Source organism: Neopsephotus bourkii, unplaced genomic scaffold, assembly GCF_033783945.1.
Source record: "Neopsephotus bourkii isolate Nb327-2 ecotype Australia unplaced genomic scaffold, CSIRO-AGI_Nbou_v1 NB_532, whole genome shotgun sequence".
Taxonomy (NCBI): Eukaryota; Metazoa; Chordata; class Aves; order Psittaciformes; family Psittacidae; genus Neopsephotus; species Neopsephotus bourkii.
In genome coordinates, this window is record NW_026901033.1 from 305,875 (window position 1) to 450,053 (window position 144,179).

At 42.1% G+C, this 144,179-nt stretch overlaps 3 long non-coding RNA genes across 3 annotated transcripts; 2 read left to right on the forward strand and 1 right to left on the reverse strand.

Annotated features, from left to right (window-relative positions):
- The first annotated feature begins 7,075 nt into the window (after positions 1 to 7,075).
- LOC133210837 (uncharacterized) lies at positions 7,076 to 66,176 on the forward strand. The gene is made up of 3 exons (XR_009725044.1): positions 7,076 to 7,345; positions 64,766 to 64,877; positions 65,905 to 66,176. It is a non-coding gene; the product is annotated as an uncharacterized LOC133210837 (long non-coding RNA).
- On the reverse strand, positions 63,518 to 71,082 carry LOC133210836 (uncharacterized). Its single transcript, XR_009725043.1, has 2 exons — positions 69,682 to 71,082; positions 63,518 to 63,880 (listed from the first exon to the last, which is right to left on the reverse strand). It is a non-coding gene; the product is annotated as an uncharacterized LOC133210836 (long non-coding RNA).
- Positions 71,083 to 71,463: 381 nt separating this feature from the next.
- LOC133210838 (uncharacterized) lies at positions 71,464 to 110,343 on the forward strand. Its single transcript, XR_009725045.1, has 3 exons — positions 71,464 to 71,567; positions 108,290 to 108,452; positions 109,235 to 110,343. It is a non-coding gene; the product is annotated as an uncharacterized LOC133210838 (long non-coding RNA).
- Positions 110,344 to 144,179: the final 33,836 nt, after the last annotated feature.

Genomic DNA, 144,179 nt, shown 5'->3' on the forward strand with positions numbered 1-144,179 from the left:
AAAAAATACATGCCTTTTGCTGAAGCGTTTCCTGGTCGAACAGCTGTTTTGCCTCCAGTGGGAAAGTGTGGAAGGAGGAGGCACCAGCAGGCCAGATTCAGTCCCTAGACCCTGGCAGGATGTGGCAGAATATGCAGCAAATACCTTTCCCCAGCATCTGCATTGAGGAGTCATTTAGAATTATTTCTGCTGAGCAAAGTATCAATGAAGTTGCTAAGTGAAGGCATGTAATCCCTTATTTACTGAGAAATAGTTCTTTGTTTCCTCAGACATGAGTATAGTATTTATATTATGAAGAAAAAAAGCTACTTCTGTAGTTTTGTGCCAACCTGGAGAAACATGACTCGAGTACTCAAGTTTGTGTTATAACTTTTCTCAAGTTTGTATTGTGAAGTGGAATTTAGAGGTAAAGGACTACACGAATTCTCAATAGAGATCTGGTGCTTGTGTGGTTTACCAGCTTTATGGCTCCTCTCTTTGCTTTGTCCTGATGCTGTTTTTCCTTTGTTTGCTAATGTTTCTTACCCCTCATGGCTGTTACCTTCCTTCCACGTCTCCCATGCTCAATAAGATTCGTAGCCTGGTCTTCTAAGGGAATGAGCATCCTCAGTTTTTTGTACTTTTGTCCTCTTCTTTTTCCCCCAAAGCAACCTGCAGACCTAGTGGCAAAATTCAGTTCAGTTTCACAGAACGGACCTCAGAGTTCTATGCAAATAGGTGACCAGAAAGACCAGAGAAGTCCCATTAGGTTCTCCCACTGAGGAGCTAACTAAACAAATCATCCTTTCTTAGATGTCTGGGAGTCTACGCAGGGCCAGACCAGGCTTCATTAGTTCTGCTGGGTACAGAAGAGCCAGCTGTTCCTTCAGCTTGGTGTAGGCTACCCACCTACTTGCTTTTAGGCTGTAGCATATATAATCTGATGAAAGAGTGATAGGAGGAAGGTGTTTGTAACTCAGAAAGGTTTCCTTTGGAGGTGTGTGTTTGCCCTGTGCAAGATGCTTAGGTTAACATTTTATGACTATAGAGAAGAAACATCAAAACCACTCAGTGCACATGCCAGGAAAAAAGGACAACACACAACAAGAAGGCTATGCATTATTAAAGGCAGTGCTCTGCAGTCTGGAGGCAGTCTTCAGGGAGCAGATGGATTTTGTGTGCACCAACCAACAGATTTATGAAGAAACCTTAAAAGAAAAAGAAATAATAAAAAAGTTGAGATCTGCAATATAATCTCATCTTAATTTAGTAAGAACGTCTATGAATTCTGATCATACCCAGGGCTATCACAAAACATGTGATGCTAGGGTCCCTTTACTCCTTTCACTCTCCCTAAATGTGTGTGTGTGGAGAGGAAGAGAAGTGGGCTTGTCTGGGAATCTGCTTTTCTGGTGTTTCCTTCACTGGGGCCCTGCAGAGTGCAAAACTCAGTGCACACACTAGTTACTGCTAGGATGCCAAAGAAATGTGTCACCTTAAGTACCTGTTCTGCCTTCCTTTGGGTTACTGGTGAGAAGTCCGACTCGTCAAATGCTGGGTATTACCCAAAGGCAACCTCAAGCGTAGTTTGCTCACTTGCCTGGCCAAGGGGGACCCTGCTGCTCTGGTCCAGCTTACAGCTTGGACCAGTTATGTATGAATTAATTAAGACTGAATTCTATCATTACCAGAGATTTTCATTGAACCACAGAATCATAGAATGGTTTGGGTTGGAAGGGACCTTAAGGATCATCTAGCTCCAACCCCCCTGTCACGAGCAGGGACACCTTCCACTAGACCACATCACTTCCACACACATACTTTTTATTTATGTTGTTTGTGGTTTTTGTGGGTTTTGATGGGTTTTTTTCCCTCCCTTCTCTTCAAATGTTTCCCAGAAACTTGGAGAGAAAAGTGTTCTGTACTGATGATATTGCTGTTGCTCTTTCAGCTTTATCACAGAGGTGTAGGATCAGCTTTGCAAGCCTTAAATTCTCTGTTCTTATCATACTTTACTTTATCATAAGATATGACCTTTTCAGAAAGTCCAGGATAGGAGAGGTTGGCTATTTTGAGCCAATAGAATATAATGGTAGGTACAAAGAGATAGAGATGTGAGACAAATTGTACCTCATGGGTGTCCAAGCCATTAAGTATGGTTTTCTGATTGAAGAATGAATTGATGAGACAATGCAAAATATTCATGTCATGCTATATTTGAGTGATGAGTTTTTTATCTGTTATACAATGCTTATGGAAAAAGAAAAAGAAATGGTTGAAGAATGTCAAGGAAGGCATAGGCAAGAATAAGAACTGGAGAATGAGCATGATTTAATAATTTGAAAATTAAGATGCAGGTTCATATCCATTACAGACCACTGCTCAAAAGGGAGTTAGGAAATGCCACTGTTTCAGACATAAGAATTAATCCTGAATTATATAGGAGAGTCTTAGGATCTAGAAAGAGCTACGGGGAAGCAAGCAGGTCCTTCATATGGGACTAGGGAAGTGGGGTTTTCTGTTTTTTTAAGGTAAGCTGTTGAGTTGAGACTGCCAGAAGCCCCACCTGAAATTTTCTTTAAGGATGAACAAAGCTTATAAAGTCTGAGTCAAAAGAAGCGTTTAACACCGTGTGCTTAAACACGTATCAGGAGTTCACTGTCACTTTTTCAGCCTTAATTCTACCAGCTCTACTCAGCTACTCCACGGAGTCATTTTATGTTTGTATAAACCTCCATCTCATTCAGAGTGGAGCACAAGCTGTTGAACTGTAATGGTGAATTTGCACTTGTCTGTGTATTATGGTAGATCCATTATGCAGCTGCTCTGAACCTTAAAGCAGGTTTATCACCATTTTATTAAAGGAAGACCAAAAGAGAGGAGGAGGTTAATTTTTTAAGTATCTCGCCTCCACCTTCATTTCAGAGATTCATTACCTGTCCTCTGACTTCTCTGTGAGTATTCTTCCCTCAGTTATCCATTACTTCAGCTGTTGCCTTTATCTGAAGAGGGTTTACAACAGCTCCATTAGCACTTCCTTCTTAATAGGAGGTGTGGGTGGTCCCTGCTGTTAGCCAAGGAAGTATCAAACTGGAAGGTTTGTATTTAGTGAACAAGGACTAGTACCCTTGGGTCTGGAAACTGCTCTGATTCACACTGTTCCCTCCCACCACACTTCAGCAGTTCCAGGCACTTCAGTAATTGTGTTGCTGGTGAACAGTGTGAGAAGGATCAGGGTAGGTCCTGGTGTCTTTGAAAAGCTGGGCTTCAAATGTAACTGCTATGTGCATAGGGAGAGCTGCCTGGAGTCTGTACCTACGTACCACAGCCCTGCAAATTTCCATTTTTCTCCAATAGAACCACCAAGAACTGAGTCTGTCCTCAGTTCCACTGTGGGTATTGCAGATCTGCAGTCACATTGGCATGATGTGGAGCCATGGGACCTCTGCCTGGGCTGGAAAGGCAGAGTACCTCTGTGTCTCTACCAGTCTGGATGGCTGCCTCTGGCTACAGCGGGGGGTGCAAAGCCACTGTAATTGTTTTGCATCCCTTAGGGTGTAGCAGTTGCCACATTGACAAGTCCTGATCCTGGGGCGTGAAGATGCCTTCTTGCGCCATATTCACTTTGGGTGAGATCCAAAGTCATCAAAAGGAAGAATCCACTTTTGACACTGGTTTGGGTGGAGAAGGGAAATTTTTGCATTGGTTTGGATTACAGTGAGATGGTATCACTGTGACAGTAGGAAGGATTGAGTCAGGAGTCCGATGCTTTTTTTACATAATGGCTATTAGCATGACCTGGAAATGACAGGGCTGCAAGTGCTGACAGATCCATTCCTCTGGAGACAGTTTGGAGAAAGCGAGAAGGAAAGTGCTTTTTCACCTCTGATTTGGAACAAGACAGCTGTGTAAAATTATTTGTGAGCCTTTAGACTGCTTTGAGCAGGGAAAGAGGACTTTGTTTCTGAGTGGAAACCATAGAGACATTTAATTACACTACAAAAAATATACACAATAAACAAGTCTATTTTATTTTACTTTATTTTTTTCAGCCAAATATACTAGAGAGCCCTAGAGGGAAAATATATTTTAGTACTTTACAGTTACAATTGCAATTTATGTTAGTCTAGTGTCTTTCATATGAGAAGTACCATATCATAAAACACTTTACAGTCTGTTTATCAATACAATAAACTGAGAATATTGCTCAATTTACTTTATTAGAACTTGCTGAGAGATACAAAAATAAAACCAGTTTGGATTGCTAGTGCTTGTTCTCTTTTTTTGAGCAAGTGAAACATTAGAAGAGAAGCATAGCAAGATATAGTCTTAGTTATGAAAGAAAGAGTGTAAAAAAGCTTTAGGTAATGAGAAAAGGTTGATCTGAGGACAGATTTCTCTTCCAAGAAGTCCAAGAAATGGCTGGATTGCAAAGTACATTCAGACACTTCAGTGAAGCTTAGAGCCAAATAAAGCCATTATAATACCACTGGTTTTGCTTGCTTGAATTGTGGGATACTTCTGAAGTTGTTTTTATGGCCAGCACTTGCTGGAGTTTGGTTCATTAAGTATTTTTGTGATACCGCAGAATCTTGCAGTAAAGCTTTAACAGAGGTGTTCACATGAAAATTTATGATGCAGGCAGAAAAAGAAAACAAACCAGTTTTGTTAGGCAAGGGTTTGCATATTTCGATATATATATATTTACCCAGTACTAATGACTGGTATTGGAGTCAGTCACAAACATATCATGGGCAGTAACCCGTTTAGCCCCAGAACTTAAGAAGATATAGGCAGTGATTTCTTCTCTTCTGTTAGACATTTTAACTACTCTGAGCACAAATGCTTAACCTGCCTCAGAAACTGCTGCCAGTTATTTTACATCATGCTTGTCTAGTGCAATTGTGCAATGAGCAACTACTGTGCTCACACAGATTTTGCTGTAGAGTGATGTTATGCATGTGCATACACTTCTAGTGGGTGTCCAAAAGACACATTTTCCTAGTTTGAGGTGATAAATACAAGCATGCATTAATTGTGTCAGAAGGGTATTGAGTACTGTTCTACAACAGTATCACTCCTAGTCAGTTAAAGCTGTTTGAGAGGTTTAAGTGGGCACTTAACAGTGGGTATGTTAACAGCTTTGGATTTTTTTAAGCTTAGCCTCATTTTATAAGGCTCTGTTTTGAGATGATTGAAGCATTTTCTTGTTGTTCGCTATTAATATTTCAAGAAATATTCAGTATCTGAAGGGGGGCTATAGGGATGCTGGGGATGGACTCTTCATTAGGGACTGCAGTGATAGGACAAGGGATAATGACTTAAAACTTAAACAGGGGAAGTTTAGATTGGATATAAGGAAGAAGCTCTTTACTGTGAGGGTGGTGAGGCACTGGAATAGGCTGCCCAGGGAAGCTGTGAATGCTCCATCCCTGGCAGTGTTCAAGGCCAGGTTGGACAGAGCCTTGGGTGCCTTGGTTTAGCGTGAGGTGTCCCTGCCCATGCAAGGGGGTTGGAACTGTATGATCTTAAGGTCCTTTCCAACCCTAACTATTCTATGATTATATGAAATACTCTCACATTTTCCTCCATCCTGGTGCAAATTGTAAGTTTTCAGCCTGCTGTATTATAACATCAGTTACAGGTATTCTTGCTTTGGAGTTTTATTGCCACAAACTTAAAACTAGCCCTAATTTCATGCTATGTCAGTTTGTTATAAATTATAATACTTGATCTTTCTACATGATTATTTGTATGTCTCTACAACACTGTTTTGCCTTGCTTTGCAAACAGTTGTTACCATTAAGAACACTGGCATTTCAGAACTGTGCTTTATATTTTATATATATCTATGTAATACTGTACTCTATCATTTAGTTCAGGAAAGACGAGTGGTAACTGAATGATATTCACTGACAAAATTAAATTCAGAAAGACAAATAACTGTGCAGTAACAGGAGATTAGAACAAATAAACTAGTTATACACTGAAGAAAAATCCAGCCCAGGTGATTCATTGCTGCTAATTTCAGCACAACAACAAGTGAATTCTATTTCAGTTACCATCAGAGACTCTTCAGGAATGCAAGCATAAGCCCAAAAGGGAGAAATGCAAAACCCGTCAGATGTTTGGAATGCAAAGATATACATTATCCAGTATGAGACTGCCAGGTACAACAGGGTCAGTCCTGTAGATTGGGAAACTCAAGTTTTGAAACACAGGGTTATTGTTTTTCTAATTGCTTTGGACACCTCTGTGTTATTTAGTAGTTATGTATTCAGAAACAGCCTTTTGCAGTAACTTCCATACAAGATGACATCAGCGCAATGCTGCAAGAACTAGAAGACTGTGTGAGCTCTATTTGTGTTTCTGTCAGCGTTTAATTGAATTGTCTGTGAGGAATTGCTAGGCCTGGAGCAATTACTATCAAGAGCAGAACTATTAGCTTAAATCTTCCATACCCTCTTTCTTCTATAGAAACCACTTTTTGTAGGTCGTGTAACTTCACTTGCTTGCTCAGGTTTATCGTGTACTTCAGCACATGTCTGATCAGGTCCCAGGTTGTGGTCAAATAAGCAAAACTGTAGTTTTACCAGTCTCAATATTTATCATTGTGTTATTTAAATTCCAGAGCTTCTGGTTTCCAGTTTTCAGAGTTAAGTTTATAAAACCTCCCTGTTTAATGGTACTTCATGGAAAATTAAGTTTGGTGGCTGTTCATGCCAGAAGGAAAGGTCACAAACAATATTTTTCAATGAATTGATTACAGACCTATAGACTCCTTTAGAAAGAGGACCTGTAGTTTGCTTCTTAGCTTCAATTATGGCCTAGCTGAGGGAAAAGGAAAGTAGAGCTTCTGACTTCACACTAAGTGGTTCTAAGATGCAATGTTTGACACCTGCTTTTCGCTTTGTTTGCATATTCAAGGTGCAAACTGGTGGCAGCCCAGATCCTAGGAGTACCTTGAGTCCAAGGCAGAAGAAAAAGCTTATGTAATCTGTCTTGCAGGTGTGCCCTGTTTGGAATTTCACCGTTTGCACATGTGAAGGACATCACAGCATTTGGCCCTCTGAGAAAAAGCTACTTTCTTCAGCATTACCTTGAGGAGTATTCCTAAAAAAGGGTAATGGAATAAAATAACAGCCTGAGAGGGAGAAAGAATAAAGAAGGTACTCAAAGACAATGGTGACAAAAGAAGTCAAACATCAATCAAGCTTTAAATACTGATAAAGAAAAGAAGTTTAATGTACCATCAAAGAAAAACAATTGTGCTGTTAAATGAAAGAGCGTCAAAGAAAGAAAGGAGAGATTAATCCAGAGGAAGAAAGAAACCATCACAGCAAGGAGGGAAAACCTAGAACAAAAGGTAAGGGATGAGAAGTTTTTTTGTCTTGCTCAAATGTGAGTGTGGCATCTGGGAATAACAAATATTTTGCTTTGAAATTTACATTTAAATGAAATCTTAATCACAGTAGCAGGAAAATTAAAGCATATGTGGGTAGGGGAAAAAAGGAGCCTAAACCACAGAAGGAAAAAGGAAAACGTCAGGAAGAGAGACAGGGTGGGATGCTAGCGAACACCAAGGACAGTGGATGTGAGTGGGCATAAAGAAGCTACAGAAGTGTGTCATATGCTAGAAACATGGAAAATGAGATGGCAGAGAGCAGGGGATTGGAGGGTAGTGGCTGAACTACAAGGGGGACAGAGGAAAATCTGTGTCGCCGGAAATCTAGCAGGGTAGGAAACTGACACATGATGACTACGGGAAGGGGTTTGCCGTAGAAAACACAAAACATCTTCCATTGCACATCTGAGTGACATAACCCCATGTTAAAATAGAGGTATAAAATCCAAACAGAGAAGTTAAATGGGCTAGTGTCTGTAAAGCAATATGTTTATTCTTATTGATAAAGATACTTCTCTGATACTTTCAAACTCGCTTATATTGAAGTCCTTTTTGTCTCTCAACCATTTAATGCCTTCCCCAAAGAAAACAAGTCTGAAAGCCTTCCTAAGCAGCAGAACATTCTCCTTCATCTGATACTGAACAGCTACTCACTCAACTCACCTACTGCAGGCAGGGATTTGGATTTTTGTTCCCATATTTGTTAGAATGCAAGCAGTGAGTAAAGAAAGGAACTGATCAGCCAAGTTTGGGGTTTTGGTTTTCTTTTTTAATGTGTCATGTTTACAACATGCAGTGTGTGCTGCCAGGCAGTATCAAGAGGATTACTCAAGCAGTTTGTGTATAGATAAAAATATTCCCTTGCTTTTGTTAGGAGAAAAATATACAAATGCACCTTCATTCTCTGAGCCATAAACCAGCCTTTAATTGCCTTGCTTAAGAAATAAACTCATTCAGTCTGTAACTTGTTATGATACCATTTACTTGTACATTGTGCTGAAGTGTCAGAGGTGGACTAATGGATTAAATAGTTGGAATGCCTGATTTTACCATGCCCTCGTAAAAAGGGTACAAGAAGGTAGTTTTAGCCACTCCTGTTTGCCTTTGTTTTCAATACTTGCAGTGTGTTTTAAGCCTCTGTAACAAATGACCTACTTTGTTCTTTGCTTATGAATGCACCCCTCTACCTCTACACACAGTCTTGCCCCTATTTCCAGTAGGCATGCTTTTGTGTGGTTTGCATCCTTCCTCTGTTGATTCTACTGAAAGCAAAAATCAGTGTCCCTACTGAAGAAAGAGCCCCCTCAGAGAGCAAACAGAATTTATGGGGGGCTGTAGGAAAGTGGTCACCTACATCACAGCTGTAATGCATTTTGCAGACTTGGCTCGCTGTGTAAAATAAAGGGGCTGACCTGCCTTTTTCTCCTACCTCCCTGGGACCTTCATCCTTCAGAGCTGAGAAGTCCTCTGCTGTGAAGGGTGGAACAGTGCACAGAGAAGCTGTATTTGTACAACACCCGCCGCTTCATACGTGCATTCACATGAAACTTCATTTGCTTCCTTCTTCCTCTCCAGTATCCGAAGGGGGCCTATAAAGATGCTGGGGGGGGACTATTCATTAGGGACTGTAGTGACAGGACAAGGGGTAACGGGTTCAAACTTCAAGAGGGGAAGTTTAGATTGGATATAAGGAGGAAATTCTTTCCTGTGAGGGTGGTGAGGCACTGGAATGGGTTGCCCAGGGAGGTTGTGAATGCTCCATCCCTGGCAGTGTTCAAGGCCAGGTTGGACAAAGCCTTGGGTGCCATGGTTTAGTGTGAGGTGTCCCTGCCCATGGCAGGGGGGTTGGAACTGGATGATCTTAAGGTCCTTTCCAACCCTAACTATTCTATGATTCTCTCATCAGTTTTCTGTTTCAGTTTACACATTTGCATGGCTTCCCAGAATATCTTGAACTTCTCAGCAAAAAAGAAGCCGAATAAAGCTCTGAAAGTAAATACTGGCTCTGCAAAATGCAATGTAGCCTTTGTAAGCTTGGGTCAAAACGTTTGGGTCAAGAAAAAGAACATTTATCTCATTATTTGTGTTGGCCACTGACTGAAGGGGCTTGGGCTGTTCAGACCTTCACTGTTTGCTCTGGCTCTGACTCCCTCCACTTCATCAGAGTTACCTTCTGTGGGGGTGCTTTAACTTACCTGACAAGTTTATGTGTTGCTTTTGGCTTCCCTTCCATGTATGCATCTGTTAGTGAAGGATGGTGTGGTGGGACGTGCCGTAAATTGCATTAATTGTAAAGCAGAACAATGCTCTGGGGAATCCTGAGACCCGATGGAGGTGAGGATCACCAGGGGAGGTTGCCGTGTGCCTCAGATCATGGGCGGAAGTGGTAGTGGAAGAAGGAAGCTGGGAGTGCTAGTCTGAGGCAGAGATTGAACTTCAGCTGAGTTACAAGGCCTAGTGCATCCTTGCCTGCTTCCAGTCCAGCCTGCTTCATGCTAGATGACAGTGGGCTTCGTTGGGCAACTGCTGTGCTTCCATTTTCTGTGCGCTCTCACCACCAGCATTACTGCGGTTCCAGGCTTTCCTCCAGCCTTGGCTCCAGCAGAGCTGGGTTACTCATACTCCTGCTCTAGCTGCATAAAAGAAAAGAGAAGGATTTTGTATCTGAATTTCTTCAAACTATTGTCTGTCCCAAGTCAGTCCTACTCTATTTTTTCTCTCTTCTGTCGGTACCAAGTTTAAGAAGGGACAAACTTTCCTTGCAAGCTGAAAATGAGCGTGATCATAGAGGGAAACTTTGTAAATGTCAGAGCTTGCTTTGCTTTGGACAGTTCTAGAAGGAGGCTAGTTTGTCCAGCAGAACGGTTGGAGCAGAAAAACTGTGCCCTGGGTGAGCCTTTGATTTTCTGACTGTAAAGGGATGTGGTACAATTCAGTCTGATGCTGTCATTATCTGCTTTTCACCTCCAGCTCTAAACCAAAGGGACCTTAGGTGAAGGAAAGATGAGTTCAGCCTTCCTGCCCTCCAAGTGTTGAGACATCTTACCAGGCTGAGGGCATCCATGTGGACAGATTTTTCCCCTCATGACTAGACTGAGACCAGCAGCTCTCATAAACTACCCAAAAGCAGTGTTTTGTTTTGTTTTGTTCTGTTTGGTTTTGTTTTCCTCTTTTCTTTCTTTAATCACTGATACTGTGGCTCACAGTTGGAGCTAGCAGAGTTCCCTCTTCTCCTCCTCCCGGATCATGCAAAGCCTGTATTTGTTTCTAAACCTGTGTGACTGCTCCCAGCAGGAGAGTTTTAGGTAAGCAATAGGTGAGGTGGTGTCAGATGAGCAAGAAAGCTGAATCAGAGCATAGAGCTCATCCATAGCCTGACCACGGTGACAAGCTAATAAGAGGCTGTCGAGGAGTGTCTGTGTTTGCCACAGATCTGCAGGCCCACTCTTCTGTCCCCCTGACTCACGCAAAGAATAGCCTGGCACTGTGCTTGTTCTCTGGGAGATGGATATTCCCACTTAGGAGACCAGGAAAAAATGTTGTGTGTTTTAATACTATAGCTATTGGAACTGGGATATGAATAATCTGCCCACCCTGGCAAGGAAGTGGTGTTTATGTGTTTTCATCTCAGATGTATGAGAGGTCACTGGCAAAAGGTATGCAGGAAGTGGAAGCTGTGCAAAGACCAGCCTGTTCCCAGATGCTTTAAGAATCAGTGTTATAGCTCTGCGCTCCTGCAGAGAGAAGGCAGGGTGGAAAGCATAGAACAATAAAATCCCTGAAGGTTGTGAGGGGTTTCTAGTGACCGTCTCAGGCTAGTTTCAAGGATGATGCTTGAATTGGGCTCCTGTGACCTGAGGAGTCATCTGGTGTAAAGCAGGGAAAAGGATTTAATTACAGAGAACAGATAATCTTTGTTCTAATGCCTTTAATGCTATCACTTTCTCTGCAGCTGCTTTACACATAATAACAGCTTAGTTTTCATTACTGATGTATATATTTTTCTAACAGCAGCATCCTCTTGTCACTGCATAGGCAGCACTAGTTTCATTCATTTAAAATCATCAGTTCTCTATGGCTACAGGGTATTACATCATATGTCATTCCATATAATAATCTTCTAGGAATATATATTTTTCACCTTTATTATTGAGATTACTTCAGTCAGCAAGTGCTCATGGAACAGAATTGCAAATGATGCATGCAGAAAGTTAGCAACAAGCTGTATTTCTTCTGTTGGTGTGCTATACTGACCCTTAGGAACAAGACTTAATGCATACTATAATTTTAGGTGTCTTTGGGGGAATGTGTAACTACTAAAGGAAAAAGCAGACAACAGTGTTTCCTTCAAAGAGCAAAAATCATGCAATTACTCATTCATGTTCAGTGTTGTGTCTTACATCAGGAACTGAGTGCTTCAGTGTACTGGTGTTGGACAGCAGAGCACTTTTCCATCATGGGTACTGGGTTTGTTTCATTTCCACTGAGGTCAGATGGTCATTGCATGAGTTTCAGCTTTGCTTGAAGAGGGTTTCTGACTGAAGGCCAGAACTGTTCTTGACAATGTGAGTCATGTGGTAGTGTCAGATGGGAGTTATGATTTGTGACAGCGTTTCTATACCTGAAAAAAGTACAAGGAAGAGTCATAGTAAAAATATGATTTTTGTGGTAAACCTAATTTTGGCTGGCACAGTTTAGACGTTAAGCTGTATCAATGCTAACAATGCTACCAGACTCTCACGCTATAGGCCATGTTGGCTTCAGTGACATTTTACTTACAGGTGGACAAAGGGCTGACTGTTGAAGGCAGTTAACTTTGCTGCCCAGTAGGTATGCCCTTGAGATTGGGATGATGTACAGAGCTCAGTGTGTTATCCACAGTGCACCTCTGCATGGCTAAACAGAGGAATTTCATCTCCCCACCTGTCACCAGTCTGTCATGAAAGCTGAATTTCCTTTGAGAAAACTCAGATGCAACCTCTGCATGCCAGAAGTAAGGCATCAGCAGGTAGTGTCTGCTACTGTCTTAACCCTCCCTGTTAGTGTAGTAAGTGAAGTGCAGAGTGTCTAGTCTTGGCCCTGGTTTGTCTCATCATGTTCTCTTTTGGCATGAATTCATCAGGATTTCTTGTAAATAGTACCTGCTGCTACCAGGCGCAGAGATAATCAACAGCTGGAGCCTGAACAAGCAATATTGTATTAAATAATCAACTTTGAATTCTAAATGCAGTGGCAGAAACCGTTGTTCTTTTGTCATTCAGAATGTCTCTTTACATGCTGCAAATCTCCTGCTGGGACAGTACTGCTGAAGGGCTTGTGCAGAAGTCTCCTTGGTACTTGAGGGTTACTTCACAGGCAGCATAGAGCAAGCCCTTGAAGGATAACTCACATCATGAGTTCTCCCAGGCTGTAGAGGAGAAAGGTGATCTCCAGTTCGTATACCAGAGAAGCAGGAGCTTAATTTTGTATGCAATTCCCTCCATAAGTACTTGTTCTCAATAGATAAGTGAGTTGAACCACCAGAGCATATGGGATGATGCTCTAAATCCCATGACACAAGGCTTACATTTTCCAAAAAGAAGAAAGATGGAACAACAGCTCTTTCCTCTGGTTTCAAGTAACTTTTTGCCTCAATAGGTTGTAATGCAAAGCTTTGGAAGATGCTTACAGACCTTTGGCACCTTGGGTATTACAACCCATGGGCATCTGTGATAAATAAAAGATGAATTCAGGACAGACCAGCAGAGCACAAACGTACAAGGGCCCACATGTATCTGCTGAATTCCTAGCCTAAGCAGACCAATAACAAAGGGATTTAGCCTCTTCGCCTCTGGATATGGGGGATCACTCTGCTTTGTCAGATTTTCATTTTTTTTTTTTTTCCCTTGAGATCATATCTTTAAAAAAAAATTAAAACATTCTGCATTTTGACAGGGTTTTCTGCATTCCTCCTGTAACAGCTCCAGGCAAACGTACCTGTCACACAGGAAGGAAAGCATTGTTGGGGGGGTTGCCTTACATGAAACACGATGCCAAGGTGGTGACAAAGTGTTAAGCTCCCTGATACTCATTCTATAAAAACTCTGTTAGTTTGGAGCAGGTGTCTTGAGTTTCAGCAGGTTAATCAAGTGGCAAATGGGTGGGTTGGCCAGCCTTTGCTGCTGTGGGAATCCTATTGCTCAAACAAGTCATTAAATCATTCACACACAAACCACGTCACTGTAAACATACATTTGTGACAGGACATTCTTGTTCATCTTGATGAACCAGACTCCCAGCTCTTGAGGGCTGTGTGAGAATATGGGTTCAGTGCGAGTAATCCTGTGGTTTAGAAATGATACTACTACAGTGTCTGTGTGTGCAGGAATTATAGAGGAACACAGAAGAATACTTGATATCCAGTTTTGTATTACAGAGCAGTGAGGAAGTGAGTTTAGAGTTGTTTCTGAGGGGAATCAACACAGCTTCAAAAACCGTGCCTGGGGCTTAGGGATTCAAATGTTCAGAAAAGTTGCAATCCAGGTAACAGTGGTTACAACTAAATTGTAGGTTTTAATAGGAACGGTGGGATTCAAAGCTGTGGCTTTTTAAACTACTGATATTTGTGCATTTTTCTACATGTTGACACAAAATTTATCCTCAAGCAGTTACTTGAACGTTTAGCTCTTTATGAAAGCACAATTTGACAGGATCTCAACATAAAAATGGCACTCCCTTTAGGTATTTCCAGTCACACCCCTCTCAAAATTACATTTTCCTCTGTGAGAACGAGTCAGGGATGACCACCCTCCCAGCACCCTGGCATTTCGGCAATCTGCAATTAACTGACGTCTAAAACTGTCCAGAGCAGTTGTCTCCATCACTGACTCATTCTAGCTCTGCCCTCTGATAAAAATCTCAGGCTCTTCTCTCGTTTATTTGTCTCTCTGTGTATCTGCCCACCTCTGTAGATACAAACAACAGTTACAAAAACATTGCACAATGCTGAAAGTTCCCCTGGAGGGACAAGTCACCTCGGGCACAGTGTAACCATGGAAAATTCCAGATAGCACAGGATGTTTTCTTTTCCTTTGGAAAATACCAGTGTTTTAAAAGGGGTGTGATAAAGGATATGCAGACTCAAGCCACAGCAAGCAGTTATTGCAGGCATTGTTTCGGACACTTGCTGAATGCAGCTGCCGCTGCAGCAGGTAGCAGAATGAGGCAGATCGGTCCCAGTGTTCCAGAGAATAAAACCAGCACCCTGAATACAACGTGGTGATGCACCTGAGAGTCAACAGGGAGTTTTGTGCCGTGTCAGGCTGGAGCTGGGAGAGGGTTCCCCCAGGCTGTTCCCAGGGCAGAGGCTAGCAGGCAGGTGGTGAGACTTGGGTCCCTGTCACTCAGCATCCTGCCAGGGCTCTGGACAGTGACCCAGTGACTCCTTTGGCACCTGCTGCCATGGGCTCGAGGCGCTCGGTCTGTCCCCAGAAACAAGGCGTAAGAGGGGAGTGTGCCATGAAAGTATTCTCCTCATTCCAGTCTCTTCCAGGCATCTTTCATCTAGTATGTAATACATCCCACAGAAGGAGGGGGAAGCAGGGGACACCTACCTTTTATTTAACATCTTATAAATGCTGGCTGAATACTTCTGTTCCTGAAGCGTATATGTTTTCTCTGCAGAAATACAGCAGATCCTATTTTCCTGCCCATTTAGCATGTGTGGCCTCAAAGTTTCACTTTGTGCCAGGAGGGAATGACGTGCTTCTGTGGAAATCCCTCTTTTTCCCTTCTGGGGAAGAGCTGGGGAGCAGCCCTCCACCCTAGGGTGACAGGCAGGAGGAGTCTGGGTGGAGGAGCTCCCACTACATGGGAAGTGAGAAGAGGTGATGCTTCCCAAGCTCCTGGCCTGTCCTGGCCACCCAGTAGTAAAAGAGCAGTATACCCTAACTTCCTTTGCACACCAGTCTTCTGGTGGGTTACTCACAGCACTTAAATACCCTCCCCATCTTTGTTCTCAGAACGAAGGTGGCAGCGGGCACTACATCTCAGATTGTTTCCAGTGATGCAGTGGTAGTGCAGATTTTTCTAAGGAGCTCAGATTTACCCTTGAGCATGTAAATTCTTTATGTTTTCTTTATGTCCGCTGGGAGCTCAGCACATTGAACACTTCGTGTGTCAAGGGTTAGACTGGATGTTTAATGCATCTGCTTATTTTATTGAGATGCCAAAAAGGGAGCTGATCTTCAGAAGGATGTGAAAATAGGGGGGGGATTGAAAGGAAAATGTAGTGAATCGATATCATATTGTACACTGAGTGTTTTGCCCACTGAATTCATCTGGGGCACTCTGTCTCCAAAGAGAGGGACAAGCTGCAGAGAGTTTAGCATGGAGCAGCAAATATTGGGAGTGGAACAAAAGAACTTGGGCAAAGTATTTGAATGATTTAGTAGTCCAGTGTATCACTATTAATGACTAAGGAGAAATACTATTACAGCCTATAAATGTTTGAAGTGTGCAAACATCCAGGAATGAAAAGTGTAGTTTGATGCACCCAAGGCATGGGGGTATAAAACTTCACACTGGAGTGAAACTTCACACTAGAGTTTTCAGGTGGCAAGACACTGAAATATCTTGCAAAAGAGCTACTAAATAGCCCTATTGCTTGTGGCTTCTGAAAGTAGTTTGAGCACAGTACTGTCAATGTCCTGTGGAAACCCATCTGGAGATTGAATGACTTAATGAGTCTTCCTACATCGAGTGTGGTGTGCTTGACCTTTATTAGCCTTTAACATAACAGATGAGCTGTTTAAAAGAAAAGTTGCAGCACATGTTAATTCTTTAACTTTCTGGGTTGGTCTGGGCTCTGAAACAAGGGTAGAAAATTGTGTAGAAAATGATTCTGTTATTACTGTTTGACACTGACCTGCTGTGTGACTGTAGGTATGTAGCTTTCATCTGTCTAATGTGCCTCTCTCCAAAGACCCAGCCAGATACAGTTAGAGAAGGAGCCCTGGTGAGGTCAAGTTTGGATGGTGAGAAAACCAGAGCCATGTGGTGTGCACCTGAACTGCTGGGCAGTCAAGCACCAAAGCAGAAGGTTTATTTTGCAGGCTACATATTGGCAATGTAACTTCACCATGGTTAAAACATCCAGTGAGAGGAGTAGTGGCTATGCTTGGCTGAGTGAGAGATAGGCCACACTGCCAGAAACAGGGGACTCCCCCAGGCTCCTCTATAATTGAGAGAGTTGCGAGTCATCTTGGGAGATTTCTGGGGCTTGTGAAGATTATTGCTATTTGCTGCGTACTGCAAGAGACAGCCTTAAGACTGGTTTTGTTTGTCTCTTTCCTTATATTTTCTCTGTTAACCTTGAGACCAACAGAAGTCGAAGAGTGAAGAGACATGTTACGGGTGGGAGGGATTGCAGCTCTTGTTCTGACAGTAGAGCTGATATGTTAGCCCTTAACATTTTCATGAACTGAAGAACCCAGTAGTGGCACTGAGTTGTCCATCAATAAACCAGGGTTTATTCTCACTATTATCATGAGGAGCATCAGTGATCAAGATATAAGGTGCTTGAAATCTACCAGAGCTTTATTAAACACCTCATTTGGTCTAGCATCTCAAATTTTTGTCTAGTCTCAAATTTCCCCTACGTTGGGACGTCAGAAAAGACAGAATATGCCAAAGATCAGTAGATCTTTCCTGCTGCTTCTGATTCCCAGGTTCTGCAAGAGTTTATTCTGCAAGCCTCAGGCTCTGGAAGAGCAGAAATGAAATGAAATTTTAGCACAGCTTCCTAAGGTTAAGTGTTGGCAGGTAGAGTTTTGCCTCCTCCTGATGTGTGTGGTGTGCTCTAGAGACAAGAAGCAGTGAGATGCTCTTTCTGTTAAGTTCACAGTTTGTGAATTTAACACATATTGTTGTGACTGATTTGTGGCATCTGTAAATTCTGCAGATTATGGCAATGATTTAAGAACATGCCACGGATTTCAGAACGGAAAAATCCACATGCCTTCAGTTGGCTTTATTGACTCCCTTTTCTTTTTTCTTTCCTCGCGTACTTTTACTGTATGTTAGGTGTTATGAGGTAAGTTCTTTGTATTCTTTGTAACCCCATAAGAGGGTCAACTATCTTTATTCTTTTTCTAAAGGTCTTGTTAAAGGATTCACGACTTCTTTGATTAAATTAAATGGCAGGGTAACTTGAGTCACTCAGCTGTTACTTCACCTGCAGGCATAATTGCCATTAGTAATAAAGAAAGTCCCCTGGAAAGTTTCTAGTGCCTGGATTTGTCCTGCAAACCATAAGTGTTTATTAATTTCCTAATAAGAATTTAAGAAAGCAGAGAATAATAGAAGAAAATAATCATTAATGCTCTCTGTCCACGCTACATTTCTCCTTCTATTACAGCTCAGTTTTGACCACAGCTGCAGTCCTGTTGCTTATGGTTGAGTAATACATGCTTCTTAGGTTTGAGGATGGCTCACACAATTTAGATACTCACTGGAAATTTCAGGGCCCTTTTGTCATCTCATTTCTATTTATTCCTCCCCTTTGCTTTCCATGTATGCAAACTAACAAATTCCACTTTCCTCGGGATACTCTGATTAGTTAATCAGTTAATTTAGATTTTCCTGACTCAGGCTCAAATGTAAATTTGCAAAGCTTACTTTAATTTGAAGCAAGTCATACACTGATTCCCTTTGCAAGGGGAAAGATGGGGGGGGGGGGTATTGAATTATCTCTTCTTTATCTTTGGAGACTTTGCTTTGTGAATTTCCTCCCCAGTGTTTCCATTAAGATGTCCCTATTGGGATACCTGGTTCTTCAGGACAAAGCATGGTGTAAAGCAAATGTAGGTGTGCAGCAGGAAGAGAATTTGTAAGGTATTATAAAATTTACCAAGTCTGTACTCAATGTAAGCAGACCGAATATGTGAAGTGTACCCCAGGTATTTTCATACCTTCTACATTGCAAAGAAATATCTCATATGACTTCTTAGCTGTCTCCTTGGTGAATAAGCACCAAGTCACTCTGCTGTCCTGGCTCTTTGCAGTAAGCCTCCAAGCCTTGTTTAAGGTGCAATACAGCATTCTAAAAAAGGATCCAGACTGTGCCCAGCTTTGAAGATAAAGTTTCATATTTCAGGGCTATCAGGCTAACAGTTTACACAAGCACTAAGCAAACACCCCCACACCTAATGTCATCTCTCAAAAGATGCAGATAAAGGCTGCCATATGAGATCATATATCTTCAGCCTGTCAAGGGTCCTGGCTAATCATTCTTTGAGTCATAGCATAATATTGGGTGCTAATAAATCTGCCAACTCAGATTTATCTGGGTTTGCACTAGTCAAAAGTGTTTTAAATAGTGTGCTTCTATTTGTTGCCAATTAATAACCTCAGCAGCTCAGACACAGTGCTGGTCTAACATGGCCATTTGAAGAAATCAGATGGACTGCATGACAGATACAGCTTGTAAGCATCAGGCTTTATCCATGTGTGATGTACCAGTATGAATTACAGTTCCTTGAGAACACTTACAAATATCAGTATGTCTTCTGGTTTTTGAAAGTGATTTGCAGAGGTTTTATTTGTTTTGGTAATTTCAGTGTAATTGCAGCAATGCTATTAAAGATACGTTATTTCCATTGCAGAACCTTCTTTACTCAGTAACACAGAAAAAAAGTTAAAATACAATATTTTCAGTAACGTTACAAAAGAATTTCCCCAAATGTGTGCAACCACCACCTGTCAGGTTGTGCAGTGCATGCGAATGACCTGTGTGGCCAGGAGCAGCACCCAGGCTCCTTTGGTAATCACTTTGTGCGCTAACCAGCAGGTTACGCTCACTACTGTGACCCATGCAGGCTGCCTAGGAGTGCAAAGCTTGCCTGTTTCTCAGAGGCTGCCTCTCAGATACTTGCAAACCACAGCAAATTGGCCAAGTATGGGGGAAGGGGGCAGGTCCAGACGTCACCAGCCATCTGTCAGGGTCTTTCATGTTATCTGATTATGGACAGGTTTGTCTGCAATTATGAGTAAGGAGTAAGCGTTATTAAATAGATGTCTGGCTTAGAAGAATTCTTTGCTATTGCGAATTTAACACTTGATTGACATCCCTGGCGACTGAAGTCTTCTCCCTCCCCGTGGGAGAAGGGAACTGCAGGCAGTCGCACGCAGCACACACATCCTCTCCCCTTGGGTGTCTCAGCTTGGGAAACCATGCTGGGAGCTAAAAACAGGTTCAGTCATTGAGCCAACTAAGGAGCTCCAGTGGCAGCTGATGGTTAAACAGTATATGGTCCCCAGGGAAACATTTCTTTGCGTGTCTGTGCGGGCATTTCTGGCAAGCAGAAAGGATCAGAATAGTCTGTAGAGGATGAAACGCATCCAGTGCTCCTATATAACTTCACATTATGAAGAGAGGGGTTTGGTTTTGAAAACAAGCTTGTGAGACACACAGAGTGGGCTAGAGCACTGTGTAGGAAAGCCTGTTTCTGTAACACCATGAGAAGAAAACCATTTACATTCAACAGAGAGGAACTAGCCAGCAGAGGAGTGGAAGGGTAGATTTGTGAATGACTATAAAACGTAGTTTATGGAGGAGAAATGTCTGCTTTAAGACTTAACATTTAGTGGGAAGCCTCCCCTTAAATCTATTTTCCTGGTCAGCCTATATTTCTTTAATCTTTATTTCTAATTAGTTACTTAAAAGTCTTGTGCAGGGGCACAGTGCGCGGTGGCATCCTTGCTGTTTTCCGTCTGGGAAAAAGTACTGGCATAACCTTGGGAGCAGGGTAAGAGAGAGCAGCAGTCCTGAGACAGCTGCTGCAGAGCTGTGTTTACTGCTCCAGGGGCACAGAGAGAAGCCATGTATTTGTAGGGGGGGAAATTTGGGGGAAATGGAGTTAACGGAATTTTCTGGCCAAGGAACAGGTATTTTCAAGCAGTTCAGGCTCGTGTAGTCAAAATGTGCTGACCAGAAAGCAGGAGGTAGCACTGAAATAGTTTCACCTTTGCTTGAGCTTTAATCCTGAGCTGCCGTATTTCCCATTAAACTTTCTTCACTCTGTTAATGGCATTTCTGCAGTGCCACTTCCAGCTCATGAAACCTTCCTGTTCTTCTGAAAGTCCCTGCTGTTACAGGAAGTAGCCCTAGTGCTTAAAGATTGTGATTTGTTTGCTTCTGTGGAGGTAAATGTTGCATTGTACCTACAATGAAATTTCTGTCAAAGGCAATGTAAAGTGCTCACTCACGCCATACAGACTGCACTTGAGCTAATGCTATTGCAGCAGGTCAGTTTGAATTAAAAGTGACAGGATACTTAGTGTTACAAGGAAAGAAAAAGATGCATCTGAGTGTGCTGTTAATTCAGCGTTTAAGACCAATGTCAGGTACATAGTATGGATGAAATGAATGGAATAGCAAGAAAAAGGCAATGGAGACTTTGAATGTTAGTCCTTCTCCAGCTGAGATTTTACTGTGCTGCTTTTCACTGCTTCTATTACAATATCATCCAGCTGATTATCAGGACTCCATCATGCTACGGGCTGTCTTTGAGCTGAGAAACTGTTTGCGTTGCTTGCCAAGAAATGCAGTTTTCTAACAGGACAGTGACTGAGTTTGGTGAAAACAGATTCTCTGTGATAAAGTACCCTCAGCAAACAAACCTCTTGCCACTGCCTTGAAAAAAAGCAAAGAAAAACTGGAAAAAGTCTGACCAACTCCCAATGTAAGTGTATATTAGCTGCTTAAATGTGTTGTCTGGGACTGATTCTTAGCTCACCTGTGGAGGTATAAAATGGAACCATTTGCTTTGTATGACAATTGTAAACCAATGGTTTGAAACCATAAAACCAGTGTTAAACACTGAGTTTCTCGTGGCATTTATATCATTTTCTCTTTTAAAGCAAAAGTTTCCAGGCTTCTTTCTCTCTGGCAAGTAGAAAACCAGTTCAACAGAAATTCCCGTGAATCATCTGAATATTGTTTAATTTTTAACATAGTCTTTAACATTTACTAATCTGTGTGGCTGGGACAACACACCTGTAATTAAAAGCCACATTTTACTACCATGCGTCATTTCAGAAAAGCATGTTTCCCTGTTGTATGCACAGCATTGAAGTCTTTTCTGTTTTCTTTGCCTTTATTTACCTGTCTGTAAAATGGGACAGAAGCCCTTGTTTGTCATGGTCATGTTGTATCAGTTCAGTCACATAACGTTTGAAAGAGGTTAGTCAGAGTATTGCACTTACGTCCTTAGGATTGCTGGATGCTTCTGTAATAATGTTGAAGTACTATAACTGAAACGCTCATCCCCTGAAAACCCTTTTTCTTGTTGCTTTCAAATGGGAATATTGTATTCTTCCTAAAGAAATGGATGTAAATAGAGAAACATATAGAGCTGAAATTATTCTCCTCTGCTGCTATATTAATTCCTGACAGTAAAAGCTTGCATTATATGAGTGCAAAGAAAGTGGGTAGCATCTAAAAGCCCCTAATAGATTCAACTTGAAGGCAAAAAGGCAAGCTGCATGGTATGCACAGTAAGGTTTCTTACAGGGCTACGGATGTTGCTCAAGTGGCATGGTTCCAGGGATAGCCCTTGAAGGCATTTGTGCTTCAGAAAGGTGCAGGGACAAAAGGATAAATGAAGCTTTGCCACAGGCTGTGGCAGGGTAGGAGATGCATGAAGGGAGATCCTACAGACTTGCTGACATGCTGTGTGTGGCTTACCTGGAGCAATTTATGTCTAAGTCTTCAAGCATGAATTGCTTTCCAATTTTCTTTTCTCCCAGGTTGACAGTCATTAGTTGCTGACTTAATTCCTCTGCTTGTTTAGCTACAGAGTACAGCCTACAGAGGAAAGGAGAGAATTGGTACTGAATATACGAGCCAACTTTTCTGCTTCACATCCTTTGCACAGGAGAAAAAAGGGTGGATAGATCTGGGCAGCATAACCAGGCATGTTGGAGGTGTGTGGTTATTACCATCACCCTGTGGGAATGTAGTCCAGGGGCGTTCCTGCAGAGCGGTGGAGTAGATGCCTTACACTCTGTATCCAAACAAAGCCTGGGCTCCTGTTGCAAAAACACATTTAAAAAGTCAGTCCACGTTCTTCCGCCGTTTGTACCTCTTTCCAAGACTGTTGTTTCCAACTGCGCTACAGCACTGGACACAACTGTTCTTACATCAGTAAGATGTAAACTGACAGGTTTTAGCTAGCTGTTGAACATTAATGTGAACTGTCCAGTCTACTGACCTGCAGCCTACATTGTGCTGTTCACAGTGTTTTTCTTCAGATTTGTGCCACAAGAATGATGTCCTGTGTAGATTACATGGTATTTAATACTTACTGAGCTCACACTATAACCTTTCCCTCAGCAGAGGCTCTAGGAAGGTCTTCTTCATTACCTAACTTGTTTTTTCCCATATTGTAAGGGATGAATATCTCAAAGAGATTTATTCCTTTGTCAAATGCGTAAAAAATTAAGTCTCAAAGATTACAGGGAGGATGGAGAGATAAGGAACAAAAGGGATATGTGCACGTAGCCATGTTGGGTGTGCATGCATGCACACATACACATACTCACCCCTTCTTTTAATCACATGGGTCCTGCTTCCCTGGGGCACCTGGCTAAAAAAGTCAGATTCAGCTGCAAACTATTTGGTCTTTGTCCAGTGGTTTCTGTTTGGAAAGGTCCTTTGCAGGATTATGTGCCAAGTTGTTTTCCAAACTGGAAATAAGGGACGTCAACAGATCAACAGAAGGTTCCTGGATATGTTTTGTCAGAGAGAAAAGGCTTCCAATAATTTGGTCTGTAGTGTCTCAGTTATGGGTATCGGGAAATGCCTCTAATTGTGTTCTGCGTAATTCTGAGTGAAGAATCAGTAAGCACGGTCTTTGCCAATGCCTCTGTAGAGATGCCTGACCTGAGCTGCTCCCATGGGCACCATTCAACATCACCCCTTGCTGACCATAAGATTGAAGAAAAATTTTGTTGCTGCAGTGCCAGAGCTCCCTTTATCAAACAGAGGAAGTAACTGCATGATTTCAGGATAGGAAGCAATGAAAAAGACCGTTACTGTTGTTTTTGTGTTCAACCACATTAAAATGCCCATGAAAAAAAAAAAAACACCCAAAACCAGAAAACCCCCACACCAAACAAAAAACCCACAAAACCCAACCAATAACAACAGCAAAAAAAAACCCAAGCAAAACCACCCCCAAACCCACAAACCCTCTGGCAATTAGATGTACAGCATTTTGTCAAAAGTAAGCGTATGATTTTTTCAGTGTGTCATCCCCGTACACTCCCTCTCTCCCCCCCCGACTATTTTCCATTCAGAGCTCCGTATAAGAAAGAAATGGACATGTTGGAGTGGGTCCAGAGGAAGACCACAAAAATTATCAGAGGATGGAAAAATGATCCCAGGGCTGGAGCACATCTCCTGTGAGGAAAAGCTGAGAGAGTTGGGGTTGTTCAGCCTGGAGAAGAGGCTTCCAGGAGACTTTATTGTAGCTTTTCAGTACTTAAAGGGGGCTTATAAGAAAGATGGGGACAGACTTTTTTAGTAGGGCCTGTTGTGATAAGACAAGGCGTAATGGTTGTCAACAAAAAGAAGGTAGATTCACACTACATGGGGTTTTGTGACAAGTGTGGTGAAACACTGGAGCAGGTTGCCCAGACAGGTGGTAGATGTTGCATCCCTGGAAATATTGAAGGTCAGCTTGCACCAGGCTCTGAGCAACCTGATCTAGGTGAAGATGCAGGGAGGGGTTGGACTAGATGACCTTTAAAGGTCCCTTCCAATCCAAACTATTCTATGATTCTGCCTTAAACATTACTTGTAGCAGCAGTAGCAAAAAGGAGAAATGAGAAAGGAAAGAAAAAAGAAAAGGAAAAGACTTACTGTTTAGTGGCTATGTCTCCTTAAGTAATTGGTTTAAAAAATCTTGGACTAACTGGGTGGTGGGGGATAGCAGGAGGAAATGAGTTGTCTTAAAAGACATTAAAAATTGCAGAATCAACTTCCAGCTTGCCAAGATTTTTTGTTATTGTGGAAAAGACTTAAGGATCAAAGTAATTATCTTTGCTATTGCATTTTAGTTCCATGTAGAAAGCTTTCATGTTAGATATATCCATTTTCTTTGTATGTAATTATGGTCCGCTATAGGTTTATCTCCAACCAACCTGCAGTTTATTTTGAATGATTTCAGTGTGTAATGAAAAGGAGTAAGTTGTCTTTTTGTGCTTTGATGAAGACTATAGTGATAAGATGCGCCTTCTTAGTAGGGTCTGCTGGGCTGAAGTGAGTTTAGTCCTCTGTGTTCTTCTTTGTTTGTTTATTTGCTGGATTTCAGTTTTATGCGTTATCTCTCTCTAATTCTGCTAGTCGTTTCTCACCACTGGAAAGGAGACTTGCAGTCCAAGCTGCTGAGCTGGCTGCAGCATGAACACCAAATGCCTCTGATTTGGAAAAGAATGCAAAGCATCTCCAGTCTTTATTGTTCTTTATTTTTTTTAACCTGTGTTTGTTTTCTCTGATTTCTTTAGTTTTGAATCCCCAATGCACTAACGTAGTATCGATACTCTTGCCTAAGCATTTGTAACTAGGATTTTATGAGAAGTCATTCATATTGGACAAGGCCTTGGGTGACATGGTTTAGTACGAGATGTCCCTGCCCATGGCAGGGGGGTTGGAACTGGATGATCTTAAGGTCCTTTCCAACCCTAACTATTCTGTGATTCTATGATTCTATATTAAGAGATAATTTGTGCTGAGCTGGAACAGGCTCTGTATTGCTATAAAGTCCTGAGTTCACTTTTCCATGGACACACCACAGGAACTATGATTTCATATGGCTGTGGAGATAGCAGCATTAGCACCCTGCATTTAGTAAGTCAAACTTTGTGTGTGGGATTTGGCCTAGCTTTGCTCTCATCAAAGTAAAAGTGGAGTGCTAGTGATTTTGATGGAAGTAAAGCTTAGCCCAGCAGAAAATGCTTTTGAAAATCTCTGTTTAGTAAAAAGTGGTCTGGGAGGGAAATTCTTGATATGAGTTGTGTACATTTTTGTGCAATATAATCCCAAACATTAGAAGGGTTTCAGCCATATGGAGTAAATTGGTTGCCATGCTTCTGAGTTATCTCATTCCTCTGTCATTCTATTCATAAATCACTGTGCATTTTGTCTGACTCTCATCACATTTTCCCACTTCGAAATGATGGCTTTACCCCCCAGCAGAGGACCAGTTACTTCAGTGTGAGTGATGCTGTGTTTACACTAGAAGGCTTGCTGCTATAAATTTTATCAGCATGCAACAGCTGACTTTGACATGTGCTCAGAGAAAAAACAAAGTTTTGCTGCTGGAGCTTATACTTGGTGCGGTCTCCTGGCTGGTTGGTACACAGTGGTTGCATAGCACAGGCGTTCCCCAAACTGCCCTCTGGCACTGAATCCTGCAGGACGTGCTTTTTTGTGGTTTATAAAGAAGCATAGAGGAAAGCTGAGGAAATCATGGGTGGCTGGGGGTGGCTTTTCACCTTTTCTTCACTGCTTAAAATCCCCAGCACCCAGCAGCTACCTCTCCCATGCATGGTCATGGGTCCTGCTCATATATGATGTCTGCGTGTAGTTATGCTACACAATTCACCAGCATCTGGTGTAACTCAAGCCACTACAGCTACTGTAACAGAGCTGATGGAAGCTTTTGGAACGAGAAAGCAGATGGTGCACATGGTGCTCAGAGGTGCTAGGGGTGATGGAGCCTGGAACACCTAGCAGCACCCAGGAGGGTGGGCAGTGGGGAGAGTTCTCCCCAGCCATCTAGTGGAGGCCACCAGCCTGTGACACTGCTGCACTTTGAGGGGTCATTTCTCTCTTTTCCTTTTGTTTTTCAACCCCAAGGTGCCTGTTGTATTGAGTGGGCTGTGTGTCAGCCTGATGGCTGTTTTAGAGGGATGCCAGCAGTGACTGCTGCATGGTCATATGGGGATGAGACAGTACTCAAGGGTTGCTGTGGCCATTCCTGGATGTGGAGATCCATGCTGGGTATGGTCCATGTCTGCGCTTGTTGCCCAAGAAGATACAGGACCCAGCTACTCTGATGTAAGCCTAGGACTCTTCATAGAGAGACTGGGTAGTCTTTCTGCACTCTGAAGGCAGGGAACAGTTTGGTATGTTATTAGTAGACTGACTTGCTTTCACCTCTCTGAGACAAGCAGTTTTCTGAGGCAAGAAGTGTTATTGCTGTGTGTTGTGGAGTACTTGGCATAACAAAGATGATGTGGTGACTGGAAGAAGGAAACAAAGAGTCATCTGTTAGTTTTCAACAGCAAAGAACCAAGCAGAGTCACTGAGGAGTGCTGAAGCTGAGGAAAATATCACTTTACTACAGTGTCTGAACATGTACTTAATTGTTGCTTATTTTTAGTACTTGTGTAAATAGCTCCACTATTTATAATGTCATGTCAAAAGGAAGGGAAAAGGTGGTACAAAACATCTTCTGGTTCCCATGCTTTTACACTGAACTTTATCACACGGTTTTAGCATGTGCAAAAAATCTGAAGAGAAATAAACTTGTTCAGAGCAAAGAAGAGAATCTGTGAATGTGAGAGTTGCCTGATTCTTGCTCACCACTAAGGAAGAGCAAGCTGCCTGTGGAGCCGATTTGTTTACATGTAGTCGTTATGTCTTCTACCAGCATGCAGTGGAACAGCTAGGAACTGATGAGTATCTCCTGGCAAACCCCGTTGAGACCAGCTTAAAAAAGGGATGATGTGGTCAAGGAATATGCAAGGAGAGAGGACTCTTGTTTCTTGCTAGGAACACACAAAAGTAATTCTTCCCGAAATAAGTTTAACAGTATTCCTTTCATTATCTTCTGCAGCAGCTTGGCCTGCTCAGTGTGGGGAAATTGGTCTTGAACTTACAGTTTCAGTGCATGAGTACTGGGGACTTATAAAACAAGACCTCAGGCTAAAGTCACTAGCAAGTTTTTCAGGGAACAGAGTTTTATGTCCTTTTGTCGCTTATTTTGTAGTGCTTGGGGATGTGGATCACAATTTTGCTAACTTATGAGATGTCTGATTCCTGGTGTATTTCTATTTTGCAGCAGTTGAAGCCCTACCAGATGGCTCACTCTGTGTTTTGATGCATGGCTAGGACAGGATTTTGAAATAAACTAGCTGCTCTCCATGTTCTTTATTTTTTGTTGTTCTGCAAAGGACTGTCATTTAAAAGAGGATGTAAGAGAGGATAGGATTATGTGTTATGTGTGGGGAAAACGCATTGAAAGGGTAGAATTTTATCTAAGCATCTCACCTTGTCCACATTTGGTGGCAGGTTTCAGCCTGATGTGTTTCAGAAGGCCAGAGACCCATGGATGGCAGTGTCACCTCCGTGCCCTTTCCTATTCCCCAGAAACTCTTCCCTCCCTTTCACCCATTCATGATGCTACTGAATGTGAAGAGGGAGACACCACTGAAGAGGATGGTTGGCTTCCAGATCAGGGCAGGTTTTGGTGATCTCCAGAGGTTGGGTGGACTGCGGTTCTGCTTTACCAGGGCAGGCTCCCTTGGCCAAGTCCTGGCTGCCTTTCTCTTCCTTATGGCTGCTGTTGTCTGTCCTCCTATTAACATCAGGACTGCTGTCCTTGTTCCTCTGGTTGACCTTGGAGAGGAACTGAAACAGTCTCCTCTCCGTAGAGGCTGAGGTGATCTTGCATTTATCCGCAGCATAGAGATGAAGTTCTGTGCTCACCTTCTGTGGACTATTGCCTGTCAGGCCATAGGAATGGATCACTGGGGGAGGCATTTCCAAAAGGCTGGGGAAATATGTGTAGGTGTCTGCAGTCTGAGTCACTGGACTTGGGAGGGGGGGTAAAGATCTTACTCGCTTTGTCCCCATCATGGATACAAACACTGTATGTGACTCTTGAGGGCTGCTGGGACACAGAACAGCATCTACACAGGTAGTGATGATCAGGTGTTTTGTGAGACCTTGCGCTGCTCAAGGAAGGGCATGTAATCAGGCTTGAAAGAGAAACAGATTTGCCAGTTTCCTGGATTGTTTCTGTCAGAACCTGTACACTGGTTGTTAAAACTTGGCAGTGTGGATCTGGGCCATGAAAGCAGTGGTCACTGTGCTAAATGTGGCCAAGAGCAGAAGCAACTGCAAGATAGTACATCATGGAAAAATGTGAGATACGTTCAGCAGAGCCATTTCTTCTTTTATAATGAGATGCCATGGGATACAGAACCATGCACTTATTCTGTTGAAAGTATAGTTAGCTATGGTTGCTTTAGCAGGATTACCACAAACTTCTAGGGCTGCCTGATGTGTCTGTTTGTAGACAAAAGATATAAACCCTGGGTTTACCTGCCCCCACAGGGCCAGGTGTAGCTGTGTGAAATAGGTGGTGTTTGCGATGTGACAGCTGATCTTTATTTTCCTTGACTGTTATAAACACTAAAAAGAAGGCTCCACTGGTTTGTAAGCACTAAATAGAAATTCCTGATTTTGACGTATCTTGAAATCTTTCTTGTGTCAGCCATTTTTCATGGGAAAAACAAATGTGCAAACCAGGGGTAGTTCTCAAAGCAGCAGGGTTTATAGCCTGATACATCTAGTGCTACCTTGTACAGATGTGTACTTCCAGCTGCAGTAAAAGTCTCTGAGTAACACTCTTGTCAGCTCTTATTTTGAATCTCTGAAGTGAAAATAAGAACATAATCTAAAATGATATAAGATTTAACTTTTCAAAGCGCCTAATTTAGAATTTGCATTATGCCCTTGAAAAAAAGGACCCTTACCATTTACTTTGATAGTGTCTGGATGAGGACTAGCTACTAGATGGTCCTTTGAGTATCTTTTCCTGTATTGAAAGAAGAATAAAAATAAATAAATTCAGCTTAAATATGTGTTCAGGTGTTAGAGGCGGTCACTGTAAATGTGGCTATTGTTTGTAAAAAGATTTAGCCTTGGATGCATGCTGTGGACTTCAGTTTCAATAACAGGCCTGCAGAAAGAAACCTTCTACTTGAGGTTCCTATTCAGTAAATGAATGTCAATAAAAGAATTTTATATTTAGAAAATTACGTGTGCTTTACAAGTGTGAATGTTCCACCATGAGCCCACTGATGTTCTAATTAGTTACTGACTATAAAATGCCATGTTAGACAATCAAATACCACCTTAATAAATAGGTCTGTAATTGTATAGCCAATCACAGTCAATGTGCTAATCACTGTTAGAAAATCTAACACTTCCTCTTCAAAATGTTATCCTGTTTATTAACTTAATCAATACCACGTGCAGCTGTAACAACTGATAATGAAAGGACATTTAACCCTTGTGGATCACTGTATGACTTCAGATTTGGTACAAATGTTTGGCTCTTGAACTGAAGCACCAGTTCTTGTAAATGTGGGGTTTTTTGTAGGTTACCTTATGTTCTAAAGGCTTAGGTATCCCCTTTTCTGCTTCCCCTCCCACTAAGGGGAGGGTTAAATGTGGTATGTTGTTCTTTTAGCCCTTCTTGATTCAGCACAGCCTCTGACCAATTCATTATTCGTGCTTCTCCAAACTGAAACATCTAAGTTCTGGAGGGAATTTATCAACCCTTGGATTTATCCACAACAGCAGAATAAGTGTGACAGATATGTTTTCATTGAACTCGTGGAAAGAGGTCCCTACTGTCTGTATAGGAGTAGCGGGTAACACCCCGTTCCAGCTGAGGAAGGTCCATGCTGACAGGATGATGTGCCATATCCCCAGAGAAGCTCACAGACTTGTCTACAAAGCTCAGATTAAAGTCAATAGCAGCATTTTCCGCTTGGATCTAGCCTAAAATGTGTTAATGCCTGAGTTTTATTCCTCCACACACATTTAAGAATTAGCAAGGCAGACAACATTTTGTTTGCATGCAGATATTACAATAGAAACATTATTTTCCAGACGCTGGACTTGCACACTGGAGTCATTGCTTCCTTCAGTGAGATGCTATCTGATATTGCCATGTGAACAGAAGCATAAAATCCCTTCATGAGATTAAATAGCACGTATCTGTAGGTAGCATTATGTTTATTAGATTTTGTTCAGTTAATACATTTTCCTCTCCCTTTCCTGTTGCTTACTGTGGAGTGGAAAATGCGCTGATTCAACACCCATTCACGTAATGGTTGTTATAATCTCTGATATTATAATTGGGCAAATAATTAAGTTATACTTGCTACTGAATTACAACAGGGCAAAAATTGCCCTAAAATTTAGCGTTAAGGATGCAGGAAAACAGCTGTGATGTGAGGTTCCTTTCTCAGTGATACATGCCTACTTTCTGCAACGCCAAGTCCTCCAAAACTGCACAGTACTTTGAGTACTGACAGGCAAATTAGAGACTGCAGCATGTATTTGTTTCAGGACTGTTGAAAGCCTACGAGAGGTGACAGCCTCATGGTGCCAGGGAAGGGGGGTAGCACAGTGTCTTGTCACAGCAACGGCTCCGGGCAGGGAATTTAACAACAGCGAGACTTTGGAGACATCTTGCTCAATAATAGATTCAGTACCTTGGTGAAGGGTGGTGGAGGAACAGCAGGAGACAGGCACTCTGTGTCCTCCTCCTGCCCCTGATTTTCCAGCAGGTCTTAGCTCCTGACTTTTACTCAGAGACCCCTTTAGTTAGGGAGGTCTCCGTGAATCACCAAGTACCAAGGATGTGGTTAGAGCTCAGTAAATAATAAATGATTATTGTAATATTGAGATCATTTGGGGAAGTCTGTGCACCTGAACATTTTGTTACAGTAGGGATGGAAATGGATTAGCATGAGGATTTAGAGCAACTGGGATATCTTCTTTTTCTGCAGCCCATGTGAAATAAATGCAGTGATCCCAAGAGACGTGTGAATTCCCAAAGTTTGATTTCAGTTTCAAAATCCAAAAGGTTGCTGTAAAAAGAGAGCTAGAAAACTGATGCCTTTGATACAGGCATTCTCACAATATATCCTGTAATTCTTTTTAGGACTTTTAGCGCTAATGGCTGAAGAACATGAAATGTCTATTTAACCATGTCACGCTTTTAATACAGTTGTGGTTTAATACAGTTCTGTCATGCTTTTAATACAGTTCTGGCCATCAATCTGTTTGATTCTGCATGAAAGTAATTACATTGGAGGGTTCTCATGTTTCCTGAGTTAGTTTCTTTGCCTTCATTAAATCAACATCCTGATTTTTCTCAGGAATACCAGAGCTAAAACTGGATACTGCTTGGAGGTATCAAGAGGGAGAAAGGTGGTCTAGGGTATTTACCTGGTGTAAATTTGTGTAATTAAGAGGATTTGTGGCTTCCTCTGTGTCAGCTTTACTGCCTGTTTTCCCACAGTTTCAACAGAGGAGTGTGAGTTAGGAGAACACTTTGCTACTTAGAAAGGGAATGAAGAGAAGAGAAAGCTCCCAGCCAGCAGCACCAGACTTTGGATCAGGCTGATCCAAACAACTATAATGATCAAAGAAGGGGCAAATGAACTTGCCCTTCATTTCCACAGCACAATGGGTGAGGCACGTTTTTTTCAGTACAGGCAGCAAATGTTTTGCTTATCTACACTGCTGACTATGTGGAAAAACAACCTGAATGGTGCGACATCCAACTCTGTGACTGCATCTGCCAAAGACTTTAGGTTAGCCGTGCTACCTAATAATTCACAGTCTTGTATTGCTGTGTTCCTTGAAAATAATTCAAGCCTTGTTGTATGTGGTGTAACAGCTGTAATAATAGAGTCACTTCAAACAGCTCAATTGAAGATGATGACCGTGATTAAGTGCATGCAATAGGAGAGATGAAGCGACTTACCAAAGACAGTAACATCAGCTATAGACACCAGGTCTTCTGGCTCCCAGCCGCCAGCGCTACTTACCAGACATCATGCAGTAAATGTCAGTCATGCAGGCGGGGGTAATGGATGGTATAAATTAAATGGCTGTAAGAAACAAATTTTCATGTTGAATTTGCATGGTCTGGAGGACAAACAATGGACAGCAAAATGAGGCATCATAACCCCAGTCTTGGAGAATTTGAGGCTAGAAGATTTAGATCACTGCACCCGACTTGGTGAACGCAGGCTTTCACCTTTTCATGCAGGTAACCCAATACTGAGTTTTAAGTTAGGCTGAAATCATGTTTGGTTTTAAACTCACCCAGTCACCTCAGTGTTGAGTGAGTTTTCCATTAGGACTAAAGCAGAATCTGCGTGATTTCCTAGAAGGACATCCAGATTTTACCATCTCCCTTGTGATATGTGCTTTTCTGTTAAGGAACGTGACTCATCTGCAAGGTGAGAGCTTCTTCAGTGATGGTGAAATGTTAGCTAGCTTTGCAGGCCCTGGAGACGCTGCAAGTTAATACCTTGTTCTCTTTGTGCTGTGGAGCAAAATCCCGAGTGTACCTGTTATCAGCATCCTTCTGCCCAGAGGCAGCAGATAAGGCTTGTCTGTTTCCTGGGATTGCTCACTGTCTGAGCAGCGAAGGTATTTGGAGCATTTTGCCTTTGCTGCTGACAGTCGGGCTGAGCTGCAGGAACCCAGTAAGGAAACAGAAGTCGTATTTGGGGGGAGATAACTCCACAGCCTTAAATCTTCAGGTAGCCTGATGAAATAGTTAAAAGGCCCCTGTCAAATCATCGACAGCAGTGTCTGATGATTTGAGAGGCAGCCACGGAGGGTTTTAGTTTATTCCAGTATCTGGTTTGTTTGGAATCTTCATGCTCTGTGGATGAAATCCTGACCTTGGTAAAGACGGAGACATTTTTGCCTAACAGTGAAAAATGTCCAAGCCTGCATACTAATCAGTGCAGGGATGAGCCCCAAATGTCTGCGCCTTCCTGCGAGACCCCAGCTGAAAAATCATAATGTAATGGTAATGTTATCATTAGGTGCACAGAGCCTCAGTGGTCAGCTTACACTTAGAAGTGGTACAGGTTGTGCCAGGTTGATAGGAACTGGCAGGGGGCTGTGGAAAGCGCTCCCAGAGCACCTACTGCAGCTTTCCCCAATCCTCTGCTCAAGAGAGTCTCAGTCTCCAAAACTGTGCCCCTACCATGTTCCAGCAAAATCCCTCTTGCTTTCCCCCTTTGCATGAACAGCCCTGAGAGGTTTCTCTTAGGGACTCAACTTAGTAATTACCTTTCAAGATGGTTTTGGGTTTTTTTTAATTCAGTTAAATACAAGTAATAAGTAACCTCTCTACAGCAAGGACAGTGAAAGAAAAAAGGCATTCCAGCTGCCTGAAAAGTACTGAGAAAAGAATAAAAAGAACGGAAAGTGTTTTCTTAAATTGCATTCATGGCAATGGATCCTTCTGCATACTATCATGGGTAACATAATGCAAATTGCCAAGGCTGACAAAGCTGCTGTAGAGCCAGAAGCTTTGTGCTTTCAATCCTCAAGTGAAATGGAGATTGATCTTAGCTCCCAGCTTAGTAGTTAAACAGATTTTGCCAATCTTCGTTTCTCATAAAACCAAAATAAAAATGACACATTCCTTTATAATAATGTAGAAATGTAAATACATATAAATTTGAAATACAACCAAATTAATTACTGTAAATGGATACATAATACCAAGTAAATACATAAAGAAACAAAATCATTAATTCATTTGGCTTCTCATTATAATGAAACTGTTTGCAAGTATTAACAACTCCTTTCTGAAACACTGAACTCTGACATGATGTTTACATTTCCATATATTTTTAATGATCACATAGTTTACTGTTTGAATAAAACAGCACCATATGCTTTAGCTGTATTAAACACTAAATATGGAATAAATTATCATGTGAAGATAGTTAATATTGGCAAGTCCCTCTAATATGCCACATCACTTTAGTTTTAATAAGCCAGGGCTTTGCTAAAATGAAATGCCTTTTTTTATTAACTATAAAGTAAAAAATGTTTAATAGAAACTCTGGGAAAAAAGCATAGTCTGGGCGCAAATGTGTTCATTTTGTTTAAAAAGGGGACGAACAATTATACTTTCTAATACAGATAAAAGCATTTTCATGGCTTGGTTTTGTTGCAGGATATTTTGATCTTCTTTTTCAAGTGGGAGTGGAAAATTATTTTGTTGAGAACTCCTTTCAGGGCAAGGAAGGGAGCCATGCAATAAATGCAGCACAGCCTAGCTGTGCTTTGACAGCTGGGGTGGGCTCTGTAGTTTCACTGAAGTGTCAGGAGTGAGCCACTGGAAAGGTATTGAAGAGTCGGTTTCTTTAACGGCAGCCTATATATGGAAATATTTTTCTAGCATAATGGTGTAATCATAGGTAACCTCTTTAGTTTCAGAGTTACCCAGTGGGGCCTGGAACCACTTTTCAGTATGTGACCAGCATGCTTGTGTTTTTGCAGTACTCCAGGGACAGCCCTTAATGAATAAATCTGTCTAGCTAGCACTCCTCTGTTGACAAAAGATGTTCTTATTGCATCTCCTGGCTTTTGCTGTTCCACCCTGTGCTTGCTAGTTAGAGGGAATGCTTTGAGGGGTAGGTAAGGATGTCTGGAACTCTGTTCAGTCTCTTCAGAAACTGCCAAGCAGACCTTGATACCAAATATGTCTTTCAAAGAAATGACATTTAACCAAAAGCTTGATCTGTAATGGGATATTATCTAAATCCTATAATGAAAGTAATTTACCAGATTGGTTCGGAGGCATATTAAGGCAATATAGGAACCATGGTCTGCATCACTGATAATGTTATCCATGCACTTGCTAGTCCATTATCAGAGTGATTCATCTGAGAGCTGCAAAAGGGCCAGACCACTCTCGCAAACATACAAACATCTAGACAAAATAGATTGCAGAAGCAGCTAAGCAGCTGTTCCCTTTCCTGCCATACCTGCTGCTGGTATATGATGGGGTACATGGCCATTAGGGTTCCTGCTTTTAACAAGATTGTATGTGCCTCTGTGAAAAATGTCTTTTGAGATGGATGTGTTTTTCTAGCAGATATTACTTTGTTAGTGTGGTCCCTGAGCGTGCTGTTCAATTAAGGACGAATCTCAAACAAAATATGCAGCTGCAAACTACTGAACTTAACCTGGCATTAGCCAGCATTAGAGAGGCATGCTCTGATAACTTCAGCAGGCAGAGGAGGTTATTTAAGGGAATGTATTCTCCATCTCACATAATCACTGGGATTATTTCTCGCTATCTCTTCCTTGTCCTCCCCACCCAGAACTAGACTGCAGCTGCAGAAACACCAGCTGCATTGGCAGGGGCAGGCACAGCTTCAGGGTTGGGGGTGCAGCCTGAAAGGAGTATATGGACACGGGAGCAGGGTCAAGGGCTGCATCACCACTTTCCCTGCCAGACCTATGAGCAGGTTATAAGGTCAGTGTGCATTTCAGCTGTGGCTCAGGGGTGAGGAACCCAGCAGAGATTGGTTTCTTTCTGTGAGTGGTTTACAACCAATTGTGTCAATGCAATATGAATTTGTGTGTAATACAATAATCAGGTTCAGTTTGTTCAAAGTGAGGACTTTTTAAAGGTATAGCCAGAAATAACAGTTCATCAGCCTGAGTATATCATAAAACTCCAAATACATATAAACAGCAATGCTCAAATAATCCCTGAAGTGCCTGTAATTTATTGAGTTTTACTGAGTATCACCATCACTATGGTCAGGTAGAGATAAGTGGATTAGTTCTGGGTATGAGCATCCAAACTTATACTTCACTGCTCAAATTCATACCTAGTGAATTTGAGTCTATCATCATGTTGTAGGGCTTAGCTATCTAAATTTGCCATGATTTAACCTGTCCAAGATATTTTGGGGGAAAAAAACAACTTGGGGGGTTGGGATGCAGATGTTCTCTGTGTTTGAAAGAGAGGGAGAACCTCTGATCTCCTGGTAATATTATTGCTGTTCATATCTATTTGTCTCCAGCTACCCAGAAACACTGCCTCATTTGGTGTGGCCAGAGTGCTGACTCTCACACTAATTGGTTTTGTTCTGCCTGTCTCTATTTATCTGCATGCCCCCAGTAACTCTGACATCAGTTCCAAGAGTGTAGGCAGTTTTGCTTTCTGCTTTTCATGGAACAGAGCAGGTGACAAGTTGCCTTCATCTGTGTTGATCAGTGGCGATATTAAATGCAGATATGAGCCTGACTTGGTATTCTGCAATGGCTGACATTTGTTTTCTGCCACTTGGGTGGCTGATAATGAGAGTTTTCTTGTTTAATCTTTCTTTTTACTGCTAAGAATTCATATCTACTGTGCTTAGGCCTATTGCCAGCTATTGCTATGTTGTGGATATAAGACCTAGAGAAAATAGACATGCTCCATCTCCATTTTTGTGTCAGCTTTTTCCAATGCTTTCTTTTAACAGCAAGGGATGTCTCCACCAAAACAAGTAAATCTCTACCTACTTTGATCTAAAAGTGTTTTGCTTTGCCACCAGACAGACACTTTCAATTTGTTTCATTTATATCTTTAACTTATTTCTTCTCTCTCTGAATACTGGGCACAGATGTGGCTGCTGCTGTTCACTGCAGTGTCTGCAAATTCATGTTCTGCTTGTTATGGAGTCTGTCTTTGACTGCATATTTTTTGCCTGTTTGCTTCTCGCATGCTGTAGGAGATCCTCTGTAACATCAGGGTATTGTTCACTGGCCTCAGGGAGGATTAGGTTGCCTCTCTGAACAGGAAAATGCTGCAAGTTGGTTTCAGAGTCTAAAACAAGGCTTTGTGTACTTTGACGCATCTAGCCATTTAGGCCGCGTCAGCTACAAAGGTAGTCAGTGACTGGATTTGAAGGGAATGAAACCCCTCTGCATGGAGGTGTAAGGTCTGTGGCACAGTGAGGAGCAGTCCTAGGACAGCAGCCCACAGCAGCGTCTGGAGTGGGACCAGGAGTCCTCTTGACGTGAGCATTCCACAGAGGAAAGTGCCCACTGGTCCCCAGCCAGTATCAGTGCCCTCCAGGTGCGTGCTGGCAGATACCTTGGGCAGGATCCTTCCCAAGCCAGCCCTCCTCCACCAACACCTGCCCACCCAAAGCCTTGTGGTGTGATGCAGGAGGGTGGCTTGGGGTCCAGCACACAGCGAGCGGTGCCCAGCGAGGTTGGCAACCCTGAGCTCAACCTAAGGACAGCTCTGAGCTCTTAGGCCTCTACGCTTTTTCCTAGCACCTGCTTGTTTCCAACCATATGTTTTTGACTTTCATACAAAGTGCCTCAAATTCCTGCTTTGTGTTTCACTGTGAGCCTCTTCTGAGTTAATTGTCAATACAGGCTGCTTCAGAAGCTGCTATTGTCAGCAATGGAGGCACTTCTGGCAGTCTTCCTTTTGGCTAGTCCTCTGAGCCAGCAGGTAACCTGTGTTTGCAGCTTTCCACACAGTTTCACCTCTGGATGGTCTTTTAAAGGCTACGTGCTGTTTGAAATGGCTTGGAGGAGTAGTTACAGTGTACTGAATACATACCTGAGGAGCCTGTAGTTTACATGGTTCAGATGGACAGCTGAACCTCAGCATAAGCTAGCCCACAAGGAGGAGGCTTCTTGAACCTGCAAGGTTGTTGAATGTGCCCATCTGGTGGTCTCCAGCAGTTTGCTTCCATGGCCCTCAGTTTTAGCTTGACCTAGGAAGGGCGAGAAAGAGGTAGTCTCTTAAAGATGTCTTGACTCTTCTGTAGTGAGGAAGAAAGAGAAGGTGGAAGTAGGATGGTTTGTATGGCTATTCTGGATTGTAGGATGCTTTATATGGCTATTCTGGATTGTAGGATGGTTTATATGGCTATTCTGGATTGTAGGATGCTTTATATGGCTATTCTGGATTTTCATGTCAGAGGTCACCTTGGAGATAAAACCTCACTAGCAGAGCATTATAAAAGCATAGTATCCTTCAGCCATCCTGAAGGACAGCATGTCCTTCAAGGTGTTTTCACCGTGTCTCCATGAGATGAGCTTTGCACCTGCAGGGGACCTCCTCCGTCTGAGTAAATGAGGGGAAATTTACTTGCTGCTGTCAGGATACGGGAGCACCAGGCTGGGCTGTGTGGTTCATTCACCTCTTTGCAGATGGCCACTCTCTTTCAGCTTGTGTCAGCACCCACTTCTTTCCCCTTTGAAAGGCAATGGCAGTCTTGATATGTTTCCTTTTCTGAGCTTTCTTCAATATCAGGATCTCTATAGAGAAGGTCAAAAATATTAATTGAAATTAATTCTATTGTGTGTGTCTTGCCATCAAAACAAATAGAGTTACTTTGGATTTCTGGGAAATAGATATTCTGATTTATTCTAGCTGTCTGGGCAGTGACTTACTGGCTGTTCACAAATGAATGATTCTCAGCTTGAGGTATGGGGGAAATTTTTATTACAGTCAGAAGCCTGGGAGGGAATTTACATCCTTAAACACGGTGATATTAACCAACCCCAAACCCTGCTCTAGCGACAGTGGAGAAATACAGCTGCAAGCTTCCTGTAGAGATCCTCATTCAACAGCAGCCTCCTGCCCAGGGAGCCCAGTGCTGTTTGGAACCCTGCAAGCACAACCCTGCAACACTGTGCTGTGAAGCTGCCTCGCATGACAAAGGCCTACCTGGCATGAGCTGCGCAGGCAAGAACCTGTTAAACTTTTGCCATGAGATTACCTTCCCCTCTTACTTTCCCCCATCCCTCTTCCTTCCCCTAAGAAAAACAAGTTTTAGCCCTTCAGTAACTGAAGAGCAACCTTACAGCAGTGGGTCCAGGTCAGGAGGTGGAGTCTGCAAAGTCCATTTTGATTTAATGCTCTCCAGGACTGACCAGATGCTATGCACGGAGCTACGTTAAGCTCCTGACCTGAAAGGGGTATAAATAAGCAAAGCCATGCACACAGTCTATCATCCCCCTGAAACTGAAGTTGTGTGTGTGGGTTTTTGTTTCTTAATATCCTCTCTTAAAAGGCAAGAAAACCCCCTCATAGTTCAAGTCATAGTGCTTCTAATGTAACTCTAAGGCTCAAATTGTGATTTCTTTGCACTGGAGAGCAGATATTCACTACAGTCAGCTAGATACAATGAAATGATGAAAATGGGCAGAGTTTGAAATCTCTCACTCCCCTTGCACAGTCTAGCAAACCAGATTCAAGAAATGCAGAAGTTAAAACTAAATTCTTAACTTGATGTTATTTCCAGCAACAACAGCATTCAGAATAATCCCAAATGCCTTCAGAGGGTCAGTTCAGATAAGCATCCAAAAGTTCATTTGTATTAAACTGAGAAGTTTATCTAAACTTTTTTTATCTGCATAATTGAGTTTGAAATCTTAGAAGAAGAGGCTTGTTCTATATAACATACACCATATCATCCATGTGTCTGTAGTTTCCAAAATGTCAGTCTTCAATGACCCAGAATAAGTCAACAACATTTGCAGTCGTACATAACGCTTGCTTTGTGGCATTCCTGCTATCTTTATAAATGGCATCGCCACAGCATAGGCACAGAATGATGATTGAGATGCAATAACCTTTTATGCTTCTTGGTTTAAATAGTATCTTCTGATATCCTGCACAGTGCATAATACCAGGTTTCAGGTGACTAGGTTTAATCAACTGATCGATGTGATAATCAAAGTTTGGGCTTGATTCAAATACCAAAGCATCAGATGTTATATTCAGCTTCTAGCTCCCAATCCATATTAACCTTGCCTGTTGCTTTGTAAAGTTTATTTTCCCAAGTTCCCTTTAGAAACACATCACAGTGTTTTGTCTCAAAGCACTTAGAGCCAATTCATTTCTTCTAACCCACACATCAATAAAATTAATCACATCCTCATCTTACAGTGATACAGCTCTTTTCATGCTAACAGATCTCTATCAATGCACAAGTGATAAACTGAGGAGCTAACCAGCCTTAATTCTCTGTGCTTCCTATGGGCATTGTCCTGAATCTCCCAAAGCACTTTTACTGGATAGTTAGGGATGGAGATATTTCTCAAATGGGCAGAAGAACCTGCCAGTGCCCTGCTGCCTGGTGGAGGTCTCTGCCCTTGGTTAGGCAGCATAGTGTAGCCTGTGCTTCCAAGAATGTTCCTGGAGAGTGTTGTTCACCTACTGGTGTCTGCTGGAAAGGGATTTCCAGAGGCCAGCCAGCAGAGTAGAGGTGAGAGGGAGAACCAAGGAGGAGGAGAGGGAGAACCAAGGCTTCAGACTGGAGAGCTGCTGCCTGACCCACCTCAGTCAGGCAACCCTGCTAAATAGCCCATTTTGTAACATCCTGACCTGGCAGTTGTGCCAGTGCTTCTCCCCAGTCATGCTTGGTGTCACTCATGTACTCTTCTTGACTTTGTGTTCCCAGCCTCCTCATGCCAAGCCCTGTGTTGTCTGGCAGTGGTGGTCTGGCCTCTCTTACCCACCTGCAAGGTGGGAGAGGCATTTGGAGTTCAAGCTGCGTGTTTGACTCCTGTGAGACACTCTGGTTTTAACCCCCTTTTGGCAGCTTCAGTGATATCTTCTTGTTTATTAGGTGCTGAGAGACAGTGGCATTTGTGGAGCTGCTTTTAAAACGCTGACACACAGCAGTATAGGCACCTCTGCTTGTTGCTGTCATCTGGCCCTCAACACAGAAAATGTCAGTGGCATCTGTTTAGTGTACTTACTTTGTGTGCATCAGATTTAAATGGAATTTAAGTGGTGCATAAATAAAAGGCAGCAATACCACTAATACATGCAGGTATCCTTTTTAGTAACCCTGGGAATTACAGTACCTCTGAGATGGGAGAAAGAGCAATTTGCTGTGCACACCTCACCCAAACCAAGCTGACAGGACAGAAGGAGTGTGTAACAAAGCATTCAGGCAGCTCTTGGAAGGGACATTGTATTTACTCTGTGCTGGGGTACCCTTTGGCTAACAGTCCTGAGTAAGGAGTGCATAGTTGAGCTGTGGCCTGGGGAGACCCGTTTCTATCTCAAGGCATGATTTCCTGCCACTGTTACATGGCAACATCTTCCCCTGTTTCAAAGCAGTCAATGTGGACCGGCGGTGGCTGCAGCCCACTCTGCCACCTTCTTTCCATCAGCTGCAGCCCAGGACTCTGATCTTCCCACCCTGGTTCTGCAGCCAGGGTCAGCACCCGTTCTTCAGCTGCCTGTTCAACCTTGCTACCTTGGGCAGTCGTGTGGGAGGAGGATGCTACAAATTTATCCCTTACCCCCACCCATAATAAAAGGTAGGAAGAGAGGAAAGGAATGGGAAATGGCTGAGTTCATTTCTACTGTTTGGTGCAGGAAGTAAACTCAAACAGAAAGTACATCAGCTGATACTGACTTGAAACACAACTGATACGGAGTTTCCTCTTAGACAAAACCACCTAAGAGGAGCTGACAGCTATGCTAGGAATGTGAAATGATCTCAGAAAAGTGTGGGGCAGTAAAAAGGCTCTGAAGTTAATTACATTGGCAAAATCACAAAAATTCCCCCTCCCTTACTCTGTGCTTTACTCCCCCTTCATCTCCCATTCAGCACAGGGGCCAGAAGCAAGGTGCACCTGGGGTGGGGAGAAAGAGGAAAGACACGATCCCTTTCATTTCTCTAAACACAAAGGGCAGCTGTGTTCTAGCTTCTGGATTTGCAGTGGTTTAACTGGAGATGGTGATGCGGACATAGAGCCTATTTAAAAGGGTGTTATACAGAAACTTTTGTGCCCAGGGTGCGTTGTTCTGGTTTATACTGATGGTCCCTGCCAGCAGAGATGTGTGCACTTTGCTGTTCCCTCATAACAGCAAGTGATGGTGATTTTTAGTGTTGTTGATCTATGGCTTTAGATTGCAGAGACCCCAGGGAAGGAAACTGGTGCAACTGGGGAGAATGGACAAAGCGGTCATTAGTTTTTTAGTTCACTGAGAAAGCTGAAGTTTGCAGTGGCTTTTCAGTTTGCCCCGGGAACGAATAAATGAGGTATTCCCTACACTGGCTCTTTGAGAGCTACGGACTAACCTAGAAGTTATTTAGTTGCGTAAGGGGGTAAATTCCTTCACAAAAGGCTGTTTTGTACATCCCTTTAGGGTCCAGATAAATTACTCTAGTTTGGTGAGAAGGACTAGATTGGGGCTTGCCAGGTGAAGCAAGTCAGGAAAGCTTGCATATATTTTAAAGGACATGTAAAGGAAGTAGAAGATGAGTTCATCCCTTAAAAGCTTAATTGATTTTACAAGACCAAATATCTTTTTTCCTGTGTAAAGATAAGCGTAATGCGTGGAAAGTCACAAAGGAAATACAGTGATAAGAAGCCATTTTTACAAAGTGGGCTCTTTTATTCCCGCTGTTGAAAAGAGAGCTGAGCAATACTGTTTACAATATTATAATGGGTATTCCTGTGTTATTTTAAAGAGCTTTAAGGGATGAAAGCAGATCTAAAGAAAGGTATTAGAGTTGGCAAATAGGACACACATGCCTTGACTTTGCAGAGAAGCACTTGCCTTTCTATTTTTGTTAAAGGCATTAAATATTCTATGTGTATGCTAGCCGTAGCATTAGATTTAAGACAGTAATTATCAGCTCTTGATCACACCGTATAGTATAATAGTTCCCAGTTCATGTAAAGCAAAGGTGAGATTGTCAGAGGATCGGCTCTAGTCCAAAGGCTTTAAAACTTTTCCAGGAGGCTGAATGTTCTATACAGCAGGTTTTAATCTGGGGCTGTCTGGGTGGCAGCTGCAATACACAGGGAAGTAAAGTCTCCAGCTACTTTTTCAGCAGGAGAAAGGACTGCACCATGGCCTCAGGTTTGTGATTTTCTACATGTGGGAGCCCTGCACGCCTCCCAAAGCCAGCTGGTGCCCCAGGAAAGCAGCAGCAAGTGGGAGCCTTGCCTAGCTCAGAGTAAACCAGGGGAGCTGCCTGGGCTGGGGGTGATGCTGAGCACAGGGGATGTCCTCAGCAGCAGCCCTGCTTTTCAGCCTGTCCTCAGCCAATCATTACCTGTACAGTGCTGCCGATAGTGGTTACGGCCCTTTTCCCATGCATGCTGAGGGGTCCAAGGATGCTGTTGCCTTCCTTGCAGGGCTCGCTGTGCTACTGAGCAGCTCTGGGTCAAGGGGGCTGCTGCTGCCAGATGATTTCTGCACCCTGTCCTCTCACATGGACCTAGGAATATATATTTTTCCCAGGGTTGACGTTTGGTTTGTTGGTTGTTTTTTTTTTTCCTCCCTCTCTTTAATCATAAATACAATTTATTTAGAAACATTGCTCAGGCTCAGACCCATGATAGATGCAAAATTACAGTAAAGATGAAAAGGGAAGGGAAAAAGAAGGAAAAGGGAAAAGGAAAGGAAAGGGAAAGGAAAAAAGGAAGGCAAAGTAAAAACAGAAGGGGCAGAATACTAGGAAAGATGGACCTTAAAATTGCCTGGGAGGTCCTTTAGTTAACATATTTGATGTTTTCTGTTACCTCATGGTTAAAAACTGGAAGTTTTGATGGAGTACCTTATAAATTAGGTAACAGCTTCAAGTGTGATAGAGAGAAATTTAGATCTAAAAATAAGTGACTGACTGAGTAGCTAGGAACTGTTGAGATACAGGCTGAAAGGACCTCTGAAATGTAATATATAATTAAGTCTTCTCCCTCCTACATGTTCCAGTCTTTTTCCCATAGACATTTGCATGTTTAAATGAAAAATTGTAAATTATGCTTCATTCCCATAGTGCAGCCTTAATTTTTTTTTCCTCATTCAGCACAAGCAGTAAAAATAATGATTAAAAAATGCTGGTTAGCTTTCTACTGCAAAAAGTGTCTACATGGGTCCTTTCTGTTGGGAAGGGGACTGCTTTCTAGTTTATATTTACAAACAAAGTGAAAACTTCTTTTATGCAATGCTTGAATTTCAGTTTTGAATGGTCTGCCGTCATGTTTCCTTTTCCTTCTTTTGCCTTTGCGATCTGATCTCTTTATGAAATACCAAGTAAAAGGCTCTTGGTGTAGCTGCATTATATGAAGTGCCTGTATCACCTTATGAAAAAGAATCAAACTACGACTGACTGAAGGTGCTTTATCTTATAAGCTAAAAACATGTGCAGAGAAAATGAATGTGGTACTTAGAGATGAAAAAAAACATTAAATTCCACCATCGCTTCTTTCCATACGGTATTCTAGCTGTTGTTTCAGCCACTGATTACAGCAGTCAGAAATCTTAAAGTAAATACAGAAACTTTAAAGACAAGCCTGTCAAGCTCAAACAGTTGGAGGTCTGGAACCTGGTTCCAAGAATACTGATATTTACTTTAAAATCCAGCAATTTATAGCCAAGCTTTTTACACCAGCATCCCCACTGTGTCATAAGAAAAGTCTTTAGTGAAGGAACAATTTCTGGAGATTCAAAGTGGCGTATGATGTCTGTGACATTTCAGGTGGTAATTGCCCCTTGAGGTGAATTGGGTTGATCAAACTGGTGAGGTAACCACAAGTTTCTAAATACCATGTTTTTATGAAGGTCCAGTTATAGCTTTGGTTAACTTTTGTTCACAAGGAAAGTTTTGCTTAAGTCTGTTTTCATCATCTGACAAGCAATCAAAGTATATGACTGATATTTCCAGAACCTGAGTGGAGCAGAGTGGTTCAAGGTACTGGTGGAAGAGGCAGGTTAACAGCAACAGACACATCATCAGGAATGCAAGGAAGCCTTACATTCCCAGGGTATACAAACATGTTTACCTCAAGGCATTACCATCCTGACCTGAAAAATGAAAAGAAAAAAAGTAAAAGTCTTTCCCTGGGATTTAGGATTGTGTAAGTAAGAAAATTATTGGGGCCTGGTGCAGCAGGAATAACAGAAGTGAAATTTGCTACCTGAACAGAAAATCGGTACAAGAACTGGGGTATAGGCTCCTGAGGGTGTGTCTGCACTGTTAATCAAAGTGTATAGGGATGGAGAGCCTGGGCTCTCATTGTCCCCGCTGCTTTGTGAGCCAGCTCAGTTCCAGCTCCTCTTTGATATACCCCAAATATTTGCTTCCAAGACAAACTTGCCATAGAAAGGGCAACTCTCTCGCCCTGGGGCCCAAGAGTGGTTCTTGGCTGGCTTTTATTTAGAGATATCGACATAACCTGCTTGACCAGTGCACTCAATTATGTGCTTCTATTTATCCCTCCCCAAAGAAGCACTTGAAGTCCTACTTAGCTTTAGGCACAGGCTTCAGTCCTCCTGACACGTTTTGCATGCAAGCTAAAAATACGTTCAAGTAAAGTGGAATTGATGTGTTAAATGTAAGTTTTAGGTTTTACTGAAGTTGTGATTTTCTTTTAACAAAGTCTAAAGGCAGATTAAAAGCAAAGCAGATGTTATTTTGCTAGATCAACACCGTTATTTACACTGTCTGCTGAAGTATTTAACATTAACTGGTATAAAAGAAAGATATTACAATATGCGGATGCTTGGTTTGTTTTAGTAGAAAATTCCTTGGCTGCTAAGGAAACTGTCCTGCCGCCTTGCAGACCGAAGAAGCATAGTTTATAATGAAAGGTCACCAGTGGGACTGAGGGCTGCCTGAGCACAGGGGCTAGTTGACAGAGAATATGTCTTTCCAGCTTCAGTAGTGCCACACATGGCATTTCCTGAAGCTCTTCCTTTTTACCTTTCTGGAGACCTGGGAGGGAATCCTAATGAAGGCCACGTATAAGACTGAGGATACTCAACACTGACAGCTTGTTATGTTAAGGAACAAGGCTGAGCCAAAGAAAGAAAACTCACAGATTCAAAAAGAATATTCAGGTTCAGCCCAGCTGGAATGATTAAAAATGTTCACAGTCTGGTTTCCAAGGAAAGCTGGGGTTAGAACCGCTTTGATAGATTTCTGTTAAAACTGAAAGAGTCCTATATATGTGCAGTTATTTGCAATATTCTATACATCCTTAGCACATCATTAAAAGATTGCAAGCCTGCTTTATAGCGATTGTATTTGAGACCTTAAAGAGGATGTCCATTTTTCAAAAGTCCTGAAGCAAAGGAAAATAAGATGTGTGTATAAATCAAAAGTAACGTGGTTTTGAGCAGTCATGTAACTGATGAAAGGTCAGGATAGATTATTCTCCCTTTTCCCTCTAACCAGGCTATTTCTATTTCTTTTTGAGGGTTGTGTTTATTTTTCTTTTTTTTCTTAGTCCAGACTCCAAATACATTATCAACTGGCAAATAATTTGGCAATGTTATAAATTATTATTTTGCTACCGTTGCATTCACACATGTGAAAAACTGAGGTACTGGAAGATACAGGAAGAAGGTAGAAGCCCTCTACAATTTTGTAGAAAACTGTATTTGATACGTGTATTTTAGAAAGTATGTTGGTTTATGTTTCAGGAGGAACATTATTAAAAAACTACCCCTATTGCAGAAGCAACAGTGCAAGTAGGAATAGTTTAGATTCAGGGAAATTATGCTAAAATGATTGATGAATTGTATGGATCAAAGGTGAAAGACTGAGTTGTTCAGCTCTGGGCACTCAACAGAAGAAGGACATGGATCTGTAGGGGCAAGTCCAGGGTAGGGCTACAGGGGTGATCTGGAGCACCTCTCCTATGAATACAGGCTGAAGTTGGGGTTGTTCATCATGGAGAAGAGAAGGCTCCAGGGGGACCTTATTGCAGCCTTTCAATACCTAGAGAGGGCCTATAAGAAAACTGGAGATGGACTTTTTACAAGGGCATGTTGTGAGAGGACAAGGGGGAATGGCTTTCAGCTGAAAGAGGGGACATTTAGATGAGGTATTAGGAAGAAATTACTTACTGTGAGAGTGGCGAGGTGCTGGCACAGGGTGCCCAGAGAAGCTGTGGGTGCTCCATCCCTGAGAGTGTTCAAGGCTTGGAGTAACCTGGTCTAGTGGAAGGTGTCCCTGCCTGTGGCAGGGGAGTTAGAACTAGATGATTGTTCAGGTCCCTTGATCCCTTACAATCCAAACCATTCTATGATTCTATGACTTGCAACAGTAGCTGTCAGTATAGCTGGGCTGCCATGTAACAGCAGACATTAAGCATTAATGAAGCTTATAAAATAAAAATTTGAGGTGCCAAGATGTTACAAATATGAATTAAGATGTTATTTTAAGATACTTTCTGCATTCTGTTAATGTCCAGAGTAATGAATTAGCAGCATGCTTAATGACAAGGACATATAGTGGCTTGTAATAAAAACTCAGAACGTGTTCAGCTGGGCCGCAGACTCCTGGTGCACAAGTGTTATTGCACCATTTGTGCACATACTCAGGACAGAACTGGCAGGGGCAGGGGCATTAGCACACCTAAATGATATTCTTATCTTGGCTGCTCCCTGTGTCCCCTCTGAGGGACTCTTTCCCTGGGGATAGTCGGGCTGATACAGACTCCCTTCATAGCAGCTTCATCCCCAGGGCAGCATCCTGCCACCCGGATGAAGGGTGCCTGACCAGCACACATCCCAGCTGCAGCAGCAGAGTGGCAGCACGGGTTCCAGCATTAAGCAGCTGGCTGATCACACAAGATCCCAGCGGGAGAGGTTGGCAGAGCCTCCCTTGACACCCCAGCCCCTGATCCTGGGTGCAGCACTAGCCACAGAGCAGTACAGGACTGCAGTAGTAACAGCTCACAGTTGAAAAAGGAGTCTAGAAATTGCCTTTCTTACTTCTACAGCAGCCTTTGGTTAGGGCCTACAACCTAGGCTGTTGGTTTTGTTTGAGTTGGGAAAGATTGTGCTGCTTTAATTCCCTTCAATGAGTTTCACCCATGGCACAAAGATGCATTACAGAGCTGCTCCAGTAGGCAATTATACTAACTCCTAACCTGCAGTTCTGTCCTTTGTATAGTAGGGTAAATCAGGAAATCCAGCAACATCTTTTCATTCCTTGAACACCTAGGATTCTTCCCTCACATGAAGTTAGAGAGCTTTACTGACACCAGTGAGAATGCAGCAGTGTAAACTACATGAGAAGAAGGCATATATGAGCATGTGGTCATATCTAGGGCATATGAACAATGTGTTAGTATGCAAAGCTAGCCAAACATCATCCTGATGCCAGTACAGCCGTGAAAACATGGGTGAAGACCTCCTCTCCATCCAATGTGCATGTGCCATGATGCATTACCTGTCATTATATGTTTCCAAGGAGGGGGCATTTTCTCTCTGATTGTGACCCCTGGTAGGGACCTGCTTCTCCCACGTAGATCCAACCTAGCATGCGGTGGGTGAGGTGCCCTGCTTAGGGGCGCCCTGTGCTCCCCTCCTTGCACTGCTTCTCTACTGCAAGTGCAACACCTCTCCTCGCGCTGGGGTCGTGGCTGTCAGAAGGCTGGTGCAGCCAAGCGGAGAGGCCTGATTGCAGGTTTTAAGTTCACTTCTGAGAAGCCTCTGCAAGAGTGAGCACCGAGATAGGCAAGCTGGTGAGCTCACAATGAAACAGCAGACAGGGAGACTCCCCTGCCAGATTTCTAAGGTGTCACAGAGAAAACTGGTATTAAAAGACTACCCTGGCACTCCCTGTGTCCTGACACATTCCGTACGCCACGGGTTTGTATCATCCTTTAAAATGTTATCGTTTAAACCAATCTCCCCCAAAGTTGCCTGCTGAGTTTCTCTTCCTAAGGTGTTTGAGAAACGTTCTTGAAGTCTTGAGCCTTTCTTTAGCCAGCTACGACACATAAACTGGAAGAAGTACAAATCCATCAATAAAAAGAGATAATTAAGGATTCAGTGAAAGCCAGATCATCTTTCCACATCTGCTAGTTCTGCAGTAGCCTTGAAACCGAAACGCTCAAAAAGATCTGTTTTCCACAAAGCACATTGTGAAATGGGTGAAAAGCAGGGGAGAGGGAAAACCCGAGTGCGAGTGTGCCTGCCCGCATGCAGCTGAGGGTTGTGGAAACCTGTCAGGTGGCTGACAGGCAGGCATTTGCAGTTTTATAACCTCAGTATTTGCAATATTTAAGGCATTTCCTGTCTTATGTATTGGGAAGTACAAGTAAATATTGCTTGTTCTGAGGTTAACTCTACGTAGTTCTGAGGTAAAACTAGCAGGCTTTTCATGGTCAGAAGCGATTCACAGCAAAACCACACAAATCCCAAAGCTGCTGTCACATTTTTAATTCATTAGGAGCAACTCATACCTATTCCCAGAGCTACCTTTAATAGTGGGCCTTTTCTGGACCACAGGGGCTTTTGCTTGGAAGTAGAATATCTGAGCCTGGTAAGGTGGTTCTGGCTGAATGCTGGAGCTGTCAGAACACAACTTCTTCAGCCACATCCTCACTTTATCAGGAGTGAGGAGCTCAGTTTTTTCTGTCTCTGTTTTACTTTTTAGGTATCAAAACCCATACAGAATTTCCCTACTTTACCTCATATGCAGATTTCATAGATATCTGTGAACCTTTGCATTTTCCAGCTCCGGATGGCAGCCTAGACAGCCTGCTGGAAAGCAGAGAGGGTGTGAAAATGGGTGGGCTTGGAGCAGCAGCTGGAGTATATCTCTGCAGTTGCTCCATTGAAGCCGGCAGAACTTTATTGATTTGAGGCTGGATTTGGCTCATAATTGAATTTTGTATGTCTTTAGAGCCAGCACTGTGCATGGCATATGAAGCAAACCAGAGTACAGTCCCTGCTTTTGCTCTCCATCTCTTTCCTGATCTTTCACCATTTACAGGTGGTAAAAGAAAACTAAATAATTAAGAAAAGCATCTATACATGTGCCTGCACACACATACATGCTTGCACATACATAGTTGCCTGCACACACATCCCTGCCTGCATGTGCATCCCTGCCTTGTCTTACAAAGTTTTCATTGCAATTTTGCAGACTCAGGAGCTCTGGATAGTTCAGAGAAAGCTTCAGAGAAGTACCTTGAGGTTTAGATGCGTAGCTTAACCAGCACTCAGCTTTCCCCCATGGCTTAGGGGAGGTTCTCCCCCCAGGAACTCTGTTTAGAGGGCAGCATCCGTGCATGGAGCTAACTCCCAGTTTAGAGCTGTGGCTGTGCAGCATCCTTTACTTTGGGATCAAAAGCTCGGCATATGGCTGTTTTGTTTCCAGTAGCGCTAATGTAATTGAATCAATTGCCCTCACATGATATGGGTGTACTAAATGAACATACATCATTTATTTCTGGGTCTTGAGGCTTATAAGGAGTGGAGGGCAAGGCCCCTGAGGATAAATCAGCCTAGTTTGTCTTCGAGAAAAATGGGTTGAAATCTGACCTGTGGTGCAGGCACAAATCAATTCAGTGCTTCTGACAGTCCCACGTGGATACTTTCCTCATTTGGAAATTATCCTCTGATGAAGGATGCTGTCAGTCTTTACACAGCTAGGCTACAGAATGGAGGCATCTTCTGAAGTGAAGGTCATTGGTAAATAACACACAAAATTAAAATACAGCTAACCCAAGACAGGCAAGGGGATAGCAGTAATTCTCATGTTACTGCCAGAAAGTAAATCATGAGGTGGGAGAAGGGTGAAGGGGAGAGGGGGCTGCTAAAGGCTGGCTTTGCAAGATGCTGAGACCTCCAGCAACTGAGAGCTGCCATAAGGCAGTGGGTTTGCCTGTCTCACACTTTCCCCCTTGCAGCAGAGGCCAGGTAAGGACAGTGCCTAAACCTATCATGCCCTAGTTTTCCCAGTCCTCTGCTGCTTCGTTGCTGCACCTCTGCTAGATAATTAAAGTTTGGTTGGGTTTTTTTTGTTTTGCTTTGTGTTTTAACCTGCTCCACAGCAGCTCTGTGCCAAGAACAGGGGCTAAAATCACTGCTCTGATATCTCCAGCCAGGCATCCATAATGCTAGCTGCTTTGTGTCTGCCTCAAGCAATACAAACCTTTCCCAGCAAAACCAAAGTGGACTTAGCTTCACTGATTTTCTTTCATTATAAAGCCAAAATTTAGACCTACAGAAAGAACAAGGCTGAATCCCAAGAAGAGATGGTACAGCTTTTGGAGGGTGAAGAAATGAACTGTCTAAAAGTTTCTCATCTAAATTAACCACCTGGGCCTCCAGTATTAGGCTGCGTGGGAAGAGTTTATTGCTGCAGGTGTGTTTTTGTTGGAGGGGGACAATGTGTCTTCTGGCAGTGACCATCTCTTTCTATTTACACAATCAGTCCTGGATAACTGGCCTTACAGAGTGCCAACTCACCTGTTGGGTTAGTTGCATGTATCTTGTGGTTGCTGATAAGGCAGTTATTCTTTGAAGTCAAAACCTGGTGTCATGGGATTGTTTTTCTAAATGTGAAGAAAGAAATCTGAGCTTAGTCTCTGATATTCCCTTTCCCCTTCTTCAGTGTTTGGGGACTCCAAATTTGGAGTGCAGCGTTTTAGAGCTGGAGACTATCTATCAGCAATTCATCACCTTGTCAGAGAGCTTGGAAGGTGTTCTTCAGACCTTTCAGCTACTTTTGTGCCTGTGCAAGATTGTTTTCTGCAGTCTATCTCCCAAAGCAGAAATTGAAAACCTGGCCTTTCAGATCTATTACTGAGTCTTTCCTTCCTTTTAAGTTATTGACATGCTTACTTTCTCGGATGATAGCTTGTAAAAACCCATCTTATTTTTCTCAATTCTTTTATGCACCTCTGTGTTTAACTACGCTTCTTTCATTCCTTGCTTCCTTCTTGCCCTGGTTAATTCCTTTCAGACCTTTTGGCTTTATAGCTCTACAGAAGAGTGGGCAAATACCAGTGCAGCACAGAAGTCCTTGTAGGGAGAAAGTTGAAGGTGATTGTGGGGAAAAGGCAACACTTCTGGAAAGTTGGGATTGAAATACAAGCCTTTGACTTCCTCTGGCTTTGAACATGGGTGATACTATAAAGCTCCAAAGTATGAGGAAACAGAAGTGAGTGAAAGTAGAGCCAACCCCTCTGCAAACTGGGGAGAGGCTAAACCGAGAGACCATTCAGCCCTCCAGGCCAAGCTAATACTGATAGACCAGTCTCTTTGCTGTGCCTTCTTGGTAAATCTGTGCCTTCATAACTACTGCTTACTTTTACTTCTCTATTGCAGTTTCCACTAAATTGATTTTTTTCTGTTTCTGCACCTTGGAAAGTTAATTCTCTGACAGGCAGCACCCTCCGAGTGCAATCCCTGTACAGACACATCAGGTCACAGTGGAATTGCACAGATGCAAGGCATAAAACCTGGATTGAAAATTTTCCATCCTAGCTAGTTTTGGAGAGAAAATGTGGATTTAATGAAATAGACAAGAAGTCCAGCACCAGCTGGCAGTAAATGCATTATTATTACTAAAAATTGTACCCCACAAAATTTTCTGATTTTTTTTTTTTGTTGTTGTTTTTTTTAAACAAAAGGCAACATTTTCCATTGAAACACCTTCTTCTTTCCTTCATCTCTGCTGCCCTGGTTTTAGACCAGAGTAGTTTGGGCTGTAACAGGCAGCAAACCCATCCCTATTCTCACTTCAAGTGTCATTGCTCAGAGTCATTACTTGAAGCCGTACTCAAATTCATCTTCTCTCATTTGTTCCCTACTTATTGATAAGGAGTGGAACAAGAGATGGCTTCTTTCCCATGAGCAGGCAAATGATATGTCTTCAAAATCAGGATTACATATTTTCAAACGCTTTTTCTGGCTCGGGATCTATGGCATGGAACAAGGGTTTCATTGTGTACTCACAATGTGGAGATTGCTTAGGGGGGTGAAAGAAAAAGATGGATTAGTTGACTTTTTGGGGATCTGAGTGTTAATTGGCTCCCTAATAAAATCATCTAGTTAAACTCTCTGCTCAGTGGTATAGCACGGCAGTGAGGGAATTTTTGAAGGCACCCTGCTAAGTTGATTGTGCTTCTAGATAATTAATTGAAATGAGGAAAAATAGCACATGCAGAAAAAAAGGGAAAAAAAGGAATTAACAGATTTTCAGGTGTTCTTCCTACATAAAGTTGCAGAGATTAACTCACCTGATAGGAAAGTAAGTATCCTACTGAACAAAGTGTTTCTTCTTCCCTAGCAACAGGTTTGGAGAGCCTCGTATTTCTGAAGGTGCAAGGAGGAATTACAAAACCATTAAAATGCTTTGAGCAAATACGTAAAAATTTTATGTACATTTTAGTGGGTTTATAATATTTTAAAATTTTGGGAAGGTAGTATAAAAACTAAATGAAAAAGTTCCTGTTCCCTCCAGTTCGTTTCTTGTTGCTCATATTTGGTTTTGCCTCCCTGTACAGTAGTCCCCTTGACATATGTTATCCAAGGATGATTTATCTTTCTTTCTAATTGTTTTCTAAGTGTTTGTATTTATCCCATTGGTCATCCTGCATTAGATTACCCATACTTGTCTATATTCTAGTATTGATTTTGTTTCCTTTTATTCTGGTATTAGTTACAAACTATACCTTTATTTTTGCTTGGAATGTTTTCAGGTGATAGATTACTGAATGAATTGAGTGCACCCACAAGCTGCAGCTTGATTTAATCCACTTAGTGCCAAAGATTTTGGAGCATGCAAACTGAAGTTACGGCACCCTCTGCAAATAAAGGCAGTGGGTGTTTTTCCTGGATGTCAGAGAGCTGTGCCTCTGGGTCCACCTCTTGGGCTTGAGTATCCGTTCTCGCCAAAGTAATAAATTAAGCCCCAGTTTCTGTTGTGTCAGTGGATTTCTGTGGCTGTCAGAGAAGAGTGAGCTGTTTGCAAACCCTTGAAGACAGGAGATGTATAAATTGCAGGCTCTTTAGGGAAAACGATTCTCTATGTGTAGGGGACTTTGTTCTCTTTATAAAGAAGAAGAAGGGAGGAAGGTTTGGTAAGAGGCACTCACATGTACGTAAAACAGTGACTTGGGGTCAGTAGGAAAAATGGTGTATCCTATTATAGCTGAACAGTCCTCTCAAGTCCCTTCCCCAAAGATAAAACAGCTTGCTTTTATGCAAACGAACTTGCTGTGAGTTTGACATTGCAGACAGTGAACTTGGAATTATTTTGACTGCTTGCAACCTTTGCTATGAGGTGGGTAACAAATAGATGAAGCATGTGCTGCAGCAAACTTGATCAGAGACGATGGCGACAAGCAAAGGTCTCTGAACCTGGGCTTACGGGTAGGCTCAGCTTCAATGGCAGGAATTATCCGGGGTGTCCATTACCCTGGCTTCTACACTGTCAGGTGTGGTGTGGAAATGAGAAGACCATTGCAAGCACAGCTTGCAAGGACTTGTTGCTGATAACCCTTTCATTCCTGAGGTTTGACAAACCCTTCAAATTGTCATGTCGTACGCATTCCTCCTCCTAGCATTTTGGTTGTTGTAACACACAGTACAGAACCTTCAGTTACAAGAGCTATAATTACCTCCATCTCCTCCTGCTGCTGCAAATGAGCAGAAAGGAGAGTTTAGTAATCAATTATCTGAATTTTGGAGAGAACCAGAGCAACGATAGTCTCCTGTTTCCTAGAGATTTCAAATATGACTCCTTCCTTTATGGGCAGATGCAGCCCAGCTGAAACAGGGAACATGGAGAAAAAGGGGGGAACATGGAGGGGGTGCACACTTGACCTGGCAGCCTGCAAAATGCTGGCACAGAGAAAGTCCTGAAACTAACCCTACCTGAAATTATACCTATCTCACAAAAAGTCTGGTGTGTGCATGTATGGGCGAGAGAAAGCTTAGGAAATAAAACACCTCTGAGGAGCCTTCTTCTTGTTACACATGAGGACTCACTTTATGCATTTTACCTGTCACAACCTCTTGAAGTTTGTGACTCAGGAAGTTAAACTTGTATTACTGGTTCTGTTAGTACTTTACACGACTGGTTCCCAGACTGTTTCCCTCCTCTTACCGACTCTCTCCATCATTTGGCCTCATTGTCATGTTCCTGCCTTTCCCTTGGTGGCCACCGTTGTCTTCCACCCCTGCAAATACAACCACTGCCTTCTTGTAGCATCCTAGCCTCTCTCGGGACCCCCATAGCATCCCAAAGATGCATTTGCTCTAGAGGACTGTGGGAAGAAGGTGTGGGAAGAAGCTGGCAAAATTTTGCAGCTAAAAATACAAATGACCGATGTCACTGAATTAGCTGCTGAGAGCTAGGATATTTATTTAGCTCCATTTAGGAAGCACATACTAATGCACTTCAGTGAGATGTCTGCTTGTGGAGCAATTTTTAAGGCCGCAGTGCAATGCACGGTCTTACTAGAAGCAGTGACAAGTACATTTATCAGTGATAGCAGCAACAAACCAAAGTAAAACACAGTCATTATCACTTAGTCCAAATTTTAATTCAGCAAAATGTTAAACATGAATTTAAGCCCCACAGGGCTTCACCCAGTGCTAAGATAGGCACAATTAAGTGATTTATTGAATTGATGGCTGTAACAGGTAGCTGCAGATACACAACTCTGGTACTTCATCTCTTACTGCATTTCTGTACAGTCCATGTCTCTGTTGCATTACATACGAGATGAGGCTACAAGGAAATTTAGAAAGAAACTGCAGAAAAAGTCTCTGTTTTCATCAAATCTCTTTTTTATTGTTATTAAAGTAAGGAGAAATACAGTGCAGTATAACCTGACAAAATATTGTATACCTTAGCTCTTTATATGGACTAGGGAAGAAGCTTCCACTCTAAGTCTTATTTTCATAATTTGGAATCCCCCTTCTCTCATAGGTTTCTCATATTCCATAGAACAATATGAGAGAAGGAAAGTTAACTAATTTAAATGATATAAATATGCATAGCCATTATCTGTAAGATTTTATAGGAATAAGAATAAAATATCAGCCTTAAATTTCAAAGAGTACAGTAGTCAGTTCAGATAGGGCTTGGGTTATATTTTTTATTTAAAATTCTTCAAATCTTTTATTCTCTCTGTATTAAATCTCTGTATCAAATAGATCACTACATCTTCAATACTTAATTATCTGCACTATAAAAAGAAATCCCCTTTAACAGTTAAGAAAATATTTAAACAGCTCTTTTTTTTTTCTGAAACATGATGTACAATGTGTGAGCTAATCTTCTACTGATGTATACATGGAGGTCCAAATAAGAATAAGAGACTTGCTTTCTCTGATCTTGGCAACTATTGCATTCAGTTTTTAGGCCATCATTTTATGGATGGTTTCGTACTCCAGACAGATTTAGCTGCATGAATTTACTTGCAGAGTCACAGCCTTACCAAGTGGTAGCCACATTTCTTTACGATCACAGAAAAATATAGGTTTGTTAGACCTAAACATGAACACCATCTTCTTTCTCATGCTTGAAGTCGTGAGCAGAAGCTTTTGAACTTGATGAGGGTGGGATCCTTACCTAAAGGACCCTTACCTAAAGCCTGTGGAGAAACAAGAGAGCTCTTTGAGTTCAGATATTCCTGGAGGAAGAATTGTTGTTTGCATCCCCTGGGAAGCAGAGGAGTCTCAACTGGACAGGAGTGGGACAGAAAAATGGAACTTAAATTTTCCATGCGAAAACACTAATGTCAGTAATGTCTTGCCTTAAGGAGATGTGGCAGAAATGTATTTTTGGAGGTTAGTCCTATTTTCTAAGGTATTCAGCATCTCTATCTTAGACCTGCTAAGGGTCTGAGATGAATGGAGCATGGAACTTCTAGAAGTTTCCCAAGATATACTCTGATTGTTCAGCCAGCTTTACTTGTCTCCTTCAGAAGGGAATGACCTCTCCATCTTGTATGCTCATCAGAGTGTTTTCCTGTTTTACCTGCTATGTAACCATTTCTAGGTTCTCTGACATCCCCTCTCCTTGGCATATACCCTTTCTACATAAAATGGTGTCACCCTGGAGTGGGTTGGAGGGTACCACACACAGTAAGGTTGGCTCTTTACAGATTTCCAGTACATTGATTTGATAGACGATCCCACATCAGCTTGGAAGGACCATGATCAGGAATTTAAAAGAAATGCTTGCTGTGCAAGTCACAGGACCTCAGCAAGGCAGGCTTCCAGGGAAAAAAATGAGTTTGGAAATAAATAGAAACATTATATATGAAGATAGGCTGAGAAAGTTCAGGCTGTTCAGCCTGGAGAAGAGAAGGCTGCATGGAGACCTCATAGCAGCTTCCAGTATCTGAAGGGGACCTATAGGGATGCTGGGGAGGGACTCTTCATTAGGGACTGTAGTGGTAGGACAAGGGATAATGGGTTAAAACTTAAACAGGGGAAGTTTAGATTGGATATAAGGAGGAAATTATTTCCTGTTAGGGTGGTGAGGCACTGGAATGGGTTGCCCAGGGAGGTTGTGAATGCTCCATCCCTGGCAGTGTTCAAGGCCAGGTGGGATGAAGCCTTGGGTGAGATGGTTTAGTGCGAGGTGTCCCTGCCCATGGAAGGGGGTTGGAACTTGATGATCTTAAGGTCCTTTCCAACCCTAACTATTCTATGATTCTGTGATTATAGAATTTAATCTAGGAAGGTGGACAGTGAGAGGGAGTGGGAGTTTTGACATAAACTAGAGGTTTCTAAGGAATCAAGAGCATTTTTAGAGTAAAACCTGACTATGCTTTTGCATTTTGATTTCTTTCATAGTTCTGAATAAATCAGCTGTAGGCTTACCTTGAGGAGAGAAGAAAGGAAAGTGATATAAAGGGGTGAATTATGAGAGCTTCAGTCACCTAATTTGCCCACCATCTCCTGCAACATCACCTGTACACATGCAGGGAGAGGCTTCTCACTGCTGCTTGATCCTAGGTACAGGCAGCCATAGGCAGCTGGACAGCAGCCGAGCCAGGGGTCATTCTCCCTCTACACAGCCCTGCATTCCAGTCTGAGGTCTGCGACATGACCCAGCAGAGCAGAGGCTGGTGGAGGAAAGGGATTTCCACATTCTCATTGAAGTTGCACCCGCTCCTGAAAACAAATACAATCCAGATAGAATTAAAGTTCTATACTGTATTATGGAGCCATACGAGAGCATCTGCTGAAACATCCTCCTCTGAAGCACTGCAGTGACTATTGGTGTTCTTGAAGACCTGGTACTTGACAAGCTTTGCTCTGATACCTGATGGCTCCCTGGTGTGGAATGCATGGGCAGTCTTGCCCATGTATGGTAACCCAGTCCCCTTCTTTTGCCCTGTAGATTAATTCCCGGGACCAGGGATTTATTAACAGCTTTATTAACAGTGGCAGTCCTTGCCCTGGGCTGTCATTGTGGGTATTGAAGTGCTCTATGTAGATTGAAGGCACAAGAAGCCTGACACATCTTTTGCTACCCAGAGGGTGAGGTACATCCTGATGAGCCCTCTGGGATGATGTGCTTCCCCTCCCTGCCTCCACCAGCATGTGCTGAGTGGTGTGACCCCCTCCCAGTGCCCTTCTGCAGGAGGCAGGGTGATACTGGACAAAGCTGGTGCAGGGGGAAGCTACACCTGGAGAAGTGCTTTGGCAGGGCACCGGCAGTGATTGACTTGCTGGCCTGGAAAGACGGGAGAATGGAATATGCAGGGCATTGGTGGGGAGGGAACAGAGAGCTAGGTGTCATGCAGCAAGGAAGAGTCTTGACAGATCCGTGCTGGCATTTTGTATTTACAAGCCATATTGTGACTGATGAGCTCCACAATAAAATCCCAACTGACTGCAGAGGCTGCAGAAATGACCCTTTTTTTGTTAGGGGGAGAAAGTACAAACAAGAGAGGGAAGAGGAGAAATCATATTTCTCAACTCTTCATCTAAGCAGTGTCTTCATTGAAAGAAAAATATCTCCATCGTTCAGCGCTGTGCTAGCTCTTCCTGTGATGCAAAATGAAGGGGACCAGCGTGGGAAGAGCCACTCAGCACTTCAGAGGCTGGGGAGTATCTCTGTGTGGCAGGTATAGCTGGTGAGGAGTGGGGAGGTGGGGGTAGAGGTGAGCTTGCTTGTATTTCCAGCAAGCTACAAGGACCTCAGCTGGCCTCTGCCACTTTTATCATGATGGGCTTTAAATTAGGAAGTAGCTTTGGGATCCCACTTGTCGTGCTCAGCAGTCACAGTTCCTTGCTCACAGGAGTGGTCGGGGGAGAAATTACATTTATGTGTGTGCAAGCAAGTATCAGAGGGGGAGGTGTTACTGCCATACTGGAGAAGTCATTCTAACCTGTCATCCTGCAGTGCCATCCTAACCAGCTGTGATGGACACACAGACATGAGGGTGGGTTTTAGGATGAGGTAGCTGGGATCTGGGGAGGCATCCTGAAGCGCTGGTGCAAGAACAGCAGTCCCAGTTCCTCAGAGCAGTTTATCTGTTTCCAAGTCACTACCCTGGAGGCGACAACCCCCTTCCCCTGACTCCAGGGCAGAGCTGTTATGCTAATGCCTTTGGTCTGCCATCAGAAGGGAAAGAGCTGTGCCAACACAGAAAATGCTATCTGCTGACAGGTTGTTAGAGACAAAGGAGACACAGGCAGAAGCAAGAATAAAAATAGAAATTCTTAAGTAAAACATGGGCAAAAAAAAAATAAAAGATTGATTGTCTTAAGTCACAAAAGATAGAAAAATGAAGGGAAAAGTAAAAAGACTATTACATCGAATATGCTTGCCCTTTAGAGTAGCATTGATAAAGGCTGGGGATGTGCAGTGTAAAGGTTGAGACATATCTAACCGAGGGTCACATCTGATGAAACGATAATTTATGGTTAGAGAATAAAATAGACGCTTTGGATGATGTGGGTATCGTTTCTAGACTACCAGGTATTAGGAGGCTGGAGGGAACACACATCAGTAGGTACATGAAGCAGGTGTCTGAAGACCATCCAACTATGAAAGGAAAAAAATAAATAAACTCCTGCTTATTGCTTTGCTTGCTTCCCTATCCAGTCCTGCTTGCTGTAGGGAAACCAAATGGAAAACTGAGTAATGCAATATACAGTCTGTGTTCCCCATTACCACTGACGATATGAGAAACAATACCTTACTGATGTCTTAGGTTTTTAATGAAGATGCTTGTTAGGCTTCACAGTCTAAATGCAAAAGAGGTGTTTGTTCTTCAAACATAGCCAGGTCAGGATGGGGCAGGGAAGGGTGAGCACAATTAAAAGAAACAAAAATGGTGAGAAAAACCTGGATAGTGGCTGAACTAATCAAGACAAGGATGATTATGCTGAATGAGCAGACTTCTCCATATAGATATATTAATACTGCAAATCATGTCAGCTGGTGTGGTGGCCCAGCCTCTTGGTGGTTACATCTGTTTCTTTTCTATTAGCTGCAGAATCAAATACAGTCATTAGGGAACAGACACATGCACTCTCATCTCCGAAGTGCATCGTACTGTACTAACTGGAGGCCACAAAACATAGCTAGATTATTCCCTCATTCTCCCCCACTTTTTGCTTGTCATGTCACTGTTCAACTCTGCACATACCTGCTCTCTGAATCATATGGAACTTTTTCTTGAATCATATTTTTTTTTACTGGAATGTTTCCTTCAAGTCTCATTCAGTGCAATTGCCTCTTACCTCTCACCCCATCAAACCGAGAGTAAATGCAAACCCCAGAGTATAATTTACAAAGGCATACTGTTGAATCCTGCATCAGACTCTTTTGCTTGAAGCCTATAATTGTATCCTGTAGAAAGCCAGACCTAATTTGCTCATTCTGGAGAGCATTGTGTTGTAAAAAATCGAACCAAACTGCTGCACTTAATAACAGGAATAGCTTTCTGTACCTGACGGAGAAGTGATTTGTGTTACGTAATATATGTAATTACTATGAAATTATGTTTTCGTATTATAGGATATCATAGCCTTCAGTGAGGCAATTTCATTGCAGTTTTCCCAGGGTCTCTCAAGTGTTTGGTTTGGAGAAGGTGGCCAGCACAACAGTCTTTTGCCAGAGTCCCAGCATCACTGAAGAAAACAGACCGTAATTAAGTGCGAATGTATACCCCCGTCTTGCAATCACTGAGAACGTTGGGGGGGTGTTGCGTAGGTCTGCAGCTTGGTTTTACAGACTCACAAGGGAAAGCCTGATGTATACAAAAACACATGACCTAGTGAATTAGACTTGCCTCTTGTGCCCAGATATATCAGTGATTGCCTACGTGGCAACATTTGTGAGGATGTCTATCTCTGTAAAATGGTACTGATGGTTGCTCACCTTCATACATCTCTGAGAAGGTCAGAGAAACAATGTTCTCTCTGATCTGTATTGCTGAGAAAAGCAGTGGCTCTGCACTGCTGTGTGATGGGCTGCTCCCTAAGGTTCTCTGCTGTAGATGTTATTCGTAAAGTCTCACTGTCTGACTAGTACTTCACTGAAGGGTGCAGTAGCTCAGGATTACACATGGACATCTTTCTGCGCTGAGGAATTAAGGGTTTGCTACCATTCCGTACCTGTTCTGATCCTAGGAATCAGAAGTGTTTATGTATACAAACCTGTATTAGTGTGCATGTGTGTGTGTGAGACAAAGAGGTGGTGATGATGAGCATACCCTTCTTCCTTGGATTCCTCTAGGGATTTTCTGCATGATGTTCTGAAGTGACGGTGAAGTTTCACACTTCAGAGTCAGGGTTAACGTGGTTACTGGTGGGCTTTACTTATAGTCATCTGGGCTTTCTTTTCTCTTTTCATCAGATGGTAGGCTCTTTGGATTTTTTCTTCCTGCAGACTTCCAAATAACAGGGTTTATAGCCAGAAATTACTGAAAGCTCAGAATGCTGTTGTATTGGCTGAGTTCAGCACCGTTATACTTTCTTTTTTGCGGTCCTTTGGGGACTAGAAGTGAGTTGGCTGCCCAACAAGGGAGGTTTCTCCTAGCATTCTAACTTTTTACTTGGTCTTAGGTCTGACTGATTTGGTGTGACGGAGATTTGTTGCAAGAAAAACCATAGCTTCCTGGGTTTTATGAAGTTGGGCCAATTTCACTGAAATACCTCCCAAAGGAAATTATTCTCTTCTTCCTGAATTCTTTCTGTCTGCTATGAATCGTTCACCTCCAGGAACCCATTGTTCCCAATTTTGGAAGTTTCTGCATCTGTCAAGTGTCTTCACACTATTGGAAGCAGCAACTTCTCTTACCTCATTGTGCTTCTAGGACTTAACCTGTGAAGTTCCTGCCAGTGTCCTGCCCTTGTGTCATCACTATCCTGTCACAGGGGAGTTTTCAGCCACTGCCTCATCCTGCTTTGCTTTTGTATGTGCTTCCCAGTGTGAAGTGGTTTGGTGTCTTAGGGAAATAGCGCAAGACCTTCAAGAACCCACTCAAGTCATGCCACCCAAGTCAGCAGACTTTTCTTCCAAATAAAGAAAAAAAGGGGAAAAAAAAACCAAAACCAAAATGACACTGAAGAAACCACAAACCAGTCAAAAGAGAATTATAATTTTAGAGGAAAATGGAGTAACACCCTTAGTACTGTTTGTAGCTTCTTTCAGCATGGGAGGGAAGTGTTGCTTGTAGCTCAATCATAAGTGATAATTGGAAAATAGATGTTACAGTTTCAGCCCTTTTGTGACAGAAAGAGTGTGACTGAATTACGTCTCCTGATGACACAAGCCAGGCACAAAACACTTCATGCAAACGTGCTCTGAAGACAGCCTCTTAGGTTATTTCATCCTTGAACTTCTTTATCACTCTCAATACCGGCAGGTACTTTTTTCCTTCTCAAATCTTTTCCTTCAGCCTTTTCCCACCATATGCCTACCCTCTTTTCCACTCCTCTTCTCCTGTGGCAGTCCTTACCTCTTGCTTTCCACTGGTATCGCAACAGCTCTTCTCTCACATCCACTTCGTGTTATCCCTGCATCAGTGCATCTCAGATCTCTATGGCAATGCATTTCAAATTACTTTCTCACCTCTGCCTGCCTCCCTAGTGTCTGCCTTTCCAGATGCCATTGCCAGTCACTTAAAATCATTGTGGCAAAAAACATGTTCCTTATTCGTATTCCTCGTTCCATGTTCCCCAGATGCATTACCTTGATTTTCCCCTCTCTTTAACTCTGCACCTTCAGGCCACTGCTAAATCCTAATCCTCATACCTTTAAAACTAAAATTTGCCTTTCTACTCCCCAGTTCCCAAACCTTCTCCATCAGTCTGGTGTTGCTTAGGGGGAAGGTTTTGTAGAAGCAACATTTCTTGCTAGAAATGTAGAACACAAGTGTTTGGGTTTGACTTTTGGGGACCCAAGAATGAATCTTCAGACTACCAGTTAGGGGGAAATATTAATAAAACCGCCTCTTTTTCACTTGAACACAAAGTAAATTTAATCCATCATTAGGTAGAGAGCCCTACAATGTAATTTTAGAGTTATTTTCTGTAAGATGTTATAATAGGTATGGCCCCATTCCTAATGTGCTGCAATCAGCTGTGCTGCACATAGATGCACTGTAAGAAAGAACGGGGAAGTTGCTTTTTCTCATTCAGCCTAGCTTGGTTTCAACTGTGCCCTAAGGCCTTGGTTCTTACTCCAGCAGATGTGTAGGTCACTGCCAAATAGCTCTGGGTTTGGTTGCTTGTTGCATTGTGCCATATGTCAGCTGCTGTGCCCGTGCGAAAGCTGATGCAAGCTTTTGCTCTCTCTTAATGCCTCTGAGGTAATTCTCCCCTTACGTGAACTATGTTTGGTTGCAATTTCACTGCTGAGCTTTGCAAAACTGAGCTGTAATAAAATAAAAAAGAAAAAAGAGAAAAGAGAAAAAGAGGGAAGCAGTGAACAGCAAGCAAAACGGCACTGTCTTGTCTTCTGTCCTGATGCCGATGGGCATCTTTGAGACGACTGTAGAAACAGGAGTGAAATGAAAGTCTAGGGGCTGTGTTAAGGGCCAGCAGTGCAGCATACCTGTGGCTGCTGCACTGAGCTCCCCAGGGGAACAGGTCTCTGAGCAAACGCCACAGCTCTGTACTTTTTAGGCCTGTTGTCTGATTTGGGGATGGAGTTTGAGGCAGAATCCGAGGCAGAGTTTGCTGGCGAACAAGTGAAGAGTGGGAACTGCGATGTACTTGGCTCTGAAAGGGATTTGGCCATTCCTGGAGCTGGGAGATGTGAGGAAGAGGAAAAAGCAGCAGTGCTCTGAGTAGTTGTTGGGAACTTGTTGGGAAACAGGCTTACTTAGGAGGAGGCAAGCCTCACTCTGCTTGCTAATGCACTGGCTGTGTATTGTTGCAGGCTTTGGGAAACTCAAAAAGGAAAACTGTTCTAAAGCTGAGCCTTTGCTTTCCACACACAATCTGCATTTCCTTTCAGAGGACCTTTTGGGCCTGTTTTCCTACACTGCCAAAAGAGGGTTTTGTTTCCCTCATGATGTTTTTTGAATTCCTCAGATCCTGACAAGAAACCCAGCAGCAGCCAGGGTTCACACTGGTCCTGCAACCCACTGATGCGAAAGCAGTGAGCTGCATGGCTGTGTGCCCCACAACACCCACAACCCAAAGGAGTCACCTCCTGTTCCCACTTATGCGGCTCTGGCTGGATGTCCCACCTTCATAAACCACGCCAGCTCTCTCTCACAACCAAAATCATTAAGCTTTTTTTCTTTTCTTGAAGCCCGAAATATCCTCTGCCTCCTGCAGATGTCCTCTTGGGGGGGACTACAAGTCCTCATCCATTAATGCAGATTCCTTATCTACATTCATCTACAGGTTTCAAAAGCCTGAGGGTAAACTCACTTTTCCTCCCTCCTGCCCACACAGCTAGGTGCTCCTAGAGAGGGAAGAATTCAGATTGGCAACTGCTGACTGAGATGCTTCCTACTATTTTGCTTATCTTCCTGTAAGCGTGTTCAGAGCGAATGTTTAGTACGCTGCAGATGATGTAGTTACCGATAATGGATCCCTGGTGCTAGGGGACGTGCAGTGATTTACCTTCATCAAATTAAATCAGAACAGGTGTTGCCAGCTCACTTCGGAATCAGAAGGTGAGCAGGTGCCACTAAGTTCATCTGGCAGTGGGAGCAAACAAACCTAGGCCAGAGAACTGTGGAGTCAGATGATTTTTAATTTGGTGCACAACCTGAGCAATCGGAAGCAGCTTTCCAAGGGTTCTTCTGCACATCGCTCTCATACTTACTTAAGAAACAGTGACGGTCAGAAACCAGAACTTGCATTAAAGAGCATTGTGACTATTGCCTTTGACACCTAAGGCTCTTTCTTTGCTTTTTTAACAAGGAGCTGTTCATGTGGAGACGCTCCAAAGTGAGATTGCTCCTTTTGTAAAGGCTGAGGATGGGAGACCACAGGGGCAGAGAAGGGGGAAGTTTATGATCCGCTGTCGGTCTGCTTCTGCGCCACAAGCTGCCTCCTGTACATGTGAAACTTCACTGCAGAAGGGGAGGTTTTTTCCTTAGGAATGCCCTGACTCTTCATCACCACTTACAGGTGGAGGGGTCAGGGCTAGACGTGCAATGAGACCTGTGCTTCTTCCTTAGAAGAAGACATCAGGCCCCTACACCGGTAATGATCAGAGTGTGTGTATCTGACCCTCCATATTTGGCTAAAATCAGTGTCTTTGAAAGCACGGATTAATTCCTCTCCCTGCTGTATGTAAAAGCATTTTTGACTAAGTCATTTTCAACCAAACAGTGCTCAGCCAGGGCAGTAAATCACACAAACAACGTTAATCACTTTTTGGTCATGTTTAATGGCCTTAAATTGCCTTAGAAATTGCTTCACCTAATTTTATTTCAGTGGGGCTCTACAAGGGGTCCAGCTGCAAATAACCTCTCAGAATCAAGGCTGAATTACTGCAGATACCTCTGTAAAGGTAAGAAGACAGATCCTCAGATCATATAAATTGGTGCAGCCCTGCTGATGACTGTGATGTTATGGTGATTGATACCAGCAGGGCCATAATACAGCTAAAGTAAATGGTCTGCAGATTTAAATGCCTGCTGCTAACGGGTCCCATGGTAAATCAATGGCTGACTTGTTAGTTTCTCTTTAAAATGGACTCAGAAGGTATATTAATAGAAAAAAAAACAGAACGATACCAGCTTAGCCAGTGGCCACCACAGGTAGCACTATAGCCAGTATATGTCCCGTTTGCATTTAGACAGATGGCCTGATTTATTACCATAGCAGATGCTTGTGCCAGTACACAATAGGTCTAAGATGAAGTCTGAGACCTAGAACAGCCCAGCTGCTGTTCTGGTTGACCCAAGCTGAGGATATGACTTTCTGTGGTTGGGATCTTACCTGTGTGTCTCTGGGCTCTTGAGAATTAAAGCCTGCAAGTAACTTCATGTCACATCTTAAAGTGAGTCAAGGAACAGTGAGTGCCCTTCCAGTGGAACTGAAGCGAGAGAAAGCGCTACTGGACCTGGATGGGAATGAACCTCCTCACCCTATCAGGGTATTCAAGAATTCCAGTATTTTTCCTATGTCCCACCAGGGATAAAAGGTCCTTTTAAAACTTGGATGAAAATCTCCAAAATAAAATCAAGATGGGGCCAAACTAAATATTTGACTTTAATAATGTTCAAAGAGCTTATTTTGCTTGTGACCTCTCTAAGCAGTTGCCTCTTTTTAGTACGAAAGGAGCATGGGGTTTGTGCTTGTTTCCTTCAATTAGAAAACAAAACTTTTCACTTTAAAAAATGTCAAAACAGCAATTCTTGATCATTCAGAGGTTCTTCTGATTTGTTTTTTAAGCTGGGAGACTTGTTGAAAACAAACCTTTGCCATCAATCAGTTTCGGCTTTGACAGATGACTGCTTTCTTTCTGTTGTGGGGGAGGGAGAAGGAGAGTTTAGTCCTGATATTCCTGACCACTTCTAGTAATTTTTACTTCTGTTTTGAAAGCCTGCAGCCTTACATAGGCTTTAGCCCAGTTAAATGAAGCTGCGCTGGGCAATGGGGATGCAGTTTTTTAGATGCCTTTTTAAGCTCATTTTCAAATGCGTACTTTAATCTTCCTTTTTTTTTTCTTTTTTTTTTTTTTTAATGAGTGACCAACATGATTTATAAAGCCTGGAAGTGATTTATATTCTGTTTGCATGATTTAGTGTCCTTAGTGAATGCAGTTTGGTTGAAAATGGCTTAATGAAAAATGGTTTCTTTACGGCATAGATGGAACTTAATCCATGTTTTCAAAAATCATTCTGATTAAAGCCTTATAAGGATGAGATGAAGGCACTGTCTGTTGCCAAGGTATCTGCTAGAAATGTGGTTCTCAGGGAAAAGCCTGAAGGCTTTACATCACAAAAGAGTTACTTTCCAAAAGACTGTGGTGATGAGACAGCTTTATGGATTCCCAGCTCAGAGAGCAAAGCAGCAAGGCTTTAAGGGGAAAGCAAGGAAATAAAAACAACCTGATTAAAAAATTAAGCCCCAGAGAAGACCAGCTCACCTGGTATCTCATACCAAGTAAGGTCACTGCCTTTTGCCTGGTTGTTCAAAGTCCATGCATTTGGCCCTTAGGAGAGGATGTGGAGGTCCTGCCCAAGGATGGGTTTCCTGTCCACAGCTTCTGAGCAGCTGTCCTTGAATGGGTGCTACAGATCTGCAAGTATTTTTTGGTGAGGTTTTAAAGAAATGAGCTGCACTTAGGCTGATGCTGTCAGTGGGTGGTGATTAGTGATGTGTTTTGTTTAAAAGTCCTCATCTTCATTTTAGTGGTTGGTTACAACACATTGAACGGCTCCTGGAAGGCATTTGGGCTCCATGAAGTGGAATGGAGTCAGAGGATTTATAGGTTTCCTTCTTTTGGAGGCTGTTCTAGAAGGCAGGCTTTTCAGGCCCACAATATACCCTGCAGTCAACAAAAGCCTTACGCTTTTTCGGTGGTACAGGCCAGAGTCTAAGGAAAACTGAGCCATTTCTTCAGCTGTATCCAATGACATCATGTTTGTTACAGGCGCTTCAGCACAACAGAGTTGGCACGTTTCTCTGGTCATCCCCCAAGAGCGGTTTTCCCTACCTGATGGTTTTGGTTTAGCACACAAGCTTGATGATGCAGGCAGGTTTCTGGGTTTCCCCATTGTTTTCAGGTCAGGCACTCACACGTGGATGTCATAAGCTTGCGCCTGATTTTGACACAGCCAATATAAACTCAGCTGATCTTATCTAAACCATAGATTTGCATACAGCATGATGTGAAAGTAGAAGAAATTGGCCCTTCTAACACCACAATCCAAACTATTCGTTTTTTTTCTGGACTTCCATGGAGAGAAATACAAGACCCTTTTCTCTTCCTACAGTGGTGGTGAACCTCTGGGTTCACTGGCTGATCACTCTACAGGTGATCTGACCTGCACACATGCATAAGCCAAGAGAGCCCTGTGTCTTAAGATGCTTAGCAAGCATTGCCCGCTGTCCAGAAACCACAGAAAAAATGGCCTAAGAACCTCAGCTGCTTTAGCTCAGAATTTCCAGCTGGAAAAAGAAGATGTAGCTGGGGAAACGTGGGGGAATGGCACCTTGACCTACCTCACCCTTAGGCCATCCATGCCACACAAAGGCAACCCCATCGGACTCGCCAGGGTTACATCACTTGTAACGAGGGTGTGAACATGTGCCCAAAGACACCAAAATATAAAAAACCACAGGTGAAGCTGCCCAGACCCTATTCATCCCTCTGCAAACAACGTGCAATGCTTTTGAGGCATGTGTTGGGCGTCAGCTGCACACTGACCCACTTACCTCACATTTGTACCTAAGCTCCAGGGAATGAAGGGCATTGTCCCCTTCTCTGTGCACAGGTTTCTGCTTCTGCAGCAGAAAAGGGGCTGCACCACCAGCTGCAGAGGGGTAACTCTCTGCCAGTCATACCTGCTGCTCTTCTAGCCAGTGTCTTGCTCACGCAGCTGTAAATCAGTGTGGTTCTGCTGAAGAAGACTAATGTGCAGCAGGTAACAGGAATAGACCAAGGCTTCATGATTATTATTTTTTTCACAGCCTTATGCCTTACTTTGCCACCTGCATCTCTGCAAAGTGACTGAGAGCTGATCTCGCAGAAATAGTTAGGTGTGTGCATTTAATGTGGTGGTGGTGCAGCAAATGGTGGCACAGGGTGAAAGTGGTAAAGAGATGCTCGAGCTTGTATTTACATTTAGTTTACACCATTTTCTATTGTTTTTACGCTGCCTTTCCCTTTAGCAACTGCACATGGGTGACTCTTGGTGCACAGGAAGGGAAACTCAGAACCAGACAATAGAACTGCATTGGCACGTTAGACATCAGAGGTGTGTTTGTGTGGTCAGCAAGGAGGAGGGCAGTCACGCATGCAGATAAATTTTCCATAGGTAACCGGAATAAGGAACAAATAGGAGGGATGAATGTGGAAGAGGGCATTGTCTACTGAGATGGGTAATGAAAAAAATGACTGATCAGTAAAACAAATGTAAACAAGTTTTGTCTTAGCACACACTGTGTAGGCCCAATTTAAAGAAATGCCTTTAGTGAGTTGCATGTTTGCTCACTTCTAAGCATATGCTTAAGTGCTCCCGTCAGTAAGGATGAACTTACCTGCCTCAGTGCTGTCCTGAGGAGAAGCTTAGATGATGAAACAAATGGTGAGGTTATTTTCCCTGAGGCAGCAGAACTTTGATTCACTTTTCACCTTCTTTTCTAGCAGCATGTTTGTTTTCATTGAGCTCTGGCTTGAAGTCTTGTGTTTTGGCAATAACAGGCTTGACCGCTCTCCCCCACCACTGCCACCTCTGAAGCAAAGTCTGTTATTTGTACTTTCTGTGTTTGGAGATGGGGGAGTGGAGGAGTTGCTGACAGAGGTAGCCAGTGATGGTCACTAAATGTGTCTGCTTGGTTGAAAGTAAGGCAGCATACAACAAATGTTAAAGGGAACAAAATGGATTATTTGTTATTCCTGGGGGAATTCTACACTTAAAGCCATGTCCCAGAAACCCAGATGGAATGTTAAATTAAAGCCAAAGGCCCCCCACAAGTGTGTTAGCAGAGAAAAAGCTCCTTATAGCGAAGGCCTTTGAAAATCAGAGCTGAAAAATAATATTCTAGAAAAATAAAAGTTCTCCTAAGAAAACAGAAAGCAAGGAAATGAAAAGCACAATAGGGACTGGCCACAGTACTTAGTATGTGAAGGCTCTGTCAAGCAAAATGCTGTTAACAGAACCCCCTGACTTTTTCCACTGTACATATACACATGCACACACTTTATTTGAAGTGGCCTGAAGTTTGCCTTGGGATCACCAACTGAGTTTTAAATTAACACAGGGGTGTCACACTGTCATGTACCATCCTAATGGCCTTCCAGAAGAAGAGTTCTCTGCATACAGGAAAGGAAGGGCGAGTGCTTTCTATCTCCTTTTCTTTCTCCCTGAAAAGTGTAAAGAAACCCAAGAAAACATTAGGGAGAGGCACAGGTATCAGTCAAGATTCTGCAAAATGATTTATTTTTTTTCCTCTGCTTTTGGGGTTACCCTGTCTGTCTCCTCCCTCCTCCCAACTGATCCACATTGCCCTACATGGCACAGCACTGTGTTTAGTAAAGAGTCTTCTTGCTGTGTTGATTTAAACACCAGCAAGGTTCTGCCCCATTAAATTCAGCGAGGATTCATTAGTAAGGTAAAAGGACATGGCTCTTTCCTTTACAGGCCAGAGGATCAGCATGACCTAAACACAAAGCTGTGGAATGATAGACCTGAAAAGTTATTATAAAAGCAGACATAGCATTAAGGAGAGTTGTGCTGACTTACTACCTTGCTGATATGCCCCAAACTCCATGTGTGTGAAAATGAACTATCTTTATATTTGCTCAGCCATAAGCCTCCTTGCTGATAAGTTTACCAGATGTTGCCAAGTCAGGTGTTGCATCAGTGACATCTGGATTGGCTGTGGCAGTCTCCAAGTAATGCAGCTTGTCCCAGTGTCCTGAAGAAAGTCTCTGAACGCAGCCTTTACCAGTTTTTTCTGCTGGGCACAGGCCTTTTCTTATTTTTTCTCTCAAGCTGCCATGAAAACCATGTGTGCATTTTCAGAGGGTTCCACAGAAGGCACATAAAACCCCGGTCCCCGTGTCAGTGTCAGATCCCACAACTGGGTGGTAAAGGGAAGAAGGGCATTCTTCCCATTATAGAGTTGCTTACCATCCATCCTTTACTAAAGGAAAAAATGAATTAGAAATCTTGTTAGACTGTTAGGTTCTGATTCATTAACAGTGTCTATACTATATGTTTGACTGTTAACTGAGAGAAAATGAAGGCCCATGAGAGAACTGTGTATCAGCTGCCAAAGACCAAATGGGCGTCATGTCTGCAGACAGGCAGATTCTTTTCATGCAGAAGTGAAATTCAGTCACCAGATGCACCGTAAGGATGTCAAAAGCTGACCTGGACACACGTCTACCAGGCAGTGAACTGACACCATTGATCCATTTGGTAGGAGTCATGAACAAGCCTTCAAATCGCAGGGATGTTTTGTTACTGACCAAATCAAATCACTGATAGAGCACTTACAATGCCTACTCTCTGTTTGCAGTTGTCCAATGACTCCTCTGGGTCACCAGGATTAGTAACGTAACAAGTCCTTGTGTAGTTATGAGCTCAGGGTCCTCAACCTAAAATAAATGGTGTGGGTTGTAAAGGTATTTTCTAATTTTTTAAAGGTTTTTTTTTTTTAGGTATTTTTAGGTATTTTTAAATGTATTAATTTTTTAAAGGTATTTTTTAATACCTGTAAAATAATGCATTAGTAACTCAGACTGATTCCTCAGAATTGCAAATTAATGCTGATATCCTGGACAGAAAGACTGATTATCTGCCTTCCTTGTCATAGTTATTTCTGAGAGTCTAAACCATGATATTAGGATTGTGCCATGTGGAAGACATGATGCCCCAGAGCTATAATGATCCTTTTTGTATGAAAGGAAGTGTATTTCAGCCTTTGTGTATCAGCTCAAATCTGTCCTAGAACTTGACATGGAGTGCATACTGAACAGTAAAATTTCTTCAGTAGTACAAAGTTGTGGTATCTATTCAACAACCTCCCAGTGGGTCTAAGTACGGATTTTTAATCCATTCTTTAGAGTTTGGAACCGAGTTGTTTATGCATGGTATTTGTTGATGAATTAAACTTGTCGTGTTCATCTGCAGAACTCAGAAACTGATCAGAGTTTTTAAATAGGTATTTGGACAGTAGATGGCCTAGGAAATGTTAAAGTTCTTAGAGTGCTTAAAGAAAAGTTGTTGGTTATTCAGTGAAATGAATAGATACTCTGCCAAATCTGTAATGAATCAACATCTCAGCATGAGGTTAGGAGTATCCATATTCTACAAACCCCGTGGTGTGTTGTCTTTTGGAGTAGTCATAAAACCCATGAATAAACTATTAGTCATTGAAGAGCCCCAGGGAACTTGTAAGCTTCGAGATCTTGGAACAGATGGTCTGGGCAAAATTCTAACTAATTCATGTCTGATATTCATCTGCTGGTGTAAATCAGTGCTGCTGCCCCGGGTTTGGTAATACAGTAGGGATTTGTATCAGAAAACTCCCTGGCCCTGCTTACCTAACCCATCCCCTGTTCTTTTAGCTGAATATGCTGTTCCTTTTCCCCTCCTCTACTGCAAACAGAAAGCGACTTCCCCACTTATGGCTAATGGGAATCAATAAGTGTATCTTCTGAAGGTCTTCTTATTACCTGTGGTCAGGTTATCTCCCAGATATTTTACATATTTCAAGAATTTTGGTTGTTGAGAAGCTCAACATGGCCCAGCCCATGTGCTCACAGCCCAGAAAGCCAACCATATCCTGGGCTGCAACAAAAGGAGCAGGTCCAGCAGGTCAAGGGAGGTGATTCTCCCCTTCTACTCCACTCTTATGACAGCCCAGAGTACTGCGTTCAGCTCTGGAGCTCCACATAGAAGAAGGATGTGAACATACTTGAGCAAATCCAGAGGAGGGCCACAAAGATGATCAGAGGGCTGGAGCACCTCTCCTGTGAAGAAACAGGGAATGGGGTTGTTCATCCTAGAGACGAGAAGGCTCCAGGGAGACCTTAGAGCAGCTTCCAGTACCTAAAAGGGACCTACAGGAAATCTGGAAAGGGACTTTTTACAAGGGCATGTAGTGACAGGACAAGACAGAACGGCTTTAAGCTGAAAGGGAGTGGGTGAGACATTAGGAAGAAATTCTGTATCGTGAGGGTGGTGAGGCCCTGGCACAGGGTGCCCAGAGAAGCTGTGGCTGCCCCATCCCTGGCAGTGTTCAAGGTAAGGCTGGACAGTCTTGGAGCACCCTGGTCTAGGGGAAGGTGTCCCTGCTTATGGCAGGGGGTTTGGAATTAGATGATCTTTAAGGTCCTTTCCAACCCAGATCCTTCTATGATGCTATGAACTTTCGGGTAAAAAAGTGATACAAAAGCATAATCACCTGACCTTAAAGCAAGCTGTTTTTCTTTATACGCCAGTAGGGAAATGGAGGGCTGAAGTAAATGTCAAGTTCTACTAAATCATACTGTTAGCATTTTAACCTGGTGTATATAATTCAGCAAATTGCAGAGCAGTGCATAGTCAGGCTTCAAATCTCACCCGCTGCTACTGAAAAATCGTCACTCATAAGAAACTACCTAACTGGTAGTTACTGTGCCAGAGTATCTAAGATGTACCATTAATTATGGGGTAATAATTATAGTATCTCAGATACCTTTGCTGATAACTGAGCTTGACTTTTCAATAGCTGGTACTTCTCCAATGTCATGATATCCAACTAGACTACTGTGAGCCCTCTGAAGATAAAGCAACCTGCATGCAATTTGCTTCTAAGCCACCACTTAGCATTAAATTGTAGGCTTCTGAGGCTTAGGCATAGTGTGGTGTCACCTGGCATCTTCTGCCATTGCAGAAGTTTCTAGAGAGTCTTCACAACACTTCCCAAGAGAATAAGTAGTTTAGAGGCATTACCTACAACCTAGCTTAGACCTGCTTCACTGCACTAAGGGATCTGCCCCTTTCACAAGTACATATGAATTATAGGTATTATGTAGGCTTATTCTACAGCTGCTACTCCTTTTCTCTCTAGTTTATGGTGCATTTTGTCCTTTTTTCTTCTTGCTTCAGTTAAATAATACTGAGCTTCTGTCTTAACATTGTCCAAATAAATCCTGACTGAAATACAAGCATTCAGTGTGATCAGTTGATTGCTTTAATACATGTTCATCATTCATTGGTTTTGAGTACCTTTGATAAAACTTATAGAATCAGTAGCCTGGAGAGGAGTGAGGAGTTATGTCATCTCTAGGTCAAGTTTGTTACATGGAATTGGCAAGGCAATACCTTTTTCATGAGTGCTTCATGACATGGACCTTTCAACAGACTGGATGTGCCTAAAGCAGATAATTAGCAGCCTTTCATTTACCCTTAGTTTTACTTTTCGTTGTTGTAAAAGGAAGAGGAGGAGGTTGAAGGTGATGAAAATTAATTATCCTTTGGGTTTAAGGAAGCCACTGAAGATTGTGAGGGAGGCTTCCTAGAACCAGGTTATTCATGAAACTCAGATGCAACAGTAATGTTCAGGAGCCAGAAGCCCCAGGTTTTTTGAGGGCCTTTCCTTATTTTTGGTTTTTTATTCCCAAGTGGGGTGCCAGAACCTCCCTTTGGCAGCCAAGGGTCCTCAAATTTTCATCTGCCACACAGTTCACAGCAATGATTAGCCTCTCAAATGTGGAGCTCACACCTCCCACTTGGCCCCTACTGACTGCTTCCCATGACACCCGTAACCAGCACAGCCCGTTGTCTCTTTCCTTTTGGTCTGGCACCATAGCACGTGCAGTATCTTGTTCCTCCAGCGGAACCATGTGGAGCCTGTTTTGAGCAAGAATATTGGCAGCAGAAGGAAGGGAGGGTACTACCTATTGTTGCTTTACCACACTAGTTTTTATGCTAATTATTGTAAAATGCTGTGCATCAGAAGAGCCGTGTCAGTAGCGTAAAAGTTGTTCGTACCATTCTTCATGCGTGGCGCTGTTCTGTGAGGGACAATGGACCTTCCGGAGGCGAGATGGAGTTCACCCGAGAAGACTCAATGTTAAATAACTCTCACAGTATTATTGTTTTTGTTACTGTAGGGCATGGAAGTTGTAGTAACAGAACAGCCCCCCACTGTGTTAGGGACCTTACAAACAGAGTACAAAAAGACACTGTTTTTCCCAGAGAGTTTAAAACTAATTAGCCTTCTCCATTCCGGACATGGGCTCTGTACCTACAGCAAAGAAAAATCTTGTTTGCTTATTTATTAAATTTAGAATAGACAGCTCAGTTTATTTTTCCATTAAAAAGATGATGCCAAACTGAGTGCTAACATACATGAACTACAACCCCTCTGGTTTTAACAGGGGAGGAAGGAGGTAAATGCTTGTGATTAATTTGGCTCATCCTGGTTGAAAAACAATAGAGATTTGTCTTAGCTAGTCTTAAGTAGAGCAGATACTTTAAACACAAGCAAGCTACTTCTCAGGCTGTGGGTGATATATTATGTAGAATATGGTATGAAAAATTAGCCAGCACGTTTACCATACCCTCCAGGAAGCCCTGTGATTAAATTTAACATAGCTGACCCTGTTGTCCTACATCTAATGAGCCAGAATTGATAGAAATGTCCTTGATCCAGCTGGTGGATTTTAGTGTCAGACTCTAGTGTTATATAATTTATCCACCTTAACCCCACCAGTGGTGCAATTGCTTAATGCACTGACCTGTCACCTTTCAAATGGTATTTTTGGTCTGCTTGGTATAAAGTGAAATTAGGCTCAGCTGCTTGCAGAGGCAACGATATGTGGCTTTAGCCTAAAAAAGCAGAGTCTGGCTTTTGCTCTGAGACCTGTACTCATGCAAAGGTGAGGGCTGCCCCCTACACAGTACAATAAATTTTGCTTCAGAAGTGTTGGGAAGCATCTTGAGGACAGCTTCTGCAGGAGCTGCCTGTGGCAAGGTGGTCAGTTCAGTCGAGCCAGGTTTTCTGTCTTTTCCTTTAGGAGATGGTCTTCATGGGGTGGACACTTCAGGCGTTCGCAGAACAGTATTTGAAAGATGTTTAGATGTCCAGTTTAATTTTGAGATGTAGAAATGGCTCTGACCCTGCAGCTTTGAAATCACTGGTACTTAATCATTGACAGTGTCTATACAATCAAACCTCTGCAGCAGAAGAAAGAGGAGACTTTGAGTGTTACTACCAGTGTGCTACCTACTCTCCACTGAGTCAAAATAGCAGCTTCTGGAGCTGGGTTGCTGCTCCTACAATTTTTGTGTGCTAAAGTTATTGCAGGAATTGTTTTGTATGAAGGCACAGGTGTTCATGGAGGAATTAAGTTTGTTTGGTTTTGGGAATGAACAATATCGTGTTTCAGAAGGTTTTACTTTTCAGACAGTCTCAGGGTCTGCTAGCTTCATTTTTCTAGTATTTATTTTTCAATTGGGATGGTGATTGAAATCCAGGAGCGGCTTTTTGCTCTTGCTGTTGTTTCCTCACCTTGTTCATTTTGCTGTTTGGCAGTCACAGTAGTGCACATCTCCCCAGCAGTTTTCTGGAACTCTGGGTTTAGGAAAAGCTTAAAGGCCTTGGTCCAGCGTAACACCGGATTGTTTGTGTTCTCTTCAGCAAGTGTGCTTTCTGTCTGAAGCTTGAGGGGTTGTTAGAAACAAGTACTCCAAGTTAGACTCTAAAACATTTAAGTAGGAGCGTAAACCCCTCAAAACACTGCAGTAGGGTTTCTGTTCTCATCCATAAATGGTAAAGGACCTGATAAAACTTCCCTAAGTCAGTGGAAGGACCCTCTTTGACTTCATCCATGCCTGGAGCAGAGACAAATGAAAGGGTTATTTTTCTTGCTAGGCAGCATTTCAGTGGCGATACTGTAACTGTCAGACTGAAGGAGATGGTGGAAGGAGGGGCACTGAAAGTAAATGTCAAAGGGATAAAATATGGGTAGGAGTAATTTAATTTTCCTTCTTTGTTGGGTCTGTTCATTTCATCTCGAAAGTGAATGCAAGCTCAGCTCCCAGATCTTCGCAAAATCATCCAGACATAATATAATTTGGGAAAATAAGTGGTCCACATTTTCTTGATGTGACAACATATGGATATTAGCATTTTTTCATTTCTCTGATCAATATACATAAAACATGCAGCAGGAAAATAAGTCATGCAATGGGACTCAGATTATTTTTTAATATTGTCAAGATTTTATCAGTCATCAAATGAGATGAAGGAGAAGTCAGTTTGAAATTGCATTGGACAGCAGCAGAACAGACTCTCTTCTCTATTTGTGTCAGCTTTTGGATTTCTTTTGTGAAGAACTAAAATTGTAGTAAGCAGGGGGAATGGAAAGAGAGAAAGACTCTGCCTTGCTTCTCTGCAGCCCCTTTGCAAGAGCTGCTCCTTTAATTTCCCAGAGGTTACCAGCACACTAACATCTTTTTTATTTTAATTTGAATTATGAAGAGTAGGAGCTGAGGGATCTTACCCAAAGATCCTTCTTTTTTTTTCCCCTCCTTGAACAGGAAATTCTTCACAATTAAGAATGTCTAATTAAAAAGCCTTTATGGTTTTTGTGCTGGCTTTTTGGTTGGGTTTTTTTCCCTCTTCCCTACTCACTTCATACATCAGTTTCTCTGACGTGGCCACAAAGGATAAAATTTACTGTGTAATTGAATCGTGACATATGAAAAAAGATAGCAGTCTGTATTAAGTTATTACTTTGCAAAGTTCCCAAGCATTTGTTCACCTGAAATGGGTCAAGTGTGGCAAAAGAATTAAGGGAATAGAATTTGACTTTTCTGTAAAGAAAACATCAGAACACTCTCCTGCTTTCCAGCAAACAATGCAAATAACAAACAGAGGCAAAAACGCTGATACAGTTAAGGAGATAGATACAATACATGTATCTCAAACTTGTAGTTAGGGCTGACTTAAACAGAATTTAATATACCAGACACATTGCATTGCAAGTGGATTCTCATTTTGCCAAAACACTAACAGATGTTTAATCAATAAGATGGACCATAAAGGGCAACACAATTAGTAGGTCCAAGAAATGTTCTTGTGTGATGTTAGAAAGCTGTAATTATGGACCAGATCTCATAAGTGTTTTGCACAGATGACACATAATACCAATATTCTAGCTTACAGGAAAGCCTGCATGGCACTTTTTAATGTGATTACAGGCACAAAGAGACAACAACCCTGAGCTTATAGAATGCATTTAAACAAATACCAAAATCGTCACTGAATTAAAAAGAACGAAAAAAAAAAAGAAAAGGCAAAAGCCAGCTCCTTGGACCCAGTTCTTTTGTCATGCTTTGGCTCAGACAGGCACACACAACTACCCCATCTTCCCCATCATGCCTCCCCTTATACCTTAAAGCACAAGACTCGGAACTGCACTATCCTCATTCTCACCATTATCATGGGTGGCCTTGTACAACTGCTGTGAGCAGCAGCTCTGCCAGCGTGAGATGGGACAGGAGGCCTCAGTGGGAAAGGGAGTATCCAAAGCAGATGAGAGTCTCAAGTGAGTGCTCTAAATTGCCTTGAGGAGACAAGACTTCTAGGTCACACTGGTTTTCCATTCCATAACTAGCCTTCCAGCTGATCAACAGTGCATCATAGTCCCTATATTATCTTTTACTTAGCTCTTGTGGTAGAAGGGAGAGGTTTCCTGCGCTTGGAGCAGCTAAATAAAATGGAAGTCCTAGTTGTGAATCCTGCTCTTGAGTCTCTCCAGCAGAGAGAAGCCATTACTTAGACAAGTGTTCTCCCATCTTTTGAGGTCCCTTCCAATCTCTAACATACTGTGATACTGTGATCTGCACCACATTCGGAAACAACACTCCTAAATTACTGGGATTTCCAAAAATGTTGCCTTTGTGCATGATTTTGAACTTCCATATTTAATGGTTTAAAGGGATCACTACAGCAGTGTTCAGCAGTCTGGAATTGCTATACTTAACCTGTAATTAGAGTTCTTTACTGAAACTTACAGCTGGGCTGAAGCCCTTCAAATCTTAGATTAATCAGACTCAGCATAACACCCCTGCCTATAAATTCCAGAAAGGTAGGTTTATTTCGATATAGTGAATCACAGAGGTTTTGGCAACCATCTGAAGAGTGTATTTTGTCCATGGGAAAGGGAAGGAAGAAATATGGTTGGATGGATTACACAGAGGGAAGAAAAATCCCCTTCAAAGGCATGTTCTACAGCATAATTAATAAATAGTCAACTGACTGCCTGGTGCAGTGATAGCCTTCATTGTAGCTAATGAAGCTTCATCAATGTATGCCAGCTGCGAATATGACCAATAATTCTTCATGTAAGATTTATAAATAGCACAGAGGAAATACATTGTCAGAAAATATGAACAGTAGCCCTATTAATGCATACTTTTAATTTAGTTATTCCCAAAAAGCATACATCTCATTGCCACGAGCCTGACATAGTGCAGGTCATTTTATCCTGTGATGGATCTTCTAGGTGCATCCCATAATGAGTGTCCTGTTAAACGCAGTCAGAGGCTTACCCATGCATACATGTGAGCCATGCCAATGGTCAGCAGGGCTTAAGCCCCAGTGATAATGGCATCTGAACCTAACAGGCACAGGTATGCAGCCCCTGCTCAGCTCCACTGACTTCACTCTGGATTGCACCCATCTACCAGTCAGTAGGGACCCCCACTACTCCATGGGGTGAGGACCTTCATCCTGACCACCTGCCAGCACGGCACCTAAAAGAGAGGAGACATGGGTCCTCAAGTGGGTGTCACAGCTTCTTACCATAAGCCTACAGCTGGCACAGGAATGGATGTGGAGGAAGACTGTGAGGATAATGGGGGGGGAATAGAGTGCCTGTCTTAGCAGAGGAGACTGGGGAAAAGTTGGCTTGTTTAGCCTAGCAAAATGAAAGCTGAGATGGGGTCTGATTGCTATCTATAAATACATCGGGACAATAAACACCAAGGAAGGAGGGTGATTTAAGCCAAAGGACGATGCTGGCTCAGGAACAAATGAGTCTAAACAGGCAATGAATATATTAGGAGAGGAAGGATTCTGAACACCAGGAGAGGGAGGCTCTGGAGCATCCAGAGGGGGCTAGTGGGAGCTTAACTCCTTCTGACATAGCAAGTTGACAAGGGCATGTGCCAGCTGTGAGCTGGACTTGGTAAGCCAAATGCTCACTTCCCATTCTCTGTCTGTCCCTTCTTAGCTGTCAAACAGGTGGATGGATCTGTCCCTAGATTCAACCACTCCCTCTACTCCTGTTCTGTGCACTTCTCTACGTAGCATATGTTTTCTTTCATCACAAATGTCAGTAGTCTTCAGGTGTGAGGCACTCTTGGCTTTGGTAGGAACTGTGCTGTCTTCCATATATTCTGCAGAACTCAGAAATTTAACTTACTCTGTGTATGAATATACATATAATTTTAAATAGGATACCATTTTAAACGGTATCAAGTTTCATTAAATGGAAGTAAAAAAGCAGTTGAAGTGTCAGAAGTTTGAAAAACTGCTAAAGAAGAATTTAATGTAATTCTGATACTGATTTATTTTCATAAAAGCCTTTTTGGAAGCACTCAGAGTGAATTTTAAAATATATTTTTATTATTTTTGATTGTTTGTTTAATGACTTTTTTTTCCTGATCAGTATTATAAAAACATAATCTAATTTGTTGTAACTAACTCACAAGAACAGCCTTAAATCCAGTTTCTGTGAATGGGAACTCCTTCTAATATTTAAGATGGCATGTGCTACTAGGCTAAAATAGCTGGGATATTTTTTTAACTCCATTTTCCTATCAGTACAGTCCCTCATGGAGAGTCCCTCTCCAGCATCCTTATAGATACTGGAAGGCTGCTCTGAGGTCTTCACGCAGCCTTCTCTTCTCCAGGCTGAACAGCCCCAACTTTCTCAGCCTGTCTTCATACAGGAGGTGCTCCAGCCCCTGATCATTCTCGTGGCCTCCTCTGGACTTGTTCCAACAGCTCCATGTCCTTTTTATGTTGAGGACACCAGAACTGCACACAATACTCCAGGTGAGGTCTCACGAGAGCAGAGTAGAGGGGCAGGATCACCTCCTTCGACCTGCTGGTCACGCTCCTTTTGATGCAGCCAAGGATACGGTTGCTTTCTGGGTTGCAAGCACACACTGAAGCCGTCTCATACTTAGACAAGGATGTTGTGTCTAGTCAATTGCCTAAGATCAGGAACTCCATACCATTTTGTACATTGTGAGTCTTAGGACATGAAGACACTGCACAGTGTTGTACAGTAGAAAGACATTTGAGCTAGCTTTAGTTATCTTGGGTACTGAAGCAGAATAGCCACATTAGCATGATACAAAAGTAGAGTAAATTAGCCCTGGAAATGTTGCACCCATTACTGTCACTACCAATTACAATAATGAATGTTATTCATCTCTAGGCAGCAGATTAAAACTGAACTAACCCATTAGTAACTGAATGTCATTGCAACTGGAGGGTTGTTGGATTGCCTGTGTGAAGGTGGTGATTTCATTTCAGTTCCTATTGGCAAATGGCCATGTTCTTTAAATGAATAATGAATGAATATACAACAAGCAAATTCTTGGCTCCCTGGAGCTCTCTATTAACTAAAATGGTGTAGGACGCAAACTCATCTGTATCAATTATTGAAAACTTTATCATGATACCAGATATTTCTGAGTTTGAATACAGAAAGGACTTGAGGGTTGAATGGATCATGGAGACTGAGGTGCCCCTTTGGAAAACAAAGGTCTTCACATACCCATTTATAAGTGTCTTAGCAGCTGAATGAATGTGTGCTCTATTGCTGCTTGCTTGTACTGGTTTCTGTTTGTTTACTAAATGATCAGTTACAATGAAACATACCACATAAAGAACTAGTCTTGGCAGAAATCACCCCTCAGTCACAGCACATGTAATTCTATAGTTAGGTATTTTAATGCATTTCAGTGTACGCACACACTAATCCCTTCCTTAACACTGTCCCCAAAAATATACCAAAGCTGAACTTTTAGAGACTCGTTAGTTGCAAATTGCTAAGCATGGCTAGCAAAGAAAACCTCAGCCATATTCAACTCTATAAATAGCTACTGCAATTAGACAATAGTTAAGTCTTTTTAGCTGATTTAATTCATCTGTCTCTAGGGCAATTTTCCAGACCTGACCATTTTTATCCTTGTACTTAGTTCTTATTTAACATATCCATAGGCAAGCTGACATGCTTTAACCCCCCTGAACATGGTTGCTTCTTGCTTGCCCTTTAATGAATGAGAAACAAACTAGAACTGAACTCCTTCTTGAAGGAAGAAAATAAGACTCATGCAGTGTAATAGAGTACTATGAAGAAGTTCTGTATGAAGTGTAACTCCCTGCATTGGTTCCTAGGTTATTTGCCAGTGTTGGGTTGGTGGTTTAGTTTCTTGAGGGCTTTTGTTGTTGTTGTTTTCCTTTTTTTCTCTTTTTATTTAATGTGACTATTTCTGCACAGTGTACAAAACTAAAAATGGGCCTCAATTTTAACACTAATGTGGACTAACAACATGTAGCTATCTGTCTGCAGAAAGGTAAATACTTGAGGGGGAGGGATGTTGCTAGACAGAGTAGTTAGGATGATAAATCAACCCTGTGGTCCTGGCAGAGGGGTGCTAAAGGTGAAAGAATGACCTCTTTGAGCTACCTACGGTATAATTATCATCATTTGTATGAACGTGGAGCAGGAGTCAGTTCCTTAGCACCACACGTGCTGGGTGCCTGGCATGCCACTCCTCTGGGAGAAGATAAGCACATATGGAAGAAAGTCTCCTTCGCATTTACTTTCCAGCCATGGCACCCGATTGCTCCATGTTCTCTTTTTTGACCTCCTCAGCATACAGTCATGTCCTATTAGACTCTCAGGCTATCATGTAAACCGAGCAAGATACGCTCAGATGTGGGATTTGAGGGAAAATCAATAACACACTGATTAGTGCACATGCTTCTCAAATGCTCAAATTTCCAAGCTGAAGTCCATGAGTTCTCAGAGACAGGATGAAAGAATAAATAATTATGAAACTCCTACTGCTTCTCAGCAGCTTATCTCTGCATTTTGCCTACAGTATTAATAGAGACACAGCCTTCTAATTGCATTATATACATGATGCTACCTTTGAGTCTTGGTAAAGCACATTAATCAGCCATGTCTGCAAATCATGACTGTGGCTCTTTAAGCTAACTCTGGATCTCGGTCATCTAAAATATAACTACTATGTGGTTTGCAGTATTACCCATGCTCATATTCAAGCAAGATGTTCATGCTGCATGCTGCAGTATGTAAACTCAGTAATGCTTTCAATATGCGAGTTGCTAATCCACTAAGATGCTCCTGATAATAATTTATTTTCTATGCTTTATTTATTCTTGTTAAGTTACTGAAACCCCTGGACTGGGATTTTGGAATATTTGCCTCTGCCTTACACAATCCCCTTTAGCTCCAGGAGCTGACCCGTGGAATGAAGCTTTAGATCAGAGTTTTAGACCCTGAGAAAGAAAGGTTTAGCTGTGTCAGTGAAGGCAAGCACCATAGGTTTGTCCAGAAGGCTTCTCAAGAGGGACAAATGTCAGGGCATGTTATGATGATAAAGCTGCACATGTCTATTTCCCACCAGAGGAAGATGGTGTTAAGCTCTTTTGGGGATCTCTTTTGTGGAGACTGCCTGAATGTAACAGGTTTGTCTCCCATGTGTCCTGCATTCATCATCTCTGCACAGGTCCTAAGAGCCTTCAACACAGCTCCAGCTGGTAGCCAGTGGCTTTGACTATGCCAGTAAGAATATATTAGATTGCTACAGGGGAGATTAGAGTAGAAGGGTATTACTTTTTCTCCCTGTGTTGCAAGGAAAGGATATGTTTCACAGCCTGTGCCAATTGGAGACAAACTCTCCTGAGACTGCATTCTATAAAGGAGTTTATTTACAGCCAGATAGTTACCCAGCAGTCAGCCCCTTACTCAGTCGCCATGCTCTTAGCAGTGCCTATTGAATGCAGCAAGTTCAGTAAGCTGTAGAAAAAACCCACTGGAGAGACATGGGTACTGTATGACTAACTGAAGCTCTGTTGAAGAGAGAAAAGAAGTTTTCTGTCCTTAATGCGGCAGTAAATCCCATATTATAGAAAGTGCAGGAGCAATAGAAGTGGAATGGCACCTCACACCTCAGTACAAGGTGGTGGCATGACCTAGTGGGTAGGGAAGCTCTTGGTAATCCTTTCTACTGTTTTCTTCCCTACAGACACCAAAATGTCTCTGAATTCACAAAGTCCTTGTTGGGATTTTCTTTTTCAGTTGCTCCTTTTGACAAGACACAGCTGGCACTTTTATTCAGCATCCATCAGTAAACCAGTTGCAATGCCTTACTGCAGTGTTTTTGTCTCCATTGTTGCACTGCTTTCTGTTGTGCTGGCTGTAAATGAATCGATTTGTGCAATTAGCACTGGAGCTGTGAAGTGCCTAATAACAGGCAAAACAGGAGCCTGTGTGCTGTGGCAGCTAGATGCACAAAATGATGCAAGCAGGTTGGGGGGTGTCATGTCATGCAGCATCTGATGTTTTCATGAGCAGAAGTAGAATGTACTCATTGCAGGTATTTGGAGGTATTAATAGCAGCAAAGATCTCAGCCATCAAATTCAGTAAGTATATGAAAGGTACCACTCACAGTAAGTTTAACAAGGTTTTCTGTTGTATGCCATTTGGCTTCAGTGTGAAGTATGTGCATGAGAATCAGCAGAACTGGTGTTTGAAGTGGTCATTGGCTAATATAAAACCTTACATAAAACTAAGACTGACCAAGCACTATTTTACCCAAACAAATGGATTTCATTCAGTCTGCCTTCAAAGGAGAAAATGACAAACTGAGCACTTTGCTGGCACAAGGGAAATGATGTGAAAAGGCACACAGGGATAGTGCAATTTGACAAGTAGGTTTGCATTTGAAGCCTGTGAGAGCTGGAAATTAAAAGGGGCCACAAGCTAGACTCAGATTGTACACAAATGCAACTAAGAGCAAGTTGCAGAGATCCAAGCCTTCAAAAACACATGCAGAAAACGCAGGGCCATGGTTCAAAGTCACTGACCTCAACTGTTTGGTGTTGTCCAGCTTAATGAGACCTTTTTTCCTAGCCCAGGTGGTTTTATTTCATGAATATTAGGCACTGTGCTGGGAAAGAGTTCTTCAGTCCTGGAGCACTGATAAGGAACCTTGTGCTAAGGTGCTGTCCTGACCTTAAAGAGGATCTCAGACTGAGATACTCATGCATGCCTGTCTGCATTTAGGATCCAGCACCAGTAGCCACTAAATAAGATTTCTCATGGGTTTTCACAGAATTCAATGGAACTGCTCATGTGTGTAACTGTTACTCAGCTGTATGTATAGTGTCAGGACCTCAGACATGACAGACAAGTTAATTATAAATAGGTCAAAATGTGATGAAGCTCAAGTTGCAGTTGCAAAGTTTGCATTAGTATTAAATATTCAAGTTGCTGTCATACTTGAACTGATTGCTGTAAGGTTACAAAGCAAGTTTCTAATATTTATGACGTGTCTTGTTCACTTCTTCTTGACACTGTCTTGAACTAATGGAGACAAGGTGATGGATTTTCTTGTTTTTTTCAAGCACCTATAACCCTCATATCTTAATATTAGCTTAATGCTGTGGAAGGCAGGAATGTGGGGATATACACTTTAGGGTTGAAAAGTTTAGGAGCAAACAGTTCTTATTTTGTGGTAGGTACACAGTCAATACAGTGCAAATAAGTAATAACGTATGCTACATTAGAGGACCTTTCAAATTTTTGATTGTTCTACTTTTCCTCTTTGTCTAACTCCCATCACACAAAATTGTTTCAACTACAGATAATAAGGGGTGTATGCAAGGTAGATTCCTGAATTGAGCCATCATTTATATGACAAACATCTGGTCTCTTCTGGCTTTTAAGAAGAGAAACAACCTCAGGCCTTTAGATCTGTACTAACAAACAGCTGACACTGACTGCCCCTCCCATCACCACCAGGTTAAATGATGTTCTGGTATTTATGAATGCACAAAGTCACAGGTCTCATTTATCTCAAGACCTGAGGCCTTGTTATCATGTCAGCCCACGTGCTCCACGTGAAATCCTTAAGGAGAGAAATTAAAGAAAAAGGTGTAAGCGAACAAATGCCCCTTAATCAATTGCCCTCTGACATCTCTCACTCACATTTTGTAGGTTGCAAAATGAATTAGTGTAATGAGCTCAACATGTACAGCAGATGGCAGGGACATTGTAATAAAAGTAGATGAAATAAAATCTCAAATAATTTGCTACGATTTATAACCATTGATCTCACTAAAGCATTTCTCTTTCTTCGGGGGGAGGGGAGGTAAAAAAGGAAACGTTAGGTAGGTGCTTTATTATAAACTATGTACTCATTTTTTCCCCAGCATACTAGGCTGACAAAAGCATTACACATAGAAAATCCCTAACCGTTCAGGTAAAAAGCCTTTTATATAAAAGTTTAAATAAATTTTCTGCCTATTCCAAGGAATTTAAATAAGGTTTCAAAGTGATATTTTAAACAAAACTTCTTTATGAAGTGATTTGGGGGGAAAAACTACATAGCTAAATCTCTCGGCTTTATGGAGCATATCCATCTGCATCAGTCACATTGCATTATGTTGTTTCACAGAATGTTGTAATATCTGAAAGGACATATTTTGCCTGAAAACCATTTTTACTTAAATGGTAGGGTATGTTGCTCACAAGGAAAGCGAGATTAGCTGGCAAGATATGACAATATAAAGCTGAAAGGAAAAGAGAAAAAAAAACAAAGACAGAAACTTAATTCAACTGTCCCTCAGAAATAATACATTCTGAAGAAAGGGGAAAAAATGTCTACAGAACAATATGCTTGCACATGTATTAGCAAGCAATAGAAACCCTCTAAGCCCTGATTCAAGCAAGCTCAATCTCAGATCCCAGCTCAGAAAACCCTTTTTTCTGATGAGGACTGCACGTATGTCATTGTGATCTCTACACTGAAGAGTTTCATTTCTAAAGCCCTCTCCAAAGCCCAGAAGATGAAATAAATAACATCTATAAAAAGTTTAAGCATACTTGAGTTATCTGCTGGTTACGTGCTTCCCAGTTCAGGGAACTGTTTACGGAGCTTAACTCTGTCTTTATGCTAGCATTTATTTAATGCAGCCGACCTCAAAGCTGCTTCAGCACACAGTGAAAGCTACACACCAAATTAAAGCTGCCATGCAGTCTTAGGGCCATTTAAAATTCCTTAACCTATTAGTGTAGCTGAGAATTAACTTAAGAGTACTTACACCTGCTAATTTTCAGGGCTGAATGATGTCTCGTGTACAGCAAACAGGAGAGTTGGTCAAACGTGGTTTAATTCACCCAAACACAAACAGCTGGTTCACACCAACAGCTGTAAATCTTTACCTTGCTTAGAGAAGAGGGGTTTTCGGACCCCCGTTGGACAGGTCCCACTGATATAAACATGGGGACAAAGGTTATAAGTCTACTTGATTGGGTGGTGACTGAACATGGCTAAATTAGTGGTCCTGGGTTTATTAAGTTACATCAGCTACATTATTATTATGTACTTTCCACAGGCATCTAAAGTTCCCAATTGGAGAGTAGTATCTCATTATGCTAGGTGCTGTACCAGCCCCTCAGAGGGTCATCTGTTGAAGGACAGCACTTGTCTGAAATGAATTTTACTCTCCCAGGAGCAATTAAAATCCATTCAAAGGAAGGAAACATCATTTCTTAAGGAATTTTGGTGCTGCTTCCACTTTTCTTCATAAAAATGCTCCCACATTTAAAAAAGATAAACTGTTTTGTCAGTGTTTCAGAAAGTTTTGTTTGAAGCTGTCACAGAATCATTACTGTGAGTAAAGATTCAGTATTGAGAAATAATGGCATTTTTCTCAGTTGAAACTTCAGTGAAAAACCTTTTCTGAAACCTCTCCCTACCAAAACCAAACAAAACCCACAAGTGACAGGCTGTCATTACAACAATGCAGGAGAGGAAAATGAAGAAGCAAAAGAGGCAGCGGCACAGGAAGGCTGAGGTTTTGCTGTGTTCACCTCCTGGCATGCTATTTTTACCTAGCCTTGTGGTGAGGTACCATTGTGGCAGGGGAAGTCAAGGTCCCTCAGGCATGTGAGCAAGAAAGGCATCAGATCCTGCTGCCAGCATCGCCCCAGAGGAGGGAATGGCCAAGGTGGGCAGAGATGAGGGAAGGCCAGTTTGTCTTTGAGTGGGTAGGGTGCCCTGGACAAAAGTCCTTACCTTGTGCACACAAAGAGCAGTAACTGGCACTAACTGGTACCCTGATGGGTACTTGCAACTGAGCCTCCAAGGCACATACTAGGAAGACACAGCTACTCCTCTGCCTTCAGTGTTGTTTGTAAGACACCTTCCAGTTCTTTATGGGGAAATCTGAAGAACTGCCCAAAGTACTTTGCTAGCCAGGCCTGTAGATCTTTTAGTGTCTTTATTAGCATTTAATTTTAATGGAGCCATATGCACCACAGCTTCTAAGCCCAACGACTAAATTCTTTCAATTACTCCCTAAATTTTCTTAATAAATTGAAAGTCTGCCCTTCCTTTTGCTGTCAGTGGAGTGATACCTCACTATGACCATCATGTTTTGTGCTCTGATACGAAAACCTTTCTTGCCCTTGTAGACCTTCAGTGGCTCCCAACCCCACACCAACTCCTTGCTTCTCTGGGGGGGTGCCAGAAGGCAGCCATAGATCCAGTTTGGTACTTGCCTGCAGCAAGATTGCAGTGCCGGGCTACAAGCAGGGGGATGTGCCATGCTCTGCTAGCAGCAGGGACCCATGCAGCTCGCATCAGGCTGACATGCTTCAGAGCAAACCTCTGCATGAGGGACCCAAGAACATGTGTCCCTGACATGGCTCCACACCCTGGCCTCTCACCTCAGCACCATCCCAACACCAGCACGCAGGGTCTGACTGAGACAGGGCAGTGAGTACCCTCCTTACAGGCAGCCTGGCCCACTACCATTCCCAGCCAACAGAGTCGGCATCTGGCATGGAGCTAGCTTTATATGAGGTGCCTCGAAAAAAGAGAATGGGGTTCTGTCTGACCAAAGCTTCCTTTCCAGTAACATTTCAAATCGAAATACTATTGAGAAATGACTGCCTGTCAGTTCAGAAGGTTCCTTTGGAAACAGATGGGTGGGAAGAAACTTGCTCAAACTGTTACCAAAGAGGTCTGTCAGACCAGCGAGCATCACTTCAGAATAAGGAAGTTATCTATAGATCTGAAGGGGCTGTCTGAGTGTGACCTGCTACTGTATTTTAGGCTACCTCTGTCTTCTAACCTGTGCCTTGAATCTGGATTCTGCAAGTGGCTTTTTTGCAGGCCTTTGTATTGTCTGTGTTCTTGATGCGTCTTCAGGCAAGCAACTATATATTTGCTGTCTTGTTCCTCACGGCTATACCTATGCCACAGCACACTATGGAAGGTTTGCAGCGTGAATGGAGAATGCTGCTGAAAAGCCTTTGTTTTCCAACACAATTTGTCTCATTTAGAAGTCATAATGAAAACATAAGAGAGGAGCAGAACTCCATTCTTTCTTTTTAATTAAAAAAAAAAAAAAAAAAAAAAATCAAGGCAACAGAGGCCTCTGCCCCCAAGCCAATAAAACAAAAAGGGCTACAGATGAGCCTTTAGGAGCGAAGAATCCAGGGCAAATCCTGAACAAAACAGAGATGCTTTTAATTTTTCATGAACATTTTATCGCCTTATTCTTTTATCAAACATATTTAGTGCCTTTCCTTCCACATATTTAACCTCTTGTTAAAGTTTTTGTTATAACAGCTTTTAAAAATTAATGTGTTAGAGAGAGGCAAGAATACCCCCAAAACCCCACCATCACGTAGCCACATTTATCCGCACTTCAGGGCAGCCTAAGGATGGTGGGTTTATGACAGTCCTTGAAGAATGTCTCCTGGGATGTTGCTCCCAAGAGAAGTGGTGGCTTCAAGGCTGGTATGAAATCAAGCTATGATAAAAGCAAGATAGCATTGGTTGAGTGCTGGGAGTGCTCCAGCTGACTGTCCTGCCCCATCTGAGCCCTCAGCACACCCGCTTTCATACAAGTCAGTTTTTACAGTAGCTGAAAAGATTGTCACTCTGAGATAATTCCTACTTTTCCAGAACTGGACCAACAAAAACCTCCTGTAGCTTGAGTAAATGAGAGAATTGTTTCTCTGCTTTGGGATTCTTAATGGGTCGGAGCAGCAGCAATCACCAGCAGTCAGGAACAACTGAAAATAAGCCATTGAGAAAAAGACAGAAAGAAATAAGGTAAAGGAAGGGAGCCATAGCTGGGTCTTGAGCATTGTTTAGCTTCCAACAAGCCTTCGTGGCTCTTTCTGCAACCTTATTTTTCAGACCTCTCCCCTCCCACTGTGTTAATGAGGCAGAAAGTGACCTGCCTACTTATTTTCTGGCTTCATACTTAGCAACAGGGCAACATGCTGAACAGCTGACTGTGTGCACTGTATTGTGGATCAGATCCATGCGCTATGTGACTGACGACTGTAACATCTCTGAAATAGCATGCGCCAAGTTCCAGATTTCTCTTTGCTTTGGGTAGATAATGGCATTTTCTCTCCAGCAAGCTTTTCTTTCCTTTCTCCAGCAGCGTGATCATCAGGCATCACGCTGAAGTGGCACATATATTATTCTGATTAACTCCCTTAAATTTAAGGAGGAACGCCTCTCTAACTGCATGGAGCTCAATAGAAAACCCCAGTGAACTCCACACATTTCACTTCCATCAGTGTATGCAAGCTATGAGCAGCTTGCACACAAGGCAGCTCCATTTGCAGGGTAGCTCTGCACTGTTTCTTGGAGTAAGCCTTTTCCCCCCCACCTTTCTTTCTCTTGCAGCCCATGGCCTTTGTCTCCCATGCTTTTTCCCATTTATGAGTGTTACTGGAGAGTCTTGAGTATAGACTGAGGAAGGTATTGCCCGTGGTGGTGCCTCTAGGAGAAAGTGCCTGGGATGTCAGATCTGTGAGCACCAGTTACGTGGTTCTCTCTCTGCCCCCCTGCAGGAAGCTTTTCTTCTGTCCAGCATGTGTTCATCACCTGCTTTACAGAAGCTGCTTGTGTTTGCCCTTGACATATCTGTGTGGCCACAGTAAATGTGCAGGCTCCCTGCGGTGAGAGAAATGTGTAACTGGGCAGTGGGAGTTGTGGGCATCTGATGCAGACACAGGGTGAGGTGTGCTCATGATGGAAGTGAGCACACTGTGAGAAGGAACAGGTAAGAAACAGAACAGAATATAACCCTTGATTTGGAGTAATGTTGTCTTTGCCCCAGCCCTGAACACAGCTGCATCTTCCTTTTCCTCTTTGGCAAGATCCCACAGAAATTCCCTTGGAGAGCACAGTGGGCTAGGAAGAAGTAAATCTTCAGCTGGAAACCAATTTCTTTCCAGTTTATGAGCTTTCCAGCTCCTTCCAAGATCAACACGGTAAAACAATACAGCTGCATACCTGCAGACAACATAATGGCAGAGCGAGTTGCTCTCACAGAAGAAATGCTGTGCTGCCGTACCTAGAAGACGCCTTCAAAACTCCATGGGAGAGCTGTGTGGATTGCTTTGACATGATAGGAAAAGCATTTCTTTGTGCATAAGTGAAAGCTTTTAAACCATGAAATAAGCTACAAGTTATATGTTTAAGTCTTCTGAGACTTAGCAGGCTTCCAAATCAAGTAACAAGCCTTAAACTAAGGGACCCAATCAGACATAGTTGAGAAAGGAGCTGAACCTAATGCAGGATTCCGCTCCCTAGTGCATACTAAGTTACATTTCACATCCATATAGCCTCAAGCTTCAGCATTTCTTAGGTCAAAATATATGAACAGGTTAAATTCTGAGACGACACTAGCTTATTGCAATAATTTTCTTTGAAAATATTAACTATTTCTTGACCAGTTTTTGTCAAAGAATGTGTACTCAGCAATGTACTAATGTTTATGGCACTGTGAGCATTCTCAATATATTCCTTTGGCAGCATCAGAAAGGTTCCTGAAAAGAATTAGTTTTTGTTCCCAGCTCTTTCCTGACATCGTATGTTGCCTTGCAGAGGGTACTGGGCATTTTGCTCTCCTCAGAGAGATGTTTCTACTTTGATTGAATTGGGGCACCCTGGTCTCCCCTGTAGCATCTCAGTGATTCCATAACCTAAGCAGCAACAGCGACATCTCTTAAAAGACCGTGCTGAGCTGTATGCAACTACTACACATCTAACTGCTACCCTGTGTCACTGTGTGTGCTGTGCAAATACGCATGTGCTGCTTCAACTTCTCAACCTCCAGGTTCTGAAGTACAGCAAAGGTGACAACTACATTGAATCTCTGATAAAGGCCAGCAGAAAAGATCCCTGAGGAATGCTAGCTTCACATGAAACACACAGCATCCATTGTGTTAACTCGGTTTAACTGCACATTGATGAAGTATCATTTGGATTTCTTTCCCCAGTTAGAGGGTGCCATGTGCAGTGCACCCCACCAAGCAGGGATCAGGGAGAGCTATCCTGGGACTTCTCACTGACAGTAAAGGTTGCAAACTGTCCTCATTAGAATGCAGCCTACTAAGAGAGTCTAAGTAAGGCTTTGCATTAAGAAAGGAAAGAGCCTGTGTCCCAGAATACTGATTGCTGTGAACAGCGATGCTACAGTGGAAGGCATTAGGTGGGAGATTGCTTTTGAGAGCAGAGTATAAAGAGGTTTTGGCTGTTTCAGGTCAAACACTTGATTTTAAGGGTCTCCTAATTGATTTGTACTCTGAACCTGGAGTGAGCATCTTTCTACTTTTCACAATGATGGCCTCAGGAATTGCATTTTCTCTTCAGCACTACTGCTTTCAAAATCAGGCATAATCTTGAGCTACCAAGTTCATACCTCAAGCTGAGCTTGCCTTGCAACACCACTTCAGGACTTTGGTTTGGCACTTACAGGAATTTAATGGTATGGGGGCAGACCCCAGACAAACAACTGCCAACCAAGCAAGGTTCAGAGCTCAGCCTGATCTCCAGAAGGTCACAGCTTTGAGGGCTTAGGCTTAGCTTTCTCTCTGGTCTCCAAGGAGGTATGACTGTGTTAGTCAAGCCACAGCTTTTTTGTGAAAAGAAGTCCAGCAAAAAAGCATCCCTGCCTCTAGCCTGAGCACTGTAGTTGGTAAGTGCAACTGCATACAAATTGCTTCCCCCTCTGCAATATGTCCTTACATCTGTCAGAATTGATGCCTCTGCTCAGATAATGCCAGATCTGCCCAGGGCCACCTGCTCCCAAGGGAACTGAAAGGAAGGGGAGAGCAGTGGAGGGAAACGTGCTACACATCTTCCCACCCTGCTAAGCTCTCAGACTGTCCTAAAGCCTCCAAGAGCATCTGTTGCTTGTTTCAAGTCCTGATAGACATTTTGGATAGCACAGTTCAGGTTTGACACTCAAAATATATGTGTTAATGAGGTAATCTTGGGGGGGGATTTGTGATAAAAAATTACTTTCTGTATTGTACTTAGTCTTGAGATTACTCACGCAGCCAAGATATCAATATGCATATAACCAAGTACCAAATGAATTACTGTTTTCCACAAAGCATTTGTGTTCTGTACCTTGTTATGAAAATAAGTGATCTGCTGGCACCACCAATCAGTATTTGCCTCACATACATAGCCCTGTTGATAGAAGTAGTCTTCTAATTATGACCTAGAAGTATTCGTACTGCTTTCCCATTGTGATGGTTGTTTCTAACTGGTTTTACTTCTTATGGATGCACTCCTGTAGCAGAGAGTTTTCAGGGTTTCCTTTGGATGTATTGTGTAGAGAAAGCTTTTATATGATATTTTTATTATTATTAAAGAAAGGAGACTCTGCAGGTCTTGCTCAGAATTCGTCCTCCATAATCTTTGTTAGCAATGAAGCTGAAATTGAAAGGCAAAGACCTTCAAGAGGTTCTATCCTACTCATTTATAGGGAAAAAGTTACACATAACGTATGAGGTTCTTCATACACCTCCTACAATTGCCTTTAAAGCTTTTCTATGTACCGGTTTCCCTCAGGGGCCACAAAAAAAGGCCATTTGTTGATGTTTGAAGATAATCTAGCTGACTTTGTCTTCTGAGTGTCATGGTTTGGGGTCCAGGTAAAACAGGCTTTATTTTTAAGTTTCATATAGGTTTGTCTTTCTTTGCAGTGAGGAAGTGCAATAAAACTGTAATAAAACTGTAATAAAAGAAAGTGCCTGTGTAATCTTATATGCAGCATGCAGCTGCAGATGTAGCAGAATAGAAAGCGGTACCTTCGGCCACGATGGAGATGGGGTCTGTGTTTCATTCAGGCCTGCAGGAGGAGGCAGAATGAAACACCTGCCAGAAGCGGTGAGGACTGCCCACCCATGCTGGAGATCCTGGGCTTCTCCAATTTGTGCTCCAGGGGAAGCACAAGGTGTTGTAATGACGCCTTGCAATGCCTCACAAACGCTCGTCATTTCTTGCTGTTCTTTCCCACATAATCCAATGAGAAAAGACAGATTTATGGAAATTATCACTGAAGCCTGCTGCTTCTGCACATTTGCAAGTCTCTATGGGTGTCTATTCTGAGCAAAATATGGTAAGGTACAGAAACCTCATCCCGGCTCATTTTCAGAACATGCTTAATTTTATGCATACAAGCAGTCACACCAAGTTCAGTGAAACTGCAGAATTCTTTAATGAGGAAGAGATGAAGGCTCAGAAACCTTTGAAAATCTGACCAGTGAAATATTGACCTCTGATTATAGAACGTTTTTTTCCACTGTTAACCAAATTATCTAAATTGTTCTGCTATTGAGACGTATTTTTAGAGAGGAGTAATGATGTGTCATAGTCATAGGTTGCTAACAGCATAGATAGCTTCTCCACCCTCTACATCTCAGTGTACCCATGAGAAACAAAGTAGTAACCTAGCATAAACTGGCTTCTTTATTTGTCCAGTCTTTGCAACACAATGACTTTTAATGAGCACAATCTGAAGACTGTTTGTAGGCCATAAGTAGTGCAGATATCTGGTAAGGGATTTTGGAGGTCACAGGTTTTGCAGTCTAACAATACCTTTGAGGGGACTGATTTTCAGAAAGCTGGTAGCTTTCCAAAACTGGGCTCCATCTGTGGGGATTTCAGGGAGTCTCCAACAGGACACTCTGAAACATCAGGACCTTCCCCACACGTGGCTAGAGCCATAAGTTGAAACAGATGACAAACAACTATTGACAGGTCATTCTGCAGCTATATTTGTCTTCAGACTTCCTAGATATTGCCATCTTAGAAGTCTCCTGCTACTAGCACTTTTAAGACATTATTTTTGTCTTGCTTAAACCACTTAAATAAAGGAATTATCATTTATAAATGTACCAGGAAAAGATCAAAAAGAGTCTGTGCTTTCATGCATCTCATTTTTTCTCTCTTAAGTTTAGTAGGGATTGGGTACTCAAGGTTTGGTCACAGCTGTGAAGTGCAACATCAAAATGAAAAGCAGCAAGAGTGTGGTGAAGCTGTTTAGCAGGTAGAATAGGGAGATCTTCTTGACTCATGGGAGAGGTGAGACAGCAGAATTCTTCAGCCCATGGTCTCACCACATACTCATGGTTTCTGACACAAGAAACTGAGTACCAACCATAAGTGCTTTGCAGTTCATTCTTTGTGTTGAACACCCAAGATGCATGTAACAGGAGTGCTCTATTGGTCTTAGTTGTCAGCAAAGGGCTCTCAAAAGCACCCAATAGGGCTGATGTCTGAGACCTGTACAATTGATTAGAACTAATTACTACTGATGTTGTTTGCTGTGTATCTTTTTCATTAACCTCTTGCTAGCAGTAACAGAGGCAATTATTGCCAGTTTAGTTTTGTACATTACCTCTGGCAGTCATTCATACCTGAGAAAGGGAAAAAAACCCATTGGGTATCTGCCTGACTGCTTGGTCTTGTGTATTTAAGACTTGTGAAGTACTTGCCTGTAGCGGAGTCTCCTGTTGTCTTTAAATGCTGAGAATGTGTAGTGTTGTGCATAAAGATTAGTATTTGTAGCTGATCAATTTTCCTAGAGCCAGCCAAATTAGTAGTCTCCATTAGTTACCCAGGCAGGAAATTACCCGATTTCTGGTAATTTATATCTCATAATCCACTAGAATAATACGTATTTGAAAATAATTTATGCAAAGAAATACAAATCCGTGCATTAGTGATTTTGATTAGTCACCGCTTACTAATATTTTTGAGTCAGTACGGGCAGCTAAATCATATCCTGATATTCTGCCTGCCTATTGGATAAATTAAAAATGCAAACAGAAGCCTAGTGAAGAACATCTAAAAATACTCTAAACCTTGTGTGTTTGGTCTGAATTTTCAGACTAATCAGCACAACTAAGGGCATTTCAGATACTTTATAAGCAGCCCCAGAAAACAAGAACAAAAAACCAACTCTAAATTACTGTTATTAGAGCAGCTCAAAATTCTGAATTCCTGATGCTGTAGAAAGTTCTAAGATAGCAAAAGGCTTGTTCTTAGTTTGAAATTCAAATTAAAATACTTACATATCTCAACTTAGAGTTATTAAGTATGAAACTAAAGAATCAGCTGTTCTTTACTTGTGTTGTTACCTTGACCATCCTGAAAGATTAAAGAACAGTCTGGAGAGCCCCAGACACAAAGTAAAGAATAACTGGCATGGAAACTCAGGACTTGACTGAAGTTTTGAGGCTTCCAGAATTCCTTCCACAAAGCCCAGAAGCACAGTTCCTAAAAGCTGTGGCTGAATCAGTATGATTGGGCACAGCCTGAAGATAATTGGCTTTCAAACCACTCATCAGCTCAGTGAAACTGGGCTATTTCTGTAAGCGTTTTGCTTTCAAGGAACAACATTTTTCCCCTTAAAGAAAATTCGTTATATTGCAAAATATCTGATGAGCACAACTGATGAATGATGTTGATCTACAAATAACGGTGGAGTTATCACTTCATGTTGACTTGCATAAATATTGACTGTCTGTGTAATGAAAAGTTCTAGTTTTTAATATGCATTTCTAATGACATTTGATTGATTTCTATGTGTTTTCCAGAATTCCTGCTGCATATTTCAAACTGCATTCTGCAGAAGCATCATATTTTCTCAAGTGAAAGAGGCTGCCCTTTGCAAAAGCTCTGTTTTGCTTCTTCAGATAAGGTAAATGAGTGTGCTGTTTAATTATTTAAGAAGTGAAAGCTAATGGACTTCCTATAATGTGGGTTTTTATAATTTCCTAGAGCATCCTTCTTGTGTACCTGTGTTCCTCTCTGTCCTCATAAATTAAGTCTCATGACCAATTGCAGGAATACCTGGGGAACAGAATCCAGTGTTGTAAAGAAATTTTGTCTGTATGAGGATATAAATCACTTCTCAAAAATATATAAATGAAAGAGAAGCACAGCCATATAAGAAGGTTCTTTTCCTATTAACAGTAAGCTTCACTAAGGACCTCACATCTTTGATCTCTATTCTTGGGATTGTTTTGCTTAAGTGGAATAGACCGTGTTTAACTTTGTAATACAAAACACATCTGAAATCATTGACACTTTAATCAGTGTTTATTGTGTTGAAATCGCAGCAAGATCCCTTACTTAGACTGTAGTGACACCAAAACAGAACTGATTTCAGTGTAGAAGGAATGGTGACTGTATGCAAATACACAAATCTTGGTGCAAGGGGAAATATACAAACAAATTTGATGTTGGCAGATTTTGGTTTGATTTTCTAATATAATAAAATAGAGGAGCTGAAAAGAAACAAAGCAAAAGTTAACTAATTGACTTGATTGACAAATCAAGTCTCCTCCCGGCTGAAGTCTTCAAAGACCTGTGGTTCAGTGACAATGAGCATTGAGATCAGTTCCCTCAAAAGCGTGAATGCTGCAGCATAGCTTCTTCTGAGAAAAGCTTCCTCAAAACATTTAGGAAACATACCTAATCCTAAGTGTTCCTGACCCAAACATTAAACAGTTGAGTGCAGGTGTGTGATGTGAAAGCAGTAAGATGGCTTCCATCCACAAACAAATTTAATGTCTGAACGAATCACAATGTTGTCTACAATGCATGTTACAGAAATTGCAGATGATGTTAAAGCACTCCACAAATGTATAGGATCAAACAATTTCAGTAGAAACCTGCAAGCATTTTCACCTCAAAAAATGTTAAATTAACAGCATAGTGCAAAAACAAACAATGAAAGTAAGCAAAAGGAAAATGCAAATGTAGTCACAGTCCAAATATGGCAAAATTCAAATAGTAGAAGCAGGTGGAGATGGCTCAACAGGCAGTTCAGTGGATTACTCTCGGATTACTTTTAAATCTGTGTTCAAATCCTAGTTTTAACTGCAACTGAAATAAGCCTGATGACCTGAAATTTGTCTGCAAAGGAAAGTAATCCATACCCTAAAGACCTCAAGAGTCAGAAGAGGTTTTCTGTGTTCCTAGGTGACTTAGAGCAGGCAGGATCTGCATCTATGTGCAGGCCCAGATGCTTCATCTGTTCTTTGATGTATAATCTTATCTCAGTAGATATACAAACCTGACCATTGAAGTTTACTTACAGCACATCTGGAGGGAAAAAACATCTAGGAACTGAAAAACTATTTTTGCATAGCCTGGACAGTAGTGCAGTCTGTGAAGATGAGAAAGTTCACATTTAAAGAGGTGATCCAAGGTGTAATATTTATATACAATTACCCATGCCAAAATGGACTGTGTCAGTGAAGCTGTATGCAAATGCAGACCCACATACGTCCATGTACACATATTCTCCTGACTCATCAGCAAGTTTTAGCTTCAGCATTCGGTCTGAGCTCCTAAAGGCCTGGCCTCCCTTATCAGCTCTCACTTCAAACCACAAATGCCTGTAGATGCCTGTGTAGATGCCTATTAAAACCAGGGGACTCCCTGGTTTTGAAAATGATGCTGATTCTTAATACAACTATTAGTTGCCATTCCTACTCCTCCCATTTCACAGAGAACTTGCTGTTGCCTTCTCTGAATGTTTCACACCTGCTTCCCCTGCTCTCTCCTTCCCCAATCAGCACATCCCCTGTACCGCCCTGGTGGTCTTGGCACATTATCAGCTCATGTACAAGCAAAAACAAGCAAGCTGTGTGTCGAAAGAGACTCATGGCTGTATGTCAATTTTATTAGGTTGTTTGCTCTCCTGTTCTTTGAGAGGAAAAGGGAGTCAGAATTACCCTAGCTAGGAATGTGAGGTTAAAAAAGCCCTTGCTTTTCAGAGGGTCATAGCTATTTCTGCACAAGTTCACAGCTTTTCCACTGCCCTAGAAGCACTCTGGTACCACAGCCTGCTTCTGATCATGCCCCTCATTCCATATCTGCAGGCATCATATGTGAATTACCAATCGAGCAGCAGAAGGTCACAGAAGGGACAGTGCTGTTAGCAAAACTTTGCTCTTTATTCCTTCTTGTGAGAAATACAGCTAGCTAAACTCTATCCCTGTGTATATCCCTTTCAACATGGCATGCATACCTCGTAGAGAAAGCTAGGCCATTCTTTGGGTGAAATTGTAGAGCTTGCTGAAGAGGACTTAAAGGAAGATGGAGCTACAAGGTTCTTTTAATCAGTAAGAACCACAAGATCAAAAGATTCAGTCACATTTAAGCTATCTATTGGAGGGAAAAGAATGAGTCAACATTGACAATGCATTCATCTTAATTAGGACAAATATTTATACCAAACAAAATTAACATATCAGAAAATGCATGAGAGGCATATAATTAACAAAAGGCAAGGGAATTGCTATAACACTGATAAATTCTTCATTAATAAAATAACTGTTTTTAAATGTCAAAATGAGTATATTTTATTCATAAATTGTGTAGAATTTAGCACACTAATTAAAGACACAGGCTCCATAGCTATTTACATGGCAATTAAACCCACAGTGCCAGTGACCCAGCCAAATTAATGTTGGCCCCAACTTAAAAGTAGACACTATAAATAATTCACACCATCGCTAAAGTCTTTGCTTAAGCAAACAGTTCAGTGTAGAAAATTCTGGGAATTATGAATGACTTTGATGTGCATTAAAAAACACAACAAAATAAAATGCAAAATAAAACACTCAAATGTTTTATTAGGGACTCAGATTCCAAGCTAAGTTATAGCAACAGCGTTGGGAAGAATGTGAGCACAGCAGGTGATAACAGTCCAGCAGTCATTTTAAAGCAACTAAAGCTGCTTTAAAGATTCTTAGGAAGCAGACAACCTGCTCTTTCAGTCCCATACAAGAGTCCTCTGGCTCCCCCAGGTAGTATCTTTGGTTTTGCCTGTGCCACTTATCCACATATGACTTAGCGGCTTTGTGGCTTACTCTAATTCTTGTTCCAAGGTATAAAGGGGAAAACCACAGGCAGCATGCAAAGAACTAAGAACAGCATAAAGACAGAGTGGAATAGGCACATGCACATTTGATGGTGTGCTTTCCTGTGGTGGTGTGGGGGTCTCCCCTCTTTCTAGGAATTCAAAATTTGACTGTCAGCAAGGAATACCAACGTGCAAAGTACCTTTATAAGTGCAGCTTAATCACAGCTTCCTTGACCATAAAACTCTACAAGGAGTTATCCATGCTGTGCAATGTTCCTTAAGTATCAGCCACCTGCTTTTAGACTTGGGTGCAAAATAGGGCAATGCTTCATCTTTGGTGACGGTTGAGAAAGATAAGAATGGTGTTAGCTGAAGTTTTGGCATGGCTCATGCATCCATAGGCATGTTGCTATATGCTGATGCTCTGTACCTACCTTTGCTTAATAAGAAACTCAGGCAGAACCATCAGCAGGTAAAACAAGCAGCAGCACAAGTGCTGGGGAGACTGACTAACCAAGGGAAGTGTATAAACAGAAGTGCCTTGCCAAGTACAGGTCCCAGTACCATGTCAGGAGGAGTTCAAGCTGCAATAGGAAAGGAAGGGACCAGGGCAGTTCTTGTGTGTACCCTTCCAATTACCAGCCCATCTTTCCTCCTTCCTGGTGCATGATGCAAACCACAGCCCACAGGACCCTCAGTAAACCTGCTGTAAAAGAGGGGAGAAAAGGAGAAACATAAACCTGAATTAACAATTTAGCTTTAATATGTGTTGTGGTCAACTTAAACACAAGTGACTAACTTTTATAATTATTATGGGTAAACGTATGGTCAGTGTAAAGCCTGCAATGCATTCTGAGAACATCACAGACCTCAAAACAGGTTTCAAATGGAAACGTAAGCATCATGCAGACTGTCTACACCGAGATGAATTTCATCATCATATCTATTCCCTACATGATTTAAGCATTAGGCAGACCAGACTAGAAAGCATCAGTGAAATGTCTATACTCTTCACAAGCCAAAACAGCTGCAGAGGACCATGAAACAAGTCCAGCCTGCCTCAAGCCTGAATTTGTGCTTGTTTGGGTTTTTTTTCCAGTCATGTCCCACAGTGAGGCACAGAATGCTGTTATTCACACCACAGAGAGCAGACCACCAACATCTTATGGCTCAAGGTTACTGGAACGTAGCTTTTTCAAGTTTTTGCAGTCACTTACAGGACTTAATAATACAAAATGCTCCTGAAGTAATGATTCACCTAAAGCACTGGATGTAATCCTAGGTCCTTCAGTCCCAGAAAGGTATTGATAGGTTGGGAGATGTTCAGAGAAAAGGAACAGATGTGTTTAAGGCACTAGAGGGACTGATTTATGAAGTAGATTACCAGAAATAAATGCAAACTTTATGTTGTAGCTTTGACCAACCCAGAATGAAATGGGAGGTGGATGTAACCCAATGTATGGGTTTTTTGAAAGGTGCAAATTCCACTTACGGAAAGGAATTTGTGTGCACGTTGTCCAAGGGCTGGTATAGTGTGATGTAAAATTGTGAGTAGAAGAATCAGTGAAAAAAGAAATCCAAATGATTAGTTAGCAGAGTTTCATCCATGAGAAGTGGCTGAACTATCTTAAACAAGCTTTGGCAATACACTGGGGGCTGTACCACAGGGGAAAAGCCCTACACAATTAGGGAGAGAGAGTTAATGTTTCTTCTCTCTAATTTCGGTGACTCAGCACCCCAGCTTCATGCTTTCTACTGCTGCAGATATCCTTCTCTTCTGCTTTTCCAGGTCTTTGATGTTAAAACTTCAGCTTTTGGAGTCATCTGCAACAACAACAACAAAAAAGGCTTTTTTTTTTATTATCACATACCCTCAGCTCATAGTTACAACAATTTTATGCACCATTCATCAAATGGCTTCACAGCTTCTACATGTAAATGGTCTAGCTGTGTGCCAGTTATCTATCATAGCAGTCCCTTAACCATGAAGAGCCATACCAAGTTCTAAGGGGGAGTGCATGCAGCCAGATCTCTCTCTCCCCATCCAAGCTTTCCTCTTCAAGTTTGCCTAGTTGAAGTTAGCTCAGCTTCTAGGCCCACACCAGTGAAATGCTAAGTGTGCTTGGTTTAGGTGCACAGCACCCTTCAGGACTGGCACTTGTAGCCCTGCTTCAGCATAGAGAGACATGTCACTAAGTCACAGTATATCAAGTCTGGTACTGAATTTATTCCCTAAAAAGCTCTTGCTGATACAGCTTTGCTGAGTATTTGTCTGAGTATTTCTTGGGTTTTAATATTTTATCTCCATGATTTGAAAGCTCTCATTTTTGGACAGAATTTCCAGAATAAGAAAGTTATCCAGATACTGGCTCTTTCTCTGCTTTCAAGCCAGTGCTGCATGCAATTTTTCTTGGAGTATACTTTTCCAGCAATGGATTCAAGCAAACATCATATCAGCCAAGGTCATAATTTTGGACTGAGTGAGGTAACAGATCTGTTTATGCCCAATTCCAACAAAAGCTCTTACAAAGATAGCAGTTTCTGGTATTAGCAAGGCCAGTTGACCTGATCTTGCAAGTTCACCCAGATCCTGTGGCTTTATCTGGAGTTCTTGGTACATGAGGGAATCTTTCACTTCACACTCACAGTTAAGAATACGATCCAGGTCCTGAATGGACATTTTGAGAGCTCTTCCGGAAGTAAACAGTCCGCAACAATTTCAAACTCAACTCTTCGTGGAAGCTTTATAAAAAACACTTTAGAGAAGAAATTAATATAATTACCTATACATCCCCTCAAGAAATCCACTCTTTGTCATAGAATCATAGAACCACAGAATCACAGAATGGTTTGGGTTGGAGGAGACCTTAAAGAGTGTCTAGTTCCAACCCCCCCCCTGCAGTAGGCGGCCTACTAGAAGAGGTTGCTTGAAGCCCTGGAGGGAAGATCAGTGGTATTTATCTCTTCCACCTCAAGTATTTCTCATCTGTCTGTAAAGAAAGACCTCCAGCAGAAGTCATCATCATGAAATCTATTTTGTCACTTCAGTATCCTCAGTTTTACCAAGTTTTCTAATTCAAGGTAATTAGCTGAGTACTTCTAGTCATAACGTAGGCCTGTCACTGCTTCTCTGCCTTACTGTGGGCTTTTGGAGAGTCAGCCATACATTTGCTTTCTGCTACAGTCAGAACCCCTTCAATCTGCTGCCAATGATTGTGGTTTTCTATATTCATGAGCTCTGTGGATTCTTTTCTATTGATTCCTACATTTTTTGAGGTGTTCTACCCAAAATTGGACAGATGTCAAAGTCTATTTCACTTATTCCTACTTAAACCTTCTTATGCAGCATTTGCCTTTTCCAAATCAACATGAAATTACTGGCTTTTGTTAACTTTCTAGTTCACTAATATCTAAGATCTGTTCTGTAGAAATGCTCCCTAAACAGTTATTTTTCAGCCTGAGTTTATTCATGTTGATGATTACTGCCTGTGTACCTTCTACTTGTCTTGCTAAATTACAGTCCTTTTATTACTCCAGTTCTAGCACCCATCCATACCCTGTCTCTGACATGCTTGCTGTTCCACTTAGTTCGGATCACAAGATCATTAATGAAAACATGAAGTATCACTGGATCATGAACAAACACAAGCAGAACTCCAGAATCACCACATAACTTGTCCACAAACCACTCACATCACATAAGAATACAGGTTTCCAAACAGCTTTGTAACTCCCCTGTGTTTCATCCATTCTGTGATCCCCTAGCTTGCTCATGTGATTTTTCTGTGATACACCACAAAGAAAAAAACAACCCAACACCTTTGTTAAAATGAAGGTATATGATGTGTATACTTTTCCCTAACCAGAAAGGAAAAGCTGTGCTATCATCTTCCCGAGATGAATGAGTTGACATGGCTCGTCTCTAACAAATGCTAACTGGCTGTTGGCTCATCTTTTTGTTTTCTTCCATGTATTTACAGCTCGTTTGTTGGCTGCTTTCTTCCAGTAATTTGTCTTCCTCCCCTTTTTATAATGATAGACACTTTGTTTGCCCTTCTCCTGTCATTTACATATGTTTTTTTCTGTGAATAATTCCTTCCTACAATATCTTTTGTGAGTTTCTTTTATGCAGTTTTTGTCAGATGTTGTAATTTGCCGCATCTAGGCAAGAAAAGACATTGTATGACTTGGAGCATGTTCTCTGTTGAATCAATTTCTGCATGATTTCGAATAAGTAACCTTAATGGAGAAGGCGTCACAAAGCTGCTTTGCCAGGATCATTCTGATTTTCCTGATATTTTTATACGCTGGCTGAAACAGAAGCATTTAAAAAGAGTGATCTTTTAAGCCATAAGCATAATACTTCCAGATTACGCTCAAGCATAGCTAAAACTCTTCTATTATTCTGGTATACTTTGGTTCTTTCAGTGCCTGAAACAAAGAAGACAATTCTTTTTCTTTTTTTTTTTTTTTTTTTGGTCAGGAAAATACAGAACTTACGATATTTTTCTTCAAACATTTCATTAATTTCTAGGGAGGGAAAAAAAGAATCCAGTAAATCGTAATAAAGCGCTGCCCCTTGACAATGGAAGTTGTCATTTCACCCCCAGCGTTACTTTTATAGTTTCAAAACTTGTTCTTGGCCACTTTTCAAATATTTATAGCCCTCATATAGATTCTCTTTATAAGTGCTCTCAAGGAAATAGCCAGTCGTGCAAACTCCTGCACATGTGCTGAACTCTGCTATGTGAGGTAGTTAAGCATGGGAGTGTTAGCAACAGCAGAGCCCCAATATAGGAAGACTGCAACTTAAATCACACTGACAGACCAAAGCAACTGCTGTAAGTTTCACAGACATACATGAATATCTGTGCAGAACTGGAACCTTTACAAGGCGAGAAGAAAGGGAGATAATGCAAGGCGGTGTGGAAGAAGTCCAGCACAAAGCTGGGATGCTGAACAGAGTGACTTGGCAAATTAGTCCAAGCAGTCCCTAGTTACATTGCTGTTTCTTCTCCTCATGGTCTAAAGTAAGACTGTTGTCTTTTGGCTTTGTGAGGCACTCGGAATGCAGCAAACTCCATTTCTCATAGGCCTCTGAGGATTTTGAAAGTGCCATTCAAGGTAGTCACATCTGTGAAACTGAGTCAAAAAATAAGTAAATTAAATGCATTTCTCTTTCTTACACAGCTGTGACATATCAAAATCTAAATGTTTTCAGCAGTGGTGGTGGCTGAAAAATAGATCAAATGGTGATAATTTGCATCCTGATGGCCTGTGGAGTGCTCAAGAAAGAGTGGCTAGCTGCCTCGGCTCCATGGGCTTGAGGAAAGTGGAGCTGGGTGCCTGGGCTCTCCCCCTCTCAGAGGTCCCAGTGAAGCTGCTGCTGCATTCAGCACTGCAGCATCAGGTCCACATGGCTGACCATGACTCCCCCATTTGAGGGAATCTGATCTTTCCTGGCATACACATCATGCAGCTTGCTACCCCATTAACCTTGCCGTGGCTGCTGGCTGTGCTTACGTCCATTGATCCATGCGTTGTTGACTTTCCCCAGACAGCTGCTGTCCTTTTCTGGGAGGTAGTGCAGCTTGACACAAGCATTGTGTGGAGTGTGGACACCCCGTCCTGTTTGTCCTGTGGGTGTCTAAGCAACTGGGCATAACCCTGTGGTTTATTTCAGGGGTCCCCAGCTCAGTGACAGGTGAGACTTCAGCGTAGGAGCTTTGGACCTCCCTTTTCTGCTCCTCTACACCCTCACACCTTCTCCTATCTGTGACCTACACACCTCTTTCTCTACTGCAACTATTACCCATGTCCCCTTACCTTACACCTTTGTGTTCCCTCCTGCTGCAGACCTCTCTCCCTACCTCCTTGCAGCCTTCCTCCCATCCTCCCTGCCTCTTCTTCATGGGTTGCCTTGAATGAGAACATGGTCATGCAATGCACCCCAGCTGCAGGCAGGTATCCCAGCTTGCTAAGCAGGTATCCCCAAGCTGCAGGCAGGTACCCCCAAGCAGAGCAGGTATCCCCAGCTTGCTAAGCAGAGCAGGAGGGCCTCTGAGGCAGCCTGAGACATACCTCCTCTTGACTACCTGTCAGCCTATGAGACATGCTGCCACTCAGCTGCTAGCAAACCATCTGAGGACCAGATGTTGTGCAGGTCTGGTTTCATTTGGTCTGAGCTGTGCTGCAAGCTTTACTTTTCTGACTGTTTTTCAAGCACTTCCTTGTCTTACTCTGTGATTTTTATACTTCAGTTTCTATTTTAGCCCTTCATCTACTGGTGCCTATTCTGCATGTGCACTATAGACTGGTGCAAACACTCTTACCAAACCATTTTCCTGTCTACTAGAAAACATGCATGCTGCTGGTTTCCTTTTCTTTCACCTTAGTTACATAGCAGGCTAAGCCTTCCTAGAGACTTGAGGGAATTTAGGTGAGAAAAAGGAGTTAGCTGCTTAAGTCCAAAAGTCTTCAAGATGCGTAAATAACTTGAGACCAGAATGAAAAACTCCTTTAAGTATTAAAACCCCTTATGTAGCATCATTTACAAAAATTCCAGTCGATTTTTTTAATCTCACTAGGCATTCATTTTTAGGTATTAACCATCATTTTTGAACACTTCAGTCTTAAGTGAACCCAGGATGCTTTTGGAAATGTTTTCCTTATCCATTTTTTTGCCCAGTGTTTGAGGAATTACAATCTCACCCCCCCCCCCCCACCCCCCCCCAGTTTGTGGCCTCCACAGATGTTTAAAATTTCTTCTAGTGTTAGAAGACAGACAAGTCCGATAACAGCAGGTTCTAACCTAATTATTAAATGTTAACCTCTTGAGGTTAAATAATCTCATCTGATGTCATTACAAATGCCCCAGGAGTCTCGATGTGCTTTCCTTACATTTGGAACACATGTTTAAGGCAAAAACAGTGCAGCTCTTCCCACTCCAGCCACTCTGCACAGAGCAGTCAGAAAAGAAGTCTCTGTGCCATTAACTCATTTCTGACAATAGCCCCTGCCACACACACTCTCTAGATCATCTGCAGTTGACCAGGATCCGAAGGTATCAGTGCAGAAAGGCAAACTGTGAAACACAGTAAAGCAACCCCATTTACCAACACTTAGCGCAGAAAATCAGGGACGTTTTCAATCCTTCTGCCAACAATCCCATACCAAGTTGTGCTGCATCCCTGAACAGCTGACCTTCCTCTGAGATTTTGGAAGTCTGCAATGTCAAGAGTGCTTGGTGTTTATGACTGTTGAGCCATTTGTGACTGTTGAGCCATTTGTGACTGTTGAGCCATTTGTGATTGTTGAGCCATTTATTCATGTGCCTTTGCTCTAATTTGAGTGTCTCACTCAGATATGAACAATTTAGCCTATTACTTCCCCCCACCCCAGGAAATGATACATCCACAGACTGACATTTAATGGTACATTCACCCAGAAGAACAGATGAGATGTCTGAAGCTGTTAGAGATATTTTCATTTCTAATAGCATTTGGGATATTGGGAAGGGATGACACATCCATCAGCTAAGTCAAACTGCTGGGTTTTCCTGATGTGGTATAGACTTCTATTATAGCCTCATTGATAGTGTTCAGTAATCTCGCAATGAAGTGCACCATACACAATAATTGATGTGTGACCTTTCTTTAGGCCGAAAATGAAGTCCATGAACAAAAGCTGGCTGTACCGGGCTGCACACCAAGGTTTGCGGTTTAGCTCCACTATCTCTGATTTCCGTCATGCATGCGAAGAGGAATGCCTGTGATTGAAGAAGGCAAGAAGGTCTTGTGGCTAAGGTGTCCTTTTCATGAAGGTGAGCAGTATCTGAGTTTACAAAATTAACTTTTTCCCTTATGTAAGCACCCCTTAATAGACTTGTATCCTGCTGTAGCTCTTTGGTTTGTTCTCATTGCTTTCCCACCACCCAGTAGAATCGCTGCCCTCCTCTTCCCCTCAGCAGGACCAAGGTGACAGAGGAAAGCTGCATCTCCTTATATCACTATGCATGGCTGAGTGCATGATGGTGTCAGACGCACCTTGGTGAGGGTTTTGTGACTGGCTGGTTTATTCGCATTCACCTTGCTTCTGCAATAAGAACGTAAAGTGTGCATCACCTACTTCTGAGTTGTCAGGGCCTATATTAGCCTTGACAAGCTACAAAGCTATGTTTGAATTCCTTCACTGGGGTTTTCTCCATGTTTCTATTTTTATCAGGGATGGCTCTTGCCTGGTTTTCACTCAAAAAGAGTGTTGTAAACCTCAGACACTGTAGCTGAGATGAGGATTGTAACAGAAACATGCTTTTTGAACAAATGTTCATGAGATTGGAAGTCAGTGCAAAAATTACTGCAGAAGTGTTGTTTGGCTGTCTGACAGATAAACTGATCATTTTTTACTGTTGCAGCAAAATTACCATATAAGGCTACTTTAAAGTTGTGTACTACATCTAACTTTCTATTTAAGTAACAAGGAGATAGCAAGAGGTAAAGCTGGAGGGTGGGGGACAGCGCCAAGACTGTACTAACATGCTTTATGATGTTTATATTTTACTTTAGCAAGAGGAATCAAGTGCCTTTTTTTTTCTCTCTTTTTCAGAGTGAGGCAAGAAAACACATCCTTCTAAAGCACCTAAGGCCAGGATCAACTTCTGTACACAGGCATAGACACACCGTTTCCTTTGTATTCAACAGGAGCTGCTTATACATCTAAAGATAGCCCCTAGGCTCTACAAGTTTGAAAACTTCCCAGCCAAGGAGTGAATGTTTCTCTCCTCTAGTTTTTATCATTCACTGACTATCCTCCAAATACATCCTTTGTTAATTTGAAAGCCTTGAGGGAAGGCCTGGGAGCAATCCATGTTTCTGGAATGCGTTGATGATAACTTGCTTCTCCATGTGACAGAGGAGCCAACCAGAAGTGCAGTGCTGGACCTTGTTCTCACCAGCAAGGAAAGACTGGAGGTGAATGTGAAGCTCAAGGGCAGCCTTGGCTGCAGTGGTCATGAAATGGTGGAGTTCATTATCACAGCTTTGGTGGATAAGGGAAGAGCAACTGACATCATGTAACTGGACTTGTGAAAAGCGTTTAGCACTGTCACACATGACATCCTTGTGTCTAAACTGGAGAGACATGGTTTTGACTAGCAGCTGGATAAGAAATTAGCTGGATGGTTGCCCTCAAAGAGTTGCCATCAGCAGCTCGATATCCAAGTCAGTATTGGGACTGGTGCTGTTTAACATCTTTGTTGGCGACATGGACAGCAGGACGTCCCCAGTCTTCTGCACATCTCAGATCCTATTCTGAGGTATGTAATTCTTCCTATATACATACAATGTTCCTAGTTTGGATGTCATATAGCCCATAGGTGATGGGGGTGACTGGAGCTGACGAAGGAATGGGTGTTGCTTTGATAAGTCTCTCAAAACAGAATGATCATTGTCATTAATATACCGCTGTGGATAGTATGACTCTGTACAAGTCTGCACTACTGTGGGATTGAAGACATAGACTAGATTTTCAATCTTACTACGATAATGTGTGTTTCAATGTGCTTTAGTACTTCCAAAAGTTTGCCATCATTTCCTACCTGGGCAGTCTTTTCTTATTCTCTTGCTATCTATATGACAGTAAAATAAATAGTCCACTGGAAGTATGGAAAGGAAATTCTAGACTTAAAATATGGAATAAATATTTTTTATTTAAGGGAACATTTGAATTTTGTCTTAGGAGATGTGATGTTTTGCAGATCTCTTGGTCATAAGGTACAAAGTCTGAGTAATACATTAAAAGTGTTCAGTATCTAGAAACCGCAATCAGAGAGTCACATATAAGAATATGAATAAGAAACCTGATAGAGTGTTTCCATTTTGTTCAAAATCTGGCATCAAATCACTTCTAGATGAAGATGCTGTGAACTGAAGTTTTCCATTTTTGTGAAGAAACAGACACAACTCAGTCAGTGACAAAATAAACCTCCCACAGATTTTTCTTTCAGGCTGTCTTCACTAGCTGCAAAAAACCCAAATAGACATGGGGCTGAGAATCCTGGTGGCCCATCAAGGCTCCCTCCTACCTTTTCTACAGTAATATCAATTGTGATTCTGGATTCAAAGAGCCTATTAACACCCCCAATGGCCCTTCTACTGCAGAAATGAGACCCTAGTTATGCATAAGTGTGTTCAATAAATATGCATCAATTCAGGCACTTTATTTTTTACAGTGAAAATTTTGTTAAGGATGATTGCAGATCTGCCTCAGACAGAAAGGTCTAGAGAGTAAGCACTGGAAAGACCCTATGCCACATGTTTTCATATTTGTTTTAAAGAAACAGGCATTCTTTTGTTGCATCCAATAGCAGCCAGCATTAGAGTCTTTGCTTGAAGTTACAATACTTACAAAAGTAAATAAGTGCACAATCCATTGCCTTTGAAGGAAGCTTCTTTCTAACCCAGACAAGCAGAAAGTTGCTTAGGGCCTAGCACAGGAATAAGGATTTTCTTTAGATAGCTATCCCATGAATAATGTGACAGTGGATAATTTTATTATTCTCAGATATTAATAATTTCTTTATTCTTCTTTTGTCAATTCTGCTGAGGTCAGCAAATATACAAATTTTGCCTTTCATCAGTCTGTTATTATCATTTGTTTGGTTTTTTTTTCAGTATCTCCTTGTTCTTCTATTAAAAGATAGATGGAGCTAAATAAAAGGAGCTCCTGACCTTTGTGGAATCTTTCAGTGTCTTGCAGGCTCCTATCTGCATGTCTGCAAGGACTAACAAATGACTGCTTTAAAAGTTTCTTTTGTTGTTGTAAAGGCAAATATCAGCCATGCTTAATGTGGATATTGCATCAAACGTTGATCCCCATGGAAGGTGGGTGTCAACTGGAAGTAGCTCAATGAGTTTCTTACTCGATATTAACTTATTTGAATACTGCCTAGAAAAGCATTATCAGTGTCATTTATCTGAACAAGGTCTATTTAGCTTGCACTTCATTTCTAGAGGTGTAGGAAAGAGTTGTCCCTTTAATTGGTTAAGGTTCAGACATGCATTTCACACACTGTCACCATTGCTTAGAAAGAATATAAAACTACTTCAGAAATATCAGGGATCCCAGGCTGGAATAGATAATCAAGAAAGATTCTGCAAAGATTAATATATACCTTCATACTGGCATGGGTTGATCCTTGTAAAAGCTAACTATTTCCTTTCCAAGTTTGGGGTTTAAATTTCTCACAGCTTTCTTAAGAACCATTTACTCATTGAGCCATACTCATACACTCAATGCCTACCATTGCCAATGACTTTTAGAATCAGTCATCTTGTGGGTGCCATGAAATATATATTCATGGCAAGAATTTTCACGTGGCACAGGAAGGTAGATACCTAGCTACGGCTTCTCCTCTGGTTGGACTTCTTTTTAAGGTCATCTTTAGCCTCAGCTGAAAGGCTACTTCATCTGGTTGACAGGGCTCTAGGTAGATATCTGTTCATTTTAGGTGGTGACTCAAAAGTGACTGGGTTTGAGGACATTGTTATATTCTAGCTAGTTAGAGAAGTTGGTTTAACCCAACCTAAAGGTTAAACACAGTTCAAGTCAACCTTAAAGAATTAAGAACCCAACTTCCACTGAGAAATCCCTAGAAGATGAAGATCTGCTTACTTTCCTTCTGGTCTTTACACTGATTACAGTGGTCTTTGATTAAGGCCTTGAGTGAATTTTATGTGAACACCAAGTGCATGCTGAGTAAACACTTGTATGGCAGAAGGTCAAGGAGCTCATAACTTGAAAAGCTGAAACTCATGTTTTTGTCTGAATCAAAAGGAGCACCAGCTTCCACAGACAGCACTGCTGGATTTGAACTCTGGCTCTGGAAAATCCGGCTATAGACCATACAAACCCTCCCTAGGCTGAACTGTACATCACCTATACACCCACAGTAAGCTGGTGGGGGTTCATTGCAGTTTTTCTTAAGCTGGCTGTGCCTCTGCCTGCCTACAGGAGCTCACTGTGGTGGTACATGTCAAATAACATTCAAACTATCTAGTTTCGGTGTCAGCAGTAGTAACCTTGCTGAGGGCTACTTCAGATGGCATGAGCATCCTCAGCATCCTTCCTTAGCTACTGAAGTCCATGCTAAGCCTGTGGTGCAAACCCTTCAGCTGGCTTCAGTTAAATCAACATAAAAGTCAGTATCACTGCCAGTTGTAGTGTAGGTATATCCCAAGGTTTCCAAACATATGCTACCCTCTATCCTTTGTGCTTGTTTCTTGGCAGGATTTCACTGTAAAAGTGCAATGATTCCCCCCTTCCTTTTTATAATCTTTTCTTCAGTCGTGTTAATCTCCAAAGACTCTGTCTCTAAAGAGCAGCCTAATCTATTTACCAGCTGGATCAGGATAGAGGGGGGGAAAAGAGGCTTGGAAACAAGTGTATATTAGGTTCATAGAATCACAGAATAGTTAGGGTTGAAAAGGACCTTAAGATCATCTAGTTCCAACACCCCTGCTACAAGCAGGAACACTACACACTAAACCATGTCACCCAAGACTCCTTCCAACCTGGCCTTGAGCACTGCCAGGGATGGACATTCACAACCTTGGGCAACCTATTCCAGTGCCTCACCACCCTTACAGTAAAGAACTTCTTCCTTATATCCACTCTAAACTTCCCCTGTTTAAGTTTTAACCCATTACCCCTTGTCCTGTCACTACAGTCCCTAATTAAGAGTCTATCCCCAGCACCCCTATAGGCCCCCTTCGGATACTGGAAGGCTGCTATGAGGTCTCCACGCAGCCTTCTCTTCTCCAGGCTGAACAGCCCCAACTTTCTCAGCCTATCTTCCTATGGGAGGTGCTCCAGTCCCTGATCATCCTCGTGGCCTCCTCTGGACTTCTTCCAGCATTTCCATGCCCTTCCTGTTGTCTTTCACATCCCTTCCCAGATTTAATTCTAACTGGGCCTTAGCTTTCCTGACCTGGTCCCTAGCTTCCTGGACAATGTCCCTGTATTCTTCCCAGGCCACCTGTCCTAGCTACAATCTTTCCTAAGCCTCTTTTTCCCCCTCCAAGTAGCTACCCACCTCTCCATCTGCCTGGCCTGTCTTTCCTAAAGAGCCTATAGCTTTCCATTCCCACACTCCAGTTACAGGAGCCATCCCACCATGTTTCTGTGATGCCAATGATATATCCCCATAGACATGCACACATCTCTAATTTCTTGTTTATTCCCCATACTACAGGCGTTTGTATAGAAGCATCTGAGCCTAGAGAGACAGGGAGAAAGCAGGAGGGATTTGCCTGCATGCAGCATTCCTAACTTGTTTTCCACTATCTCAGTGTTTAGGTGATATGGTATTTATCGACACTGCTTCAACCAAAGGGAATGATAAAAGGAAAATAAAACCATAATTCATGAATCAGAGCTAGCCTACAGCCAGCCTGCACAAACACATGTCAAGAGCTGTGGCTTAGGGGAGTGCAGACCAGCTCCTCAAGCAAAATGGCTCCTGTACCTACCATTCATGATTAGAAAGCAAAGGACAGACCAGAGTTCCCCTAAATGGAAATGATAGATGGCATATTATGCCTCAATATAAGGACTGTTCAGGTCCATTCTCACCTCGCCATCAGTCTTTTCCAGAAGGGTAAAAAAAGCCTATTCTTGGCTTTGAAAGGGATAATTGCACCAGATTTCATTACAGCCCTTCTGTGGCAGCTTCCTTTGAAGCTGAGCAAATAAACACCTTCTACAGGGACTCTGTGTAAACTCTTTACACACATTTGTTCAAAATGAAAATGTGAGCTGGAAGCAGGCCAGGCTTCCCCCATCTTCTTTCTTCTTGCTCTCTGACCCCCGAGAGATGCCACGGATGTGTACATGCTGCACGTGGGCTTTTCCTCCTGGAATTCTGATCATCTTGGGAGCTGAGCTACTGCTAGAGAGAGCGCCTAGGCCTTTAGCTAACACCAGGATGGTTTTACATCTTACAGCTACTATTGCTCCAAATTTACCTTTCCTTTTCTAATTGCATGTCAGCATAAGCCCATACATTCCAGTGTGTGTGTATGTCGCCTTCAGAGGCAATTTGCACAGCTTCTCTTTCCTCTCATCTGCTTTACCCATACAGCTAGGTATAAATTCCTGACGCCAGTCCACTCGATTAATGTGGAAGAGTCAGTGAACAGGCAGAGGGAAGAAAGGCAGGCCATCAATAAAAATAATAACAATTCACAAGAACTTTTTATGCCCTCTGCAAATCAGTGACACTGTTCTTCGGGATGTCAGACAGAAACGTGTGTTACTATTTACAAGATAAGCTTGGAGAACAGCTAAAAATCAAAGAGGGATTTCTTAACTATCTTCTTGTCAGCTAAGAGCATCACTGAGACCATTGTTACCAGCGTATCTAGTAAGCTTGCTGCATGCAAATAGCACTTGATTTATTTCACAAGGCTCCTGATAAAGCCAGTGATTGTTTGAATTGCTGTTAGCCTGAAACAGGAATACTCAGGAAACAAAAACTCAGGGAAATATGTGTGAAATGTAATCTGTTACCATTTGCCACATACTGAACACATGTGTCATCAGTACAGGAAATGAATAAGCTATAGATCAAGAATATGCCCTGGACCTAGGAGCATGTATATGAATTTGCATTGAGCTAACCTCATAACCTAGGCAAGCTTTCACAATGTGTAGACACTGCTCTCCTTATCCTAGCAATGCCGCCCACATTTTTTTTGCCTTCCTTCATGTTTATTATTGTGCTTAATTGGCCAAAATGATTGACATGTTTCCTCTTCAGTACAACTTCCCCTGGGTCGAGGGTTGGGGCTTACGAAGGGGATTAGAAATAGACCTTACCTGATGTTAATGGGTTCCTGTCTGGTACAAAGCAAGCAAGGATGAAAGCAGTAATACTGCCTTTTTTCACTGTAGTCATTCATGCTTCTTCAATCCCCCAAATTAGGTTTGCTCTTTATATTTCCATTTTCTGTTTGCCATTAAATCATCAGCATTAATGTTTGCTGTGATGCAGTTGAGTCGTTATTTAATGGAGGACTTACTTCTTTGTCCTCCACTCATATCTAGGAAACCATTTTTACATTAAATAGTTAGCTTCTGAAGATGCAACTGACACAAGCACGTGGAGCACAAAGCACAAAGCAGATGGGGTTGTCACCTGCGAAGAGGCTGAGAGCAAGTTTTATTTCCCTCAAGTAATCTTCTGTGTGTATGCTGCTATCATGAAAATGTCCATTTCCTGGCTCAAAGCTTAAGCCAAAGGAGCCTGCTGCCAAGTGATTACCTGCCTGTTCTGGCATTCACTGCTTGCTTTCTGTCTCAGAGCCATACATTCCTGGAGGTGGGACAGAAAGGTCTCAGGTTGGGATTATCCAGGTGTGGCTGACAAAACCAACACTGTGGTGGTTTTTCATCCCATCATTATTTCTCCTTAGCAATTAGAGGTGCACCACTCTGAATTCTTAAAGGAAGAGCTCCAACAGCACTACATGCTATAGCTGCAGCACTAAATGTATAGAGGGTAAAAGTCATCCTCCAGCTAAGGGTGGATGAACTACTTGACTCCATAGGGCTTGAAACATAGAACTTAAAGCACCCAAAGGTACCTGTATCTGCTACAATCATCTGTAAAACCACTGTCCTGGTACTGCTAATGTTTCCTGCACACACTGCAGATATGCACAGGTTTATGTGCATGGAGGTGAAGGTCTGCTGTTTAAAAAGCTGCCATAAATCTTCTGAAATCACTCAATGACTGCAAGCTAGATGTTTTTCCATGATTTTGTGACTCTTTCTCTTGTGTTTGAAACTCAAGTGGAGCTCTCTTTGGCTGTCTTGAGTCTGCACGCATCATGTGCCAAGCAGCAAGGTGCTCAGGGAGGTTTGCGTTTGTTTCTGTTTAGTGACAGGCAGCTCTTTCCTGGCACGGAAACATGAGGACACTCAGAAAGGAGCTTCAAGTCTTTCATCTTTATTTTCTTTCTGAGGTCCAGTGTGGCAAAATCATCTACAAGGCAGGGCTCTGTGCCCCAGTCTCTCCCCTTGGTCTTTCCTCCGGCTGTCACGGAGCTCGCAGACAATAATCAGAGCCCCCACTTACCTCACCCTTCAGTCCAGACACCCAGCTATAGATAAGAGCTTTGACCTTTGTGTTCAGAGCCTGAGGTGGCTATATAGTAATAATAGCTCTTTAGAGAAGGTAAACTGCGGGCAGGGTGATCCCTGGCCCTCCTCATTGGTGAGCTGCAGCCTGAGAGCTCTGTGACATGAGCATCATCCCTCCCAAATGAAGAAGATTTGGGTGAAGAAATCCAGATTGTTCCCTTCCTCTGTTGCAGTTTTCTTTGCTGATTTTTTTCCTCTTATCATGAAAATTGGTCACGGATCCTACATTACTAAGACAGAACTGTTAGGGCAGCCAGACATTTAATCTGACTCAGGATGGCATATATTTGCACTGTCTTCTGTTTAAACTGTGCCGTGTCATTTGTGATGAATAGCTCTAATGGCCCATTTTCAAATCTGCAGACCAAAGATACTGTTGGGTTTTGGTGTTCCAAAAAGGTAGGGTAAGGATTATAGAGGCTTTAGAGAGTTAAAGAGGAGATTAAGTGTAGCCCACATTGAAAGTATAGTAAAGAAAGCAGAAACAAAACAAACCATGAAACGAAAAAACCTTGAAGCCTTAAAGCAAACTTACTGGGGGGAAAAAAAGTTGGATTTGTTTTTTTCCATTTTGTGATACATGAGGGTTTAAAAAGAATACATTTTAAGATTATAAATTTTACTCCTCATTGGCAGCAAAACCAGAAACTCTCCAGGAAACTTCTGTGGCCCAGACTGTGCAAAATACACCAGTGAATGCTCCTAAGAGGCCTCAGAGTACTTGATCAATTTAGACCTTGTTTCTGGTGACTGAGCTTTTGTGTCACTTGATCGGTCACACCTGATACCCATTTCTTTTTGCTGTGGTCTGTATAGTAACGTTCAGGTTGCAAGCAGAGGGAGTAGAGGTAGAGATGAACGGGAACAGCCAGGAGTCCCAACCTTTGAAACGACCCCCCCAAGAGCTTTAAATGAAAACATATGTAGCTTCTAACAAAAAATGTAAATAAATCATTCGCTTTTGTTCTAAATTCTTATTCTTTTTATTCCGCTTTGCTTCTAGCCAAGAAACTGCATTCTCAGTCTAAACACAGCCCCCTTGTCTTTAATTTTTCATAATTAAACTCAGTTTCCATAGTGTGCTATCCCACTGGGGCAGGTCCAGATGATTGCCTTTCCCCGTTGTTATAAATCGAGGCCCTCGCTGCAGAGAGAGGGAAGAAATCTCTGAGTATGCCCAAGTAAAACATGAAACAAAACAAGACCCAAAACAGATTTCAGTGTCTCTGCAGTCTGTCTATGCCTTTTCTGACTCCACAGCACTTGGCTGAAACAATAAACAAGTGCAGGCACATCTAGTTTATTTGCTGCAGTCCTGCACGTGCCCAGAGGAGGTGCGTTATGTGAAGGCTGTGAGTAGCCCTTCTGTCTTTCTGCATTTTGAGACCAGTGGAAGTGCTTCCAGAACTTCCCAAAACAGGAGCTGTGGTTTGCACATTTACCTTCAGTTCTTCCCCGTTGATGCCAACAATAATGCAGCTTTCTTCTACGTTTTACTGGCAACCTGCGCATATTGCTTTCACTAACAGAGATGTCCAAAGTAACAAGGCATTTCCTATAACTCAGGGACAGATGAAAAATGACTCTTGCAGGCTGAGGTTAAGGGAGAAAAGAATGAGAAATATTCATTTGTCTGCTGTAAAGAATTGAGTTTGCTCATTGACCATGATTTCAATCTGAATGGAGTTCTGGTTAAACTTTGGAAAAGCTGGGCAGCAGAGACTCTGGAAAGCTTGCCACTTGCTGCTATTTGCAGTTAGATAACTAGAGTGTCTGTGATATTCAAGGAATTATCTGTAGTAAGTACAGAAAAGTACAAATGATGCTGACAACTCTGAGACAGCTGTATCTGCTTATTTTAGGTAAAACGGAGAAGCTTTCAAAGACCACTGTTCTTTCTCTGTGCTTCTTTACTTCTGGTCACCTAAACACAGAAGTACCAAAATAGAGATTGGCACTGTAAATAAAAAGGGAGGTTTGTGGCATTTCAGGCTTGACTGAAAGCAGGATCAATTCTGTCATAATTTTTTCACAGAAATCTCAGAAGAATTGAGTATCTATAACAACTTCAAGTCTCTCTAGTTCTGAAAGGAGCCTTATCTTGGATCTACTTATCTTCAGTTGAACAGATTCTCTCTATTGCTTTTAGAACCACTTACTAGTTAGCTTGCTCTCTTTATAAACGTAATTTCTTTGCTGACACAGAAGATGGTCTTGTGAAACAGTGTGAGTGAAGAGGTCTGGAACCCATTCCCAAATAGGTACTCACTTCAGATGCTCCTTTTCCACAATCATTAAATGTACACATTGTAGGCTCACAAATCCCCTGAGGAAAACGATGACGGTCGATGCTCAGTAACTAGAACCTGCTAGGGAAATAAACCGTGTGCTTCAAGGAGCATGACACAAGGAACCAGAGGTTCTTCTCAGGAGAGACATAGGAGGGACAGATTCAAACTTAGCCAAAGCCTGCTCCTTCAACTCTTTCACTTACTCAGGACAACCACAAGAGCATGTCTTCATGTATACTTGCTGTGTGCTTTGAAAGCACTTGCTAACCCCTGTACTTGACTCAAGAATCCTGTGACCAGTGTCACAATCACTGAATTATCTAAGTGCTGATTGCGTAAAAATGGAGCACCATCCTTTTGAGATTATTCTATTATTCATTTCTTAATTTAAGCTTTCTCTGTCTCATTATGTTTTCTCACTTTGATTTCTGGGTTTACACCTGCAGCTTTACAAAGATTAATTTTCCCACTACCATTTCTCAGCTCTTTGTCTTGTCCCACCCTAACTTGAGTATGATTTAGCCCTTCTGTTGCTCTGCTTCTATGCAACTTACACAGCATATAGTTACACAGCATATTTCTAATACTTAACAGGCACACCTTCAGAGGGAAGGAATTTACCTTCTAGATTTTTGATAGCTTTTATTCATGCTTGCTTCTCATATGTCTTTATGGTTTTCTTAGGAAAAAGACAAAGCATCCACAATGTACAGCTTGGCACACGGTGTAAAAACGTGTGGTATAATCAGAGATTAAATGAGACAATGTATTAGATTGGATCTTTTTTTAACCAGAAAATTCACCATCCTTCATGACGCCTATGAACTGCAGACATTATGTTAGACCTGTTAGCAACACTAACATTCAGCAAGGTAGAGGTCAGGTCTCTCTCACACTTTTCAGACTTAAAACTATATGTGAGATACAGCTTATATTTGATGACCCTGTTTGCATTGTGCTCTCAAAATTTTCAGTGCAAACACGAGTTACAATACGTGCCTTTCTCTATATGCAGCTCCCCTTTTTACCCAAACATGCTGCTAAGAAACCAAACAGCCGCTCCTTGCCCCATGAAAGGGGAAAAGGCTGTTCAAGTAGCCCATGGTGTGCGAGAGCAAACATGAATGACTCACCAGCTGGTGTGGGTGTGCTGTGGCACAGGGGAGGTAATCCCTCTTTGACACCAGGTGATGGATTTGAGAGAGCAGACCTTTGTAGATCCCCAGGTCATTTTACAAACAGGCAGGGCAGTTTCCACCCCCACCTGTGTAAGCTAAGCATGCTTACACTGTAAGTGTGCTGAAACCCAGGAGGCTTTTGCTTATATCCCAGCACTGTTCTGGTTTCCTTTCACCAGTGTCTATTAAACTAAGCACAGCCTCCACTGCAGGAAGTCCCTAAACGGCTGAATGGCAGCAAAAGAAAGTGAATACCAGAGGAAGGAATGCTCTGTTGTGCTCTCCTTCTCATGGGTTTTCATTAAGCTGGTCTAACATCAATGACATGATGCAAGGCAGAACCCAGCATGCCATGCTTACAACCCACTAATCTAAACTACATGAATCAGGTGATGTGCTCAGCTAGAATAGTCCCCTTGGCCACTGTAACTCCAGTTCTACCAGTTATTAAAGAGAGTGAAAAATCAGATCCCCTGATCAATATTTATACCAGTTTGCTTATCCAAAAAGACAATAAGGAAAAACATGGGTAATGAAAGGGTGGAGAACAAACAGAAACTTAGAACACAGGGACTTGAATAGAATATTTTCCAGCCCGTCTTTCTCTCTGTTGGCGATGGATGTTCCCAGTTTTCATTTTGATGTGCAAACAGAAAACTTACCCCCTCCAGCTCCGCAGCTGCCTCGTGCTATTTTCAGTGTCCTGGTCCCATGAATGATGAGCTGCTTCAAAACAAAACCTCCTGGTTCTTTCAGTGCACCATTGGAAGGGACTAAAGGTGGCTCCTCAGAGGAAGGCAATGTCATGGGACCATTCTTACAGGCACAGTGTTCAGGCCAGGATTAAAGAGTCCTTAAAGACAGAGTCTGAGCTCAACAGCTGAGAAACTGGCTGATGACATTGATGTTCAGTACTTGCTTTCCAGCCCGGGAGGAACTGTGGAAAGATGAGTGAAAAATCAGAGAAATACAGCAGAATGATACATAGAGGGGAAAAACTCAAAGAAACAAACCAAAGAAACCATCCAATCAGCAAAATACAAACCAGACAAGCAAAAAAAAAAAACAAACAACATAAACCAGAAGAATATCTCTGAAATCCAAATGACTACAAATGTGATCTTGTTAGAAATGCAAGCGTATGATTCTGCCTTGTTTGGAAGGGAAAGTAAAGAAAATCTTAAAGACTTTCCACAGTTTCTTTCATTTCAAAAAATGACCAAGAAATTCCAAAGGAACAAAACTGAGTTTTCTCTCAATTCCATTACGTTTGCTAAGCATAGCTTTCTTTGCCCTTTCATTTAACTAAACCTTGCCTTTACAAGCCCAATTTACTGGATTAACCTTGCTGCTCAGACAGCAAAGTTTAACTCCGAGATAAACCCCACAAGGGGATTTGTGTGAAAAATGACTTTCCTGCCTCCAGAGCCTCCCCCAGCTCTGACTTAGCCATGGAGAGTCCATACTAGCTGACCTGAAGGCCATACTGGCTTGGTGCCTGGCTGTAACTCACGTGCGTCTGAGCAGCGGCCAAAGGATTCTGTCAGAAAGCAAAATGTATAGAAGGCTTTTCTCTCTGAACTGTGGGGCCTGAATACTGAAGCAAGAGGTCCAGCAAACACCAGTATGGAACACCTTCAAAGCGGCAAAGAAAAGAAAATGGTCTCTTGCTATGCCTGAGAACTGCTGTGGTAGGAATCATCTAGAGAATGAAGATCAGGAACTTTGCACCTATGCAGAAATTCGCTGCTGTCAGGCTGCTCTGTACACACAAAAGGCCAACCTGCTGAAAAGAAGGTGCTGTGAGTGACTGCAAGCTGATTTGTGTCTTGATTATGCTAGAAACAGGGTTTAGTGTTTCACATGGTGAACTGCAATGGTTTTGCCTAGATCTGTTGTGAATTCTGGGTGAGTGGCAAACTGAAGCTGTAGCACAAGCCAAAATAGAATAGGATAGACACTGAAGAAATGGCTCTCACAAAGACCAGCAGCTGGAATGCACCACTGTGATGGCATACGAATTAGATTTTTCAGCAAGTGAAATATCCCTGAACATCCTTGGGTACCAGTGTTCTTTTATATCATGATACAGCAGCTTACAGATGCTGGTCTCAAAAATGACTGTTTAGTGGCCTTACTTACTCTGACTGCAGATGGTCTGATTAAGATGGTGTCTGTTTAAAATCACTGCATTTTGGAATGGGGACAAGGAACACCGACCTGTAGTTCTGCCCAACTCCAGCATACAGAAACCCTCAATAACACCTTCTCTTCCTCTCACCTTCTCTTTCCCTCAATCAATCACAGGACTGACTTAACACCATGAAAGCAGACAATTTCATTTTACAGTCTTTTTATATGTGTTCTGGTGTTGGAGCATTTAGGACTTTCATTTCCAGGCACTGCGGGCGAGAAACACACTCCTTTAAAAATAAAGTGAGATTTTCAGGCAGTAATCTCTATGCGGCAGCTATGGTTTTCAGAAAAAACCCTGTTCAGACTAAAACTGCAAAGGCTGTGACTTCTCATAGACTCCCTGTCTGCACTGGGCCTTATGCAATAGAGCCTCAGTCTGGCTAAGACCCCAGGACATTCCTGAATTTTAAGTGATAATATGATAAAGATATGATAGAACATTTATCTCTTCAAGATCATCCTTCATGAGCACAGCTCCCTAGCTAAAGAAATCTGTCTTTAAGAACAGCAAGAATAGCCAGTGAATCTCCTGTTTGCTAGCTGCTAACTGGCATCTTTCCAGGCTCTTCACCTGTTAACAATAGAGCAATAAATGGTGGATGTTTAAGATTTTAATTTCGGCTAAAATCTGACCATGTGGGAGATGCTCCTATTTTTTCTGTGATAGATTCCTTTTATGTGAGGAAGCAAGATCCAGTGAGTGCTGGAATCTTTGCAAGACAAGTATTCACTGGTGAGCAATTCATATTTGCAATACCTGCATGATATAAAAATACCATTAAAAATGTACCTCCTTAAAAAGAGCAATTGCCAAATGCTGGTTTCCACATTGCCTTTGGGCCCAGCCACTTCATTTAGTTTTTGTAAATGTTATTTAGCATTTGGCCTGTGCTGCTGCCACAATTCCGTTTGGCTGTCACGGTCATTTTAGGTGATGCTAGCCTGAGTCGTCCCATTGCAGCTATTCTGTTGAAGGTGTACCACATCCCATTTTGCAGGGGAGAACAGAGCAGATGATAGCTTGATGCAAACTAAGGATTATCCTCAGTACAGGAAGCCAAGCGAAATCTCCTAAAAGAAACATTTCCTGATGCCATCTGCAAAACAATTGTAGCACAAAGGTTCCCTTGCCCTATACAGAAAAAAAACCAAACAGTAGGAACAGTAGGAAACATAAAGATGAAGACATAGAGCACCCTAATGGTCTAAACAGCCCTTTTGTCTTTTCACTCTGAGCAGGTGAAACAGTATTTAAAGCTTAAGAGGGATACAAGAGGCTACTTCTGGTCAGGGTGTTAAAGCAGCATCATTTGGCTGTATAAAAGAGAAAGGCAGTGGATAGAAAAATAGTGACTGATTGTTCTGATTTTAGGCTATCATTCATAAAATGTTCAGGTTTGGTCACAGTTTTCCATCATCCAAATCTTTGCTAATGAGGGCTGGAAACTAGTGGCCAGCTGGCTTGCTTTCATGCACATGCATTTCTCGGTGACATCAGGGCAAGGGCTGGGGGGAAAGAAAAAGAATTACAGAGTCATACATTAATTTTTCTATTTGAGTTTAAATTAGAATTGATGTGCACTGCACATCAGTGTTGTTTCTCTGGAATCCTTGCCTGGGCTGCGGGAGGAGAGTGTGTGTATTCTTGCATGGGACAGAGAGAACAACAGTGTCATTTGGTGATGGGTGTTGTGTTTGAGTCAGATTATTGGATTAGTGGATTATGTTCAGCATCTTTTCCTTGATCCTGTCACTGGGCACTGCTGGGAAGAGCCTGGCTCTGTCCTCTTTGCACCCTCCCCTTAGGTATTTGTACACATGGATGAGATCTCCCTGAGCCTTCTTTTCTCTGGGCTGAACAGTCCCAGATCTTTCAGCCTTTCCTCCTATGAGATGCTTTTAATTATCTTTGTGGCCTTTTGCTGGACTCCCTCCAGTTTGTCCATGTCTCTCTTGTACTGGGGAGCCCAGAACTGAGCACAGGATTCCAGATGTTGCCTCACCCCACTAGAGGGGAAGGATCACCTCACTCGGTCTGATGCAATATGCCTGATGTAGCTCTGGATACCATTAGACTTCTTTGCTGCAAGGGCACTCTGCTGGCTCGCGTTCAACTTGGTGTCCATCAGGACGCCCTCTGTGCAAAGCTGGAAATAGTTTGCTGTTGCAGAAATGTCAGCTACTGCTCAAAAGAGGGAATTGTGCGGTCGTGACTCTGTAAAATAGAGGTTGAGCCACCATTCTTTGCAGAGGCCTTTAACCATTTCTCTTTCAATCCCTACTTTACTGTTGCCCCATACAAGGTTTTTCTCCCTTGTATTATCACTGGTATGGAGTTGCAAATGGTCCCAAGTTCCATTGGCCAGGAACATTAAAAGATAGCCCACAGCACGAGGAAGTGGGCAGGGGTCTCAGGGGGCTGAAACCTGTCCCACTGGGTTCAGCTTCCTCTGGAAAAACTCCAGCCTCACAGAGCTGCTCCAGGCAGCACACTGGGCTGAGAAAAGCTTCGGCATGCCTCATGTCACATTTGGGGTAATGGTGGGTTTCAGCCCTGCAGCTTGGCATGTCCCCATTTCTCCCTCTAAGGCTGACAATAGCCCCTGCACTCCACTTGCCTCTTGGGGGTTAGGAGAAGGACCATGCCCTGGACTTCTCAGCAAGAAGGAGCTATGCTCACAGCTGCATCCAGGCTGTGCTCAGTGCTGTGCCCCAACTGGGCAGCCATGGCACAGTGCTGCTCAAATCTCAGCAGACTGAAGCCCACCTTAATAGAAAAGGCAAGAACTCACAGTTACTTTGGTTAAAATCTTAGCTGTTGAGAATTAAGAGAGGAATTTTTCTGGCATTGTGACTGATTGGACAGCCAGGAAGTGCCTCCAGGAAAGACCAGGCTTCGGTATCTGGTTGATGTGCAGATATTTGGGAAATGGGAGCATTCCAGCTGCGAGTAGTTTCAGCTAGTGCCTGTGCTGCTCTTATCTGCTGCATGACTGTTTAAGAAATGGGAGAAGGCAGGATTGAAAAGGTTGTGCAGGAATGAAAAGGTTGTGCAGATACACAGAAGTTTGCACGCATACACACGTTTATATAGAATCATAGACTAGTTAGGGTTGCAAAGGACCTTAAGATCATCAAGTTCTAACCCCCTGCCATAGGCAGGAACGCCTCACACTAAACCATGGCACCCAAGGCTTCGTCCAGCCTGGCCTTGAACACTGCCAGGGATGGAGCATTCACAACCTCCCTGGGCAACCCATTCCAGTGCCTCACCACCCTCACGGGAAAGAATTTCTTCCTCATATCCAATCTAAACTTCCCCTGTTTAAGTTTGAAACTGTTACCCCTTGTCCTGTCACTGCAGTCCCTAATTAAGAGTCTATCCTCAGCATCCTTATATATGCGCATTGCTGTTCCGTCTTGGTTTTGTTTTCCCTGTATATCCACCCATGTAAACTACACAGTGCTATTGCTATACAAGCTCTGAGTTCAGTGTTCAGCTACTGATGTTGAGGTTTTTGCCTGTTTTAACTTAGAACTACTGAACTGATAAAGACAGGCTGACAAGTCTATCTGCCTGTGCATGTGTGTGTGTCATCTAGTTCGTGTGTGTGTATTTTATGGTCAGCAACTTTCTGCAGTGTCTCTTGTTTACTGTAGTGGTGGGCACCAGGCCAGGAAGACTGTCTGCCTCCAACCTAAAGAGCTTAGAACTTTATGAAGCATCTTTCACTGATATCCTGGGGCTGAGGGAAGCGGACGGGCTGGCTGTGCAGCTCCAGAGACCTCCACAGAAGCGAGGACTTGGGCAGCTCTGAGTGCCTGCATATGCTATCCTGTGTGCCATACATGGAGGATTGATTATACTGGGGTTTTACTGAACTAAAGCAATGTGACCATTTCACCAGGACAGTGTTAAGAACATTGGTGTTTTCCTTTGAAGGGCGGAAAGATTGAGCATGCCTTAGTTTCTCAGTTTTCGTTCTGTTGCCTGAAGAGCCTGAAGCAGCCCTGTGGCCTGTTGCACCAATTCCCCGAATGCAGGTTTTAATTTATGATGCTGTCCGCAGGTCCTGACAGCAGGGCTAGTAGAATGCATCACTAAATTAAACAATGGCCTGCTCCCTACCGGGCAAATTGATAAATATGGAAAAGGGCACAGCAGAGTAAAAGTACATAGGAATCTTGCTGCTGTTTCTTCCATCACACGTAGGTCCCCTGTACAGCAATTTCATTTTAACCAAGCATCCACTTTAGCTTGACTTCACACCTACCTCATTCACAATTATTGAATTCTTTTATCTTCACATATATTAAATATAGAAAAAGACATTTAAGAGGATGCTAAAGTTCTGATTGGAGTAAAAAAAAGTGGGGAAATTTGAAGGTAATGAATGCAGCTTGTCCTTATTTCACCCAGAGCTCCAGAAGATTGTATAGATCATTTATGGTATCAACTATTGCTGGGTAATGTGCTGCAGTAAAAGAGAACACAAGATGCATTGAGTAGTGGCAATGGATTGATTTAATCAAAAAGTCTGAGCATTTACTCTGAATTTCATTCCCTTTGGCAATTTATAGAGATAACACAGGGCCTCCAGCCAGCTTGTCTCTGTGTACCATGTGTATATAGTTGTGGCTGCCTCTTGTGTCTCATGGCTTTTAAACATCAGATGTCTGCCTACCTGTCTGCTCAGGACTGCTAAACCCAAGCACTCCAAAATAATGTGTGGACTCTGTGGTTCATCCACTTCCCAAAAGGCAACCAAGACATCAGGTTAAAAATCACAAGGGTTTTAAATGATGTTTGTACCCTGCCTTCTGTCTCTAGCCAAAAAGGGTGCATCTGTGTCATAGTTTTAGGCTGTTCTCTGAGACCCAGCTCTGCTTTGAGAAGAAAGGAAAGTGAACTGAATTTCCCATTCAAATTGCCTGCTTCCTGCACCTGGAGCCTAAGGAGAGCTCCAAAAATCATAGGAAGTCTGTTAGGTTGTGCTGCAGGCTTCCAGATCTGCAGTGCTGAAAGAAGCCCTGAGATGGCCAATTTCAAGGAATAAGCGAGAGGGATGTGTCTGTTACACACAACTTCTTCCCTCCTTGCCCCCTGTGGAGCTTTCAGTTTTGTTCTTTCATCTAAATTTAAATATATATATTATATATAGAGATATTTAACAGGCATATAAAGAGCATGTCCTGCTTTTGTATACTGAAAGGTTAACAGCAGGCAGAATTATTAGTGCCTGCAAAAAACAATTTGACCACACAGAAAGCTCTCCCGCTTGACATGAAAAAGGCCTTTGTGGATTTGAATGGGGTGTGGGGAAGGAAGTGAGAGGAGAAGGAAGCTTCAGGTGCAAATGATTGTCATGCCGTTATATTTCCAGCCTATTAAAAACAAGACATTTTTCTTTCACTTTGGAAACTGAGAGAGCACTAATATAATAGCACTTTTTAACTTAGTGAAAAATAGGATCATAGTTGATGAAAAGTCACATTTTCAAATCCTTAGCATATTTCTACTAAATTGGAAACAAAAAGGGAAGCTAACATCTGATTTGGGTTGACAGGTTTGCAGCCAATACGATTCCCTTCCTGCTACTGTTTTCTAATGTATTTTTATCCCTCTTTCTACAGCAGTCTGCAGAACCCAGAAGAAGGAACCTGGCTGTTGTCAGAAAAGGATCATCCTCATTAAAAGATGTCAACTGCCGGCTGGCTGCTGAGATTTACAAGAGCAGGTTCCAAACTCAAACGGTAAGTGACTCCTCCTCTCTCCTCTGCACTACTTCGAACTGGAACAAGGAAAGTTAAGAATTAAAATGGAGGAAGAAAATTCCTCCAGTATTGATGTGTTGGGGTAGAGTTGAAAACATGAGCATAAACTGACAAGTACCCTTTGCCCTGCCTGGTGGCATCACAGAAAACATTCACTAAACAATACCTTCTTTCATAATGAAAGCCACTGCAGTCGTTACAGGTGAGTGCTGCTCCTAGGACCACATCCTACAAAAGAATTACATATGCTTGGGATCATGTGGACTGTACAAGCTTGGTGTTTTATCTAGGCCTACACATCCTGTGCGCTTAACGGCTCTTTAAGTAATGGCAAGTACAGGGTTTAGTTCATTGCAGTGAATGATAAGAAGAAATTATTCCAATGGGATATGGAACCAAAGCCCTGATACTTAGGATTTATCCCCACAATGTCTACCATTTTTGCCCTCCTGAACCCAAATTATTCTTGAGAATCAGATCTGAATAGCTAAGTGCCACTGGTGCTGCTTTTTCGGTGTATGCATTGCAGTGTGTCTGTCAGCCTTGCAGTGAGACTGCAGCTGTCTGCTTGGGAATGAGCTAGCTACTTTATTCCAGACTTAAGCCCATTGGGGTTTTCCTGGCTCAAAGGTACACACAGTACATCCTGGGGTTGTATCTAAAATTATTGCCTATAATTTCCCTTCCCTCTGGGTCCTGCAATTGAACTGATGCTAGCCTAGCTTTTCAGGAAGGTACTTTACAAGAAATAGTCTAACAACACTTTTAGAATGTGTTTTAATTTGGTTCTGTTCTATTACTCCACCACCATGACCACAGTGAAGCAGGGGTTGACTGTATGGCAAAAAGATTTGGTCCTGACTTGCAAATGGGTTTATTACCTGTCTAGTAAGGCTGATTTTTTTAATGCAGGTCTTTCAAATGCCAGATCCCCCAACATACACACACACGGATACATAAACAAGTGCAGTTTCTGTTCTGCACATACCATAAGCATGTGTGTCTGCATCAGTCAGACTTTTTGCCTAAGCTGTCCGGCCTCTATTTCTGCTTACAAAGCCCGATGTCTCAAATCTAGCTCCGTGGACAACCCCAGAGGCACACAGATTCCCTTTCTGTTCCCCTCACAAATGATTTCTGGTAATTTCTGGAAATACAGAAAAAAAAACCTGTACCTAGTTATATAGACGTATATCTATAATGCTGATCCTTTGGAGGGCCATGTCACCATGGTGGTGAGGATCCTGCTGTTGGAGGTCCCCACTGATAAAACTTTCCCTTCTTCCATCTCTCCCTGTCGACCTCCAGTGCAGCACACAATGTGTGTAAATGACTGAGAATTTTGGCTCTAGTTGCCCAACCTGTGATAGGGGAACAGTCCTTTATCTCACAAAATGGCTCTGAGGACCCAAAAGATTGTGAGGCATTCAGATAAGAGCATAATGGCATGATAAGTAACTGGGAATAAGCACAAGCGCTGCCAAACCCTCACAATATGGTAGGAGCATGCAAGTCCCGAGATCCCCATTTCTGTGTGTGCTGGCTTGACAATTCTAAAACGCTACTTCTGCCACCAATCCAGTACTTAACATTGCGTTGAAATTATGGGGGGAGGTTGGAATGTCTGTTTTGGGACATGAAGGAAACTCTTCTTTGCTGGATTGTTTGTAAAATGACAGCTCTATGACACTATGAAGATGTGTGGGATGTTTGAATTGAGAAGGGAAGATGGATTAATGGTCAGGGTTTAATGAGCCAGTCAAGAGCGTGTGACAGATTGCTGAACTATATGATGCAAAGTGTAGACTTCACACATTTTTGCAATGTATATTACTGCTTTTTGTATAAATGCAGCTATATGTGTGTATTGGGGGGGGTGGGATTTTGAAAACCACTGTGAAAATACATCTGTGATGGTTAGCTATCAGTTCAGTCAAGGACAATGCAATGCAATATTTCTACCATACAACACTGCTTGTAACTGGGTTGAACTTGATTAGAGGTGTGCAACAAAATCTTTCATGCTGCTTTTCCACCGTTGGGGAAATTAAGGTCTCTGTAACACAGATGTTAATAATAACAATGTTATAAATAAGTTTACAGTTGAGTCTTTCTAAATTTGCAGTAGTGTTTGTCCTTTGAAGAGCGTCACAATGGATATGGCTCCAAAACCTGATCTATTATAGCACAGGGAATCTGTAGTCTTTAGTTTAGCTCTTTTTATAACTGCGGTTTTTAAAGTTATCACCAGATGTGTGTAATTACTTAGAGTTGCTGTAAAATCAGTCTCTGGGAAAGGAATCTGTTATTATGACTGTGATGTTTTTTACAAGATACAAAAGGAAAATGACACTTAAAAGGTTCTGCTCTTTGATTAATCTCAATGCTGACCCGTTAAAGAAATCTAACTGGTTTTGTTTACATCAGTAGTTTGATTCCGTTTGCTTGAGGCAGGGCTTCAAACCCAAAATCTGTCCGTTTCATTCGCTTGGATGGTGATGGTATGGTTGAGCTCATGATTTTTTCCTCACACCCAGCTTACCAGCCCTACTCAGCAAGTAAGCAGTTGTAGTTTGTCTCAAAAAGCTAACAAAATTAATTCCTTTATAGTTAGTTTGGTGAGGATGCTGCATGTTGTCAGTCCTTCATTAAAGTTCTGTGATGAAACCAGCGGGTCTTAGTTGTAGAAGACTGGGAAGTCTGAGGCTTGAACTTCTTTTATTACCTGAAGTTTTTCTTGGTAATACCTGAAGTTGTTACCCATGCAGCTCTGCTCCAGAGCATTTTCCTGGAGCACCTGGGAGGTTTTCTAAGGTACTTAGAGTAGAAGGGGATAAGATGCTACCAAGAGCTGTTAAATATATCCAGACATGATTATCTAAAGAGCTTCACTCGCACTAAAACAAGATTCTCAGTATGCCCAAGATAAATACAGCTGTACACATGTTTTCCCACTTTCCCTGGAAAAGCTCAACATAAAGGCATGATAAACCCTAAAATACTCCGCAGGATTATTGCTGAGGCTGTATGAAACAATAGCCATAATAAACAATACAATATCAATAGTGCTAAAACTGTATTTTGCTTCTACTTCACAACACTGGTCTGACATCACGAAGGCCCAACAAATTGTCACTCCTTACTGAGCACAAATGCTCTTTCCAGTTTCTCTCTGACTTTCTCCTACTTTGCCGTAAAATCCTCAGGAATCTGCATTTCATTACAGCATCCTTATGAGCTTGGCATTAAAATACACAAAATTTTGAATACTTAATCTACACATAAACCAGACAGTAACTCTACTATAGATCTGAGGAATGTAAGCAGAACGTTTTACATCTTAAAGATCACTTATTGACTCATATACATTTCCCCCTCCTATTTAACACTCTACAATTTAATATATGGCATAAAGGCCAAATGCATTTCTTTCCATTTCAGATCAGAAAAGAGAACACAAAACTTATAAAGAATGCATGAAGCTCTAAATATAGAAGTGGATTTCAGCTTGTCTTAATGCTCCTTCCTGTACAGTAGAAGCACATTTTACCCCTGGTAGGCAAAAGCAGTATTGTAGCCAGTGTTGAAATACAGCATTCAAGAGCCAACAACTAAATGCCAGGCACTGGGAAAGCATGGCAGCACTTCACAAAGGTGTTAGCTTGGCTGCTAATGGCAGCTTTACTGTTGGCTTTGACCAATATAAAAATAAAGTAGATCTCTGTGGAATATTGCAGTCAAGCGTTCAGAATCTGGTGCACTTAGGGACTATTTTAATAAAACTACGACAATAATGAACTGTAGTTTCACACAGTGTAGGCAATAAACTCAATGAAGTCTGAAGCAAGCTTCCAGAAATGAGGCAGCCAGAGCAAAATAGGTTGAGTGCTACATGGCCAAAGCAAAGAAAACGACCCAAGCAGTAGACTCCAGTGCTCTCAGAAATGGGAATAATTGTAGAGAGAAGGGTTTTCTAATTCAAATGTCAGCGAACAGACGCAGGTGTCTGTTGCCAATCAGAGAAAAACAGAAGCAAATATAAACCCATAAATGAAAACTACACAGAAACAAAAGAGAGGACAGAAAGCTAAATGGAAACAACTGGACAGTCTGAAGGAAGAACCCGCTTCCAGATTTTCAAGGACTGTTTCCCCTGGGTTCCTCAGGCTGACCCATGGTCAGTGGGTGCAGTGTAAAGGAAAATCTGAGAAGGGAAGTAGCAGCAGAAAGTGATGGTGGCAACACACAAGACCCATCAGGGTGCCACCCAATTAACCAACACCAGTTTTCATATTGGAAATAGGAGGAAATGATAGCTTTCTGAAACAAGCTAACTTTCTAGATAGCGAATCCACAGCACATAAAACAGTGAGGATTGTCCCAGATGGCCACTTAGAGAGCAAAAAAGGAACTGTGTGGTGCAGCACTACCCCTCAGCATCATCACCCTGACAGACCCTGTCACTTTAATGCAATAACTGGAAACAGAGACAGAAACTGGGGGGACTGGAATCTGCACATGGTACTCTGGCAGCTAAATGGATCCACTGTGCTCTGACACCTCAAAGGTAGATTCCTTTCCCTATAATTCTGTGGGGACAGAGCAGGGGCTGGATCTTTGCAAACAGGAAAAGGCAAAATTGTACTTTTCAGTTTGATCTCACTCTTTGCAGGGAATGCTGGCATACAGCAAAAGCTGAAGAGACACTAAAATTAATCTATCAGTCTGTGTTCTTAACAGGGTTTTGGTTTAGTTCTCTTTTCCTCGACAGGGTAACAAGGTCCAGCTCTGCTCTTTCAGTTACTGCAATATTTCTTTCTCGCTTTTTTCTACCCTTTTAAGGAATTGTCTCTCATGTAAGAACTCCCCTCCCTGCAAATTGTCACAGCCATTTGATGGCAACAGCCTCTTTCTCTGAAAACAGAATAATTTTATACATCTATCTTGATGCTCAATGGCAGTATAACAAAAAGCAGCTTAGCCAGACCTGAGAACGGGTTAGCAAATCAAAGCACAATAGCAACCACGTTAAAAAATGACCAAAGGACCAAAATAACTGTTGGACAAAGAAGGCAACTGAAAGGTGCTTCCACATTTCAAACAGCAAATCTCATGCAGGTTGTCTGGGAGGGCTGGGTATCTACATAGGTATTTCTCTATATAGAAATCAGTGTGTCACTTACAAAGATCACCTCTGAGACCTACTGAGTATGATGAAAGAATTACTTCATGGACATGAGAATATTCACATCTTATTTCTCCTTCGCATGAGGCCCCCTCATCCTGATGGCAGAGTTATTTTGGAGGCCCAGTGAGCGAACTGCTTGAAAGCATTATTCCATTGTGACTCAAAATCAGGTAGAATGAAGGTTTCTCACCTAATCACATTCTCTTTTTTCAGTAAAGGGAAAAAATACAGTCTTGAGGTATGATGTTGAACCTTTCTATTCAGAAAGGGAAGTTTGAAAGCAGAAGAGATGTCAGCAGTAGAGTTCAAAGGAGTCAAACTCCAACACTCAAGTGCCTACACTCAGCCATATATAATGCAGTGTCTTTCTATAGCATCCTGCTGCTTCCACCCCATCAGTAAACATCATCTATGACAGAGGCATGAACTGGGCAGTGTAACAGCTATCTAGTACAGCAGCAGCAGTTAAACTCTACTACTTTGTCTGTAACCAAGGAACAAAATAGTGATCAGATTTTTTCATTTCAGGACTGGACCATTTATCCTCACATTTCTAGACACTGTTTGGGAAACTCAAGGTGTCATTCAAGTGAGAAAAAACAAACAACAAAACAAAGGCAAATCAAATTGACAGATCTTATGGCAGCAGATGTAACATAGAGCACATGGATCAAGGAAGAAGCATCTTCTGCTGACCCATTTACTGACCCATCAGTTTCCTGCCCCTTCACACTCCTAGAGGCATGGGTGCTCTTCTAACACATGCCATGACCTGGCAGAGATGAGGTTAAACATCAGCTCAGGGTAGCTGCACTCACACAGAGCAACAAAAGTCTCTCAGATTAGTAAGACTCTGTGGATGAGTGATGATGATGAGCGTAATTGGCAGCAGGAACCTGATTTCCTGCAAGCAAGGGATACAAGTGAGCAACAGGGAAGGTATTCAAGTCCTGGAGTCATAAGCTGTTCTTTTGGATCAAGTGTTGGCTATTCTTGGGATAGACTTCAGGATAAGACAGACACTATATCCCACTTTCATCCGTGTCTCCAGTCTTTAGATTAGATTTGACTATTAGCAACTATTGAAGGAGACTTGTAGGCTGAAATATTGTGCTGCTTATTTAAGGAGAAATAATGGAAGCTGATATTTATTGCCTGCATTCTTTTCCAGACCTCAAAACAAATGGTTTGGTTCTTGTCTCTGTGCAGGGACACTAACTAAGGAGCAGGATATGATTTCAATTTCATGCTTCATTTTTTTTAGCATAAACCATTTTCGAAAGGTCACTCAGGTATATTGACATGTATTTTCCCTGAGCTGGGCCATAAGAGTGAGATCTTTCCTATTTTTGCATATTTTGTCACTGTTATTTATTGTTTTAACGATAAAGATGTATTTTGGCAATGCTGACTACAAGGCTTTGTTTAAAATAGATTTCACTGGCTTGTGGTTCATTTCTGTACTCAATCATGGAGGTGATAGGGAACATTTTGGCAGCTCTTTGCACTGAGACAACATTAAGAGCAATCAAGAAGTCTTTGCAGTCTTTTCAGCTGCATGAAAAAATTCATCTTCTTCTAATCCCCTTCCTAAAAATGTGAAGCTTTTTGACAGAAATCAGCTCTTTTTGTGAATATATAAACTAACAGGAGCCTCTGTTTTTTGTCATTAAACAAAACTGCCAGAAAACTTTCAGGCAGATGTAAGCTTTACCCTCTTCTAAAGCGTGCCCGAGAGTTTGTTCTTACCCTTCATACTCACCTATCAGCTTCCCCTGTTCTCACAAAACAACGGGTGTTTGAGCAGCAGCTTCTCTTTCTACAGCAATGTGAGTTCTCTTCTCATGGGTTGTGGCTGCAGACAGGATTTGCCCCCTGTGCCCACACACCAGGTGTCATGCAGGAGTACGGCTGCGGGGCTGCCACCCTGGCACCGCATGATCTCAGCAAATGGTGGGACGAGGCGCAGCAGAAAGCACATTGCCACTGTCATCTGGTTTGGACAACCTGCTTTTGATTTCTTCAGTCCTCCTTCGCCGAGTCCTCTTTCCTTAGGTTATATGCAAAACAGATGAGCCTCTTCACCTCTCTCTGTACTGTTTTTCAGGAATAGATGCTTGCAGCACGCTCAACCCCTTTTGCTCCCGTCACGCCATTGCATTCCTGTCAAGCTGCTCCTTTGAATTCCTACTCACTAGTCTTTCATCAGCAGTGACCTCTGCACTGCTTAAGTCAGCTAACACCTCATTTGCTTTCATGTGAAGTACCTCCTGGGTGGAGGATATTGCAAGTGGCAGGTAAACGAACTACTGCTAGTCAACTGGTACGCTCAAGCTGTCAGGCTGCCATGCATGTCCCCTCCTCACACCCCCCCATCTAACTTTGTTTGCCAGGGTCTGGTCTATGCATGTGAGAAAATGCATCATAGATTCATGGGCAATATCATCTTGAGTGGAAAGAAAGTGGTTTTCTCACACTGACTTTGAAGAGCTCCTTCAGCTCTGTGGCTGGATCTCATCACTGTCTCTTGAGATCTTCAGACTAAGCTATCCTTTTTTCAGCCCTCATGTCTTTTTTCCTCTCTCTTTTTTCCTTGTGTTCCCTCTCTTTTCAGATGCCTGTGTTAGTATATAATGCACAGTGTACAAAATGCAGTCATTTCAGCCTTACTGAACATACCAACATTTGGAAGGTCTGAGTTTTTCCTGTCTTTCTTTTGTCTTCAGTGAGGCCTGGGTTTAATGGCTCTTCCATAAGTTTTTGCCAGATGAAGTAGCCTGCTGGTTTGCAGCCTTAGGACAGACACTGTGGAATATCTACCATATTCACCTGGTCTTTAATACCTGCATTTTTAAATAACCTTTAAGACCTCACTGAGAGCCTAAGAATACCTTGAGACAAAGGTTTCAATAAGGCTGTGTCTCAAGCAAGTTGGAAGAGTGCTCATAAAATGATGCAGGGTATTTTATGAATATGTCATTTGTCTGGGATTGCAACTTGCTTTCTGGAGGTGATGAACTTTCCACTATAGGAGACTGGGAAAGTGCATGTAGTCAGCTCTGCTGAGGGAAAACTGAATTTCCAACTGATAAGGGGCAATATAACTTGATTGGCAGCAGTCAGCTCTGAATATGTTGACTTTCTGTGCTACTGCTTCTGTCTTTGTATTTTCTTCTTTCATTTTAATCAGCGCTGTCCCTGGAGTTTGTGAGGGGTGTGCTATGGGGGGGGGGGTGTTTCCTGTGGAATTCAGAATATGTAGCATTTATTTGACCTCTGCCTCCCATTGTACACAGTCCTGCACATCCAGTCGAGCCTTCTTTATGACTAATAAGTTCAAATATTAGAGAAAATGACTTTTGCTTTCTGCCAGCTGGTCTTGCTTTATGCAGAGATGTTAGTGATGCCCCAAGGACTGCACTTGTATGGGTAATACCGCAGGCTTCTTGTTGATGTTAGGCTAAGCATTATAAACGACCGGCCTGCAGCTTAACACCAGTCTAGCACTTCTTGAGCTTATTACACATGCACACACATGTGTGCATGTGTGGACACTCGTGCAAGCACACCCACCCAGCTCCATTTGCTGAGTGTTACTGCTATCTCAAATAGTTCCAGTTTGTACTGGATCTAGGTCCCGTTTGATACCCGTCTTTGACTAATATCTCACCTTGACTGTTTATGTATCCATACTCATGTGACTGTCAGACATAACAAAATGCTTCCCCTTTTTCCTCAGTATGTATTTCTTCCTACTATCCATCCATGTGTGTATACATGAATGTATAAGGGTTTGTCTCCCTGTGGCTTATCCATTAGGCTGTTCTGAGATACCTGGCCTGATCTTTTTGGTCAAAACTGCATAGAATCAGGTTTTTTGATGGCTCATCTCCAACATAACAAGCTCACCTGTCATGTACCTCCTGTATAATATCATTGATGGCAGCCTGACATAGTACTGCAAAGAAAATACTGGGGTTGAATTCAGTAGAAAACAGATCAGGCCATTTCTTACTTGGCTGCCTGGATGCCTACGGGAGTCTGTACCATAGCAGGTTTTCAAATATTTTAAATAGGAAATAATAATAATGATAAAAAGGCTTTATCTTGGTTAATGTATGTCTTCTTGTAAATGTGACAGTCCTTTTTCATAGACCAGCTATTTAATTGAGAGGACTGTAGAAAAATAAAACCACTGCATGAGCAACACGAAGAATAAAACCTGCCATTCTCTGGCTTTGTTTCTCAGCAAAAACTACACCAGTACATACTCACTGACACCTGATACGGTTTGTGCTCATACTGCAGCGAGAAGACATTAGTAGGGGGTTCTGTTCTCTATCAAATTGCCTCCATGCAGTAATTGTGTAGGAAGAGAATGTATCTGAGATCCCCGTCCTTTTGTCAAGAATCACCAGTTGATTTAAAACTTAAGGCAAGCGACAGAAAGATAGGTGGGCGATGTTAGTGCTTAAATAACAACAAGCAAGGGAGAACATCACTGCCAGCTGAAACATTTTATCTCTGATCAAAAATATGCTTGAAAGTCATATCTTTTGCTGAAGCTAGAGCTTTTCACACAGCCAGGCTAACCTGTTCATTGAACTCCCCTGTACTGCTAACTCCTGTTTCGCTTGTTATCCAGCCCGTATTTGACGAATCGTGCAGTCTTTTAGGTAATTGACAATCTGTCTATTTTGTGTCCTGCGAGCATCAAAATGATCAGTTTCCATCTGGTCTGTTTTTTAAGACACGTTTCCCACTTCAAAGTCCGCTGGCAGCATTTTCCCCATATTGCCAGCAAATTGCTCTCGTTTCACTTCTGACCCTTCCTGTTGCCCTCGGGTGATGTTACAAAATAACTTTTCCTCCCAAAAAACCACTCTTCAGAAAGAGCTTTTTCTCTGCCAGCCAGCCTAGAAGTACCCCAATGCCTGCTCTTCCACTTGGCTTCCTCGCACTAGTTCTGGCAGCTCTGTTGAAAATGGGCTGATACGTTCAGCATGCTGGAGTTAGGCTGTATTAACCTGAGGTGCCATACGGCTGACAGGACAGAAGGGAACGTAGCATTGCCATCTTATTCCCAGCTTGGCTGAGTGTTGGTCATAAGAAAAACTGCAGAAACACAAAGGAAGTTAAAACTTTGCTTTCCTTTTCACCATATACTTTATCAAAACATTAATATCAGTGCTCATGCAGGGTTGTTACATGCTAGCATTATCAGTAAAGCATAGCCATGTCATCTACTTTTTTAGCCCTTTTAAATATAAGGAAATTAATTGTTTTTTATGTATTAGTTCAACGAATTTAAATCAGGGGTTGTCAGGAAGTTGAAATAAAACCCCTTGATCTTCTCTGTTGTAGTTTATATTCTGAATATTGCAAAAAATATTTAAAAGCCTAGATAGGAAAAAATATAGACTGCAAACCTGAACCCTTCTGGCATTTACATTTATAAACTCAGTGGAAAGTAATGTTGAGGGGTTTTTTTAAGCGCCTAAATCCTATCACCTTTCAGTAGGATTTGGGCATCTGTGAAATTTCCTCCCTGTCTACCTAGCCTGACACTCTGTCTTAGAGCAAATGCTCTGCTGCACACTGCTAGCAAAGTCTGGTCCAACCAAAGGCTTTGCAGTAAGAAGCTTGTACAGTTATAGCATGACTACCTGCTGTCAGAGGGCAGCTTGCACTCTGTACTTCTGGGGACCACTGGCTGAAAGAAGTTGGCTGGCCAAGGAGTGTGTAAATGAAGGGGTATGCCCCCTTTCTTCTGGGCACCCCAGCTAAAAGCAACTTCTTCAAGCAGGGCCTGAAGGTGAAGGAAGAGAAGCACCTTTGAGAAACACTGACAGAAGTGAGGATGTCCTCATATTGGAAAGGATGTGATACTGTTGATTGGGCATCAAACATTTCCTTTCTTCTTTATCTAAAACTGGTGGCTTTACCAACCAATTTAGTTTGCTAGGACACATAGGAATAACTCTTGGTTTTGAACTAAAAAAGGAAAAAATCATTTCTTGCTCAAGAATGCAGCTCGAGAATACACATTCCTTCCCACTTGCCACTGGAGGACACAGGACTCATTCTTGCAGCTCTCTTGAGCCCACTGCTGCTGTATAGCTGTCAAGATCCAGAGCACTTTTAACCTTACCTGAAAGCAGAATGGATAGTCAAAAATCTCTGTACTATCTGTAAATGAGAGAACTGAGGGCATAAATCAAAGGCTTTTGACTCTTATTTTGGGGATGCGGAAAATAGAATTGTCCAGCTTGAAACCAGAGAAATGGAAGAACAGAGCACTGAGTATAAGTGAGATGGACAATAGATTACCTTAAGGATTTAGAGAATCTCCATAGGAGCTCATGCATAAGGCTTTTTAGTGCACCTGGGTGTGCTTGAATGTATATCCCACTACCTGAGTATCCCCTGCCCCCAGATTTCAGTAGAGCAAGGATGAAAATAACAAAGGGTTTAGATTTGAAGACAAAAAGATCATGCTGAGAGAATCACATAATGTTCTTTCCCAGTACTAATTTCTCCTTCTGCCTTTCTATCAGTCAAGAAACAGACACCTTGTGCAGCCTCTAACCTTGTTAAAATCCAGTATTGTATGAAGAATATCAAACATGCACTTCACATTTTAAAAAGTGTAAGCACAAATCCTTTCTTTTCTATTATATCAACATTGATATTAGCTTTTAAAACTCACTGACAAAGCTGAGAAGTTTTGCAAAAGCTACTTGAGTACAGTTATACTGTAATATACCCATTCCTACACACATAGAAGGAGCTATGATCTCTTGAAACACCGTCAAGATTATAGTAAAAAGGTGTTTATCTTTGGTCCAGCAATAGCTTGTGGTAGATTATAATTAATGCATAATAAGTCCTGTCTCCCACCTACACACATTCATGACGAGAGCTTTTTTGAATCATTATATTTCTGAACCTCCCAAAGAAGAAAAGACAATGAAGCATGAAGTCTGCCTATGCCTCCTTTGGCTTCTGAGCTCATGTCTTCATACGAGGTATTTTGTATGCTATAAACCTGCCTGCCAACAAGTGTCTTTATAAACCCTCCAAGATAAGTGAGGCTATATATTATTAATCAGTTGTATCAGGGTGATTCACGTAATCAGGTCATGCATTATCAATAGAAATAGCCTCTGTTCTGAAGTAAACAAACAAAAGCACAAAGGGTATGGAATAAAACTCCAGTGTATACAGATGTGCATGTGTTAGGCTTAGAAATTACATTCAGCTGTCCCCAAAGCCTATGTGTTGGTTCATTATAGGTGTTGCGGTAAAGGTATTAAAGAAAAAAGGTAAAAAGGTGTCTGAAAAAAATCAGACAGAATTTCTTCCCCTTCAAAATTTCTCTTTCTCAAACATCGCTTATCACTAGTGAAATACTACTCATGACTGTTAAATCTGCAGAGTCTTTTGAATCTCCATTGTCAGCATGAGTTATGTTTCATCAGGAAAATAGCTCCATTCGTAATAACTGCTCAGTTTGTTCCCTCACTTCTCCTTCCATGTAGAAGCTGTAGCAATACTTCTCATGAAGTCCATGTGCTGAGGACACAGAAGGAGGAATGGCTCCAGTACCATGACTTGCAAATTAATTGCAGAGTTCACGACACCTGTTGAGGCACTCTATGCCTCACTCGCTTGATTCAGGGTGTTCCTTAAAGGCTCACGGCTCTTAGACTTGTGAAGTAACTTTGAAGAAATTGCTTATGTTTACCCTCAATTCTCACAACCAGAAAGAAATAAAAACAGAAAATGAGGACACAAAACTGCCTGCTTTAAGGAACCTTCATTACATTTTGTAAAGAATGAGCATCCCAGCAAGGTTAGAAGGAGCAAGTTTTTTACTCCATCTGGTACAAGATGAATGAGTGAAAGTATCAGGAAGCCCCTTCTTGGTCTGAAGCAGCTTTGGAGCTGGCCCATGATGACACATTAGGATATGGTGAAGGATTTTTAACCGGACATGCAAGAAGATAACAAAAACATTGCTTACAGACATCAGATTTCCCATTATTGATCATCAATGAACCTGACAGGGGACTACCTCTTTTGTTAAGTAAATATTTCAGATGCTTATTATGGGGGATTTTAATTGTTTTTCTGAAATTAGAATGGACCCTCAGACAGATAAGCAAGCATACCGGATGCTTCAAAACAAAGGTTTTTAAGCCTAGAACATGTTTAGGCTTGACTATGACTTGGAAAAAAATAATGCTTCCAGAACACAACATAATTTTTATATTGCCTAATATGAATGTAGTTCTAGGTTGGCTTTTTTCATTCAGTCTCTAAGGAACTGAGCTAGAAGGGTTATTCTGGCTCACTTGTCAGTATAATGGTGCTCAGCCATGCTATACTGCATCTAGGGATTAATTTCTTGCTACTAGCGGATTCACCAGGGAAACACAGGTGGCAAGGAAAAATTTACCTATCAGAAAAGCAGGAGTACCAAAACCTTTTCAAATAGTGAAAGAAGAAAATAGATTCTAACTGAAAATGACAATATTTCTAGAGAAAGCTGTCTGTTATGGGTGACTGCTGACAAGTGGGAGCATGATCCAGCTAGTGATGAAGCAAAACAAGACATATATCTCTGGTTTAAGGGATGAAATCATATCACTATAAGACAATAAACCTCTAGGGAGAGTAAATATGTCTATACTGGATTGACTTCAACTTGTGTAACCATACGTGAGCTAAATTTAAGCTAACGAGGGCAGGTATTTCTAGTAATGTAACCATGGTAGCATAAAATTCAGCTCAGATTAAAAAAAGCCCCACCTGCTCAAGGAGTTGCATAAATACTTAGCACATAACCCTGTACTACCATTGTTACAACTCTAATAATATCTAAGTTAGATATGCTGCACATAATGGCCACAGTATAGATGCATCTTCTGACTAAAACTCTCTTAAAAGGGTGCAAAACCCTTTAGTGTCCCTACCAGACTTTCCATTGATTCAGTGAACTTTGGCTCAGGCCTTTTAATGTTGAAAATGAATGTAACAGATTATTGAACAGAGTTCTTGGTCTTAATAACAGCAAATTATTTCTTCAGGGTAATAAAACTGATCAAGCTGTAGTGATATAACTGAGAAAACAGACTCAAGGAACACTAATGAAAGCATCTTGAGTACTAGAGCGAAGTTTCACTCTCCCTGCCATAAGAAATCATTTTCAAAACTTTTATAAAACATTTATTCTCATATGAAGTAGGTAATAAAAGTGATACACTGTAGTCTTCTCTCTAAGCAAGATCAAGCTCACTACCTTGTATGAAAGGGAGCAGGTTGCCGAGGATGTGCCTCTTGAACACAGCAAAAAATTGTTTGCTATTGGAACGTGAAAGTGTGTTAAGTGCTGGGCTGTGATTGCTTTCCAACTAGTTTTTTACAAAGTTCTAAGGAAAAAAAAAAAAGAAAAGGTGGTTCCCCAGCCTACAAGACAGCTATTAGATTTCTACTCAACCAAGGGTCACCAGGAGATTGTGCTTTGTTTCATCATGTAGACATTTTTCTATTAAGGAGAAAATGATTTCTGGGAGAAATCAGAGGGCAAAGCTAGAGGAGGTGAGTTGTTCTTTAATTAGTAAAAGCCATCCTGGTTTTACTGAGGGTCAACTCTCCCTAGCGATGGGCAGAAGCATTTGCAGTAAATCTGTGTGGGTACCAAGATGCTTTATTGGGTTGAGTGGGGCTGTTCAGATGCAAGATTTAGAGGGAAAAGTTTGGGCCAGAGAAGCTTTTGAGCCTGAATCTAAGCATTGTGCAGCAGACCAAATGCCAGGGTATTTCTTGAAAGGGAAAAGTAACTTGTTAATGTGATCATGAGAAACATAAAACATATGGTGCTGTTTAAATAATAATAATAGTAATAGTAAGTCCTTTACAGTGACTGCCGTGGGTACTTCAAGCCTTAATGCAGAGGGGTTAGATCTAAATAATCATTTATGCTGGTATTTAACTGCAGATACATGAGAAGCCCTGTTGATATCACCAAGACAATTTCAAAGTGAAGAACAGATTTAAGTGCTTTGCTGGATGAGGGCCAGAGGCAGATGAAGTTAACTGTAAGACCACTTTAGAGACTTCTTTTTATCTCTGAATCCTCAGAGCACCCAGATCTCTTCCTGGATAGCCTTGGGAAGGATTACCAAGGTAATGCAGATCTAGAATAGTCAGTTTTAAAACTAAGTGGAACAGAATTAGAGACAGTAGTTGAAGCCCTTTCCACAGACAACAGGGGAATTTCCTTTAGCCATTAAAAAGAAGTTTTGTATTAGGCTTTCAAAGAGCTTTAGGAGCCATTTGTTGATTTAAAGGCTATTTGTTGATTGACATTTAAAAAAACCCAACAAAACAGAACAAAAAATACCCCAAACACATCCGTGTCAATTTTTATTTCCCTCGTTGGAATTGCTTTATAAACTTCCTGGTCTTATTTTTGTCAGAAAAAGGACTGTGTCCAAAAGCATTTGCTCAGCAACAGGAATGTAATAACAAATGTCAGCCAGGTATACCAGATCCCACCTTGTTTTGGATTCTATCCCACAGTGTTTTCAGGAGGTATTTGCAATCAATTATCACACTGAGAAGGACTGTAAAGTATGTCAGAAGGTGGGCTTGAATTCAACAGAATTGGCTTCAGCATTTTCTAATCACTGGAAGAGAAATTTTCTCCCCAGTTT